At 45.0% G+C, this 135244-nt stretch overlaps 5 protein-coding genes and 1 long non-coding RNA gene across 7 annotated transcripts; 3 read left to right on the top strand and 3 right to left on the bottom strand.

Annotated features, from left to right (window-relative positions):
• The first annotated feature begins 44937 nt into the window (after positions 1-44937).
• On the top strand, positions 44938-46353 carry LOC133957082 (uncharacterized). Its single transcript, XR_009921187.1, has 2 exons — positions 44938-45173; positions 45999-46353. It is a non-coding gene; the product is annotated as an uncharacterized LOC133957082 (long non-coding RNA).
• Positions 46354-47128: 775 nt separating this feature from the next.
• LOC133957183 (transmembrane and death domain protein 1-like) lies at positions 47129-52805 on the top strand. Its single transcript, XM_062392647.1, has 8 exons — positions 47129-47311; positions 49011-49086; positions 49373-49564; positions 49823-49942; positions 50765-50914; positions 51335-51588; positions 52128-52286; positions 52623-52805. The coding sequence occupies exons 1-8, from the start codon at positions 47129-47131 to the stop codon at positions 52803-52805; spliced, it is 1317 nt and encodes a 438-aa protein (XP_062248631.1).
• A 1142-nt stretch (positions 52806-53947) lies between these two features.
• On the bottom strand, positions 53948-66132 carry LOC133957181 (solute carrier family 26 member 9-like). The gene is made up of 19 exons (XM_062392644.1): positions 66008-66132; positions 65037-65176; positions 64790-64900; positions 64488-64663; positions 64243-64407; positions 64011-64163; positions 63482-63564; positions 63248-63395; positions 63056-63169; positions 62497-62574; positions 62311-62406; positions 62109-62215; positions 61933-62002; positions 61740-61832; positions 61479-61637; positions 61130-61390; positions 60520-60574; positions 60236-60372; positions 53948-54274 (listed from the first exon to the last, which is right to left on the bottom strand). The coding sequence occupies exons 1-19, from the start codon at positions 66130-66132 to the stop codon at positions 53948-53950; spliced, it is 2598 nt and encodes an 865-aa protein (XP_062248628.1).
• An 885-nt stretch (positions 66133-67017) lies between these two features.
• On the bottom strand, positions 67018-69999 carry slc48a1a (solute carrier family 48 member 1a). The gene is made up of 3 exons (XM_062392577.1): positions 69562-69999; positions 68518-68685; positions 67018-68428 (listed from the first exon to the last, which is right to left on the bottom strand). Exons 1-3 carry the CDS (start codon positions 69689-69691, stop codon positions 68292-68294), a joined length of 435 nt encoding a protein of 144 aa, XP_062248561.1. The 5' UTR covers positions 69692-69999; the 3' UTR covers positions 67018-68291.
• Positions 70000-73244: 3245 nt separating this feature from the next.
• Positions 73245-93243, top strand: rapgef3 (Rap guanine nucleotide exchange factor (GEF) 3). Of its 2 annotated transcripts, XM_062392710.1 has the most exons (28): positions 73245-73533; positions 74333-74418; positions 79326-79370; positions 83692-83798; positions 83886-84007; positions 85671-85848; positions 85936-86020; positions 86357-86417; positions 86662-86738; positions 86829-86975; positions 87062-87162; positions 88517-88605; positions 88713-88791; positions 89109-89259; positions 89352-89431; positions 89556-89586; positions 89718-89793; positions 89930-90067; positions 90211-90308; positions 90389-90514; positions 90848-91029; positions 91134-91224; positions 91605-91655; positions 91758-91845; positions 91949-92013; positions 92125-92179; positions 92264-92335; positions 92584-93243. In XM_062392710.1, exons 1-28 carry the CDS (start codon positions 73509-73511, stop codon positions 92700-92702), a joined length of 2625 nt encoding a protein of 874 aa, XP_062248694.1. In that variant the 5' UTR covers positions 73245-73508; the 3' UTR covers positions 92703-93243. The 2 variants fall into 2 exon arrangements, with proteins under 2 accessions (XP_062248694.1, XP_062248695.1); XM_062392711.1 differs by lacking the exons at positions 73245-73533; positions 74333-74418 and adding an exon at positions 75135-75516.
• A 65-nt stretch (positions 93244-93308) lies between these two features.
• Positions 93309-126769, bottom strand: itga5 (integrin, alpha 5 (fibronectin receptor, alpha polypeptide)). Its single transcript, XM_062392045.1, has 30 exons — positions 126335-126769; positions 117379-117509; positions 113487-113587; positions 112853-112976; positions 112647-112708; positions 112145-112190; positions 111928-112053; positions 111795-111839; positions 111570-111613; positions 111284-111340; positions 110693-110745; positions 110327-110535; positions 109860-110051; positions 109719-109764; positions 109297-109410; positions 107975-108030; positions 107400-107557; positions 107098-107235; positions 104648-104715; positions 103234-103384; positions 103018-103110; positions 102312-102391; positions 102096-102176; positions 101885-101990; positions 101405-101563; positions 100506-100613; positions 97275-97388; positions 96552-96653; positions 96346-96468; positions 93309-95913 (listed from the first exon to the last, which is right to left on the bottom strand). Exons 1-30 carry the CDS (start codon positions 126535-126537, stop codon positions 95830-95832), a joined length of 3174 nt encoding a protein of 1057 aa, XP_062248029.1. The 5' UTR covers positions 126538-126769; the 3' UTR covers positions 93309-95829.
• Between the last annotated feature and the right edge of the window lie 8475 nt (positions 126770-135244).

Here is a 135244-nt window from a genome sequence, read left to right as displayed (position 1 = left end):
TTTTTTCTTATAGTGAAAAACAAGCGCTAAAGATTTTACATAAACACACACACAAATACACAGACACACACACACACACCTGTCGCTAAAGCATTGTCAACACTGGCCTCCATCCCCGCCCCTCCCCACGATGTGACAAATACACAGGGGGTGTGTTTGAACAGTTCATAAATTAGAGGCTGCACATGTTTGCACAGTTTAACCTTGTGTGGGTGAGGACTGATTGAGGAATACGGTAACACAGGCCGTGTGTGTGTGTCTATGTGTAATTGTGTGTGTGTGTGTGTGTGTGTGTGCACAGTGGAGAAATGGCCACACACGTCACGGACTGTGTCGACGCATCACTTTCCCGTGTTTTACAGCTGTTAGTCGGTGTAACGTGAAAAGTTGATTCAGATTTTAAACCTTCCTTCTGCAGTTTATTTTCTGCAGCGTTGTGTGTGTGGTGCAATGACAGACACCACACAACAAAAAAGGGAAAAAACACACATTGCACCATCTGCTGTTGTGTCAGTTAACACACTTTTCTGGGAAATGTCCATATGTAATACTTTACATCTCATATTCATTGTACAGCTTAAGGCAGCCAGTAAAATGTTTGAATTGCTAAGTTCTGTCTCTAACAGCGACTTGACATTATTTTATATTTCTGCGTTAACGGTTAATCTAAAATCGCCTTTGTCCTGCTCGGGGTTAAAAACAGAAGTTGACGGGGTTTTCAGTTTCAGTCGAGGACGAGGACAAACGGCTTCATGCACCACCTGCCAATAATGTTAACAAGGACCCACAGCCCCACACTGACGCAGCCTGCTCCAGCACCGGGGGGAGCGCTGGCAGTAATGGCCGTATCTTTCCCACATGGTGTCCGGCTCTCAGGAATCCTCCCTGCAGCTCGCGGTGCAGCGCGGCCTCCAAACAGCCGCGGGGGAAACAACACACATGTCGCACACACGACACAGCAACTCTGCAACCAAATTACCCAAAACCCACCTCCGGGCTGGAATCACATCTCGCACCAACTGATGCTGAGTTTCGGCTTTTATATCATATTTATATCACTGACTAACTACGTGGAGTCTCCTTCACTGTACATTCACAGACTAAAACGGAGAAATAGAGTCACAAGAAACTCCCGAGCACTTCATTGTTGTGGCTCCTCCACACTTCTGCCTGATTGTGATTATCCACGCTCGGAGAGAAGGTGCGGGGGGGGAAACAAACCGTGCAACGTGCCTGAACAGAGCATTTCCGAGCCAAAACAACCGGCTTGTTGTGTATTAGTATTATCATTTCACGGTGCTCAGGCAATTTGAACGCAACCACTTTCTCCCCCCCCCACCCCCCCCCCCCCCCCCCCCAACGGTCACGACGTGCATAATAAAGAGGTGTTAGAATCGTTTGTCAGGCTGTGGTGGAAGTTGCCTAATACTTAAAACAAAGTGACTATCAAAGCATTCTGTGGACATGGACTCCCCCCCCCCCCACACACACACACACACACATGAGAGCTAATCAGTTTTAATGGGGATGTGTGGTGTAATCACAGTGCCAACAGAGTCCCGAGGCTCAGGGCCTATTACACCCTGTAAAATATTAATGACTCTCCAATAAAAAACATTTAAAGCTCCTCCCAGAAGACACGGGAGCCCTAACAGTGCCCCCCCCCCGCCCCCCCGCTGAGCAGCACTGAGACAGTTCGACCGTCTCACTGTGCCGCTCCTGCTCTGCACACTGACCTTGATGGAGTGAGTCGTTACTGCTCGGGTGACAGTGAGCAGACTTTAAAGTTTAAAGAAGTTGGGAAATGGTTCGTTATGTGAGGTCTCTCGATGCCAAACTGCTTAAATGTCCTTTCAGAACTTAACCTTTGACTAGAATGTGGAAAATCTACCAGAATGTGCAGGTACATGCAGTGAGAACCCCAAAAAGGTGATTCACTCCTTTTCCTATTACCCTGCTGCTGACCTGCAGGTGGATGCTGATTGAACACATTCCCATTACAGACAAAGGCCTGAAGATGTTAGTAGTTTCATAGACCAGTGGGAAATGGGCTTTATACGTTACTGTGGTGCAGGAGCCAATCATTAGATCTTACACTAGGTTTTGAAATCTTCCATTTGATATAAACAATCAGATAAACAAAGAAACAACTCAAAGGCTGAAGAATAGTCTGAAGCAGATGAGCTGTAGAAAGCTGAGGAAGAACCAGGAAACCTTATAATCCAAAGCACAGATATTCTTTTTATTGGTATAAAAGTAATAGATATTTAAATGATCCTGAATTGGACGAACCAGCAGATGATGAGGAAGCAGGTGGTAAAGTGACGCCTCAGACACCTGAACTCCTCACACCATTAAACAGCTCCGGTCTCCTTTTTATCATTCAGGACACTAACGTGTGGACAGTTATTGTTCAGACAAGTGTATCTCCCCTGTAATGTGCCATAAAGACATCATAGGGGCACAATCTTCAATATGGCCGTGGTAATAGCCCATAAAATAGATGTACAAGTAAAGGAAGACCTGGTTATGAGACTATTGTCTGAGAAACAATGTTCCCTGTGTTGCCCGGTTAGTTTAAGGAACATCTTCACGTCTCGCTTCCATGACTGCAGCAAAGAAATGAGTCAATTCCTTTGATGTGTTGCTCGGGACCTGTGAGGACTGTCCTAATCACATATTATGCTTTCTATTTAATTCTGGACTTCATGTTTCATTAGCTTGTGGTTATGCGGGTTGCAGCTAATTGAAAATGTTATTAAGCTAATAATGTTTACTTTGTCTGGTGCGGTTTGAACCCGGAGCTGCTAAAGTGCATCTGCTGCCTCTCTCCCTCTCTCCCATTCCCAGGAGCTGTTTGCTTATTGTAATTGAAGAGGGGAGGGGGGGGGGGGTGTATTTTTTTCCTTCAGGGCTTCTTCAGTCCCCTAACCCATATTGACACGGTGTCTTCAGGAGATGAGCAGAACGTTAACCTGCAGTGTGGCTGTGGCCCTTGTTACACAGAGGCAGGGGCCACTGGACGCACAGCGGCCAAGTGGCGTCTCTCGTAACCCCCCCAAGACGATCACGTGATTTCCTGTCTTGACGTCACATCACTGTCTGCACACGCCAGAGGAGCCGGGTTATCCATGTGTTAAAAACACAGTGTGTGCATACATGCATGCTTCAAGCAGGGCCTACAGTCACATTGAGACACGTGTGTAGGGAATGAGTTTGCACTGCTTCATTTGCATGGGATCAAATCCTGCTCTGCTTAGGTTGAATGTTATTATAATGTAGTTTTCAGTATAATTCAGTGATCAGAAGATAAAAGGCATGAAGGTTTCTTATGGCTGGACGGACCCTGGTCGACTGCAGCCCCGCGCTACATCCCAGAATATGCAACAAAGAGTTTCCCCATTGGCTGTTGCAACATATACAGACCTTCCAAACTCCTTCTGTATATAAACATAAAACAAGAAATGAATTCCTCAACTTTCTGGACATTAGATGCATCCTCGCGAAACGTTTTGGTTTGAAAACGCATCACTTTTGCCTTCTTTTCGCCTGGTTTCCACACTACTGGAGTTTTTGAGCTTCTAGGATGGAGATGTTTGAGAACAATAATGAAAACAGCTTCACTTCCTGTTTTGGTTTAATCAACCCTGAGGAAAACAAACAGCATCAGCTTTGCCTGCGGTGAATGCAACACGGATAATGATGGTTATAACTGTTGCTAACCTTTGCCTACATGCAAAAGAGCAGAGGTATGTGTGGGTACATGCACGTGCACACCCAGCGAGTGCATGTATATGAGATATGTGATTTCCAGGCCTTTCGGTTAATATGGAGAATATTAAAGATGCTTGTTTTTGTTTTAAATTAATCAATTTCACAGGCTGACGAAACAAATGTAATCAAATGTTTTGTCCAAACCCACCTATTAACACAATCGTAGATTTTAAACTAGATATTCCATCCTGCAGTTTATAATTGTTGATTTGGTTCCACCTGAATGAATGAAAACAAACCAAACACATTATCTATTCAAAAAATGTGTTTAAACATGTTTTACATGATCTTTTCAATGTCTGAATCTTCTTAAAAACAAAGACCTTATTGGTGTTTACTACATGTGCACTGCTGCAAATATGTTACTGTCCTTCGCTTGAGAAAATATGATGTTTTATACATGTCAGGATTCACATAAAAAGGTTATTGCACGAAATATCAGTTTAGCATTTGTCCCAGTGTCCCAAGTTTGTTTGTGCTAAAATCTCCTCATTAAAAAATACTCAACACGATGTGGAAACTTTTGGTCCATGTCAATTTAATTGGAGAGTGTGAGCTTGATCTGCGTGACAGGGCGACATCCCGAGAACCGAGAAGTGACGAGAATAACAACCGCGGTGACTAACATTTGCTAATTTTAGTAACGGAGAAACATCGGATGTCCTCGCCTTTGTTAGAATGATTATTCTCTCCATTCCGCTTCCCGGGGCAGGCATCGCGTGAGCAGTGACACCGTGATGGTATGGTCCTCCGTGTTTCAGATACTGAGATAATGATTTAGTTTCCATTTCTTACCCACAAGTTACTGCCAGAAAAAAACTGACTTTCACCTCATTCTAATTTCAGCGTTTCCCAGGTTTTGGTTTCCAACGTTGGCTTTAAAATCCGCTGCCCAGGCTGCTTAACCTCTCGCTGTTCTCACTTTGTTGCTGCCTCTTCAACAGCCCGGTGCCGGAGAGCAGGGAGCCAGGTTCCCGTCAGTCTGCGGAAGCTAGATTTGCATTAATGAGGCCTGCGGTGTGAAGTCGGAAGGGGGGGGTGACTTCTGCTCCAATCACCAGCTGCTGCAGAGTAAGTCACAAACTTTTACTGACACAAGCGTTTAGCCACTCAGGAGGATGTGAGGAGTGGAGGACGGGTGAAGGAGAGAGCGTCTTAATGACAGACCGGCGTTTTGAAAAGGATTACAATGAGGGGAAAGGCAGAGAGGTGTGAAGAGCACATTAACAAAAGCACTGTGCTCTTCAATAAAGCAAGAATGTTGAAGATAACATTTTATGAATGTTCTGACCTCATTGTTCCATAAATACACATTTAAACACTTCATATTCTTCTATGTTAGATGTGGAAGATACGAGTTAGAGATTTGGGCTTTGTATTTTTAGCTACGCAAGTGATTCATCTCTGTGGACGGCAATGGTCGGATCTGAAACACAACTCTGTCTTCTAAAACTTACACTTTAATACGACTAAACTAAAACAGCCAATCGCTTTTCCTTCCACATGCTACCAGAACAGACTCAGCCATTTGTAACTGCTCAACACCGCACATCAGACTTCCACTCGTCAAGTTGAATTTTGAGACTAGTGGCGGGTGGTGTCTGACGCTCCCCTTCTTCGATTGGTCACTTGGAAAAGAACAGTCTTCACGCTGTCTTTGATCTTCAAAGCCACTTCAGTATGATATTTACCACTGCTGTCCACACAGTAACAAAAAGGAGGCTGTGTAAGAAATGTTCATTCATCCAAACTGTGCGAATAAATTGTCAATGTTATCACACTTGTACAATCTGTCTATCATCAGATTAATAATTGTTTTATGGTCACATGTTATCTAAAACCTAATGTGTTGAACCTCATCGATTCTCTATAGGAAGAAATAAGATGTGATTTACAAATATCTACATTTGGAGGTTTGGTTCAGTCTGTGTTGAGACCAGTTCGGTCCAGACGTCCTGGTGGGACCAGTTCGGTCCAGACATCCTGGTGGGACCAGTTCGGTCCAGACGTCTTGGTGGGACCAGTTCGGTCCAGACGTCCTGGTGGGACCAGGTCGGTCCAGACGTCCTGGAGGGACCAGTTCGGTCCAGACGTCTTGGTGGGACCAGTTCGGTCCAGACGTCCTGGTGGGACCAGTTCGGTCCAGACGTCTTGGTGGGACCAGTTCGGTCCAGACGTCTTGGTGGGACCAGTTCGGTCCAGACGTCCTGGTGGGAGCTCTCTGGGCCGTGGATGTTAACAGACTGTGTGTGTTGCTCGTCTCTAATAAAGCAGACTGCTCCCGTCCCGAGTGTCGGCCACAGGGAGCTCCGACTTAATGCCGAGGGCCCAGATAGCTTCTCAGCAGTGGTTCTCACCTCAAACTATAAAAACGGATGCTCTCCCCGGTGCTTCATCTGCACAGTGTGAATAAGCCTTGTGCAAATGCTTCACGGCTGCTGTCAAGCTGTTCCATGTTGATGGAAAGGAATAATTGATTTGAAACAATTTCGAATTGGTTCTGAATCCCCAGGTTTCTCTTTTTTTATGAAACCCTTTTGTCGAGGGCTATGCACACAAATACATGCAGGATCATTATTCCTCACCACAGGCGTTTCCCTTCAGAGCCGTCCAGTGATCAATCCGCAGCCATTTTTATTATTATGAAGCCATTTCCGACAGTGAGAGTGAGATTGGAGCTGCCGTGACTTGTTGAATGAAACCCTTGATGGATAGCTGTGGGAAACTGCCACGGACGCTGATTAATTAGACGTCCGCCGTGAGCTCTAAAGCTTCACCTTTCCATCTCATTAGAACAAAAGCCCCTACATCGTGGCTACAATACCTATTATCCTCTCCGAGTGGAGAAGCTGACATTCTCTGCATGCACAATTATGCCTCATGATAGGAGTCGGGCGCTCCGCGTGTAGCAGCTCTGGACGGAGATGACGTTTTGTTTTGCCTCAACCTCCGTCACCTCTGATTAGTGCTGATCTGATATTCTACCAGCGAGTGCAGCACTGGAGTGTGAGCACATGTGACAGGCCAGTGGGTCTCACCAGCAGGAGGTGATAATGATGACGGTCACTCCACACAAAGCCTGTCTTCTATGCAATATCTACCATGATGGAAGTCGTGGCCGGGGCCCATTAGTGTTAGCGTGTGACTAATCAGAAGGCTGTTATGGTTGTGCCGTCATGTAAGAGGCTGTCATGTGAAACCAGTGAGCAACACCACACCTGAGTCTGTCTGCAGAACCAATGGGAGCCGTCATTAGAATCAGTGCATCACATACAGAAACTGAATCCACACAGCGCTCAGGGTCCGGGCCTCGTCTCACGTGCTCACAGCAAAAGAGGCAATTTCCGTGAGTGCAAAAGACAAAGTATTGTTTTGCCGGTGGGTCACGCATCTCCAATGACAGGCTCGTACATAAAGTGAGCCATAAATCGAACCCACGCAATCACTTCTCTCCCTCTATTCTCTTAAGGATCAAGAGTAAATCGCCTCCTTCTATTCTGTGTCAATGCACATTTAATGCGATGCAGTCGGGCAGGCTGTGGCAGTAAAACCTAACGCTGGCGAGCTGGCAGGACGCCAGACCAGCCCAGAAACATCTGTTCACATTATTAATGAATCAATTATCTGTCACACATGTGCCAGGCCTGCAGGGGCAGAGGGGAGCTGTGGAGGAAGGGAGGAATCGGCTGAGGGTTCAGGCATCGCCCTCAGCCTCTGCCAGTCTCCCGGGTTTCTCTCTCACACATGAGTCACACCGTGCACAACCTGTCAGAGCTGCATCTCAGACGGTGCATAGACAAAAAGAAAAGAAACCTTGAGAGGAAGTTATGGAAAGCACATGACAGCACGAACAGATTTTAAGATTCACTGAATCTGCTCTGAATTCGGCTTCAGAATTAATGCAAACGATATTTTCTACAGCTGCAGCTTGAAACACACGGGCTGCTGCCACATTGGTGCGTCATGTCCGCAGTTTCCGACATACATGTTATTGTACGTGAACCGTGAGACAGGTAATACTTAGTGATTACCCTGAACCGTGTGATTCATGGTGGAACTCGTGTTTGGGGATGCTGTCAGCGAGCATTTACATCATTAGAGAAGAGGTGAGGCCACATTCACTGTGGTTAACATGGAGGCCATTGAATTTTAATGGACTCCAGCATGTTTCATACCCCCCTGGAGAAAGCTGCTTGCCAGAGCAGACAAACTGTACATCACCGAGCTCTCCAGGGCCCCGGCTGGGGGAGGGCTTCCTTCTTTGAGTCAAACATGATTTTAGTGTAGGAGGTAGGAACATGTGTCCCTGTTTATTACGTGAAAACGGCCTCCTTCTAAAGGGTTGGACCTTTTTCATGTCATTTGACGAGCTGGGAGGAGAATCATTTTGTGTTTCCCGCTGACAGGAGAGTTATTGTCCGCTCGCAGCAGCTGTGGTTCTGGGGCAGCTGTTGAAAAACTGTCAGAAGTGTGAAATAAAATCTGATGGGGATTAAGCTCAGATAAACACAAGCGAGATGTTTGTACCCTTAGATTTACATCAACCCCTGTTAGTATCTCCTCTGGATTCTAAAATAAAAAACACATTACGGTGAAAGGGCTTCAAGATATAGATTCAATAAAACAAAGAGGAGTATTCCATTTATTAGATCAGGTTGGGATTATGATCCATTCCCAAGAGAACCTTGGGAACGACAAACAATCAGCGACACAAAAACAGAAGAATTATACAATAAAAATAAGAAAACCGTTAGAAAACATCAGATATTAAAGCTTAAATCTCAGAGTAAAATGTAAGAATGTACTTCTAGGGCAGTTTGAGGGTCAGACCACTGAAAATACCTGAAATGTTGCCTGCATGAAGGATGTCTGAGGTTCAGCAGCTCGTGTGCTGTAGATGCTTTGACTCCTTTGAGAGACGGGGGCGGGCGGAGGATTGCAATGTCATCAGGACGTTCGGGGACGGAGCAGTTTGCACATCAGTCGTCTCCCTGGATTCAATCTTTATGATTTTTTTGTCCCATTTTCAAACGCTGCTCTTTCACAACTGTCAGAAGCAGTTAACTACAGAGGTGGACGCTCAGGCTGGTTCTATTCTACAGCTTCAAACTTCTCTGCAAAGACAATTATGTGAAGAGTCTTTAATGCCCTAGCTCGGTTTGTTTATTATTATTATGTTTCTTAGCAGCAGTGGTAATAGGAGTCATTATACAAAAAGCTTTCATTTAAATATTCATTTTTATAACATCGAGGAGACGTTAAGCATTTAAATGTGAGACGAGGTTTATTGGAAACCATATTTTTGCTCTACATTAATAATACCCCATTCATTTTAATGAAATCCATAACAGGAAAAAAAAAATGGAAATAAGTAAACATCCTCCAAAGTGTGCTGCCGTGTGATCGTCCGCAGAACTACCTGGTTGGCTAAATCCTCAAATACCTCGGCCGCTGCAGAAAAAGAAATCAAAGTGAATAAGATTCAGGTTTATTCAAAGTGCTTTTAGCTCGCCTGGGTTTTGGATCGCTCAGCGTTCTCTCACAAAAGACCTGTCCTTTTATATTAAAATGAGCTAACCCCCCAGCCTGTCATACAAAGTTCCACACAGACCTATATTTCTTTCTTTCCTGCGGTTAGCTGAGCTTTAGGCAAAATGACAACTTGCTGTTTGACCAGAGCTGATGGCGTTTATTCTCCATTTTTTCTGTCGAGACACAAGGGGAAAAAAATTACTTCCAGCTCGGTGCCCATTTGTTGCCCTTCCAGTGATGTGTGACCCTGTTTTTATTTGATTTCATTTGTTCACTTTCATCACTGTTATCCACTTTGATTCACTGGAATGGCCGCGCAGGAAAAGTCAGACATCTATTCGAAATGGCACCGTCTCTAAAAACAGTGACTTTCCTAAACTCTTGGATATAAGATTGGGAGATTTTAATGGAGCGGAACACATTGGACAGAACTCTGTTGCTAATGTGTCATTAAACTGGGCGTCATCCTGCAAATCCATTTCCCCTTCAAAATAAAAACTGAGCGTAGAGTCCTGCCAAGTAATTGTTGTGTGTGACGCGGTGATTAGCAGCCGAGGTGGCTGTGGGGCAGAGGGCAGGGAGAGCTGGCACGCTCCACTGACCCCCAGCTCATAGCACACAGCACAATTAGCCGTTTGAATCACCTTCCAGGCTCCGTCTGTGCCCTTCACACCGGGATCCGTCTGGAAACAAGGTGGAATGGTGACTCGTCTCCTCTGACATCTCATCAGGCAATTACCGACTGGCTCATCACCAAAGGTAAAGGGATTGGACACGGAGGTAAAGCAAACCAGCAGACAAGGGCAAATAGGAAGCGTCTCGATATATCAGTGGATAAGATTTCTCTTTGCCTTTGAGAAGATGTGTTATTCTCATTGTCGTCTGACTTTTCATCCCCTAAATTAATCCCCAGAGAGCTCTTAATAATTACAAATCCCAGCGATAATTACGATGGCCACACTAATCCAATTAGTTTAGAGATTAGACGACTGCTGGAAGATTTCCAACAATTCTGGATTTGATGTGCGGCTCAGTCGTATTTATTGTGTGTTTCATGTATTTTCCAGCGGGACAATGATCCTAAAAATGCATCACTGGTGACCTACGACTTTTAACCTCCACAGTCATCAGACCTGAAACCCACTGAGTCACTGTGGGACCCCAAGTGATGGAGACTAATCCAGTTTTATCAAAGAGAGAATTGATGTAAATCTATCGACTTTTCACCTAAAAAACGGCAAAACTTAATTTTTTCTGTCATAAAAACATTGGGAAATGTGAAAGTGCCCAGTGGATGATATCAGGGATTCACTGTCCCATCAAACCAGCTCAGAAACTGCTTTATTATTATTATGTTGGAAAAAAATAAGTAAAGGTTCCTCAAAACAAAGTCTTTGTCCCATTTCTGTCCAACGAATGAAACAGTCTATCCCCCAGTGGACGCAGTGTCATCACGGGCAGAGCGGCCTTGTCCCTGATGCAGAGGGACACATGACCCCCCCCCCCACACACACACACACACACCTCAGATCATGCTGATCTGACTGTACCAGATGGGAGTGACTCCCCCCCCCACGCCCCGATCCCTCTCTCCAGGCCCTGTTACCCACAGCTGGAGGGACGGAGCAGCAGGGTGAGACTGTTGGGGGGGGGCAGGCTGCTCAACCCCACAGGGGACACAGACGAGGGGGTGGGGGGGAGATGTGCCACCAGGGAGCAGAGTGAGACTCAAACCCCCGGTGTGTGTCTCTCTAACCCCCTGACTCTTCCCAGTTGCTTACTTCATGCTCTATAAATGATTTGAATGTTCAGGAGCTCCACCGGCCTCCTGCAAGCTGTCTACAGGTCCCCCCCCCCCCCCCCCCCCCCCCCCGCCAAGGTTACTGAAGTCACGCTTACTCCCTCTGAGACATTTGCGTTCTTTTTCACTTCCTCTCTCATTTTCTCTGTCCCCCCCCCCCCCCCCCCCCTGCAGACTCACATGTACAGTGTGAGGCAGTGGATAAGGTCGAACTCCTACAGGCGCTGCAGCAGCAGAGTTCAGACCTGAAAAGGCAGTGGAAGTAATTTCCACTTCAGGCTTAATAACATTTCAGCTCCTCCAAGTCATTTTTCATCTCCCCCTCCCCCCCAAACCCCACTTTGATAAATATTAACAAATGAATCAAGACGTAATGCTTTAAATTAAGTGTCTGTGACCAGTCATTATTAATAAGTTCTAAGGGGTTCCTCTTGTGCAATATCATTAAAGTACTTTTCATAATTTATTACTGTTGACTGCCTAATAGCTTCTTAAAGGACTATTACAGAAAGCCCTCGCTACTTCTTTCTATTATAGCCACAAGTCAAACTAAGAGGCTGAAGTGCTCGGAATAGAAAATATTCTTAGAAGTTCATTCATTCAGCACCGAGATCCTTTAAGGAGGAAGATAAAAAACTGTTATGCTACAGGAGCTGGATGAGATATATTTGCATGTATTCCCGACATAGTCTGTCGGGCCGACACATCTCTTCTTCCTCACGTTTAATACAAATGAAGCTTAAATATCTGCAATTGCTGCCATCTTGGATTTACGATGCAATTTGGCGTCAGCGCAGTCGGGATCGTGAGCCAGCTCGACCAATCGTGGGCCAGCTCGACCACTCGTGAGTTAGCTCGACCAATCGTGAGTCAGTCTCATCCGTCAAACGCGACATCTCACTACATTTTAAACTTATCTCAATGATGAACACTTGAAGATGCATTAATGTGATAAGGACTACGACAAAACCCAGAATCCATCTTTCACAAAAAAATATTATTATTTTACGTGCAATTTGACTTTTTAGCTCAATCCAGGGCTTAATAGGTATAATTAAAGATAAGTATTTTATCACAAACTATAAGAAATAATAAATCTTAACAAAATTGCTTCTCATTGTCTTTTCTTTTATTTGACTGTCGCTTAAAAATGTCTTAAATATTCCTCAACGTTATGCAACACTGTAACAACAGCGCCCTCTGCAGGTCTGCTTTGTGTCGGAGCGATTTTGTCATTTTCATGTAGGGATAAAAACATCTATTAATGTTTTCAGTGTGAGATATACACTCGTTTTTCTAGGAGAACCAGTCTAAAACTGCGATGGCCGCGTGTTCTTCAATGATAGGAAACTTCCCTCTTGAGATTCTGCTCCATGATTTCATTATCCGCTGCAAACAGATGCTACAAATCCATTGGTGTGTTATTTTATTCCTCACTGAAGTCACTGTTGTTTCTGAAAATCTGAGACTTTCAAAACATTTCATGTTATCATGCTGCAAGTCGTCAAACTGGGACCATAAAAGGATTCACATGGTCGGCAACAACACCCAATTAGGCTGCACTAGTCGATGATTTATTGGTATTAAGGGGCCCATGTACCAAACAAACATTCCCCACACCATTAAACCACCACCAGCAGCCTGGACTGTTGACACAAGGCAGACTGGGTCCACGGATTCATGCTCCCGACGCCAAATTCTGACCCCGACCATCTGTGCGCCTCAGCCGAAATCAAGCTTCATCGGACCAGGCCACATTATTCCAGTCTTAAACTCTCCTGCTCTCACCGCAGCTGCCGTTTGTTTCCTCGTGCGTCGGAAGGTTCGACATGATGCTTCACCGCTCACAGCAGTTGTGAAGAGTGGTTATCTTTAGTTACTGGGGCCGTTCTGTCAGCTTTGCACTATTTCGGAGTAAACTCCAGAGACTGTGGCGCATGAAAAAATCCCGGGAGATCAGCAGTTTCAAAAACAGTGAAAGCAGCCCATCTGGCATCGACAGTCACATCACATCTTTCCCCCCCACTCTGGTGTTTGACGTGAAAATCAACTGACACTCTCTCTCTCTGTCTATCTGACTGTCACTCTCTCTTTGATCTAATTTCATGAATTGCACTGCTTGCATGACATTTTCTGGTGTATAGCTGTTCCTAATAATGTGCTCATGCATGCAGATGTATATATACATTCTGTGTATTGTAACAACATTTATCCTAAATTCTCTATTTCTCTAATCCAACATTCAAAAGTTTCAGCTCATGACCAGAAACTAAATTTCTAGATGAATCTTGAGCCGAGAAATTGTTCATATCTGAATCTACATTTTTTGAAATTATATAATACAGCCACAACCTGTGGTCCTCTTTTCACACAGCAGACCATTTCATCATCATCAAGACAAAGTGGTCGGCTGTTACAGAGAAAGGTTGCAGAGAGAATCACGTCTGTCCTCCTGCAGCAATCTCTGTCAACCTCAGAGGAAAAACCAGATCAAGCAGAGAAGGTGAACGTTCGTCCTTGTCTTCTCCCGTCAGCGAGAGAGGATGCCTCAGATAATGAGAAGAGGAGACATGGCTTAGTGGCGCCAGCCCCCAAAACGAACAAATGACTGTTCAGTTTGTTTGTACGGAGCTTTCTACATAATGAAGCACAGAGGGGAAACGTGCGCTCCATTCGGGGATTAGATGGTAATCTGAATTATATTACTCATCCCTGTGATATCTTTATAGAGCAGCACAACCTCGTGTTTATACACATCTCTGCAGTCGACTGGAAACTGTCTTCATGGTTTTCAGATAAATTGGAGGATGTCATGCTTCACTGGCTCTGTGACACGTGCAGTTACAGACAGAGCAGCGTTTTGTGGCTGCGTTCACAAAACGTCAGAGTGCAGACGTGTTAACATGCTGAAGCTCAGCAGGTACGATGTTTATGATGTTCACCATCTTAGTCAACATTAAATACAACTTATAAAAAACCCAACAAGTACCTGAATCATCAAAGTTTGCAACCTGGTTTAAAACTGCCTAAAACTTTAAAGCAACACTATGCAACTATTACCCAGCAACAGCGCCCCCTGCAGCCACAATGGTGTTTGATTCTGTTGGGCTCCGCGTCCAGAAGTTCAAAATAAAATAACAAAAACAAAACAAAGTCTAAGCACTCACAGTCACACTGAATTGAAACAAATTATTGGGGATATTACCCATAATCCCCGGCTTCCTGAACCAAAAGATGAGCTGCTGTAACAAATCTACCAAGCTGTTTAGAATTATTCTGTTATTCAGAGATAAACTCTGTTTTTTTAATTAAATTTCTAATTATTTTTAATTGGTCCAAAGTTCAGCTTCATTCTTCAACTTGCTGGACCTGATTGTGACATTTGAAGCTATGACTCTCAGTCAGTTCTTCTCCCAGGAGATCGAACCCACTCACCAGAGTTACAGACGTTCAGGGTGAAGAGTGGGAGTGAAAGAGGAAACATTCTCCATATTCACAGTAACTGAACCATTCAGCTCATTTTGAAGCTGCTGGTTTGAGGTCAGAAGTTTGCACCTTCAGCCAGTAGGGGTCTCTCAATCAAAACAAAGACAAAGGATCTAGTTTGATGACTTTGTGAAGAAGCGTGGGATCATGGGAGTTGTTGTCTTCACCACCGTTACAGATCAAAATCTCTCTGACGCCACTCGATCTTCTATCTTTAAATGCAACATTTATAAATCTCACAGTAGAGCTCCTCTCCTGTGCAGTAGAAAGATCCAACAACTTCAATGTGTATTTTCACACAACGGTCACATCTGGCTTTAATTGCCTTGTTTTTCCCGTCTATTCAGATTTCAAACCCAGCGATCAATCACTTTCATGGATCTCCAGTGTTTTCATTAAGAGGCGGAAGAAATGTTTACGGCAGAGGAAAAAAAAATTGCTTCACTCAGCAAAACCCATCAGATCCCATAACACATTACATTAAAATACACAATGAAGCGGAAGAAAACTATAGATTAGTTTGCCAACACAATTTTCATTTTTCACAGTGCTCCCACCGTTCACTGTAGTTTGGTTCTCATGCATCAGAACCCTCGGGCGCGTCGATACATTAACTCGTGAAGCCGTGTTATTTAAAATGAACTAATTTTGCCACAACATTTCCACGAGGCAGACGGTGTTACTCCGGGGCGATAGATCTGAAGCTCGGAGTGTGACAACACAAGTGATGAGCGGCGAGCCTGTGCACACAGACGTGTTTGTCATGAGTGACATCTTCATTTTGTCTCCAATTCCTCGAAGAATAACCGCGATGCCCTTAAGTGAGACATTTGAAGCGGCCGGCTCAAAGCCAATTCCGCCGCTCACGCTCTCCTGTGAGCTCCGGGCCTGAATTAGAAGAGGTCTCAGCAGAAGGGTTTTCTCAGGGGAGCGGCAGATACACACCGGCCCCGGCTTTGTTTAGAGACTTCCCATCCGCGTAACGACTGAACATTATTATTTTCATCTCTCTCGTTCACTCGGTGAAGGCGACGCGGTGGAATCCAAATCAATCTGTGGGATGACGCTGCCACACACGTAGGACAGCTGCGGTCCCTCACCGGGCAAATCGGAGCCTGGAGGAGATTACAAATTGGAGAAAGCAATTGAGTCTGAAGCAAGATTTCCCTTCAATTCCAGTTTAATTAGATCTCTAGCCCCTAACTGACTTTCTAATTTTTCAATTAGCAATCAACATTTTTTTTTTTTTCTCCTGTCCTCCTCCTAAGACCACACAGCGTTCCGACTTTCTGAGAGTGAGAGAGCGACTGTGACGAGTGAAAGAGAAGATTTGAGACTCTCTTAAGATCTTTAAGGGTAATTTTCAGTGTCTGTGACAGGACGACATGATTTATTAAGTGTTTGTCGTGGAGCGAGAAGAAACCACGCAGCTCTCGCCGGCTCTATACATCAGTCGCAAACTCGCCTCCGCCGCCTGAATGCACCGCTTATTGTGGTGTAAACACTGGCTCTCAATTAGCATCTCAGAACTCATTAGCACGTTAATTAACCCGTGATTATGGAACAGAAATATTTCAATCAACATCAGCTTTATGGGCACCACTATGAATAAAGCATCTGCTGGAAAACCCATTTAAATTTACAATGCATTGAATTCAGTGGTTCCAACAGGGATGAGTGGAACGGCTGCCGAGCGTCCACCTGGACCTGCCAAGCCTCCTCCAGTTAAAGCCGGGGCAGGGCACCTCCTATGGGACAGGAGGGCCAATTACACCACATAATAATTCATCGCCAGCAGGTAATGAACTCCCCGTCCTCATCAGCTCCAATTAGAACGAATGGATCTCTGGAAGTAAAGGGGGGAAATTACTGGGCAGGGGGGAGAGAAAGAGGAAATGGATGAAGAGCGAAAAGATATTTAGGATGATTGTTGTGAGAATTCCTCCTCCCCTCTCAGGATGCTCACATGTGGGTTATTCTAAGATGATAATTGAAGTTTCATTTTTCTTTATTTTTTTAAATGAAGCTGAAGGTCCTTCTAAGCTGCAGGAAGAACACGTCCCCACCAGCGACTTATTGTTTCTATCCCAGAAAACATTATTTGTGTCAAACCCAAAAAAGTATTTCTCCTTATTAGCTGTGGGAAACGTTTGCTGGTCCAGAGGGTAATGAAGGCACAGTATAATATTTCATCTGACGGGGTCTCGCTGTCTCTTTGTGGCAAACCACCCACAGTGAGTAATACACGCTTAACAGCCTCCCGCGTCGCTGATCTGCTGCTCGTGCTGAGGGAAGGGTCCTCATTTGAATCAGACCGACGGATCATTTTAATTGGATTACTGAACAGTGGGATGATTTCGGGGCGCTAGCTTTAGGTTGGGAGAAAAAAAAAATTACTTTTAAGTTTCCTCGTGCTACATTCAAGGACACACAAATGGATTAAGATCTCGCTGTGCACAAAAACTATGCTAATGCGGGGCCACGAGTGGGGCTGGGATTTACGAGTCAAAAGGAGGGAAGCAGATAAATCCCTCATTTGTGTGTTTGCATTTCACTGGCCCGTGTTTGGAGAAGGCTTCAGCCCGCAGGGGTTTGAGGCGGTGAGGAGCAGTCACAGGTGGCGTGGTTCTCCTTAGGGAGTCCTGAGTTTTAAAATAACACAATTTAAATAGTTTGGCTGGCACAGTAAAGCCAGCAATTATCTCAAAGTCACCATTCGGCCGGGCTGGTGGATCCTCTGGGACAAGGTGCTCACAATAGAAGAAGCCACTCTCTCGTTTTGAAGGAGAATAATATGATGATGAGCTGCCTCCATATAATAAGCTAATAAAAGCAGGAGATGCCGAGCAGGGGGGGGGGGGGGGGGGGGGGGGGGGGGGACCTGTGATGTGGCGATGGTTGGATAAATATTTGCCAACACTTGCCTGGTCTCAGATGAGCTAATCATTCTTTAGCCACACCACTTATCCTCTGAGGGTCATGGAGGCGCTGGAGATAATTGTTGACATTTGACACCGTGAACAGGTCATCAGTCCATCACAGGCGTTGACATATACACAAACAACCCTTCACATGCACATTCACGCTCAATTTGAGACACTAATTTACCGAGCCTGTGTGTGGTTGTAGCGTGGGAGGACTGAAGCACAATTCACGCTTCTGCATGTGTAGGAGCTACACCATATATACGCACAGAGCCTATATACATATAATTACACCACCGGAACACTAGTGGCAGAAGAGTTTCTATCGTCTACAGTGTCTTCTTGTTCTGGTGCGCTTATTTACACATTCTCTGGTGTCTCAGTTTACTTTAGAACGATAGCGAGTGTTACTAAGCGGATAACAGATGCTGAAGAGCAGTCACTATTTAGTAAAGAACTGCAACGAAGAAAATGAGACCTCGTCCGTGTTCGTTCCTTCAACTCAATTAAAAAATGGCGGCGAATCTGCCAGAACTGCGATGCTACCAAACGGACCAATCACAGCTCTTGTGGTCCGCAGCACCTTGATGCGTGGTTCAATGTCAGGGTACGGCGTAGGCTAAATGTCGACAGCGTAGCTTCCACGCAGAAGCATTGATTGGACACATAGCCATCCTGGTGAGTGCTAAGCCACACCTCCTTTCAACCTTAATTACATCACAAAGGGTCTAAGTGTCAAATATACTTTTTATATCACAACGCTTTCATATCTATTCCTGAATGGAATTTAATTAATACAAATGTTAACTGAATGAAATGAAACACAATACATCTGCTATCACCATCAGGTACAAATGACCTGAAATGTAATGTGTGTATGTTGAACCTTGTATTTAAGGTTTTGGAATCCAGGTACTGATGAATGAATGAATTTGAACCTGATTACATTTGCTCACAGTGTTTACAGTCAACAGCATCTACAACAAAAAAAACCTGGACTGAGCTGAATTGGCATCGAGCTGCATATTCACACAGAAACCAGATTTGCAACTAGAAATAATATAAAACTTCGACCAGTTCATGAAACACTTTCTCAATCTGAGCGACTTAGATTTCCTTCCGGGGGCCAATTTATGGCCTCCTTCGTTTAGAGAGAGATATTGCGCCGCATAATTCATGTGCAGTAATTATATTGGAGCACCATAACATGACAGTAATACGGGGAGGAGTGATGGTGATGTGTCCCAGTCATATCATTCTCAACAAACATATTCCCAGTCGGTCTAGTTAGACGCTGGGAAATTGCCTTGAAATTGTTACCTCATTGCAAATAACAGTAATAAGGTGGTGGAGATGAATAACTGCAGTGGCACTAAGGCTTCTAACTGTAAACAAAGCCATATATTACAATAATGTTGCTGGGTGGGATTACCACACAAGCACCAAACTGGGGTTATTACCGGTGAAAGTTGTGTGTCTGTGCCTCTGCAACTTGGTCATTAGTGGGGAAACGATTATTTGTAGCATGTGGTCCCCGTGTTGTGATTCACACGTAGAATGTTTTTTGTCACTGGTGATATTTCCATTTAAATGTATTAATGGGGTTTAACCGTTAGTTGGTTTTAAGATGCTGCGAGGACACGAATGTGAGGATGTTTACATAAATCAAACCGACTTCGTTAACGGCACCAAGGAGGTTATGTTTTCAGCCCCCCCCCCCCTGTTTGTTTGTTTGTTTCTCAACACGATTACGCAAAACTTGATGGAACAATATAAAATGGCCAAGAAAGAACAAATGGATCAAGACAAAAGGCGTCGATCCAAGAGTCTGTCTTTAACATTTTAAGATAAGGAGGTTGTTTGACATTTTCTTTTCGTTTTCGCAGTTTGCTCCCAAGTCACGTCAAATTGATTTTTCATGGACAACAACTCCCATGATCCCTCACTGCTTCACTACTTTGCCAAACCAGGTTTTTAGTTTGATCGAGGAGACTTCTACTGGCCAAAGCTTCATATTGTATGTTGGCTTATGGAGGAATCTGCCTTTTTCTTTGATTCTGAACCTTTGTTTGGACAACGTCCTGCAAAGATGAGAAAGAGACCAAGACCCCATCAGTATAAGAACAGGCAGTGGGCGTCCTTTGTCCTCGTTCACATGAATCTTCATGACAGAGAGTCACTGACTATTACAATGACTTTTACTTCCTCCGACACATTCGTCTCCAGTACCAGTGGGAGGTGCAGGGGAGGCAAATCCTCCACATTACAAGATCCTGCTCCTCCTCTGCAGGAGCTGCTGATGAAGATTTATATCCAGGACCGAAAAAGTCATATATACAGATTAGACATGATGAGATTTGCTATGTAATAATGACATTTACTGGATCAAATTTGGCAGGACTCGAGACTTCACGTCCAATATTCACATGTCTTCTACTCAGAAGACATTTATTTTTATTTTTTTTATCTCTTAAGCTGAACAGAGAACGTCGGGGGTGGAAGGAAGCGCTGCAGAGGATTCTCCAGGAAGCAGCGTTGGTTTAGAAAGTGCATTTCAAAGCTGAGGTCAGGATACAGTGTAATGTGCCTTCAGACAAAATTATGCTGTGTGAGGTTTCAATCAGCTGCAGAAGGAAAACTAACTCCAGTGTCTTCACATAGAAAAATATCATTTTGTTTATTATCAAAATGAAACTTCTCAGCATTTGAATTTGTGAAAGGTATTTTCACGTGTTGCAGGAATACAGATGATCCCTTACACATCCATTAATAACTGAAGGTGGCGTCTGATGAGGGACCAGTTCTTCTATCAGTCGAACTATACACAACATGTTGCCTTCATACAAAATTCACACAAGCCACAATACAACAGCAGGAACTTTCCCCCAGAACTAAAAACCTTCACAAGGACCAGGATGTTAATAAAGTACAGGGGAATATGTTTCACATTCATAAATGTCCCAGGTCTGTGGGTTGCTGAGGTCTCCATCATTTTATTTAAGTAATAATATTGAAACATCTGTACCAGTATATAGATTTTTTTAAAGACTGTTCTCTTGTGTCGACGTTATGGAGTCAGAGAAAGTTGGATTATTCAGGAATAGGAAACAGTTTTATGATAAACTAATGAGGCGACCGACAAGCAATCAAATCATGTAAATTTGAGTTATTATTGTTTCTCAACTGTTTTTAATTTCTAGTTAACATGATTACAATTATAGCCTTGGCATATTTTCCACTTCAACGCTGGTGCTTGAAATTTTCCACCGGTCACGACAAACCCAACCGGCGCCCGAGAAGCAAAAGGTTAGAGGAGGACGCTGCGAGGCTCCTGCCCTCGTCTTTGAATAGATCACACCTCGCTCTCAGCCATCTGACCTTTAGATACTTGGGGAAGTTCCAGACACATGACAGAGATGCTCAAATCCGTGATGATCAGAAATGTTTTCCTCTGTGTGTGTGTGTGTGTGTGTGTGTGTGTGTGTGTGAGTGTGTGTGTATGTTGAGGCTCATGTGAGGGCGTTTCTTCCAATTTGAATGCTGAACAGGAAACATCTGCCTGGAGTCTGGAAGATTCATCTCTCTGTCACTATCTGACCCACACAGCATCCTCCTCACAAAGTGGGAGGGAGGTGGAGTGTGAAAGAAAATTAAAAAAACTAATATTAATGAGGTGTTACACCGAGCAATAACGATCTGTGCGCTCCCTGATAGCATCTGCACTTCCTTAATGGCATGCGCAATTACGTGGGCCTCCATTAATATCAGAGCTACCGACTGTCACCGCTAAGGGCGTCACTTCAATCACTGCTGTGCCTCGACCGTGTGTACAAGTACACAGAGAAGACACACGGCTACAGTCGCTGCCATTAAGCCTCGTAAAGAGCTGCTGCAGGGAACACAGCCCACGGATATCTGGAAAAAATAAAAATGATTTAAAAATACTGCAATGTGCAGGAATATCTTGCGTCGGGCTCGGTAGGGAAGGCAATGCCAAAAACAAGACGTCTATACAATCCGGTAGTAATACAAATCTATTGGGGACAGTGAAGTTTTAGGTTCTAGATATTTTAACTGCATAAGTGTCGTGAATTTTGTGTCACTTCAGTGGCATCAATTTGAAGATGGAAGTTTATAAAAACATTAATACCATGAAGAAAATGCGACTATCTCATATTTCATAGGGTGAGTACATTTGAAATAAATATATACTGTATACATCTTTTAATCAGGCCAAAAATATGTTTCTTACTTTCAGTCCGGGTCATTTTACCCGAAAATGGCATCATACTGGTAATTTAAAGAGCAGATGCTAATACGCTTATCCACAGTGTCCTGATGGTTGCATTGTTGTGTTGATAGCTAATATATTGAAGCTCAGCAACTACAACGATATTTCATGAAGGAACATTTATTATTATCTGTTGACTATTTAGTTTTCCCTTTTCGTTTATAAATTGTCTGATCAGGCAGATAACACATCTCCCTTTGTCTCATTCGTTTGGTCAGTTGTTGGAGTTGACTTCCTGTTTTGTTTAGGTTTATGATTCTGATTGGTTAATTTATTTAAATGATCTACTTAATCTACTCTTTCGTTGGGATAACTTTTTGAGAAAGTGCTTGTTTGTCCTTTGACTGGTTGTCCCTGTAAACCACATGTTAGTAAATTAATAATCTTTATATATTTAGCACTTTACACAGACGAGAATTACACATGAGAACTGGGTCCAGACTTTCTGTGGAGTTTGTCTTTTCAGACGTGGACAACGCGCCGGAACAGGAACCTGGGAGCGTTCAGGTGAGGGGGGGCACTTTACAAAAGTAGTGCAGGCAAATGTTGAACAGGAAGAACTGTGAACCTCTAATTAGTGACTGAAGCAGAGAATAGAGTATTTGCTGATGGGATTGGGATCAGCTGAGTGAATGTGCTGCAGGGGCTGATAAGGCTGCTGATATATTCAGGAGTCAGCTCCCTGGAGTTCAGTGGAGTTACTCTGGGGCAGATGTGAGTCTGTTACCTTCACTCAGACTGAAAGGCAGCGATGAGGGGGAAAAAGATATTTCAGATAAATCACACTGATGGCTTTACATGTTCTGTCCATTTAATTATTCATAACTTACTGCTAATCTGTTTCTAAGGAGCTCCAGTTTTTTAAATAGCCAAAGAAGTTGTTTTCTTCTCTTCATGCATCAATTAATTCACGTCAGTATATTAAACCTGCCTCAGAGGCAGTGTGTCATGTTCTCTTTTACGTGTTGTCATATTTACTGTAGATATCTTTGTGTTGATAAGAATTGGCAGCAGGGCGGAGATGGAAGATTCATTAAGTTGCTGTGTGAAAAAAATCATTTTAAAGAAAAGCATCCAGAGCTTGTCATCCCAAAAAATTAAAAATGAAACATGCACATTTATTTTAAGGATAAAATAAATCCCTGCTGGACCAGTGAGTGTGTGAAGGTAGACGCACATGAATTCCTTGAGTGTTGTTTTGAGGAAGCTGTCAGCAGCCATGTGATGTGTGTTGACTGTGTAGTCAATGTTGTGGTAAATCAGTGGATTTTCATGTTTACAGTTTCGACACAGACGCTCAATACAATAACAATAAAAAAAATGATGGCAGTCAGTAAAGAGCATATTGGCTCAACAGTCGCCTCGTGGAACCACCTTTAAAGTCACTTTACTTGGGTCTGCGTCCAATTTCACACACTCGTAAATATCTGTCCCCTAAACATTGATTTGTATCGTTAAGATTCATGAACTGTTCTCTTCCCCTCATCGCACAATATTAGAGACACATTTAATGGAAATCCTGCTCACAAACCAACAAACAGACACAGATAATAACACAACAATGAAATCCCAGGAGGTATTTTTCCTGAGGTAAGAGTTTGGATCTTATCCTTTTATCAGATCCTGTTCACTTGCACATATCCAATAATTAACTTTTTAATAAAAAACTAATTTCAGGTGATAAATTATAAGTGAATGTTTGTCCACCAACACGTCAGATAAATTTTGTGATAGATATGAAACCAGTAAATTAACTCTGATTGGAAGCTTTAATAACAGCGGCGCTGCTGTTGAGTCAAGCTCAGACTATTTTGCTCCATTTTCCATTTGGAGACGCTGAATTCAATAATTTCAATCAGGTTACAATTATCCTGCAAAATAAAGGAGAGAACCTGATAGTGAGGAAAGTGTGTGTGTTGTGTGTTTGCTGTGTGTGTGTGTGTGTGTCGCAGACAGTCCAAGGACTGCTCCTGCGCTCGAGCACAATATCTTTATGAGTCGACAGAACCATGATCTTAATTAACTTCTACTCTCCTGTGAGGACACAGCTGAATAAATCTCAAGGACAATAGACGGGATTAATTCATTTATTTACCGAGCGAGTGCAGCTCATCAAATTATGATACAGGCACATCTCCTTCATGCAAATGGCTCGTTGCTGGAGCACATTCCCCCCCCCTCGATACCAGGACCCCTCTTTGGCCCCGTGTTTATTTAAAGGCACTAATCAGGCTGGATGAGCATGGAGGGGATTTAACATTGTTTTAAGACTCGTGTCCTGAAACTACCTGGTGAGAAGTCGGTGGAGTAAACAGGTCTCGTTGAGTTCTTCATTGAAGTGGACGCTCGTGCTGTAAATCTGTAAAACGACACAAATCTTAATCTATAAACATTCTCTCAACTGTGAGGTTTGAAAAAAGGGAAACACAATGTCTGGACTCCTTCTGTGGCCTGCACAGTGTTGTATCTCAATCCTCTGCGTACAGTACAAACCACTGTGTTGTCATCAAACAACCAGTTAAAAAATGCTTATCAAGGACAGCCACAAAGTTTCACGAACAAATAACTCAGGATATATAAATGAATATGCTAATAAGCCAATCCAAGGATTCGCAGTGGCTATGATTACATACCCCAGGGGTGTAAACCAAATAGAGAGTTTAAAATAAATGTCAGCCTCCTAATTTAATACTCCCCCCGATCTGTTCTATCCCCTCTGTTAGCTCCAGCAGAAGTAGAGTCGCTGCTGCTCTGTGTGCAGCAACATCACAGAAACGTGTTATTTTCCTCTACATAGGAAATAGACATGGCCATGATGGAAATTGCCTCCTTCACAGACCCCTGTGAAGAGCATTTTCATATTTTCACGCCTTCATCATTTCCTTTGAACGCTGCAGAGGGAGGGGGGTGGGGCGGGGGATGGGGGGGGGGGGGCGTATGGATCCATGGCACACAGTGTTTGATGCGCTCACCGCCGCGTGTTAGAATGGATCACTGGAACACGACAAGAAAGCGCCCGGCAGAGCTGCGCTGTGCCCCAGAGTGAGATGACAGCTGGGTCGACCAATGGACGGGAGGTAGGTGTGTGTGTGTGTGTGTGTGTGTGTGTGTGTGGGGGGGGGGGGGGTGTTAACATCGAGAGAGAGAGAGTCTGGGGTGGTCCCCTTTATCTCGTCACTCTCTTCTTCTTCTTCCTCTTCCTCGTTCTCTTTGATCCGTGTTGACCCAAAATCAACTTGGGGACATTCTGAGCGTCGATGGATCTTTTTGTTTACACTTTGCTCTAAAGTGAGAAACAGGACGTGGAGCTGCTGTGATCAGGAGCCGACCTACAGGGTCCAGACTGCAAGTGGGGGGTGGAGGCACGGTGCACGGAATCCTAATGTCGGTAAAAGTCACTGATTGTTCAACGGAATACAAATCATGCTGGACAGATGGAGTGATATGTGAGAACTTGTCGAGGTTGTGAAGTTGTTTTCAAAATATTAAACATAAAAAATAAGTAGCATCACAAATACTGAGGAACATCTCTGACTCCTGAAGAACCATCGACTATCTGGATATCGTCTGATGATGAATTTGTCTTTGAGGCAACGGACATTATTTTGGGGCTTCTGGTGCAAAGACTCCATCTTCCATTTCCATATTTGCAGTCTGACTATTTTCTTCATCACACAAGTTAAATGTTTCTCTACTCAAAACACAAACAGTGATACTTTTTGCATTGTTAACAGCAATCTGCATCCAGGAGTTTACCTGCGTACAAACCCCAGCCTCCTCAAATGTGATTTGGCAGAGCTATAGGAACGTCAACCAGAAGGCCTCCAGCCCCAAAACCAAATCAGACTCTGCAGATTGAAATGCTCCATCTGTTTACAGAGATTACATGAAGATGGACCACAGGTCTCAACTTTCTCCCACTATCCAGAAACGAAGCTAAAATACCCCGAACACGAACATTGACATCTTGTGCCATAGAAATCAGAAGCTATGGAGCTGCAGTGTTGAGGTCTTAAGATGTATTTTTGACCAATTGTGAGTCAGTCTCAGCTGTCAATCATGATGTTTGACCTTATCAGACTTATCAGTGTGATAACAACTACTTAAAATGACACAGAACCCCACAAAAGACAAAAAGAAAGATGTAAGTATCAGTTGTCTGGCTCTTGGTGAACCTCAGGGTTAATCTAAGACACTGTTTATAATATTTAAGGTCGCAACCTGAAGTTCTGCAAGAATTTGGCCTTTTTCTGTTCGGGTGACAACAAACTCCAAGAGGAGATCAGACTGACTGATTCCTTAACCTCCTGTAAATCTCTCTTAAAAACTTAAAATGTGCTTTTACTGGGCTGAATTTATTTTGATCCTTTTTTTATATATATATGATGGCTTTCATATAACCCCTATTATCTTATTCATCTACAATAAGTTTCCTTTAATTTGCTTCTGATGATTAATAAGCCCCACTCTGGTTTTTAATTGCTTTTATAATTTCATCATGTAAAGCATTTGAAATATATTTTTAGTTTGGTCCATGTCTCATCCACTAACATGGAGGAGGCGGGGTAAATTACCTATACTGCCAACCACTAGGGGGCCAATCAAGATGCTTTGGTGTCACTTTGACACTTTACTTTTCGGTGTTTAAACACCGGGACAAACAGAAAGCAGAGTTGTTACAGGACTGAGCCGAAGGAGCTGATTGGCCGAGCTGCCTCAGACGAAGAGGGACACTGAGCCCAGGACGTCTCTGAGGGTGTGAGTGTGATTTAGAGATGGCGTGTGCTGTTTACACAGGCTGCCTGGAGGGATGCTCCTCCGCTGGCAGGAGGACATCGTTAGCATGGCAGTCACGTCGCTGCGACCCCACCTCGCTCTCTGTCTCTCACTCTCCCTCTTCCTCCGGCTGCTCGGGGGCATGCGGTGGTCTGGGAAAGATTAATGCATCTTCAGCGGCGTGTCGTGAAATCAAATTAGTGTACTCTGATCCAGAGACGTACACGGGGGGGGGGCTTAGGCCGGAGCCTCGGCAGGGACGACCCCCCCCCCCCCACCACCACCACCACCACCACCACCACCCCGCCCCCCCCCCCCCCCCCCCATGAACGCTACAGTCTGCTGATTACTCAAACAGCCGCGTTTGTTTTGACTTTGCGTTTTTCATTCTTTACGCCGGACAAACACATCGATTTATGGACGTATCCGCATAATTATCCCAACCCGTGATATGGAAGACGTGTTTTGATTTTAATCAAATTGATTTCCAGCTCCACGATGTGTCACGTCATGTATCACATCGTGGAGAGAAATGTGCAAAACAATGCAGTGTCACTTTGCATCATCTCAGGCACGGCCCCACATTACTACAGGTTCCCATCAAACTCAGTCAGGGATGAACATCCAGGCACGATATGCAGTCGGAATTGGATTTGCAAGGGGGGGGGGGGTATTTCTATTCCAGTGCCCTGCTACTGTACACTGTTTTTTTTGTCAGTTTGGTATTTAATCATGTAATCAGGCGCAGGGAGGACGGAGTCATTCACGGAGCTCACGGAGTAATAACCTGAAGATGTTTCTGGACGTGAAGTGTGTGAATCTGTCCTTGAATATGGAAATTCACAATTATCCCGTGTGAGGCGCGGAACAACGCGAGGTCACGTCGTCCACCTTTCACCCAGAACGCCCCGCGCTGAATACTTTGTGTTGCTCCGCTCACACTGGCTCATCTGTATTGATCATGGCCGTTCTGTATCAAACATTATTAGCCTTGTGATTAGCATCGCGTGACCTGTTCTCTCCCGCTGAGGAGCAGGTAAAACGGAGCCATTATTTAGCCGATTAGATTTATCCTCGCAAACAGGAACACGAGCAGCTCCTGAGCAGGGAGGACGTGTTCCCTGTGAGAGCTGCAGATACACAGGAAGGTCGAGGCTGTACAGTGAATCAGACGGTATGAACCTCTGACCTGCAAGACTCAGATCGGATCGGAATTGGATTACGCCTAATTGATTCTATAGCACCAGAGGATAATCAAGACGGGATAAACAATAATGACTATTGACATTCTGATCAAGTTAACAACTGGTCAATGCAGAGGAGCTTCATGTTCAAACAATGAGCGACGGCTGGCAAAGGATTCATCCAGACGTAATTATTACTTTCAACATGCAGCCTCTCACTCAGAACTGAAGGTTTAGATGTGTTGCTGTGGAAAAACTTTGTAATCTACCTTTTGGTGAGTTTTCATATGAAATGACCAAAAGTGAATAGTAAAAAAAATATGTCTTTAAAGTCAGGTGACAAAACAGAGAGATATTGCAAAGATTGAGATTTTATTATGTCTCCGTGATTGATAAGAGGAAAAAATGACTCAGAAAATACTTCAAAAGGTCAACACAAACCTGCAATGATACTTTTCTGACCATGTGGGGGCAGTAGAGGCAGTTGTCTCTTAACAGCATGAGCGTACTTTTATATGTTTTTACCTTCCTCTTTGGTCTCCACCAACGTCTGGGAAGGATCTGTGTCTTTAGCTACTAGATGCTCATGAACTTTGCCCCTCTGCTATTTGGTGCTGGTCACGACAAAGAGACTCGTAAACAAAACCAACGATCCTAAAGATTGAGTATTATACTTCTATAACTGTGGCAAGGAAAAGTATGTATCACCAGTGCAGCTCTGGAGTACATCGACTTTGTTGGTTATTCACCTATTTAACTTTAATTATCCAAGAACATCTCAAACCTGCTTGGTATTTTGTGAAGTTGTGTCTTGTCGCCGCAAAACATGGGACAGAACCAAGCTGCCACTTGTGACAATTACAAAGTGCATGAGAATTGTGTATATTAGCTGCTCCGGCACATGGCTGGTGCAGAGGGCGGTGATCCGTCTTCGGCACGGCAGGCGTGATGGGAGCCTAACAAAGACAGAGTGGGACCTGCAGGGCAGATCCTCTCAAACACTCCAGCTTAACGCTCTGAAATGTGACTGTGCATGGATCAGTGCCGACAGGACGGAGGTACCACACACAGGGAACACGGTGGAACTCATGCACAGGGCCGTATGTAATTTCTTAAACTTCTGATGGACCACTAGGAGGTACAAGGTGGAAGTGGACAGGAAGTAACTTTAAAGTGTCATTTACAGGTTCATATTTTTTTATATTGAGCTCTATCAGAACTAGCTTTCATGCTCTTCAGTCTTGCTGTTCGTTAAATATTGTAAACAAGGACGTTTATTTATTGATGCTCCTCATGGAGGTTGTTTTGATATTGTTTGTATGTTGGTGAACAGGATAATACAAAACCTGCAGGACGGATTTCCACAAAGTCTCATGATGAGTCAGGAAAGAACCTCTTACCTTTTTGTGTTGATCTGAATAAATGGAAAAATCTAGTATTTTTGTTTATCATAGCAAAAGAGGACATAGGTGAAGGTTTGGGCCTAGCTCACTGATTTTATTGAATCTGTACATTTTATTCTAACTGTTTGTTAATTGTTTTTTGTCCCATTTCTTTGACTTTTCTTTTATTTGTGTGATATTGTTTCTCTTCTTGTTATTACTGTTTTTAAGATGTATGTTTACGGTGTCTCTTTGCCAAACAGTTTTATTAGTTTCATCTTATTTTCAGTTTATCAGTCAAATGGAAAGCACAATGAACTGTTTCATTGCTGCAGCGTTTCCCTAAAAAAGCCCAGTCTCTTTGTCTCTTCAGTTGTGTGTGGGAGCATCTTTATAACGTAATAACTTTTTTGTATTTACATTTCTATAAAAACTATATGGATTCAGGTAATTGTGCAGTTTCAAGTTCTTCAGAGGTTTTTTTTGTGGGACTTTGTACCTTAACAGAATTTTAAGATGTACGCTGTACGACACACTGAAGTAAAGGGAATAATCCAAAAACCATATGACTAATTCTACCTGCAGCTGACACAGATCCTCAAGTCCTCTATGTTGTCATATGCTTTAACAGATTAGTAAATAAAAACACATTTAGTAAGGGTTCTGGTACTGGTCACTTTCAAAGTCTGACATTCAAGAAGATGAAATTCTACAGAATTGAGAAAAATCAATCAGGAACCAAATGTCAATTCCTCCTTCAATACCCTTCGTTTGAGGTGAGCTCCGGTTTAAGATTCGGAGCATGTGCACTGGAACCGGCCTCTGGACAAGTGCACACATCCCTCGCATGAGCTTCTCTTTACCCTATTGACTGGGGATGAGTCTGTCACTGGATCCGGATTAAAGTCTTAAGACTATCTATAGAAGGGGGACGGGCGATGAGGGGGACTTTTCAAAGATTTGTTTGCTGTCAGGGGCTTGTTAGTGCCAGGAGAAGGTATATGACTGCAGCTAAAGCCTCCATTTCTCTCCCTCTCCCAAAGTCACTTCAAGATCAAACCTCTCTCTTGCCACAGTTAAAAAATGAAAATCAGGTTCTTAATTTATCATTAGCATCCTGTCGTTATATTAACAAGCAGGAACCTGGTGCCACCAGAGGCTCTGCAGCAAATCCATAAAACCCATGAGTCCTAATTCAGCTGTCCCCCAGATGCCTGCCAGCCGGCTCTTATGCAATCCTGAACTTTCCAACACAGAATCCTGACGACATCTGAATATCAGGACTAAATGGGACAGATATGCTGCTGCACAAACTGTGATACACAAACCTGCAGTGCACATGAATCATGATGGTACCACAGGCCCAGTTTGTCTCCTGCCTGTGTGGTAACACAAACTCAGTCTGGTGAAAAGTTAGAAAACCCAACTCGCCAGTCATTCACTTCTTCCCACAAGGTCTAACTCCCTTTAAAAGCAATTAGAAATGACATCTCTCCTGTTTGCCTTGATCACAGATCAAACGTTATCGGCCTCTGTGCAAACTAAATGCTAATGGAGGCCACACAGCCGGCCGCACACTGGGCGAGCACATCTCTGGGACCCACATGCAGATTACCTGCCCGCCGACCTGCTGCTAATTATTATTCATGTTTACAAACTTTCATCTCCTGGGACGGGCCGCCGAAGCAGCTGCATACGAGATGAGCAAACAGAGGCTGCAGCGGCACGCCGGACTGGACATGAATTTATTCATGGTGGAAAGGGGGCCGTCTGCACGAGGGCCCCGCGCCCCCCCCCCCCCCCCCCCCCCCTCGGCCTCCCCAGAGACCAGGCATTTATGAAGACATTCCTAAAATCATTATAATAGCATTGCTATTCCAAGCAGCCGCTACCTGTGTCATGATTGCATTTGTTGATCTTCAAACCCCTCGGCCCCCCCACTCACGCACCCGGCACGCGCCCACCGTACCTCACCACTTCCCCCCATTCCCCCCATGTCCCACGAATGGAGGCGAGGAAGGTGAGGGACAGTGCAGTGCCTGCGTCTCCCCGGGGACGTGTGGAGAGGCGGTTAGCGGCCACACGTTTTACACACGTTCTTCACAGTCACAGTTCCTCCATCACCACCTGTGATGGGGGGGGGGGGCTTGCAGCTACGGCTCAGGGAAAGGATGAATTGTTTAAAAGAAAGAAAAACACATTTCTCTCTCTCTCTCTAGCTAACTGACACACACAAACACACACAGTCTGAGACAATGTGCAATTATTTTTTATCTAGATAGATAGATAGATAGATAGATAGATAGAAGGAGAGAGACAGGGGGGCATGATAGATTGATTGATGGATTGATAGATTGATAGATGTTTTCTTGGAGCGTCCATGTCCACAGACGTCTATTTTTTCGGTGCTTTTGTGTGAAACTTGTGTCTCGTGAAATCAGCTCAACCTGATGAACACGGAGACAAAGCCGGTGGCTTGATAACTGACGGCAGTAGCGCGTGCAGCCGGCTTCCTGTCAGTCAGCTCCATCAAAACCAGCGGCTCGGCCCACAATTACAGCGAGCTGTCACTTCCTGATGAGGCATGAAGACGAGGGAACACGTTGTCAGATTGAAGCTCACGCTGCTCAGATATTGTAAACATGACATGAAATAAACGAGGCCTGCCTTTGTCTCCCTCCGCACGGACCACACGTCTTCATATGCAAACATAATAAAACAGAGTGACAAATTATAAATGGCTTCTTGATCAAGAGAAGCTGCAGCTGCACGAGAGTCGTGAGATGCTCTTATCACACAGGAAGAGCCCCGCACGCTGAGGGCAAAGGCTTTTTGTTTGTAGCAGCTATTAAAATCCAGAGAGTTATTCCCATTAGTGAAATGAGTGATTAATGCACTAATGAATCATTAGAGGAGATCACTCCGGGTTGGAGTTTGCCATCTCATGGAGTAATCGAGCGCAATTAAGCCAATCTCTGAAGGGCTCGCCTTGTTCTCCCAGAGTCCGACCACCATCCGTCTGACCTCCAGCGAGCAGCCGAGTCGTCCAGTGAGGGCGGCCGCCAGAGGGTCCGCTAGAGCCGATGGAAACCCCAAGAGAGAGAGAGAGGGAGAGAACGAGGAAGAGGAAGAGGAGGGAGAGCATCTCCACGCTGATCCTTTGCTCCCAAAACAAATTGGCACTCGGTTCTAGTTCAAGTGCTGCAAGGATGTACCATCGGGAAAAAAATCAATTCCACCTGACCTTCCAACTTAATCACCACTCGCTCCACTGCCGCTGTGTTGAGACCTCCAGCGCTGAGATGATGCCGAGGCCTTCGCTGGGCCATGTAGGAGCCAAGCTAACAAGTCCCTCGGACACATTCCTACTTATTCTGTGCATTGTTTAAAACACTGTTGTTAGTTTGTAAAAATAAGTTTTTAGTAGCTTAAAGGCTCAGTGTGTAAGATTTAGTGACATCTAGTGGTGAAGTTGCACGACAATTTCGATGAAGCACACCTGTGAAAACATAAAGGATTACTTTATTTCCAATATCTGCCAATAGATCCTTTTCACCTAAATCTAACACACTGGAGCTTTAACTAAATGTTTTGATATTGAATTGTTAGTATATATTGTTTGCAAAAGGTTTACAATTATTGATAAAATTAAAATAAAACGTCATCATAAAGCACAGTCATAGAACAATATGCATCAATGATATAATGTAAATAACACATCTTCTGTACTGACTCCAGTAAATGTAAATTACTTAGAGAACAGTCTATAAAGCTATTTATAGTTCAAACATTTCCTATGTCCCCTGGTGGCCTCCGTAGATTCTCCCCATCTTAGGTTCCGGTAATAAATCAGTGACAAACCTACAGACTAAACTGATTAGCTAGGACAGAGACAGGCTAATATAGTATAAATTGAATTTGGGTGCATAGAGATGTGTGATGGATGTACTTAACTTTTCATTCAAGCAGATTATCGACAGCCTCGACCTGCAGCCTCCAGTTCACGAGAAGAGAAAGATGGAGAGTAGATAATTCAGCTGCTTGCAACCCACAGGTTTTATTAAAACGCTGGGCTATGGACGGACCCGTGCATCAGTAATCGACTGGTCTGACATTTCAACTGTAACAAACAGCTCTCAGTCGACTGTTGACAACAAGACGCCCGTTTGAACCTGAGCACAGGGACGTTCTCCAGCTGATAATTAGAGAATTAATACCTTGAATATGTTCCACGGTTGAATCTGCTCATTACAGAACATTATGTTTCCTTATTTTGCAAACACAAGATTAACGATCATGTCTTGTTTCTTATTATTCATCTGGTTTAATGTATTCTCAGTGTCTCTGTGTCTGGCAGCCTGGTGCAGTTAGCTCTACCTGTGCAGAAGCTTCTTCAGGTGCCCTTCATTGAAGGATAGAGGAGGAAATAGCTTCTTTCTTCAGCTCGCTGATAAGCACACAGACACGGGCAGGCCTCCTGAGACCGGGCTGCTTCCCTCCACAACACATGAGCCGCTCTCCGCCCTGCAGAAGGTCAACGAGAGAGAACTCTGCCTTGGGAGCGGGATGTGGAGGAGACTCGATGGCCTGGCACTGCAGACCACCGGGGGTGCAGCGCTCTGACAACTTAAAGGAGTAAATTATGTATGATCTAGTTTGCAGACGGCAGATTCATCCTTGTTTGTCTCCGTGCACTTGAGAACACGAGGTGTGTAATGAAAGGACAGTGGACTTGTTAAGTCAAACATATGGCAAAAGAAATTGAAGTAATGCTGTGGATTGCCTCGGGAGTCCGACCGGCACCGCGGCTCCTCACCACATTTCACAGGTCAATATTTGCTGGATGTATTGGCTTCAGTAAATACTGCAGTCCTCACACAGAGCGCATTCCAGCTGAGTCTGGAAATAGGCTTTCTCAAGCAGATGTACAGTATGAAATGTGTTGTGTCGCAGTAATGACACAACACAAAGCCAAGCAGGTGGTAATAAAGATTCTCCTTCTGCACAAAGTGCCTCACGCCCTCACTCTTCCTCACCCTTAATTTATTCCCTGAGGTGCTATGAGCGATTTTGTCTGTTTTCTCCCTTATATTAAACATCGCACACTATTAGCTCTCAATAATCATTTGCTGCAGCCCAGGACACAATGATTTCCCATGACACATTAAACTGCAATAACGTCAACCCGGTTTCAGAAATAATATTGCCGCCGCTCTTTTTTTATGTGTCTCCCCCAGCCGGAGAAAAATAGCTCGCCCACTCTCATATGGAGAAAAGAGATTGCACAAACCATTTGTAACTTTCGAAAGTTAACGAAAATCTAGTTTCTGCACGTGTCTCCAGAAAATCCATATCTGAGTCACAGAAGCAAAAGGAAATATCAGGAGTGGAAATAGGCTACACACTGAGAGCGACAGATAGTAAGATATTCTGAGGCACGGCTTAAACATTGTATTCAACAGCTCCCTGACCCTAATAATTACCACACACATCCATAAATCATCTGGTTTGTGTACTGTGCTGCGTGTGAATGAGAGTTTACAATAAGAATACAGCTGACAAACTGTCAAACTGTCACGTCCTCTGTGTGTGGACTGAGACGTTATCGTGTTTTCAAGTCTCTGAATGGAGAAAAACCACAGGCTGCCATCTGTATTAATAATAAGGAAACTGTGTTCACAGTCTGGGTCAAGTACAGGGTGAGTTAAAGAGCAAATAAATGAGATGTCAAAAAATAAAAAAGGAGGAAGGAGTCGAAAGCGTTTTAACCAGGAATCATTTCACATTTCTGCAGCGCGGACGGACACTCTGGGAATTTCTGTGATTATCAAATACAAAATTTAAGTGAGGCCCCTTGGCAGCGTGGGTAAGAAGAGACCAGGAGAGTTTCTCATATTAACTCAGAAAGGTTATAAAAGTCAAATTCCACAGGATGTCAGGTTTCAAATAAACTCAAAGATTTGTATCAGCCGACAGTCGAGTCTGATGAAGAGAGAGGAAAGATCAGGGTTTAACTCAACTTGATTTCCCACGGGATTAATAAAGTATCTATCCATCTATCCATCTATCCATCTATCCATCTATCCATCTATCCATCTATCCATCTATCCATCTATCCATCTATCCATCCCTCTATCTATCTATCTATCTATTTCATGTGGTCAGTTTATCCAGTTTATCCATTTGTAAATCTAGTTTTATAAAGAGAAGGGATCTATTTTGCTGAAGAGCACATTACTTTTTCCCACCTACACAGTAGACTATTGATTTTGGGTGATAGATAGATTTTTTCTCCTTTCTAGATTTACTTATTCTAATTCTAATTCTATTCAATCTATCTGTTAGTCGACAAACTTTTTAGCAAAAATTATTTAGCAAAACACTTTTGTTGTGGCTTCAGTCCCAAAGTTCTTCAGTCAGGAACATGAAACGTGCATTTTCCAAATATTCCAAATATTTGTTAATATAGATTAATTTTCATATATTTCCACTCCTACATTCTCAGGGTATCTTTTATTGTCTAATTCAGATTGTATTGTCAAAAGTTTACTTTGTTCTTGTCTATTGCCTGAAAACCCAGTTATGGATTGTTGTGAATTGACGCTCCTGCCCACGCACGCTTCCTTCTCTGCCTCAGTAGATGGCGCACAAGTGTGTCTCCAGTGTCTCCAGTGTCTCCAGTGTCTCCAGTGTCTCCAGTCACCTCGGCCAATCAAACACGTGATGATCCTCCTGTTTGTTATTGTTATTGCCCTTTTTGCAAATCACTAAGTTTCATTTTCCTGAGGAATAGATTGGGTAACTCCGGGGAGGAATCTCCGCTGAGTGTTTTTCTTATTGAAGGACATTTCCAACTTGATTCCCTAACTCATTGCTCTGTCTCCAGATCTCCATCCGAATCAAGGCAGAAAACGGTCAAGCATAGCTGCTGTTAAAGCTTAACTCAATGAGCTTTCAAATTGTACATCATTACCGGGGACTCGGATCCCATTACGTGCATGGAGATGTGTTGCACTGGTGCATTTTGATGGTACTCCCGCGTAATAGAGGCACCAAACTGTTATCTTCGCTCGAGGCAGGCAAACTGTATTACTTTTCCATTTCAAAGAAAATCTCACGACTGGATCGGGTTTCATAGGCGGCCAGGTCCAGTGACTTAACCAGAGCTGATCACAGAGGGCTGCGGCTCATGTTGCCCCGTGTCAGCAGCGCTCTGGAGGAAAATAAAGGCATCCTACCCTCTGTCAAATTCCTGGCGTAACCTCAGTAGGATGCTTCAGTGTGTGAGGAATGAAGGTGGAGGAGGAGGTGGAGGAGGATGATGTGAAGGCAACACACTCGTTTGTGAGTCAGCCTAAAGCACACAGGGAGCTGTGTCTGGGTTCTGAGGTGAATCCTCAGTATGCTACTTGGTTTCTTCCCTCTTCTCACAGCGCCGTGGCATCAATCACGAGTCAGGGATCAATGACGGTGGATTACGATTCACGTTTGTCCTCACACATCGGACACAAGGACTTGAGGAGACCAATCAGTCCATCAACAGATACTGATGTGGACGTTGAACAACTAGAAAAGGTTCCTACACGTCTTCCCCTTCTCTGGATTCATTCACAACTGACTCACCTAAATTCTTATTACATTAAATATCACATATCTAATATCTACATCTAAATATCGACATCCGTTGTCATTTTCTATGAATTTCAATAACAAGGGCCTGTATTCAAATTATAAAGTTTAGGAGAAAACATTTTGTTAACTTTCTGCTGTCACTCTGTGGAACTTTTTCTCCGGTTTTCTTTTCTTATGTCTGAGCTCGTTCGCACACACACTCCAGGACATATTCTGCAGACAATGCGAGAACCAGACATGCTCCATCCTGTCAGCATTCCACCGTTCTGCAGAAACACTTCTGGAAAATTCCTTTCTGAAGGATGGCAGAGTAAAAGAGGGGGTGGCGCATTTGAAAGGACGGGAAAAAAGAAAAGACAAAACGCATCCCTCAAAAGGTAAATCTCTCCTCCTTGGATGATTTCACAAAGCAGATATGAGCTTTTAATCTGCACAGTGGTGACTCGCTGCAGGTCACAATGTGAAACCCGCCCCCTGACTGCAAAGCATCTGCACACAGGAGATGTCCAAATGTCAGGAAGCTGCCCCACGTCTCCGAGCTGACCGAACACACTGCCATTAATTCTGGGCTGCACAACACTTGAATAAAAAAGGCCATGGGATGAATATTTATCACTGATTAGATAGCAGAGCTTTCAATCAGAACCCAAACCCACAGCGCTGCTCTCATCCACATATGAAGCAGAGCCGTGTTTATTCTGCTAATAAATAGACACTTGCAGAGCTATAGGTCCGTGCTCCTGCTCCTCGTAGAGCGCTTGGCCTGTGGAGAGAAATCACCATTAGATGTTGATACATAATTTAGTTTCCCACCTGTGAAATCCAACCTTTGCCGCGGAATGAATATGTAAAGCCGGCGGCTGTGGCTCTTATTTTCAAATGAGAAAACTCATTCTGCTCCTCGTGTTCTATTCAGATAAGCAGTGGATAGAAAAACGTCTCAATTTAGAGCCAATGGCTTCTAGAAATAAGGTGATGTAGCTAAATCATCTCTGGGTTTGAAATCAACCAGTCAGGGCACTGGGGTTTATTTTTGGGTTGATTCAGTATTCAGTGGTAAAAGCAGTGTTGACTCACAACAGGTTCTTGGTTTGAATCCCAGGGGAATCTCTGTGTGGGGTCTGCATGTTGTCTCCGTGTCACTGTGGGTTTTCTCTGAGTTTTTTCAAGAAAAAATTGTTTGTGTAAGAAAACTCTGGGTTAGCATTTTAGTAGAGATGGTCAAAACGGAGATGTTTGGAAACGATGATGTAAACACTCACGACTCATTCTAGTTGGGTCTTTTGGTCACGACGTAGCCTTCAGTGATTCGTCAGCCTCCTGTCACATGATCCACCTACAAAATAAAAACAACTGGCATCAAGTACAAGCGTTGATGAACCTCATGCCCTCCATTTGACAGACATACAGTTTTCAGGGACGAGCTTGTCTTGCTGTGAACACCTGCAACCACACGCCCGAGGTTTACGTGAGTGATCATGAAATATGGGTTTCCAGGCGTTTTCGTTTGGACGGGGATTAAATCTGATACTGAGCCAAAATCCTTGTGTCAACCGAGATTGTCTTAGATTGAAAAAAACGCCCTTTTTCCTCTCACCCAGTGTCGACTGGGATTGGCTCAACCTCCCCAATGACCCTTAAGGGATAGACAGTAGATAATGGACGGATGGCCTGAACAATTCTCGTCTCATTCCACAGGGAGCCGCACATCTCACCTGTTTATCATGGGAGCAAACGTGTTATTATCTCATGATCACTTCTCGTGGTGTTGATCTATAAATACAGCTCTTCTGACCCTAATGTTGCTCGGTGGCTGCTCAAATTTGAATATTAAGAACATACAGACACTGGTTGTTGGTCAGGATCCACAGGAGTTGTTGTTATGTTTGTGTTTTTGTGCCTATATCCGTCCATAACAACACTTGTGTGGTATTTTTATGAAAGAGCTTTAAATACCTGCAGGTGAGACTGTGCTGTTTGTGCCTGAGAACATTCTGCCACTAAATTGTTGTTTCACAATCTCACCTCCTACACATTTCACAGAAACAGTGCGTGTTGATTCAATTAAGAAATGTAGAGCGACCACTGTAAGGGTCACAATAACAATAGATTCCTTCAACACGAACAAGTGGTGACGTCTGTGTCACTATAGAGTTGTTCATATAAAGATCTGGCAACATTGTTGAAGAAGTTAGGATTTCACAAGCATTGTATAAATAGTGGTTGTCTTCTAGTGTTACATGGAGTCGAGCTTCCCATCTGGCTGATCATCAAAACCATTCTCATATGTTGGATAAATATAAAGCAGAAACCAGTAGCTATAAACTAAGCTTAGCATAAAGGCAGGAAACAGCCTTGGTCCAGCAAAATGGTTGTTTAATAGTTAGCGAGATAATCCAGAAGCTAACGTACAAACAAGGATTCCGGACCAGCAGGTGGCGATAAAGTCTACAACAGTGATCCATCAAATACTCAGTGAGTTTATTCACATTTTGTGATAGAAACTTAATAACAAAATAATAGTACCTCATAGTTTTCACTTATTTGCTTATAGTTATTCTACATCCTTATTCCGAGAGACCTTTATGAATAGCAACAGTGGGCTGAGAAACAACAAAGAGACAAACCCTTGCAGCCTGTCACACCTCGCACAGTTTTCCTGCAGCTTGTTGTGTCTGGGGATTGACTTTCGACTGTGGAGGCTGAAGAATCTAAATTGGTTGCCAGTGACCCCCCCCCAGTCCCCTCGGACAACGTATTGACTTCCTGCGTCCAGGTACCTAAACCCTGTGCTCTGAGGTTAGCGGGGAAAAGGAAGAAGAAGAAGAAGAAGAAGAAGAAGAAGAAGAAGAAGAAGAAAAAAATCAATCCCTCAGTGAATCTGTGAATTTGAAAAACAAGGGATGCAGAAAATATACCTTGAACAACCTGGACTTTAATGTACGAGATAGGGATTCAGGTCTCGACGAGTTTACATGTGAAACAGACACAGCTCACTTCTTTGCATAGAACACAATCATATACACAACACACACACACACACTCATATGAGCCTGAGTCCTCACACTAATTATCATTCAGACCTTTTGGACGACAAAATTGCGGCGGGGGTGATATTTGACCCCGGTGGTCCGTGTGCTGTTGTGTGACCCGGTTAACTAATGGACTAGCTAATCAAAGGTTGTAGGCCGCGTCTGTCTCACCTTTGTCAATAGTCGAGTGTTGACCTCTCAATTACGCCGCCCCCGGCCCCCCCTCCCACAACAGAGACACGATGCCCCCGCACACAGAGCAGACCAGCACTAATCAGCACCTCCGGCCACCTGGAATGTTCCCAGTTTGTAAAGAAGAGGAACCAGACAGGTATTACTGAGACAACAAGCCCAGACTCATTCAGCAGTCAGGGCTGCAGAGCGCCATTAGGAAAAGAAAAGAAAAAAGAAATGGGAGTGTTGTGGCAGCTTTTGTGTTTGTGTTCTCACAGGAAAGAAAATACACACTTGGCAGTGAAAATGTTGTCGATTCTGCAAAAGTGTAACTATTAACGCAGCCAAACGTAATGAAACAAAAGCCTCTTATTGCATCTTGGTGTGTTGAAGGGTTATTTATTTTCTTATTGGATGTTCCAGACACGTTAGCCATGCCGGCGGCGTTCTGCACCGCGGTGATGACGATGACGAGCCGCTCACGCTCCAGTGATATTCCGATGAGGCCCAATGTTGCAGTGGAATGGAGCTTTTCAGTGATTCACGCTGCGATGCCATTCCTCCTCTGTTATTACCGCATGTTCCATTACAGCGCGTCAGTGAGAGAAGTGCATAAACACAGGGTTCTGACAGACCCCCTGTCTCACACGTGAATGGGAGAATTACCCAGCTCCCTCCTGCCCTGACACATTCACCCTGCAAGGCAACTTTTTTTCTTGTTTTATTAACGCTTCTGCAATTCAACTATTCTTAAAGGTCCAGTGTGTGAGATTTAGGTAAAACAATGTATTGGCAGAAATTGAATATGAAATAATGCTGCTGATGTTTTCACTAGTGTTTAATCACGTTAGAATGGTTCCTTTATATTTAAATACTCTATATTTACATCAGGACCGGGGTTTTCTCCACGTATGCCGCCATGTTTTTTACAGTAGCCCATACTGGACAAACTAAACCTTTTGAGTTTGTATGACAACTGAAGTCACCACAGGGTCTCTTTAATGTTTGGAACCGGAGGGTGAGGTGAGAGATTTGCAGTGGGCAGTCACTCACAAGTGACCAGTAGGTGGCAGTAGCAATGACGAATCAACATGATACAAGCTAACAAATAAGGAACAGATACGACCAAATCAAGAAGCAAACACGGGTGTCTGCTTCATTATCTCTTAACATCTCTGTCTGTCCACACTAAAATGGAATCCTGCAGTTTTCAAACTTAGATTCTCCATTTTCTGGCATAAAACGTAACGCTTATAAAGAACAAATAACAAATAAAACTAAGGTTCTCCAGTAAAGTACAAATACAAGGTTGGCACATGAGCGATTAAACTGAATTCAAATCGAAACACAGATAATAACGTGTATTTATTTGACACATTAAAATAACCCATTCGCTCACGATGAGAAACACAATGACCCAGGATCAGTCAGCACCAAACGCTTCAATCCAGTTATGAACAAAAGAGTCACTGAGGAATCTTTCTGTGAAGCTCTTGTCATTGTTGTTTTATCAATGTCATTTCAGACAGAAGCGACAGGACCAGCTTTAAAAAGACCATTTTGAAAAGCTGTAGAAACGTGTGACATTCGGTTAATTGCATCACCCGGCTCCTGCCAATATCTCAGAAACTGGAATTTGATTAGTATTCAGACTTTATTATTATTTATTGTTTTGTTTTTGCAGAGTCTCCATAAGACCTTATCACATTGCACCATATTTTAACAGAGTTCCCACAAATCAAATTCACACAGGGTCCTACTTGGAGAGAAATCCCATTTGTATTCTGGGTGTGACGCCTCAAATCTGCATCCAAATGGGGGGAGAAATATTTATGCCGCGAAATGATGGCGCTCTTCATTGTCAATTTGCTTGAACATAAAAGTGCATTAGAGGGTAGGTGCATTCCTGCCCAGGCAAGTCAGGACAGCATCGGCCAATGAGGCGTCAGATAGACAGAGAAAAGAGAGCGAGGGGAGAATCAGGGTGGAGAGAAAAGCTCGGGCGGCCTCGGGCTGCGGAGCCGGCAGACACGGCCGACACCCAGGAATCTCTCAGAAAAACATCCAAACTGCAATAAATGTCCAAAGGCCCTGAATCAACCATCATCAATTAGACATGAGAAGAGCTTGGGTGGGATTATTAATAGGTAAGATAACTATGTGCATGTTTACAGACGTGCATATGAGAGAAGGTGCAGAGCATGAATATGAAATGATGATGGCAGACAAAGACTCTTAATGCTGCATGTTCTACAGATATGAATAAACAATAAGCATCTGTGATATGATCGTGCAACATTCACGTTTGTTATTAGTGAAGTCATTTCTGAATTACAAGAAGATACTGCAGCTTGGATGTTAATCTTTGAGATTAGATTTGGATTAAAATCCTCTGTTTCCTGAGGATTCAAGTCAAAGTCAATGCTCACTGAGATGTATTGTGGCTCCTGCAGATGGACTCACAACACATCAGGTACATGAAATGCAAAAACGAGCAAAGTTATTGTTAACACTTTTATGGTGGTGGAAAGCACTTCAGGTCATTCAGCGAAGGTTTGGCAAAGATTTGAGGGAATACTGTGTCGAATGAAAAGAGCATTTACTATTTAAGATAAAAAATTAAGCTAATAAACTTGAATTTCTAATTAATTCCAACTTTTTTCATTCAAATTGGCAAACTCGCCCATATGCTTATAGTGATGTATTCAATTAAATCATAAGAAACATTATCTCAAGGCACCAAATAAGGTCGAAGCCTCACAATATTCTAGAGAAACCCAACTGTTCCATCATCGACTGGGGAGAGAGAAAAAAACTCCCTCGTTAACTGGAAGAAACCTTCAACAGAACCAGACTGGAACCAGACTGGAACCAGACTGGAACCAGTTGGAACCAGTTGGCTTCCCGTTGTGGGTGAAGAGGCAACTTGTGTCAAATGTCAAATAGTGAATTGTGTTGTTCCCTTGATGATGCCACAGTTGTCTCCTGATCACAGTGAACATTTTCAATCTAATCTTAAACCAACACAGGGATTCAGCCAGGGGAGGAGGATCCCAGTAACACACACACACACACAAACTCACACACACACACACGCACACACACACACAGGTGTCATCACCGAGGCTAATCTGACCGTTGAATCTGAACGTGTTGGAGCTCACATTCCTCACAGTGACGTGTTCCAACGGAGCCTTCACTCCGGTGAGCCGCTGCCTTCAGGGAGCGTGCAGCTGGAAACACCTCCTCCTACTCAGCTCAGCCTCTCCGTCTGAGGGTCAGCGCTCATCTCCACAAAGCGCTCTGCCCGGCCGTGTGTCCACCGGCAGCCTCGCTTGTTCACTGCAGCAAAAAACATGGAGGTGCAACTTTTGTCCCTGAACCTGAGGCCCAGGCTGTCAGGGGCTGAAGACAACAACACGTTCGACTCACAACACGATGAAACATTCAGCAAACACAAAGACGGTGATGAGATTGTTTTGCAGACAAAACACCTGCAGGATATTAAGTGTAGAAAAAAAGTGTAAAAGTGAAATGATGTCAGACGGAGCTGCTCTGAATCAGATCTGCTCAGTGGAGCTTGTTTAACAGGAGCTTTGTAGCCTGTTTGTTTACACTCAGCGCTTCATGTTTACGTTTCTGCAGATTATTTTATGCGTCAATAAAGAAATGCAGCAGTGTTGATGTCGTTTGTGGAGACTTCCCGTTTAACACCGAGCGTTTTGATCACACCCCCCCCGACACAACAGCATGCACACACCTTTTGTCAGAGACTTCAAGGGGACCTCAGTTCATGCAGTTGATGCACAGTGATACAGGCTGTCGGTGCCGTAGAGTCATATAGGTTGTGTACTACGTGTGTGTGTGTGTTTGCGTGGAGACGTTTTCAACACAAAGCGACGCCGGGAGTTCAGACGGTTCAGGCTGCAGCCGGAGGAGCCGAAAAGGAAAAACTCTCCTGCAGAGTCTCTCTCAGTGTGGTTAGGAAGCCCGAGTGCAGAGTGTTCAGAGGCTCGTTTTTCAGCTGTCACCTTCCAAGGGTCCAAAAGATTACCCCCCCACCCCCCCCCACACCTCCACCCCTCCCCACCGAACCAGCCACCCTGACCCCGGCTATCGGGCCCACACAGATCACAGAGGTAAGAGCACAGTCTGTCTCCGGAGAGCCACAGCTCATAACTCAGAGATATCAGTGTCCTTGTCAATAAAATCACATATAAAGAAGATTGGCCTCAAATGAATGTGCTCTCCAGAGAAACATCTTGTCAGCTGAGGTGAGGCGCTGCACCTCAGGAATGTGCCGGCGCTGTTCCCTCCTGCAGCCACCCACCCACCCACTCATCCCCATCACCGCCCCCCCCCCTTCAAAACACCCTGCCATTGTGATGGGGAAGGAATGCTTTTCAAAAAAGTTAGTCCTTTCACACTGAGGGATGTCGGGTGTCGCCTTGTTTTTCATTCAAGGGGGGGGGGGGGCACGGCTAGAGACCTCTCTTCATGCTTAATGCACACATGTAAATACTATGTTCACAGACTTTAGGGCTGGATCATGTTCAGGAGGTGACATGTTGAGCTACGTCTTTAACTGACTACAATGGAGATTCTTCTCTCGCCTCAGTTGTGATTTATCCCTGAACCATCTTTCTGAAAATGGGTTGGGGGGGATGGTGAAGCACTTCAGATACGCTCAGGCCTAATGAAGAATGTAAAGTTTACTCTGGAGATCAGAACCAAAATGAGCAGCAGTGAACGGGAGGCCCTGATTTGATGGATATTACATGAAACTCCTTTATTCCATTTGTAAGTTCAAGAGTCTTCTTTCAAAGCCTTTGACGTGGATGATGTGTTGTGTTATTAGGATGATTTTGTGTCACCGTGTTTATCGGCCCCTTTCTTGATTCCTGGGAGTAGAACCACGCCACATATCAGGGTGTGGCGGCTTTCTATGACCGGGAAGAAAATGGGCGGTCCCTCTCAGGTGAGAGCGTCTTATTGGTCGGCGCAGTCCTCTAAAACCCTGATACCTGAATCAGGTAGAGAAAAAAGCCAGAGAGGACAAAGATAGCTCCCAGTCAGTCGCACCCTCAGTCGCTCCTGCAGACGGCCTTCAACGTTTTCCATCCACTGTTTGATTTGCGCCGAGAAAACCAAAAGGAATCACCGGGGAACTAAAGGAGCAAATCAGGTGAGTGGTGCTTTTCAAACAAGGTAAGGAGAAAAGAAACAAGTCTCATCCAGAGAGCAGAGTTGTCAGGAGCTACAGCTTTATCACAACCAAACGGCAGAAGTAGTTGTAGTCAATGTGTTGAAATGATAAGATCTCCTGGAGGAATCAGGAGCTTTTGATTTTAAGATTCTGCAGAAACCACCGAGATTTTCCTAAGTACAGGAGAAGCACAGAGGGGAAAAAGTCTGAATGGGTCTAAATGCATAAAAGAGGGGAAAGTGTGACTATCACAAGTGTTCAGGTGCTTCAGGGGGTCGAGCAAAGTGTTCAGGTGGTGTTGTGTTTCCTCAGGAGTGGGTCTGGAGGCTCGGGGGTGGAGGGGCGGGGGGGCTGTGGGGGGGTTGCATCACTCACCAGTAGACAGTCACTCAGCTCAGGCCTGTGATAACGTGCCAGAGCCCAGGATTCCAGCAGCCGCCTGAAACCCTGGAGCCACGAGCGGAGCTGGGCAGGCCTGGTCTCGCTCAGACTCGGGCTCCGACTCCAGGAAAAGGGAGAGGCCGGCATCCAACTCATCTGCAACCCCCCCCCCCCCCCCCCCCCCAACCTCCAAGGCGTCCTCATAAATCATAGAGTCCCAATCGCCTCGCTCGGCGCCAGGTGCCACGGTGCCTCCATCCTGCAGATTCACACTGAAAGTGAAAGCTTAGGGCTTTTTTCCTCCATGTTACTTTCACACTCCCAGGAAAAACTCATCGTAGGGTATCAGAGGACTTAGGGTTGTGTTTTAATTGTTGTTATTTGTCATGTAAAAATGTTGTGTCTTCTTTTTCCCCCCGCCAGACGCCATCGGCAGGAATATCCCATGTGTTCTATCCTTCATTCCACCGGAGTCTGTATCTGCAGTTAACCAGATTTCAGTGGTGTGAAGTGTAAGAGACATGGGGATATGACTTCACCAGCAAGTAGTCACAACAGCAGACGGCAGCCGAGTCACAAGTCGAGGAAATAGCTCAGTTTGCTGTTTTTCCTTTGGTTGTATTTTCAAAGACAGAAACTATATTTTCTCTTATGAAATCCTGCTCTTCACGGTGTTCTGTACCTTTGCTGTGATACATGGAATAAAATATGCCATGTGTGTATTCTCATCAATAAGATAATGTACTGAGCAGTAATGTGAATAAATTCCCTGACCTCCCGCTCGTGTTTTTATTTTCTGCAAGTGCAACATTTCAAATCATTACTGAGCCATTATACCACCCACTCCAACATTCCGTGGTTCTCAGCCCCAGAGCATGATTCAGTTCGTTTTTTTCCAGTACAGCCAACGAGGAGAGACGGAGACTCAGCCCACACAAACAACCTTCACTGTTGAGCAAATGAAGCTTATTAAGAATTTAAAACATGCCCCCACTGTAGCACACACAATGATATCATTAAACAGGTTCCTCAGCGGCTGGAGAGATGCACCTCGACTCCTCCCAGCTCTTCTTCTCTCTGCAGTCGTGCACGTCCATGTGAAGGACTCACATAATAGTCTTCTTCAGTTTCACTTTGTAAATGCATCACACTCTTTACAAATACAAGCGATGGAGATTCCATACGAGGGATATTGGTTTTGTGTTTTTTTGTGTAGCTCAGCGTCTCCAAGTGCAGGTTGTTTCATCCCCGACCGTGTGTGTAAAGCTTTCAGCTCCGTGGAATTACAAATAAACAGAGCATATTGCATTCAGGCGTGTGTGAGCCCTTCACCGGCCGAGGTCTGGGTTGTTACTGACAACCAATTCCCTCTGGAGGCCTTTTAGAAACATGAAATAATAACAGCGCTAAAGAGCAAAGGAACATGCAGTTGGCCCTTGGTTATGGTTATGTGAGCACGGATAAATATAAAAACACACCCCCTCCTTTGTCTCAATGGCACGGAATGGATTTTTCCCCCCAATGGCGTCTAGATGTATTTTAGTAGCTGAGCGATGTCGGGCTTTGAAGTGCACGGCTACGAGCAGCGAGAGTCTCTGAGACAACAGGAAAACAGGCGGAGGAACAATGTGCTGGGATCCGAGGAACATGCCCCTGATGCTCTGTGTGGTCGTGTTAACAACCTGCGGGGGATCTGCAACCACAAGGTCATAGCTCCGCCCCTCATCAGACCACATGTAAATCAGATCCAGATTGTTATTTGGATCTGCACCAACATTCATAAATATCAGTCGTCTAAACATGTCAGATATCTTTAGATTCACGATTGTGAAATCAAAGAATAAACCGTGAGTTCCTAATCTCGCCCACATCACATCCTTCCACCAACTTTCATGGAAATCAGGGAAATGTTCACTTCCTGAAGTTAAATAAAAATAAACTAGCGTATGTAGCATGTGATCTGGAGTTGTCCAACAGAGTTAATGGTAAATACAGTCTGTCCCTGTTTAAACTGATTGTCTGGTTCACTAACAAGCACATTATCAATTAGCTCTCAACGACAGATGATCCAAAAAGCAATGAAGACGATGAGGTGATGGATGATGAAGATGATGATGATGATGATGATGATGTCACCTGTTGGTTCCCTGAGTCAAATGTTATCCACCTTTAATAGCTCAATATCACACATTTATATGGATAAGGAAAAAAGGACAGAAAGCTGAATAAGAACCAGTTTATTATTCATAGAAATGTAATTAATTAATATTTACATGTAAAGGTCAAATTGTTTTCACAAAGAAGCCTATCATACTTTGAGTGAATACAAAATAAATTTTAAACAAACACAGATAACAACATAACAGTTTGAAACATTGACCTTTTGATTTGATTTGAACATTTCGTTGACATTTATGTTGATTTTAATTAAGCTGTTTATGGTGAAAACTAGAATATTAAGGCTCTCCAGTTCTCTCTCTGATTCTTTCTCTCTCTCTCTGTCAACTCACTTAACTTGACATAATGGAATCTCTCCCTGCTGTTTATTTCTCTCGTAGCTGAAAAAGATATTTAATGTCATGCCATGAATCAATAAGTTATTTTGGATTAATGATAGATAAACATTTTAATGCAAAAATGTATATCGTCCACTAATGAAAAACACAAAAGAGCAATATGTACTTCATGTTGCTTTATTTGTAGTTTTTATTTTAAATATGTTTTAATAAACCTTTCTCTTCTCCGAGCAAGGTTCTCCGCTTTTGCTGCAGGGTCAGAATGAACACGCTGCATATGGTAAGCGTTTTTTTTTTTTCCTTGGAAGTGGCATCTGGTCAAATTAATGTTAACAGTATACAGTATAAATAAATAAACACATGATTAAATAATAAATGACTAATAATGTATATAAATCATTAACTGAATATAAAAATCATAAAAACTCTCAATCTAGGACATAATTCTATCATGTAAAACACTCTGCAATGGTCGCACCACATGATATTTTCAAGTTCAGTCAAAATCTACAGACACAGAATTGGCCACCTAAAGAACACACAAAAGGTCACTAGGAAATTTATAATCGAAATTGTATTTGTTTTCGGTGATACCACATGATGTCCAAATCTGGCAACTACATACCAGCTGTTGAAAAAGGTTATTTTTTTCCAAATTTGGGAGAGAGTTACAAACCTGTTGCCGCTTCCATGGGTCGATGGTAAAATGGTTTATGATGCAACTTCCTGTCTTTGATGGATTTCAACATTAAAGTCCCAAATTGCTCCTTTGTTGATGGCGCATTGCGTTAATTCATAAAGTGGACATCATCGGACAAAGTTGTTTTGTCTACTATGATGGACATATAGATGCAAATGGCAGAAAATACATTTGAATAGATTTTGAGTTTTCACGTCAAGGACCCTTACACAACTTCAGCTGAAATCGAAAATGTGGACATTGTGTCTCCTCCTCATCTGTCCCCTTGTGAGTGTGACGCTGGGAGAGGACACAGGTGAGAGCAGATGTTCCCACAGCGTGGTGGAGAGACTCAACTGAAGTGGGAATGTGCTGGTTTGCTCTGTTCTCTGTGGTGAGATGTTGTTTGATCGGGTCTCTTCTCACCATGACAGTTTGACTGGAGCAGCCGCTGCTAATTGAAAGTGCAACCACGCTGCAGAATGTTGTGTACGGAGTCGGCCGGATGCTTCGTTACATCAGATTTACTCTGTTGTTAATGTGGCCGGTGAAAACAGACTCAGGCCCGACTGCATCTTCTTCCTGTTTGTCTCTGTGTTCAGTGGCAGAAGATGTCGGTTCCCATCAACTGCAGCGTCTGGTGGAGCTGCTGACGCACACAGAGTGCGAGGACCTGCTGCTCGCCCTCTCTCACCCGGAGGAGAACATCTTCCAGCATCTGGAGCGCCTCTCACCGGAGAACAACCAGCTGGATATCAAACCGCGAGCCAAGAGAGACACGTCTTCCTCCGAGGGTCGGTACTGAAACATGTCTCACCTGGACCTTCTGGCACATTAGTCCACAGGGTTCTTAGATAGTCGTTGAAAGTTAGAGGGCAGAAGGTGGAAGAAGAGACAGATAACAGAGAGGAGATGCTCACTTGGAGCTGTAATGAGTCAGACGTGAGGAGATGTCCTCCCTGGGAACTGTCTGTGTCTCCGCCTGCTGGTGGTTGTCTGTCTGACTGTCAGAGGCCTGTGTGTGTCAGATCCATATGTTGTGTGTTTACCAGATAGCGAGGCTGAGTGCCGGACGGCCCTGACAGACTGGCTGCTGAGATACGGTGAGCGGATCTACTACGACAAGCTCTCCCGCTCCTTGATGCACATCGGCAGAACCGACATCGCCATTGGTGAGGAACAGGTGGGGGGGGGGGGGGGGGCGGGGGACACGTGGTTCCTGCAGATCCCAGTTTTGGGGGGGGCCACAACAGGGTGAAATGTTGTTGGAGGAAACATCTCAGCATGTCCCTCCTCCAAATGCACATTGGAACAAAGCCAGATTCAGGTTCACGTGGACGTGTTTCTCGGAATCGGTTTCTTTCGGTCAAGAAGGCCTCAGCACGACTAACCACAGTGTGTAATCGCCTCATTACTTTGAGATGTGTTTTAATTGGAACTTCAGAAAGTGGCATGTTTTGCACACTGCCAGTCGTTGGCATGTGTTTGCCGTCCGGTGTGTGTGTGCGTGTGCAGCTCGGCAGCCGCGCGGTGTCAGATCGAGGGAGGTGTAAACGATCTGACAGAGGACTCGGTGGAGCCGACACCAGCCACAGAACAAACCATCTGCTCCTCTCATCAGCAGCTTCCGAGGGAAGAGAGGGGACAAGGAGAGGATGGGAAGAGATGAGTTATAAGACGTGGGGAGGGGGAGCGCATGGAAACTAAAAGCTGTTTGGATGCAGAATGCAGCAATTAGCCTGCACTTGATTGCAGTTCTGAAGAGATCCACTCACACGTCGCAGCTCGAGTGGCTGGTTTTGTTTTATTTCCGAACTCAAGGACGACAGTTGCTCTCCTGCCAGAACTAATTATGTTCATGGCAAGAAAACAACAATTAAATTCAAATTCACAACCTTTTTTCATGGGGATGGAACACAAGCGCTCCGAGCCCTTGAAGTGACAGAGAAAAACTCTTTTTACTTTTGGCCCTGCTTGTGTTTGTGCTCTCACAGAAGTGGGGACGAACGTCAACGAGGACAAAACCTGGAACCTGAAGCGCTTCGTCGACGGGTACCACGAGTACGTGAGCTCGTTGGACGTCCCGTCGGTCCGGCCTGGTGGAAAACGCCCCCGGGCTGCAGGTCGCAAGAGAAAGAGGAAAGGTAAAGAACAAGTCTCACGCAGGAAACAGGAAATAGAGTGAATCTTTATCTTGGTCTTTTGAAGTGGAGAGGAGATTTGTCGGGGGTTACCCCTCTGGAGGCCGCCTGAATGACAAATTATGAAATGTTTCACTGAACCATGAATCTATTAAGTGTTTAGATGAGATGCTGGATTAGATTTGGTGGCCGTGGGCAAGCTTCCAACTCATTACTCCTCCACATCAACACTCTCACTGTCTGAGGACTATTTCCCAGGACACCTTGAAATTCAAAAATGTAATTATCACCTGTCCATTTTTTATTTTTTTTAATCCTCCCGGGCGTTTAAGTCAAGTTAAGACTTGACAAAGAAAACGCTCCCACGGCCCTTGTGTGATTGTAAGTGTGTCTGTCGTCTTTGTGTGTGTGTGTGTCTCCTAGTGAAGGAGCTGTCATGGCGTGACCTGGACCTGGTTGTGGAGGTGGCTCCTGTCCTTCCGTACCTGAAGGGCCCGTTGGACGTGGCTCTGCCCGTCCTGTACGGCGTCCTGCTGGGCTTCGGAGGCAGCCTGCTCGCCGGGGTCTCCATCATCCTCATCGGCCTCCACGTCTCCCGCAGAGCCGCCACCACCCCCACCCCCCGGGTCACCTCCATCACCCCCCGGGTCACTGCCAGCTCTCGCTCCAAGCTCAAGGTCTGATGCTAAGATGCTAAGATACAGGATGCAGCTCCTGGAGATCAGACAAGCAGTTCAGGGCTTTAAAATAACATTTAAATAAAGTTAACATTTACTAAACATGCATTCTCTTTTATTTATTAAAGTTTGAATTGCCTAAACTCCCCTCGTCCACAGTGATCAGCAGAGGAAACAACATAGGAACTCAATAATGACAAATCTGAGCAGGTTCCTGTCCCTCAGCACCTGAAGGGACCTCTGCCTGTCGACCAACACCAAACAGATGTTCTATCAGGGCTCCTGTACATTTGCTTTTTTAATAGGACGTTTCTTAATGATCTAGGGCATCAACCAATGAGCTCGCGTTTCATTTTCAGAAGGAAGATCTGATATTTAACATAAAACCAGTAACACACACGGTTAAAAAATGTATAGAATTATTTATTTGTTGATTTCTAAATTAAGTGTAAATGAAATAATAAAACAGTAAATTACTTTTATCAAGGCATTAACCATTTAGTTATAGTTGTAATATGTAAATTAATAAAACGCCAAAGCACCTGAAGTTGGACGTGGCTCTGCCCGTCTTGTATGACGTCCTGCTGGGCCTCAGTGGCACCTTGCTCTCCAGCCTCTTCATCCTCATCCTCATCCTCCTCATCTCCCACAGAACCAGGGTCACTGGGATCTTTCGCTCCAAACCCAGACTGGAGATGGTAACTTGCAGGATGCAGCTCCCCGGAGGTCAGACTCTCTGTTTAGGGCTTTAAATCAATGTAAAGTAACACATGCATTACTTTTTAATTGCCTAAACTTCCGATGTCCACAGTGAGCCGCAGAAGAACCAATATAGAAACTCAATCATATTGATTCCACCACAGCAGGACAAATAGGACAGTGATAATGCTGTTTCAGATAAAGTCATTATCCATGCTGTGTGGAGCTGGACCGGTGAGCGTTCCAGTCCTGCCAGTGGGTAGACGACTACTGGTGTGACAGATGCGCTGGAACCCAGCCCTCACCAAAGGTTGTTTCCGGTGTTACTGTGATAGCGATGCCACTTTCCATTTCCCCCTCCAAGTGACGGCAACGTGCCCGTCTGGCATCGGAGAACAACTAATTATCCAGCCTGGCGCCTGCTTCCCGGGGGCCGGGCCGGAGCCTCCGCAGGCGGCTCGAAAAAGAATAATAACAATGACGACGCCGGCAGACAATGGAAGAGCTGCCGGTTGTGATGGAAGCTTCTGGCGGCTCACGGAAGCCAAACAGACGACACGCAGCTGTGTGTCAGTTTTTAAAGGTGTGAGGGAGAAGCCAGGATTGTTAGCGACTCGATGTAGGTTCAGAAAAAGTCAGTGGAAACCAAACAGAATCAAAATGTCTGTTCCACATGATCCAGATTAACTCTGGTGACGTCCACAGGCTTTGATCAGGAGACACGTTTCCTTACATGAGGGTGTTTTTCACGTTGACTCGGCTGAGACACAGTTTAATAAGAACAATAGCGAGACACTCTGAGTATTTTCAAGCTTCCTGTTCCCAGTTTCTTACACTATCCCCACTTTCTTCTTCATAATTGAAGTAATTACTTCATTATACGAATGTGGCCTCATGTGCTCCAGGAGGCAGACAGCCTGGATTAACTGTGGCACTAAGCAGCAATTACACAAAATTAGTTCATAAATCAACATTTAAACACATTATAATGCAAAGCAAAGCCGCGTGAGCAACGATCTGAGGACAAAAGGCCGTGGATTGGATTTTTCACTTATTAAGTTATGATGACTTTAATAATCTGACACCAGACGACGTTCTGGAAGGCTGCGATATTTCTTCTTTTTGATTTGGACTTTTATTAATACTCTAGTGCATCAACCAATTTTATCGCGTTTCATTTTCAAAAGGAAAATATATATTTTTGACTCATTTAACATAAAAAACAGAAACTTACACTATAAAATATTTTTGGTTAATATTATTTTTTTCTAAATTAAATGTGAATACCATTTAACTACAGTAAATAACTTATATTGACATCATTACAATTTAAATATAAGCTTTAATTTTTAAATAGATTTAATGGGAAATAATAGATTTCTCTACGGTCATCCAATCGCTGAATGGTCTTGAATATTCATTTTATATAATTAAATGTAAAAATACAAAAAATGAGCATAATTTTGCTAAACATATGTGTTTGTATTTTATTTTTAAATCTAAGGTTTTGTTTGTTTCACTGTAATTTGATGGGATTCAACTTTTCCTACCAGTCTTTTGTTTTTTTCTAGAGCATCATTTCTATTTATAGCAGCGTCGCGTTGTAACAGTTAGTCTTTTCGCTCCGTGTGTCTTCAGACAACACTGAGTTTCACCTTCATCAGCGAACGTCCCGGGCGGCAGAACTCTTCACGACAAAACTTCCCGCGTCCTCTCGGTTTCCCTGCTCCTCTGTGAGGATCCTGCAGGTGCCGACTGTGACAGGCTCACCTGCTGCGGGCTCACCTGTGTTCCTGGAACCAGTGGAGAGGAAAGCCAGCGTACTGTTTACATGAATAACGCAGAGGAACAACGCGCCACATGGGACCTGCATCATGGTGGTGACACTCCTCAGCATCGCCCAGGTCCCCACCAGGAAGCTTCTCTGGTAGCGGATGAGGGAAGCTGCAGAAAGCACCTCCGGCCTGTTCACCGTGTAACTTCCGGACTGCACGGCACAGTGAACAATCTCATCTCACATGATCGTCTGCAACCTGGTCCTTTACGATGCTTTTCATTCACTGAGCGCCAGAATAGGCAAATGTTCATTTCGGGCCATTCTCATGCAAAAGGCCGAGGCAATCACAGACGTCATGGATGAATAGAGAAAGACATGAAATTGACATTTACAGCCAGACGTGTGAGGATATGGTTTCCAGGCATTTCCATTCTCATGTAAAATAGGCCTTTTTTCCTTCCCTTCTTTTTACCGGGTGGTTTCTTTGGTTATTTAACCGTTTGCAGAGCAGCAGCTCATCAAACCCAACTCTCCGAGGAGGGCACATCTGGCTGTTGTGATTGGCCGCGCTCGGGATGAGGAGTCAAGTGTTCGTCTGGATGAGGACGTAGATGGACGGGATGTGATGCGTGCCAAGGGGACACTCAGACGGGGGGGGGGGGGGGGGGGGCGTCCTCCGTGTGCTGAGGCTGAGCGTTCTGCACCGCGGCCTCTCGGGGGTGCTTAGTGCCACTGAAGGCTTTAACTTCCCCCTCCCTCTATTTGCATCTTCATTCATCTGCAGGGCCACTGAGGCGCCGCGGTCCCCGCTCAGCCATCACTCTCCGTTTGCTCAATATATATGGATCACAGGAAACAAGATCACAACACCAGCTCTTTTTAAGTCAGGCTTCTTTTTTTTTCTCCTTTTATTTTAATCGCCTCAGCTCCAGCTTTCACAACTTTGTCTTTCATGGTATCCTTCGGGGGAATCTGAGACTTCTTCAAAGTTCTCGTTGCTTGATCAGACAAGAGCGGTTCTGGGGGGTGGGGGGGGGGGTTCAAGGACAAAGCCACAGTGCCCTCCTCTGTTCGGCTCAGGTCGTTACAGCAGACATTCAACAACAGTGGAATGACACTTTTGCTTTAATGGTTCTATTAAAGAGCGAGTTTAAATGGCTATGATGAACCTGTGAGCTGTAATAACAGAGGATTATGTGAGGGATTCATAGTGTGGGTGATATATTGTAAAAAGCTGAAAGAGAGAGAGAGAGCAATAAAATGTATTATTCAAAAAGAGAAAGGAGACGTGAGTATTTCTGCTGCAGTTTCCTCCTGAAGGAAACTCAGCAGGTACTATTGTTATTAGATATTATGAGGTTATGTGTTTAAGCAATATTACACAACAAAATCCAGGCAAGATTAGCATGAAACCTGGATGGGAGGATGGGACGTGGGTCAGAGCTACAACGTTTGTCAACATTTTCATCATTTTTCAGGAAATAATTCATGGAATTCATTAAAAGATCAATCCAAAGGAACTGATGTCGATGAATGTGGGAAATTTGGTGCATGACTCTTCTATGAAAAGTAAAAATTCAGATAAGGATGCAGGGAACTACTGCAACATACCTGCAGATGGACCTGAAGACCAGAAGGAGAGAGAGGACTCATCCTGTTTTATCATCTTGTTTCACGATCTTCAAGCATCCAATGACTCTGAGCTCTTAATTAAAAGATATTAATAAACCAGACACGCAACCACACTTAAATTCCTCTGGTGACGGTGAGAGTTAAAGAAAAATCAGCTAAATAAGACCTGTCTGTTTGATTTCCTGTCTGTGGAGATAAAAGCCTGCAGATTTCTCCTGTGAGCTTCAAACAGGTGAGTTTCCTCTGCACCAGAGACCAGCAGCGATCCTCAGGGGGCGTCACACAACAACAGAGCAAACAAACATGTCTGAAGAACGTTTTCACGGAAAATCAAGCCCAGGAGTTTTGTCTTTTCTCCATCTCTCCCTTATTCTCTCTCTCTCTCTCTCTTAGCCTCGTGTGTTCGGAGGTTAATGAGTTGAAACCTCTGCGGGCCTCTCTCATGTAGAGCTCTCAGAAAAGTTAGTTTGCTAATGTTTGTGCTAATGACTCTGAAGCAGAGGTTAATTTAACTAATGGTCTCTGCCGGCGCAATCTTAAAGACATCTGAAGACAGTCACACTCAGCGGGTCTCTGTTCCCAAAGTCTCTCTTCTTCAAGTGGGACTTTAATGGCGTCTGTCAGTGTGTGAACACGAAGCTGCACGGACATTTTGAGGAGCTCCACAGTCTGCATGTCTCTGGACTGAGAGGAAGCTGGAGAAAACCCACAGAGACACATGGAGATTCAAACCAGCAACCTGTGAGGCCACAACACTAACAAAGCTTTTCCTCGTTTACGTCCTCATCCTGTGAGTTCATCTCTCAAAATTAATAAAGCAATTGCGCACGAGCTATCAAATTGTGATTGTGTAATAACACTCACAACACCCCCGATGACACGTTGCAGAGCATCCTGTGGTTTCCTCCCTCGCTGCACTCCTCTAATGAGTTCCCTCAGTGTTGCACCACACTGCGCTGTTTTGCATTGTCTTGTCTAATTTCCCCCGCTGATATGGAATGGCTCAGTGAGGAGCCGCTATCTGTAGCTTCCATCTAATAAGAAGACAGGAGAGCAAACAGTACCTGCCGCTCTGTTTAATGAGATGATGGGAAGATAAGACGCTCTACTGATGACGGGCGGATCTGTCCGACACCAGAGATGCAGATCCACCTTTGTCTTGACGCCATGTTCAGAGGGAAAGTGGAAGTTGTTTATCTTTCCACTGCTTTATCTTCGTCTTCTTCCAGCTCTGGATTGTGATACTGTTTATGAAGTTTAAATTAACTCCCTCCTCCCTGACATTAAGAAAACACCAACCTCGTTCTCGTGTTTCTCAGTTTCTGCCTCTGGCTGTTTGTACTTCACATCATCCCTTAAATATAGAAAAGTTTATAATAGTGATGGAATTTTAATGGTTGCGTGAAAGGAAAAGAGCTGAAGAGAAAAACAGAAATGGCAGCAGGTTGAGCTGTGGCTTAATTCAACCGTTAATAATTTACCATCGTCTAGTCAGAGATGCAGACTCAATAATTTCAAACCTTAATTAATCACCAGAGAACGCTCCATTGTTGGTGCCTTTAATTGCTGTTGACCTGCTGGAATGAGACAATACACAACCTGAATTAATATCAGGTATCAGTGGTCAGACTTGTCCCTCGTGGACTCGGTGAACAAACCCTGTCCGGAGACAATTTGCTGACATCGAACGATCAAGATTTATGATTCTCCGGCTGCAGAGCGGTGCGTTAATGAAGCAGAGTAGAGCCCCAAACATGGGTCTATAAAATGCATATGCAAGGCACTAACTGCCGTCACTTGATCAATGTCAAACAGCCATTATTTAAATTTCCAGGAGTGGTTTCGGTCGCTCTATATCCTCCTCGCTTCCTCGGCTGACACTTACAACCCCTCTGCATATTTGAGGAAGAGTCTTTGGCTTCCTGGCTCTTTATTAAGGCGTTCACAATTGAAATCTTTATTCTGAAAGGTCAGAGCTGAATATTGTCTCCAGGGCGGCGCTTCATAAAATCGGGCGAGCACTAAATGACAGGGCATCGTGACTCAATGGGGGGGGGGGGGGGGGAGGGGGGGTTCCCTCCGACACCATGCAATTAGTCTCAATAGTAAGAAACCACTGGGCGTGTAAACAAATTTAATACATAAATCTCTCCGTCTAAAATTTCTAAAAGGGACCTTGTTAATTAAACCATCATGGTCAATGAATGTGCAAGGGGTGTAAAATTAATTTTTATGTGAACTTGCAATTACGGGGATTGAGAAGCTTTGGTCCAGTGTTACTGTGTCTCAGTTGGAAAAAGGGGATTTAGCTCGAAGCGTTTCATAATTCAATGTAATCACCGGCCGACCTCCACAAAGGTTCGGCTGGTTCTCGACCTACAGCTCTGCTGATAAGGGATTAATAACACAACACAATATCCAGAGAGTCAAATGAAAAAATAAAAAGCTTAATAGGCAAAAGCTGAAAGTGAATTTAGATAAATGAGAATAATAAAAAAGCAGCGCACCATGTAATGAGAGGCAGGGACGTAACGGGGGGGGGGGGGGTTCTGACAGTGGAGGGGGGGTTCCAGATGTGAGCAGACGAGTGTTATTGAATAATTTTCAGTATTTTCATTGTTATCCATGGAAATAGGTTATGGATCTTGTTTAGGGAAGTGATATCTATGAGTGTGTGAATTGTTTCTTTAATATGAAAACTTGATGTACTTGATTTTGTCACATTTCATATTCAAAAACTACTTAAAGGTCGTTTTCAGGATGTAGATACTTGTGTGTAGCTTACTAGAAAGTAAAGCTCTTCTTTGTACTTTTAAACATTTAAAGAAAAGAAGAGCAAACTGCCAAAAGAGCTGAAGTGATATAAAAAGAAGATGATGAAACAAGTTATTCCAAATTTCAATTTCCCAGATTCATATTAATTAAATCAGACTCAAGTAAAAGCTGTTTACTGACGCTTTGACAAACAAAGAGGTAGAAAAGAAAGAGAGGGATGAGCTGCAGGTATGGAATTAAACACAAACATACTCCCTCCTTCTTTCTCTCTCTCTCTCTCTCTCACACACACTCACACGTACAGACACACAAACGCGATTAGAGACTTTCCCAGAGCTCCAAATTAAAGCTGATGGCCACAGAAACCTTGTAATCACTGGTGGAGCCAAATGGCTGCAGAGACGAAGGGGAGCCGAGGAGCAGATGTGTGCCAGGATACCTTAGGATGATTTCTTAATAGCTTCATAAATCCATTCATGCATCACACACACACCAACGCCACCGTCGGCAGGCGGCTCCACACCACAGGCCCTGACGCACACCTGCTACACAAACACAACTTTGTAAGGCCCACAGTATTTTCTCTTTCTCACTGCATCGTGACAACCGGTGACGACTACAGGTGTGACTGTTGTGTTATGGTGACTTCACTCCGCCGTGTGGACACTGATGCACACTGTTGTTGGTTTAATCGAGTTTGTGAACACAACAAAGCCACGAAACTGCTGACGCCCGTGAAATTCCTCCTTTTCATTTGTGTTTAGTCTTTTTCTCGACACCTTCTCCTCCACGGGGATCCGACCAAACTGCTCAGCTGAGGCCAGGCGCGCTCTCAGTTAATTACAGGCCTGCTCCTGTGTGACTGCCCAGTCAGCAGGTCCCCCCCCCCCCCCAGTAGTTGTGAGGGGGTGGCTGAGCTGGGATTCAGAGCTACCCCCTCATTATCTGCTCAGCACTTACTGGCCGTGTCTGTTGTGCTGGTGTGTACCACCCCCTGTCAGCCGAGTCAAGTACTGATTACTCTGCACAACCACAATGTAAATTAAAAAAAATTGTATTTTGTCGGCAAAAGAAAAAAAGATCCATATTTTGGGGCGACAATACATTTGCATGAATTACACCGACACAGACGATTATTGTTGGTATTTGTGTCGTATTTCTTCTGCTCATCTCCAGCGGAGCTCAAAACATTTCCTAAAAGAAGTGAAGGTACCGTTAGTTACAGAGTGATGGCTTCATGATGAATATAAAGGAAGTAACTGTCATTTTACAAGTACTAGTAAACAAGTAAATACCTGTTCCAAATCCAGCTCCCCATAAATACCATTTGGGATTTCCTCTCCTTCTCCCTGTGCCTGCAGCCAACAACAGACATATTTAGAATAAAGACGGCACATACACAGTGTTACATTTAATAGAATATTCGTATTTTTAAACTTTGCCACTAAAGCTGCTTTATTTTCCAGTTCAAAGCTGTGACACGTGTTTGTAACCTGTTTGTCAGCTGCACTCGGCAGCCCTCGATATGTGGCCTGACCTTGATGTAACTTTCAGCTCGTGATATTCTGTTGACCCTCGTCGAAGCAGATAAGGCGGCCGAGGCTGCGCTAAATAGAGGAGTTTCGCTCTCAGAGAATAAATCAGGGTATTCCAGTCGTCTTAATCTCTCCCCGTGGCCCTGAGCTGAAACCTCTGAGCAGCGGGTGTTTGTTTGTGATGTCGTGGAAAAAGGATTCGTGAGATAAAGTTACATTTGGGGCCGACCTTTAGGGAGACGTGCCTCTCTCCGGAGCTGTGTTGAGCAAACAGGACGGCGTCGTGCACGGAGAGGAAGAGATTTCCACGGGCGATGTTTCCGTCCTCAAACGCCCCCCCGGCCTCCAGCTCCTCGTGAACCTGAGCTGCAGGGGGACAGACGGCAGGGATCAAACAAGGAGCTGCACACGACCAAACTAACCCTGACTTATGTGCATTTGGTATAAAGATCAACACAAGGATAGTTCGGTTTCCACGTTTGTAAAGAGAAATACTCTGAGTTGAGATTTTACCTTGAACATTAGCCAGATACAGTTTGATCCCCAGCGTTGAGTAGCTTGAGTTCATCTGAGAGGGAAATAAAAAGACAGAAAGTTGTTCATCCACAAGAGAAACTACAACTGTATCCACAGAATTATAAAAAGTCAAATCAGGAAACTTAGTCTCCAAAATCAAAGAATCTTTTGCCTCCACAAAGTTTTATAATATTCAAACTTTTTACAACCTTCTACGATCAAGGGAAAATACATGATTATATTTTTTCTATGTATTGTAGATGTTTCTCTTCTCTTCCTGTGTTCTCTTGTCTCTTTAACATGAATATTTTAATGTCAGAAATGAGAAATTATGAACTGTAAAGTTATTTCATGTTAATTCAATATAAACAGTTGCTACACTAATAAAGAAAATAATTTTAAAAAAGCCAATTTCAAGCTCTCATCTGCCTAAAACTTGTAAAATGACATTTACCAATGCAATAATGCTCGTGTAAGTCTGTGTTATCGTGCTGTGAAAATATATATTAATAATTATTTTATCTCTGTCCCAAAATACAGAGCCTAAAAATGTATAATATCAAACGTCTTATTCTCAGAGTGAATGTGTCAAAAACTAGATTATGACCTTTATCAGGACTTTGATGCCCATGAGATCAATGAAGCAGACGCCGGCCAGGTCCAGGACCAGGGTGTGGAAGGGCATGGGCTGGGACTCCAGGGTGACGGCACTGGGACTGGGCGGCTCCTGGTCGGACGTCTGCTCTCCCAGTTCAATGTCACTGCACTGGAAGTTGACGAAGCTGGTGGGAGTTGTGGGAGTTGTGGGTGAGCTGACGCTGCCGTCGCTCATGTCAAAGTCGTTCTGCAGCTCGAGCTGAGATATGGTCTGTGAAGGAAACACAAAGAGGAAGGTCACAGGTGGGAGGTTCCACAGTTTGAATATGAAAAGGTGTCGTTTCTGCTCCTGGTCCCACCTGAACCTTCATGGTCACCAGCGAGCTGGGCTTCCTCCTCCTCGTCTCCTCGTCCTTCTTGTCCTTCTTGTCCTTCTTCTCTGTTTTGACTTTTTCCTTCATCTCCTTCTCCAAGAACTTCCGCTTGGCCAGAATCAGTTTGCCAGGGTCCAGTCCGGTCTGGACACAAACATGCCTGTGTAAACACTCCTGCTCAACACATTCAATTCAAACCTGCTGATCCGTGACCAGCAGCAGAAGAAGGTCTTTAACTCACTGCACCTTTTTGACGACTCTCTGTCGAAACATCTCAGCATTTGCAAAATAGAGCGGTGAACAGTAGTTGACTATTTTCACCCCCGTTATTGGCCTGACCTGTGGATTTATCACAAAACCATTAAATGCAGATCACCTACATTATATATATATATATATATATATATTGAGTAAAATATCTAAAGAATAGTTTTAATACCTTCGTGTACACCTTTGGATTTATGTAGATATCTGTATCCACAATCTGGACCATTGCCGAACCGTTACGACTACAAGGAACAAAGTTATAAAATTAATCTTACCTTATTTACTCTGCTTCATTGTTTTATTAATTGTTGTTTCAATTGCAGATCTTATTTGATGGAGTTTCCTTACAACTGAGTCTTGAATATCACGACCAGGATGGAGAACCCGACCCCGATGGCGACTCCATACGGCAAGCTGAGAAAGAAGGTGGCCAAGAACGACACAACCCACACGCACTGGGAGAGAGAGAGAGAGAGAGAACAATCGAGTGAGGATAGAAACATATTATTTTGTGTTGCAACAATGCAAACAACCCACATGTGTAACTCACACAGTCCAACTTGCTCTTCTTCCACAGGTGATAGGGATCGGAGAGCTGCAGCAGCGTGTTCTTCAGGTTGACGGCGATCAGGGCTCCGAGCACCGACTGAGAAATCAAACACAAATAATAACCACAACGACATTTTGCGAAACTGTTTTGTGTATAATGTTTCAAGGGTGATGATGTCACACCTACTTTGGGAAGTGGTTTCAGGAAGGCTCCCAATGCAAGCATGGTAATCATGACAACCAGCATCACACACAGACTCGCAAACTACGGGAGGACACGTGTGAGCGGTAGTTAGTAATTTGACATATTTTACATGATACCCATCTTCAATGAATTACTGTTACATGTTAGTTTAATGATGACATTTATATAGTGTCTTTAAAGACCAGAGTTAGGGTGCAAAGTTAGAAAATCATAGAAGTCAGGTAAAACTCAGCAAATGCAAAAAACAATACAGATAAAAGAACAAGAATAAAACACCAATCTGGTAAAAAACAAATACAAATGTCTTCCTATGCAGGTGAGTTCATAACTGCTTTTTAAAATGAGGAGCTGATTCTGCAGATTTGATATTGAGGTGAAGTTTGTCGAAGCTACGACCTTAAGAACCACGAGGCCACTTTCTTTTAAAACCTGGATCGACTTGTGGTTCATTTTCCGATCCTGTGGTAAAGTTCTGAAGTACAAGGCGGATCCAGAACATGTGGTGATTTCCAAGTGACCAGTAGAATCTGCCGGCACTCACCTGTGAAGTTCCCCCGGCGTTGTCCACAGCCAGGGTCACAGACAGGGCGCAGCAGATCACGTGGATCTTGAAGAAGGACCCGAGGAAGTTGCTGCAGCCGAGCGCCAACATTTCCTGTAGAGCAACGTGCAACCTGTCAATCATTTTGTTTTTAACGAGCTACCAAAAGAGATGCAGGGTTTCTTTTTCTACCTGGTTGGGATCCACATCATAGCCGTGCTTGGCGGCCAGAGTCCTGCCCATCGCCAGGTTGATGACATACCCAACTATCGCCAGGGAGAAGGCCGTGCTCAGCATGTCTGGCCACTGACTCACTGTCGGCAGGATCGGAACCGGGAACCTGGAAAATAAAGAGGAACCAAAAAACACTGGTGGATTGTCGTGGAAGCAGCCGTAGATCAGGAGCTTTGCTGACGAGTGCTTTACCCCAAAGGGATTTCCCCCACGATGTCCATGTGGTAGAGCTCAGGCAGGTGCAGAGGGCCGGAGATGGCCGTGGCCACCACCACCTGAACAGGAGGAGGGAGAAATAACCATAGATATATATATAAAGGCTAGATGTCTCGGCCAACGGAGTCGAACGTCCGCACATGGCGGCCATCTTGCCACAGTCAGCTCGCTCACCCATAACATTGTGTTGTAGTGGTATGTACTTTTTAAATAACCATAACTTGCTAAATCTTCAACTGATTTTTAAACGGTTTGGTTTGTTATAAACATCAGAGATGTAGTTATGACACGAATCACATGAATAATTATGTTATTTTCTAAAAAATAGAATAATAGAATAGTAATTTTCTAAAATAGGTACATGTGTGTGACATCTAGCCTTTATATATCTATGGAAATAACCGTCACCTTCATATTGATGGACCCGGATGATGAAACTCAACACAAACTGAAGAGAAGCACTTTTTGTGTCCTTGGAGAAATGAACACACTTTATATTACTTACAATAACGATCTCCATGGGGACGGGGAAGGGCAGTTTGTGGCGGTAACGCACGCTCAGCTCCTTCACGACAATCAGAACCACGCTGCTGACCAGAGCAAACACCAATGATGCTATGTTGGTATCAGCAAGGCCGGCTGCGATATCTTTGAGAGTCTGTGGCAAACAATAAATATTACATATTACCGAGAAGCCATTTTGATTGTCTTTCATTCGGTGTATTACACATACTCACGTAGACCACAGCCAGGGGGCCACTGTACGGCGGCACTTTGATGCCAAAGATGTACTTGAGCACGGAGATGAGGATCTGCAACCCTGCAGCCGTCATGAAGCCTCGGACGAAGGACTCGGACAGATAGATGGCCACGAACCCAAACTGCATGAAGCCAAACCCGATCTGTGTGGACACGAGTGGATTTCAGATGGAGCTGATTCCTCTTTGGTTTCAGTTTGAAGGACTCTGAGGGGAGCACGTACCTGTATGATCGCAGTGAGGCAGGCCAGAGTTCCAGATATCCCCAATCGAACCTCATTCATCCTCTCCGTGTCCACCACTGTGGCGTTAAGAGTGGCGTTGAAGTGACTGAAGTCCGATTCCGGGGCCAGCTGAAGACACACCATTCCCACCATGATGCTGAGGACGGCGAAAGTACCTGAACACAGAGAGCAGGGATGTCACATGCAAACAGGGCCGAGTGCAGCTGATCTGCATTGTGCAGCTCCGGCAACTTATCACTGTCATCCCACCAAATCGCAGCAGATAAATCACTCTGATTTACCCGGGACCATCTGGTGAGCGGTGCCCATGAAGACATACGGGATGAGGGGGAAGAAGGAAGAATAGAGGCCGTTGACGGGGGGGAGATTTGCCAGGAGGGCGAACGCCATTCCTGCAGAGAACAGAAACCTTTTTATCACTGTCGAATAAATCACAAGGAGGTAGAAGAGACTGCGTTATGTACTGGACGGTAACGCTGATGCAGGTATTACTCAGACCCATCAGCAGGAACAAGAGGATTGACCGACCTTGGGGAACCTGGATGGTGCCGGCGCTGACCCCGCTGATGACATCACACAGCAGGTTGTCTTTTGCTTTGTACTTGGGCAGCCAGCTCAGGACGGGCAGGTGTCGGAACAGCAGGCCCCTCAGTCTCGACCCGGAGCATCTGAGAGACACAAACCGGAGACACGCTTTGAAAAGCTCTGGTTTTTTTCTCGTTGCTGCTGTGAAACTCTTGTATACAAGTTGTGTGGAGTCACAGCTGCAGGGCGCTTCACTGCTTGATCACAACTATCTTGTCAGACGTTGCGTCAAATCCCTCACCGGGTGTAAAGCTTGACTCAAATCGTTACTTTCAGAACAACACATTTAAGATTTTCCTGTTGCTTGAGTGACAAATGCACTTTGTCTGTCTTTAAATGAGTCGTCAGGTGCATTGTTGGTACATCACTAAAACCTGTGGACGCAGTGTTTTAATGTTATTTTAAGCATGCAGTGTAAAGATAGTAATATTGTCGAAACAGTAATATGAACACACTAGCGCACGCACACAGATTATCTGATTGGACATTTTCATTTTTTAAGAATGAGCAGATTCTTTCTCAAAATAGCAATTCACCGAGGTGCAAGCGTACCTGGCTTTTAAAGGAAATGGGAGATGACAATGATTGCTTTATTGAATGTTTAACCCAAAACTATAAAAATATGCAACCTGCAGCCTTCTCTTCAGCATTAGTCTTGCAGGTGCATGGTTGAAAAGCGCTGAATGATATCTCTTCATTAATAATTGGTGGGTTTTAGGTGAAACTGGCAATAAACCAATCAGAGGGCCATTTGCCAGGCCAGATTATCTGGATATACTGCATCACCAACTTCTCACAAGGTTTTTGTTTTGTGCTAAAAATGGCACCAGGTCTAAAACCTGTAAAGATACGTGGTCACACCGGGTGTATGTCAGGGCTCGAGTGGGTCACATGACTGTGTTGTAATTCCGTACCTGAAGAGTTTCTTTACTTTCTCCCCAACAGGAAACTGTCGACTCTTCTTATCAAACTCTTTGTCGAACTCTGGGAGGTTATACGCCGGCCTGTCAATCACATAACGTGGGCGGCCGATGTGCATGGCTGAAGAATATGGAGGCATATTAAAGCTATTATGAAAATTTTAAGAATTACCATAAATAAAATGTAATGAAACAGTGATAATAAAATATATTCATCAAAAACCACCTAAACAAAGTCAAGGCAGTATCGTCATAACATTTCTTCAACAACATAAAAAATATGTAAGGTACAATTTATCCCTGACTCTCATTTTTAAAAATTACATTTTTAAATCCTCGTCTGAGTGACCTCAGAAAACCTTTTTCTTTCATATAAGATCCTAATCTGACCTTGACGGATGAAGCACAAGGCAACAGGTCGGATCGCTGATAAATATTTGATCAACAGCAGGTAAATAAAAGCACACACATGAGTTCACTTTGTCTCCATTAACACTGCACATGGATAAAGCATTTTTATTTATTAAATCAAGTCTACCTCATTTTATATTTCAGAACAAAATGTATTATTAAATAATAAGAAATGAGGAAAATCTACACTTGAAAACATTCTTTCATCAACACTGTTAGAAGTGGTTAATTCTCAGGGTACAGGGATCATAGGATCTAAAACACAATGGACAATAGGTTATAGATTAATTCCCACAAACCAGCCTTCATCTGGATTTATCAATAAACAATTAAAGTCAAGTTCCTACACATCCGTCTCAACAGTTTAACAACAATATCAGTTTGAAGACACTGGTTAATGTCAAATTAAAAACAGAAAGTGTTAAAAACTGCACCGCACCTTATGTTGAAGCAGGAGGTCTGATGGCATTTGGCTCAGATGTGTGTATCAACACAACTTGGTTTGATTTCTTATCACCTTGCGCTAAAGACCTTATTCACCTTGTAGGTGGAGCGTATGAAAAGCTTGAAAAAAAACTCAGCAGACTACGTGATTTATTTAACAATAAATGCATCTTTAATGAGTTTGGTTTCTATACACGTGGATTTCTCACATTCAATCTCCCATCGACAAAAATACAAATGTACATGTTTTTTGGTAGAGGGCAAACAAACGTTACAGCCGGAAGCAAACTACTCACAAAGCCTAGTATAACTAACACAAATCATAGCAGATGGAACATTAATGATACATAGTGTATAAATAGTGTATTTCATCATTAAAAAGGGTGAGACATGAATGATAGCATGTAAAACATTTTTATTTTTTTTGCCCATTGTAACAGGATTTGTGTGCAAAACAATGGGGTCAAAGACTAAAGTGCATTTATTTATCAAATCAATTTTATCTCTCTAGACTGGAGGAATGTCTCAGGAGTGCAGACAGGAAGAAGCAGGGCTCCCCCTGGTGGAACAAGAGGTGAACAAGCAGAATATTCCACAGGAATGCCTTTTCTCCACCGTTTCAAATCTAATGAAAGAAAAGGCTGAGGATGAAGTAAGGACATGTAGAGTCTCTTCCTCCTTAGGGTTGTCACAGGGTTAGTATCTTTAAAAAGCTACGAATGAGAGAGAAAACTTTTCAATCAGTGGTTGAATTAAAAAAATATATCAACTCTTCATCTGCTTCATTGATGATGAATATAAGACAGACAGTGAAAGACAGTGACAGTCTGGAGACATGAATATTCTGTGGTTCAGGGCCGGAGCTATGAAAACGCCTGTACGGGTTAAAATAAACAAGCATGCAAAACACACACTGTCAACTTAGCTTCATCCACGTGGCTTCAGGTAAGTGGTTTTAGTTTTGGATCTGAGAGAACTTTCATTTTAACGACTGCCCATTGAAATAAAAACCTGTTGTGTAAGGGGGTTTCCTGTTACATATTATTTTTGTTTTTACATGTCTTCATTATGTTCTAAGACTGAAACATCCAAAGATAAAATCTGTCTGAACATATCTTCATAAATAGCCTTCAGCAAGTTACGCAAAAAATGTCCATTCTTCGGAGGTTCTGACTTATGACGACGACAGGGATATAACATGTAGGTCATTAAAAGTAGGAGAACGGGTTACAATGCAAATACAGAACTTGTTAAGCAAGAGCAACAGGTGAAACTCCATGTGGAGAAAAAGGTCAGATGACTTCTTTAATCTAGCCACGTCTGGGTATTTCCTCCTCTTTATTACAAAAAGCTCTTTGACCAGCTCCTGCCGGAAAATCTAAAACCCCTCGAGGTCCGTCGGAGTCTATAAAATCCATCCCGACTAGAAGTCGCTGAGGATGCTGATATCTGCAAACTCCTGGCGGTACCGGTACGAGTACAAGGCCAAGAGGAAGGACCACTTGAGAGTCAGGAAGCTCCACACGGAGGAGAGGTAGAGGCTCCTCGGGTCAGTGGGAGCTGTGGGAACGGAAAAAAGACAAGTGATGAATACTTTCCTGTGTTCTTACGCACATTATGAACGAGGAAGAACGGAAGGGGGTGCTTACATTGCTTCTGTGTGATGGCGACGGTGAGGAAGGTGATGAGGGCGGTCAGCGCCAGGATGGAGAAGAACACGCCGACTGCGATAAAGAACTTGAGCCCCTTGAGCCAGGTGCGCCAGTAGTCCTGCAGGTACATGATGTGTGTGACGAGAGCCCAGACGGCTAGAACTCCTGTCAGGATACAAACACACACAGCAATGAGCTCCTGTTCTACTCTAGAGCCAATTATAGATCCATCACTGTGGGAACTGTTTGGGTTTCACCATAAATGTAAGGTCTTGACCTCATTAAGTTATGATCTTTAATTGCACTGAAGAGGTTATCTTCTATTTACAATCAAATCTGAATTTTTCCACGGATCTTTGTTTGAAGCTCTTTGAAACCTCGTTAAGATAAGTGCTATATGAATAAAGTTATTATTATTATTATTATATACTGGACCTGAAACTAAATCACATAACAATAAATCCATTTCCTTGATTGATTTGTTTATGAAAATGCCAGAAAACCTCCAGAAAAGCCAAAGAAAACAGCTCAATGTGCTCAGATGACAGGTTTTGAGTAGAACAAGTTTCTGGAACAATAACTTAAAATAATGTTCCATGAATAAAACACATAGTGGCAGTTTTATGGCGACACGTCAACTAATACTGTGCCAATAACTAACTGGACAGAAATATTAGACTTTATATAAGTTTAGTCATTTCTAAACAGCAGAGACTTTGTTTACATGGTGAGTGAGTCCGTTTCTCAAGAGTTTAGACCAGATAATCTTCCTCGCGCCCCACATCAGCTGTATCAGTATGAAACACATTATTATGACCTCTAATAATCATAACAGAGTTAGACCCATTCTCTGTCACTGACTGACAGATGCTATATGAATAAAGTGACCTTGCAGCAGATATTTAAGCTGCTGACACTGACACTAATAAAGATCTGACACTAAACCATGAGTTATACAGATTCTCGTGACAGGATGGACATTAAACAAAGAATAAACACACACATGAGACACTTTCCTCCGTGTTATTGTGTGTACGGTACCTGACAGGCCTCCCATGGCCGCCGTCCACGGCTGCTTGTAGGCGATGTTCCACACCAGGAAAGCCGAGAGACCCATCAGGGCCCCGAAGGTCGCATACCCGATGCTGATGTAGATCCTGTTGATTCCCATTGTCACATGCAACTTCGCTCCGGGTTCCAAAAAGACGAGTTTTTAAAAAACAGACGAGGTTCTAAGCTAATTCTTCGGTTTAGCTCCACATTGTTATGTAATTTCCTGGCAGGAAAACAACCGGATGAAAGTCCTGGATCACCTGGAGTCAGAAACGGGCTTTTTAAATATCTAACTGATTGTAGTTCGTGTAATTTTAACAGGAATATAACGAAAGAGGAACCATTCGAGTTTCCGGCTTACGAGGAGGCTACAAAACATCAAGCTAGCTGTTTATCTCACAGGCCTCGAAGATGACGGAGAACACAAGAGGAGTCACCGCCAACTCGGGCTGCTTCCGGTCCGCATCCCGACGACCAGATACATCGCAACAATCACGTTTCCTTGCGGTTATATGTAATTAACTCTGCTTGGTTCTTATTAAACACACGGAATAAAACATGTAATTAATGTTTTTAATGAAATTAATTAGCCTGACGTGGTGTTTTAAAGTTGTTTTTCTCAAACGCATCGAATCTTTTTAATCTTTGATATCTTTGCTCAGAGGAAACCCGCTTCTAAATGTAATGTCGCCCCTAGTGGAGGAAAGAGGGACATGTGATGTCATCGCTCCATTCTGAGCATGTGCCTGGGTTGATTGAGTTCAGGTTCGTTTTTATTATTCAACACTTAACTTCATACAAAGTGCAGTATTGTTATATAGTATTGAACTTCATGCGAATTGAATTCAACAGAACAAAAAAAAGTTTCATAAACTTTATTATCCAACATTAGGAGCAAAGAGACAGCAATGAACTAAATTTATTCCACAATGGTAGAGATAAAAATATGGTAGAATAGAATAAAATATATCAATGAGCTGGAACATTAAATTAAAAAAAACTGCAGAGCAAAGGGATTGAAACAAAAACAAAAAAAACAAAGACAACAAAAAGGAGGCAATATACTAAACAGTTAAAATGCTTTGACATGGATGAGTACATCTTTTTAAACCTTTTTCCCTTTTACTTTTCAGTGACATAAAGAAGTTGACAAAGATATGGTGAAAACATACTGGGGTGCGACAGGTTTAATGCCATAAACTTATGGACATGATCTTTTCCCCTAATAATTTGGTCATGGGATTTATTATTATCTGCCTTCTAAACGGAACTAGTTCTCCTCGGTGCATTTGTTCATTTTCCACAGCCCTTTGCAGGCGTGTTGATCGTAGCATGTTGGAGAACAGCTCCTCTGTGCTCAGGATGTCACGGTGGCTCCTGTCTCTTCATCAGGCCTCTGTGGGTCAGACCCTTTGCTGCAGGAGGTCACTTTTGATGACCGACTGTATGTTCGGGGTCAGTGCAGGAGTTAACTTAGCACCATGAAGTTATAAAGTGGACGTAAATCTATCACTCGTGAGGTCATTAATAGCCATCAAAGCATTTTCCTCGAACACAAGACTCAGTCAGGAAGAAAGAAAACAAAAGACAGACAAATCGCTCCAAATAATATATCACATCTAAATAAGACCCTGGGTAGATGAAATCAGGCAAGAATGTAGTTTTCACCAGCAGGAAAATATTAAAGAAAAATGCTATTATTAACTGGAGGCAATGTTTTACAGATTCATTATGAAACGACAATGACACACATAATGCAGAGCGTGGAAAACTCTGGTTCCAGGCAGCGCTTCAGACTGTGTCAGTGGTCAGTCACGGCTCTGCTGCAGTCACCGAGGTCACTGATGAAAACCACACTACTTATTTACTGCTGTGAAGTCAAAGCAAATCTCAGAGCACTAAATTCTGTGCTGTTGTCTCTGCACACACACACACACACACACACACACACACAGACTGTGTCTCACCGCTGTGCTCAGCCCGGGCCCTGGAGCGCTCTCCTTGTGACCAATGGGAAAGATACAGGAAGCTCTGACCACCCCCCATTGTTCACAGAATCTGACAGAGAAATCATCCTCACACGTATGAAGGGAGCAAAGACTGGAAAATACAAACAGTGTGGACGCCGTCGGACTGAAGAGGTGAGTTCCTCTCAAACTAATGCAACAGGCTGGTTTGTTATGATGCTTTGCACATTTTGTACATCTTCATGTGTATTGTTATATGGCATGCCGTGCAGTTGTTGTCTTGTATGACCAATTACACTTATATGTTTTATGAGAGGGTTTATTAGCAGTTTATTTTCATTCGATTTTAGTCCAAGTTGTTTTGTTGTTGTGTTAATATTTATAACGAGGTTGCAGGATGGGTGAGGGGGGCTGCTTCACTTTCTGCTCGAGTCCTCATTTGACCAGGGGGGTCAAACAGATAAAACACGTCTCTCCACTCCATGTCACTGCTAACAGGCCACAAGAGAGGAAGGAAAAGGTGTGTGTGCCTGTCAGTGTGTGTGCGTGTGTGTGTGTGTGTGTGTGTGTGTGTGTGTGTGTGTGTGTGTGTGTGTGTGTGTGTGTGCCCAGCAGGCAGGCACAACAAAAGCAGTTGGCAAAGTACCCGTTCCATGGGCGTAGATGTGTCGCAGGAAATCCCACTCCCATTCCCCAAGGATCTTAAAAGAAGCAAGCACATAAATAAACAGAAAGACAGAGGGAGGGAGCGAGACAGGGACACAAGCGAGACGGGGACACACATTGAGACACAACAACATTATTATTTCACTCACATAAAAGAACAAATCTTCGTTGTTTAAAGACCTCTATACAAATAGTGGACCAGTTAATATGATAAGTTTTGGTCTTGTAACATTATCAGGATTTATGAGAAAATGTGAATGAGGCTCACATGAATATCCTCTTCCCTGGATGAGGGGTGCAGTGCATCGGAGTTCTCAGTAGAGGGCAGCATATATTCTCAGAATAGCAGACAAGCATGATGGGAAGTGAGGACCTCACATCCAGAGCAAAGTGACCTGGAGTAGGATAAAAGTAACTTCCCCTGTGTGATGGAGCTTAGTGGTGACTTTACAGCCATAGTGCTCGTTCCCAGGTGGATGTTCTGACCTGTTCAAGCTCAGACGTCATTGATATGTGACTGATATTATCACTGAGACTAAGATACAATGATGCTCGACTTCAATGAGTGTGGACCGGAGACATAAAGAGACCGTCCAGCCCGAGACATGAGTGATTTAACACAGGTTGCACATTTCCTTAAGGTCTATGCCCTGATGTTAACACTGACCTCAAAATCTGGGGGACATAGCTTTTGTCCCCAGTTGAATGAGCAAACCCCAATTAACTGGTATTAAAGACTGAATATTGTCCCTAAAGGTGGCTTATGACACACACACACACACACACACACACAGACACACACACACACGGCTGGTAACAAGGTCATCCAACAACCTATAGCATTAATAAGCTTTGATTTAAATCCCAGGGCCACAGAGCAATTACCACCCAGTGTAGATTCATCTGTTACTTTTGTGGGGCTAAAGACTTTTACATATGAAACCACGACTTCCTTAAACACCTTGAAACAAGCCCCCTTCTCATGCACTGAATGTGCTCGCTGTGTCAGACACTATCAAAGGACTGTGCTATTTCTTATCAGCAAAACCATCGTCTTCACTTCCCCCCCGAGGAGGTTTCGAGAAGCAAAACTGGATTCTTCCATCGTGCACATTCTTAATTTGAAATCGCACAGTTCCTGTGAGGCATTTGGAGGAAACAGAGAGTCACACAACTCGAGTCAGAGTGCAGGAAACTAATCGGCAGCACTTAAAATAGAGATTTTTGTTTTCCCCTGTTTGCTTTGATTGCTTGCTTACTTTTGACTTTGGCTTTTGGGACAGCTGGGACTGGAACGTCCTCATGACTCCACGCAGGAACAAACTGGGTAAGAAGTCACTGTTTTGTTTTTTTATCCTTCTTCTGCTTCACAGTAGCTTCAGAGTACAACGAGGGCCATGTACTCTCGGTTGTGTTATGCACTTGAGATTAATGAGACTTGTGATTCAAAGTGAAATTGAACTTGAGTTTCCTCCACATACTGAGAACTCACCAAGATAGAATCAATCATGTCTGTAACAGCAGGAACGTAGAGGAGCTCCAGGCAGTTCTATCGTTCCATCGCCCTCCTGCATTGTTTCAGCTGGAGGAAGAACCCAACCAGAGCTCGGAAAGCAAGATACATGTCTTGTGTAAGGCTGAAAGCAAACTGACTCCGGCACTGAAGTCGGCACAGGAAGGGCAGAGCTGCACAGGAACAATAGCTGCTATTTAAACAAGTCTTCCATAACACGTCCAGCCTGCGAGACACAGTTGTGCACGATCCAGTTTTAAAGGGGACATATTATGCCCATTTTACCACAGTAAATATGGCTCATTGGGGTCTTCATGAAATGTCTGTAATATATATTGGTCAAAATATCACAAGGATCATTTAAAACAGCAACGTTTTACCCTGTCTAAAACAACCCTCCTCAGATTGACCTGTTTTGAGTGCCCCGCCGTGTAGAGGCACTACAAAAGGGAAAATTTCATAATATGTCTCCTTTAATGTTTTGGGAAATCTATTTAAATTCAGGCGTTTTCCCAATCTCCATCTATTAGCTTTGCTTTGACTCATTAGTGACAAACTGGTGCTTCCTTGAACTTAGAGAAACTAACTGTCCCCCGCTTTGTTTGCCACACAGATGCAGTTCAAGCCATGTTCTCAATGGAGAAACTGGTCAAATCCATCTGTTCCTCACCGAGAAACTCTACATCCAAGAAGGGGGGAGTAAGTCACCACTCTGTTCCTTTCCTACTAAAAGAAATCAAGTTAGTGAATAACATTAAAGATGATGCAACAGCAGTGACAGACCTACTACCAACAAAATACACCATCAGGTTTTGAGCTCTTATGGATCCATAATGCATCTCATTGGTATATGTCACAGTTTCACACGAGGTGTGTGTTCAAACTGAAAGTGGAGAAAAACAACTGATGATCAGACGCTGTTCTCTGACCTCCAGCACCTCGTGCCCTTGAAGCAGTTTATCTCCACCTCTACAGACCCGGTTGAGCCAGACAGCTGGACGACCTGATAAGTGTGTGTTTGTGCAGTGTTCTGCCACTCGTGTGTTGTGACCACACTGTACCTGCATGTAACATTTTGCCGCCTTAAATACCCTTCACACATGCACACGTGAGACGGTTTAGTGTGAGGTTTAATAGAAAACAGGTAGTTTAATATCATGCCAGCCTCCTGTATTAAGTTTGCCATATTAAACCACGCTATGGAGACTCGGTATAATATCAACAGTTAATACATTACACGCTGTACAAAGTAAAAACTGCACCTGCCCTAATACACACAAAGTGCATCGGTGTCAGGCTTCATTAAAGGCCCGTTGATTACACGGTGGTGAATGCCAGAGGGGGGCGTCGGTCAGTGTGGAGCCAAGGAGCGCATCTAGAGCGCACCCAGAGCGCACCCAGAGCGCACCCAGAGCGCACAGCCGAACACTTACCAGCCCTGTGCGCCTGTGCTGCGAGGGGGTGGGGGGGCGGTGGTGGCTGCACACTGTCACACAACCCGTCCGCACTGAGCAACAACACTTCAGTAACTACACGGAGCACTGTTTGGGTCCGGTGGACAGCATGCGGAGCGCTGAGCTGAGGCAGTTGCGGTGCAGCCTCGTCGTCTGACTTTAAGGAGCCGGTGGCGGTGGTGGCTGCGGGGGTGTGAATTATGTCCGGAGGCGCCGGGTCTTCTGACCGGGGAAGTTGTTTGTTGTGATCCGAGACAAGATGCATCTCTTTCGGAGCCACAACTACCAAGTGTTCCCGGACCGCTCCTCCGGGGAGACGGCGACCATACGAGGCATCAGCTGGGTAAACGCTGCTTCTGTTTTTTGGTTTTAATACCTGATGCATTTAACACACAGAGAGAGAGAGTTGGTGAGGACGAGAAGGAGGAGGAGAGATGAGAGTAGTGATGAAGACCATTATTGATTGTATCATCCTCATAGAGAGTAAAGTGTTCATCTAATGACTTTAACACAAAAATAATGACAGTTAAAGTGTAATTACTTGATGTGTTATGTGTGTGTTATCCTTACTGCACTGAAGACAAAAATAATACAAAACTTTAGCTTTAGTAGTAGTCACGTGGTTTTACTGTTTTCTTTTGTTGTTATTGATTAGTGTCTATGAGTTTGTGTCTCTTAATCTGATTTTAGAGCTCAGTATTAGTGTGTAGACAGCTGCAGTGACATACAATGTAATATTACCAGCCTTTTATTATTTAAAGTTTTGTGCAAATCTCTATTTGTCAATATGTCTAGGGAGTGTTTGAATAAGAATACAAATAATAACTTTATTTGTATAGGATTATCTAAACAGGTGTTTTACAAAAAAAAAAAATCCATGGCAAAAAGTAGAATGATCTAAAATAAAGGGTAAAATAGAAAAGTGACAACCCCCTTCCAACATGAGGACATTTCATCACCAGGTGATAAACTGACAGAACGGCTGTGTATCTGCTCAAAGACTGTGTCATTGTGTGATTCAGGCTTTAAAGACGAACACACTATGAGCATGTTGACGGTAATATTACATCTGACCCCTCTCGTGTTGTATTGGAGGAAAATCAGCTCCTGGGAATCGAACAGAAGATCCTCAGTCCCACGAGCTGAACGGACTGAAGAACTCGTTTGTTCCTCTGTCAAATAGTTTGAGCTCTAATCAGGCTCCAGTGTGGTCCTGACTGTTAAAGGAATTTAACTGAAGCCACTTGTTTGTGTTCAATGTTTGTAGAAATCTTTTTTTATCCGATTTGTGTAATTGTATATTTGTCTTCATGTGGACGTCTGAGGATGCAAGACACATTTCAGAAGAGATTCTGACACTAAAGTCTGATCTAATGGAATCTAATGTAAACTTTAAATCCGTCTGAGTGGCAGATGAGGAGGAGAAAGTGATGCTGACACAGAGGAGGTGCAGTGTGTTTAAAGGAGGGTTTTGGTTGACCTCACCTCCTCTCACCTCCGCTGTGTGTGGCACACTTCAGAAGTCTGCAGATATTTAAGGAGCAAAGTTTATTTCTCTATTGTCTCAGCCACTCGGGTGTGGGGGACGCAGGAAGGTAACGAGGACACAAAGGTTTTTATTAAAGTCCAGTTATTAATAGTGTATTGTTTATTGTTCACCTCCAGCAGCAGTTTTCAGAGGAATGCTCAGAGGGGAGCTTGTGAGCGCAGGTCACAGGAAGACCGAGCAGCTCTAAGTTTACTTGACTTCTCAGCATCAGTGGGTCACAACATGACTGTAAATCTCCTCTGACTGTTTCCTGAACTTCAACCTGTTACATACACAACACAATACAGATACTGATGTGGTTTATACTAAATACTCACAATGACTGAGATCCAAGTTTCACTTTATCCTCAGTCATAACTTACACAAGACAAGTGCACAATAGAACCAAACGAGTGCTATGGTTTCCTAAGTGGATATAAAAATCTTGGATATAAATATCTAAAATAAGACAATTATTATAATAATTAATAAAAGTATAAATAGATAAATAGGGGACCGACAAACAATAGAATTACATAAACCTGAATATGAAAAATAGACATTGAATCAATATATACATATAAGATCTAAGCAGACATGAGAATTATTGCACATAATGGATAAATTGCATGTACTAATAGATAGATAAATATAACAGAAACAGGAAGTATATTGCACAAATTCTTCTTGATAAAGAGAAGCAGTATTTATATAAAATAATATTTATCTAAACACTGATCCACAGTAAAAGACTTATTGTGGACTTATATGGATCTGACGTTTCAGTTTGACACCCGGAGTTTAATGATCAATTTAATATAACAAGCTGTTTATTCGTAAATGTCACAGGAGCGGCTTTAACTGAGAGTTGCTGAGTTTGTGTTTATTCAGGATATCTTACGTGTCATAAATTACACAAGAGCACTTCCACCGTGACGTCCTCTCTAGTTTAACAAGGTTTTTTACAAAAGTGTAAAGTTCGTGTTGACAACACAATAAAATGAATAAATGCACCGACTTGACATTATACAAACACGTGATTGTTGTGCACTGACACAAACAGCAGTGAGATCTGCCTCATGAACGAGATTCATTTAATAACTTTAATTAAAAAGTAGTATCCAGTCTCTCTGCTCATTGTTGTGTGAGATCAATGATGAGCCCAATTAAACAGGCTCTGAGGCATCAGCTAATTCCTTTTCTGGCCTGGTGCAGTTGGATACTTCTAACTGGGACGGAGCTGAGCTCATCATTAGTAGATGCCCGGGCATCGTGCTCCCTGTCCTTCGTGCTTTTGCAAACCAGCGATGAGACGAGGACACGAAGCGGGAGCTCGCATGCACAGAGGTTCCTAATTGTGTATCTGTAAGACACCGGTCTTTCCACATTCTTTGTCTTGCTCAGGGGCCGCGGACGCCATTTGTGGTTTGATCGAAACTGATAAATCTCTGCGATGCATCATAACGAGGCTTGAAAAGTGGAAAGTCCTTCAAAATAATCAGTGAAAAGCTTTAGTTTGTTGTGTCTTCCGGCTGCTCGCCCACTGTAACAGACGAACAGTGGGAGTTAATGAGTTTTCTTATGAGAAACTTCAAAGTGTTGGCGATGTTCCATTCATTCCAGGCATTGATCATGTGATGCACACGCTTCAAACGCACACGCTTTCTGCAGAGGGGCCGCACTCACAGAAGTGTGTCAGTGATATGAAGAATTGATCACAGACTCCTGCTCAACACAGTCAGCTACTGTATCTGCTGTTGTGAGGCAGAGATTCACAATTACTTTGTGTATGTGAATGTTTCCTGTGTAAGCTGTTGATGCAGCATGAAGGAAGAAACACATTTCTCCTGCTCCTGCAATGTAAGCTACCAGATCAGGAGAGAGATGTTTCATACAGATAATAAATTGCATTGAAAAAGGTCTGCATACATCTGTGCATTATATTCACTCCTAGTTATTGACTTGGGAGTAAAAGTACACAGTGGGGATCATAAAAACATAAAAAACAGGCAACAAAAGAGGAAGTACGACTTGGGCCGAAGTGCAGACATGGGAATGTTGAATATTTGTACTTGCCAGCCGGTTTTTAAGTTCGTGCTGGTCTCACGCAAGGGAGTCTCCAGAAAATAACATGTGATTAAAGTGATGTATCCGTGGCAGTGCATTGAGTCGAGGATTTTCAAAAGGCTTCTTCATAATAAAAGCACAGTCTGTGGTTAATAGCAACCTTTTCACTTAATGGAACGTGTGTTAACAGGCTCAGTGTGTGTTCCTGTGCTGATGTCTATGTGCTCTGTCCTCCCCCTTCTTTACACACACTCTCAACACCCGCCCACACTCCATCGGACACAATGGTAACACAGCACAGGGTCTAGATAATGTATTTGTGTTGACCCTCATCCCAGTGAAAAGAAAATGGTTATTCTTCGTATCTGCACAGTCCAGCTTGTGTTATGTGTGTTTTTATTTGGTGCAAACTGCAGTGAGATTATCATCAGGGACCAGTCCGGCTGGTTCCTGTGGAATGTCGTAGCGGAGCAAGTTATCTGCTTTATTTCAGAGCGTTTTAGATATGAAGAAACGGCTCCGCTGTGATAACGTCTCTCTCTCTCTGTTTCTCCCAGACTCCACTGCCAGAGGCCCTGGACTCCAAGGACTCGATGAAACAGGTGTGTATGTGTGTGTGTGTGTGTGTGTGTGTGTGTGTGTGTGTGTGTGTCTGTGTGAGTTGGTGCATCACCTCCCGACAGTGAACTGTAATCAAATGTTCTCACTGGTGTTTTTAGACTCCTGCTGGACAGAGGAAACACAGTGTCAGAGAACGAACAGTGTTTCATTAAGTCTCAAAACAAAACATCATCTCCTGCCACATTAATGAAAATATGAGTTTTGATCATCAGAATTAAAGATTCAATTTTTTGTTTCAACTGGCACGTTAAGTAGATTAATATTGTTCATGTGCAATTTGGTGAAGATCCAAATAGAAATTCAGATCTAGTGAACTCATAAGGGGACTGTTCTTGTCCTGCCTCTTTATCACTGGTCCAAACATCTGCTAACATCTGGCTTTTTCCTGCAATAGCAATACAAGCTATCGAGATCTTCTCCCAGGTCAAACCACTCAGCAGTAGACGTGGGTTCGTCTCTGATCAGCAGTGACAGAAACGTATCACCCTGGTTGAAAGTGTTAATTTGGTCTAATTAAGCTGCTCTGGTAATACCTTCTAATTATTAAGTAAAATAGGTTCCAGTGTGTTACTATTAGTGATCATATAATAATCAGGTTTATAAGAAGGCTCCTCAACTTCTCTATCCGCCCCTTTAGTAACATTGGTTGGCTTTGTCCTTGATTAACCTTTGTTTTTCCTCTGGTGCCTCAGGGCTGCACTGACCTTTGCTATCATTTATGGTTGCAGCGCTTGCATCCTCTCAAACTGCTGAACTTGTTCTTTTGTTGCTATAATATCCTGCATTGCTACTCAAGCGAGTCTTAAAAAACACATTCCTCCCGGGACACGCAGTCACAAGGAGTCTAAAGGGCTCTTAGGCGTTCACTGTCAGTTGACCATCTCCTGCCCTCCTGATTCCTACCTCCACTGGCCCTGATCCCTGGCCCGGGCCCTGGTCCTGGCTCGGCCCCGGCCCTGGCCCCGGCCCCGGCCCTGGCCCCGGCCCCGGCCCCGGTAACCTCACCACACAAAGGAGAGAACCTTAAAGCCCCTATAATAGGGTTTGACATGGAAAGTAAATCCTGGATTTGGTGCCCTCCCCCTCAGAAAGAGGAATTAGAGAGAACATCTTTCAGCCGCCACAGAATCAATGCCTGAGATTTTTTTCGTTTTGTGCCGGAGGGAGGAAATAGATTGGATTGAGTACTAGAGTCTGCAGGAGGCAGGTGTTGCTTTGTTTGGTTGCTCAGCACAAGTCGGCTCCAGATCTTTGAAGTCCATATAATGAGCATCGCACGTGATCATAGCACTGGGCAGGACTGATTGTTTTTAATAAGCTACTTTATTTGTATAGTGACAAATCACAACATACTTCTCAAGGCACTTTAAAGGGAGATGGAGGAATCAGACAGTTCCCACAGTCAGCAGGCACTCATGGTGACAGTGTGCAAAATAAATCTCTAGACTGAGGAGGATGGATGTCTGCCTCAGCCGGTCGGATTGAGAGGAGGAAAAGGAGAAAGGGAGACAGCTGAAGCAAAATATATATTTTTCTTCTTTAGACCTGGACACAATGAAGCACTCGTCTAATAGCCAGAAGGTTCTTGGTTCGAACCCCTGCTTGGTCTTTCTGTGTGGATTCTGTATGTTCTCCTCATGTCAGCCTGGGTTACATGCAGGTTAGACAAGCATGGTTGAGTTACTGTAACTGTAAATTCTCAAATATCCATAAGCGTGATTGGTTGTTTGTCTCTGGTATCTGCCGGTCACAGAGCTGCATTAAGGTTCTTGTCACCTCACACTGTTTTCTTCTGCAGCTGCATGCTCGTGTAGATGAACCTACAGGGTCACCACAGAGAAACCGTGTCGCCCACACATGCTGGTTAATGCTCATCATCTTTCCACTGAACAAGACAAACACATGAAACTGAACCTGTCACTTCAGGGGGGTTATCAGCGAGGGACCTCAGTTAAGTTATAGAAAAGTCTGCACATTAAAATGGAGAATTATTGTCAAACAGAAGGATTATGTCACAGCTGTGTGACTTCCAGCATCTGCTGAGCTCACACGTGTTTGAACAAACTGTACAGGCTGTGTAAAGAGAATATAAACGGGACCATGTACGAACGTCTAAACCAATATCCAGTTGATGATAAACTTTGAAACCGTAGTCTTAAGACAGTTTATATAATATAGACACTTCACTGTAAAGTTACATCAACAGTAAAACATTACACACGTCGCTCCACACCTGGACGCTGAGGGTTTAATGTCATTGACTGTTTGAGCTGTAATTTGACTCAAAGGGAACAATCACCAGTGGGTTATAGTCCCTGTACATGATTAGCTAACCTACATGCAGATGATAAACTACAGGTTTCACCATCGTTAGCTCTGAACTCCATCTGTTATCTATATCGGTTACTCCTTTAGAGTCTGACCCCCTCTACCATGCAGCGTTCTGCCTTTAGCTCTGTAAAAACGTCTTTATTTTAAATGAATATCCATCCATCCATCATCTGTACAGGTAAATGCTTTTGAGGGTCCAGGGGGGAGCTTGAGCCAATCCCAGCTGAGATAGGGCGAGGGGCGGCCACACCCATATTGACACCGACCATCAATTTAGAGTTTACGATTAGGCTAATCTGCATGATTTTAAAGGGCCGGAGTACCTGGATTAAACCTACACAGACATGGAGAACATGCAAGAAAGGTTAACAGGGATTCAAACCTTGCTGTAAACTGATTCTCCTCTATGGCACTAAAAGCTCTGTAGAAATTTTTTTGGTTTACATCGTTGTCAGGTTTCCCTGTGAAAGCCAAGCCCTTCAGTGAAATATGGCTTTTGATATTGCTTTCCTAAGAACCGGGTTAGGTCATGGAAAATTGCCTCATCAAGAAAAACAAGTTTTGAAAGTTGACATGCCTGAGAATGGGGCTATGGGAGTCTCGGGGGGGGGGGGGGGGGGGCAGGCCCCTGGGAATACTAGTGACCCCTAGACAACATAACTCCAGCTGGGCACAGCAGGCACTGAGGGGCACATTTACTTTGTGGATGTCAGGTCTGGGAACGGGCTGATAGGTTGGAGTGTGTGGCGCACAGTGCTATACCCACAGTCATCTGTCACAGTTGTACAGTGTAATTAGCAGACCTGCGTGAACTTGGAGCTAACGAGCGTGTGTCAGGGCCTCCAGGGCTGTGGTGTTATGAAGGTGTGGGGTCCCTGCGTCAGTCAAAGGTCAGTCAAGGGGGTTTTATAACCTGATTGAGCTGCAGGAGACCAGAGGAGGCCGGCGGCGCAGGTTTACTTTCTGAGTCCGGCTCCATCACGTTGTCCCAACTTCCGCTCATCAAGACAGAACGGAGGAATAAAACGGTGTGCGTTGGGTTCTGTGTGAACTTCAAGACCACCACCCTGGACAAACAGCAGTGCCCTGGAGGGAAGTCCCAAGAACAAACAGGCAACAGTCTGAGTCACTCGTGGAATCATAAGACCGGGTGCAAGAGAAGGACCGAAGAGGGGGGGGGGGGGCGGGGGTTAACAGGGAGGAGGGAAATATTAATGTTACATTTTTTTGTGAATCATTAAGAAGCTAAACGTTGTCGGACGGTACTTTGGGGCTGATTTCGTTTTTTGAAACCGTAGCAGAAAGCCCGAAAGCATGAAATGGGCCCGAAATAGGAACAAAGCAAATTCTTGTTACGTAAGCCCGGCTTCTGCATCGCTGGCTGACAGGTTTTTGCACCCCTTGCTGCACTCTTTTGTTTTTACACCTTACCTGAGCAGACCTGACTGTGTGGGTGTGTGTGTGTGTGTGAGAGAGAGAGAGAGAGAGAGAGAGTGTGTGAATGTGAGTGGGTGTGTGAGCAGGGAAACCAACCGAGGGGGCGTTCAAAGAGAATCCGTTGAGGGTGGTCACAAAGTGAAAGTTTGTGGCAGAGAGGGAGTTTGCAGAGGCTGGGAACTTCCACGAGGCGTGGGAGAGTTTAGCGTAGACATTTTTACACCTCCCTGCAACACCCCCCCCCCCCCCCCCCCCCACACACACACACAAACACACACATACCACGTTACACTCTGACACCCACATAAATCTCCACTCACGCTGTTGACGTCCATGATTTCCATGCGCTGGCTCTCTCAGTAAATAGGACAGTGTGTGTTTCTTATCCATCTGTATGTCAACATGGCTCTCGCACTTCTCTCATAATCACTTCAGAGGGAACTCAACCTGAAACGTTCATAACTAAAACAGGAAAGTGATAAACAATAGACGATTGTTGAACTGCTCAGTAACACTTGTTTCATGTTCATCCAGTTTCTTTCAGATCGCGTCGTGAAAGCAGCCAGGTCTCTGTTCAGCGTCATGATGGAGAGGAACGCTGGTCTGATCCGAGATAGAAAGTATCACCTCAAAACCTACAGGTACCTGAGCTCCGATTTCTGTCGTATTAAAACACGAGTCTGTAAATAACAAGCAAATTGATTCAAACTGATAAATTTCTCTCCCAGACAATGTTGCTCCGGTAAAGAACTCGTCGATTGGCTGATGAAACAAAATGAGTGCCTCCAGTGGAGAAGTCAGGCCGTTGGGATGTGGCAGGTCCTGGTGGAGGAAGGAATTCTCGTTCATGGTAAGAACTGATGCTTGGCCGAGTCGTCTCTTGATTGAAGGTGCAACAGTCCACTTGGTTGAGCCGGTGCCTCGAGTACGGAGGTTTGATTCCCCCCTGCAGCGGCCATTCGTACAATTCTGACTCTGTGGCCCTTAACTGCATATCTCCACATTCTCACCATTAAGCTTAATCTCAGACTTTATCTGTAGAAAACCTCTTCACGTCCCAATGGCATCAATATATTAAGTTGTCTGGAGAAAAGAAATGCTGCATCCCACATCCCTGGTCCACTTCTGTTTGATAGATGGGTTTCAAGTCAGCAATAGCAATAGGGCCTAGCGTCAATCAAAGGTGACCCAAATTTGTTCTGTGCTATTTGTGCCATGTTCATCATTTCACTTTTATCCAGATTACACCTTAACAAGAGTCCCTGGCATGTTTACCAAGAGTTACCCATTTGGGCCACATTTGCTATTTTACAAGTGGGCAGCTTATGGCTCGAAACCGTTTTGTGCGGGCCACAAGAAGACCAGAAGTTCCTGATCGCTGCCTGAAGTGGCCCACATCCATTTGCTATCTGAGGGACATACCTGTCTGTCACTAACCGACCTGCATGTCTGACGCACCCTGCCCGTCCTCTCACTGCAAATGATCTTCAGTCGGGGAGACGTACAAAGCAGAGATGATAGATGGAAATGAGTGAGTGAGTTATGAAAAGGTTGACTGCTAGCAGTTGTCAGAGTGTGTGTTCATGAGTTCTGGGTGACGAGGGCTGGTGTGAGGGGTCGGATGTATCGGTTTCTTTTCTTTAATCTTCTCCAGGATTACCAACACTCGCTTTAAGGCCCAAAAATAATAAAAAGAAAGAGCACAAATCATTTTCTCACCAGACAGTTGCTGTCATTTAGCTGAATTAAAGAATACATCAACATAATATTTGTCAGGTGTTAGTTAAGTTCATGCCTTGGAATGAACTGCAATGGAAACAATTCCACAATTATAATCAATATATTCTGATTATAGTGTCTGTTCCGTCTCAGTCGAGTGTTCACTCAACAGTTTGTCTCTGAGGAGGAGTCGGTGTCTTCCTGGAGGAGACGACTTCAATCAGGACGGACATGTCTCATCATTAAGTGAAGAGCGTCACTCAGAATAGATTTGCAACTTATTTCCATTTATCTTGTCATTCTGAAGTTTTGTGAAGTTGATGTTAAGGTCAATGTTTGTCAGCTGATGTTAGTATTAGGGAGTAAAACATTTCCGATACTGATGTTTTGGTTGACATACATATTCAAATTAATTTTACAATGATTTCTAAGATGTCGTTATTAAACCCTTTTGAAAAATGTATGTATTTGAGTCTTGATATCTACAATTTTAACCATAAATTTTACTTTAAATTATTATAAATAAAAAGACAATACAAATGTATATTGAACTAGCATTTAGAAATAAACATATTTAAGGTCAAATGTAACCCTCTTTTCTGTTTCGTAAACATGTATTTTAAATAACAAGATTGATAACTAACCACAATCTGCTTTGGAAAACCCACAATGACACCATTTCCAACAACCAAAGGAAAATAATGAAATCGATTTTTGATGGCCAACCGATAACTAGGTCAGGTTCTACATTTAACTCAGTGGTTTTTCCTCTTGTGTGTTTTGCCTCAATCCAGTGAAGCACGAGTTGAACTTCCACGACAAGGACACTCAGTTCTACCGGTTCCAAGACTCTGAGTTCGGCCTGAGCCCCACAACAGACGAGAGGGAGTCGGAGGACGAGCTGCAGGAAGGGCTGTCGCTGCTGTCTCAGCTCGGCCCGGACGCCCTGCTCACCATGATTCTACGCAAATGGTCAGTGCGCTGAACATCTACATAAGATAATGAAAACCTATCATAAACATTATGTCAGATTGACCCCCCCACCCCCTGTTGGTTTAGCCCCAGTCACCGGAGTGCTGAGGACCTGGAGGTGATCTACGAGGAGCTGCTCCACGTCAAGGCTGCCGCTCACCTCTCTGCCTCAGTGAGTCGCTCTCACTGCTGGACAATCTGTCACCTCATGCATTATCAGTCAAACATTACTTTGTTCTATTATAAAACTTTGATCAGAAGAAGTTTTTAAGTTTGTTCCTTTCTCCAAATACAGATTCAACCTTTGACATTCAAAGCTAAACGAAGAAACACGCTCTAAAGCAGAATAGCTGCCCCATGATGTTTCTCACGTTTTCTTTCATTAGCAGCAGATTTATATCAGAGAATCAGACAAACAACTATACTAAGAACAACCGGAGTGTAATCCAATGGAATCCAGAGTAATGAATTCAGCTGAGTCTCATTTCTTGCTGTGTTGTGCCTGTAGGTGCGTAAGGAGCTGGCAGCGGTGCTGGTTTTTGAATCACATGCGAAGGCCGGAACAGTCTGTGAGTGAGACATCTTCTTCACAACACAACACAACACACCTCTCAGAGTTACATCCACCCAGGAATTAAACTAATTTCTTAATCCACATATCAATCTTTGGAGTCTTCTCAGATTCCCAGAGTTGTAGCAACAGTTATTCAAAATATGAAATTATAGAAACATAATAAATTTAAATTGTAAACGTGATCTCCATGACCTTATTATTACCACTGTTGCCCGCTGACTGTGTTTTTGGTGATGCAGTGTTCAGTCAGGGGGACAAAGGCACGTCCTGGTACATCATCTGGAAAGGCTCGGTGAACGTGATCACACACGGGAAGGTAACAACCCAATCAAATCCACACAACGAGGCTGAGAATCGTCCCTCGTGAGCTGCTTAATGTGATGCTGACAGAACCGTGTGTTCACAGGGACTGGTGACTACACTTCATGAGGGGGAGGACTTTGGGCAGCTGGCGCTTCTGAACGACGCCCCTCGTGCTGCCACCATCATCCTGAGAGAAAACAACTGCCATTTCCTCCGCGTGGATAAACAGGACTTCATACGCATCCTCAAGGTGAGCCTGGTCTTATCCCTCCTGGAGATTGGCAAATTGATTCTGTATTTGAAGGGTGTCGTAATCTGTGTTTGTTGCCCTTTCAGGATGTGGAGGCCAACACAGTGCGACTTGAGGAGCATGGGAAATCCGTGCTGGTGCTGGAGAAGAGCTCCGCCTCCGCTGAGCAGGGAGCAACTGGAAACAAGTGAGAAACTGTGACACACACACACACAAACACACACACACACACAAACCTCTGATGGATAATTACCACTTCACAAGCAGGTTTACAATCATTAAGATACTTCACATGGGTGTGAGCAGATTCTGTGTCACACCAACAACACAAGCACTGCCTATGGGTTTTGAGGGATTTCTCTTTTTGTGCGTTGTGGTTAAATCATTTTTAATGGACTGTTATCTGACAACCAGAAAAGAAATGGACTTCAACCCTGCCTGGCTGAATGACTCGTTATCACTCCTGAAGTGTTTTAGCAAACACAGAAGTGAATTAACTTGATGCCGACCTCTCCCTCAGGTCACGCCTACCCTGCCCTCCCTTGTTTCTCTCTCCACGTTTCTCTCCCCTCCATCAAACAACCGGAAGATTTACTATCCGAGCCAATGTCACATTTTGGTCTGAGGCAATTACACAGGGAGGCCTCACGTGTAGTTCTGAGGGAAGTGATGACAAACACAAAGACAAGGTGTGACGAGCACGAACAGAAATGGCACAGTGTGTGTGTGACGGGGCAGAACTCCTCAGTCCACTCAGCTGCCCACACTCAGACTGCAGTAACAACAACATGTCTGCTGGACGAACTCTGCAGCCGTGACGTCAGAGGCCGTGTTATGCTTTTTAAATCATTCAGCGTCTAGACACAGAGCCTATAATACAGGATAAGTGATATTTGGAAAGCCCTCAGTTATTAACTCATATATAATGTGAACATATTAAAGAAGTTTGTGTGAACGTTTAGTCCAAATCATCCGTTTCTCTAGGTACATGCAATCTCACAAGGTCCATTACACAGCAATATGTGATTTAAAGGTTTGAATGGAAATCAATATATTGGATGTTCAGGAAAAATGAATGGACGTTGATGGAAGGTGTTGAGGTGAAGATGTGTCTAATAGGCTGGTCTGGGAGGATGTATTAGTGAAGGAAGGAGGCGAATGGATGTGGGTAGGATTAAGAAAAGAGGGATGAAGGGATACAGTAGGGTTGAGGGAAAGAGGATGGTGGGATGGGGTCGGGAAGGAGAATGAAGGAGGATGAAGGGATGAGAGTTTGAGGGAAGGAGGATGCAGAGATGAGGGTAGGGATGAGCAGAGGGAGGGATGGTAGGAGTGAAAGGATGAAGGGAAAGGCTTGGTGAAGAAATCCGAGATAAACTGGAAATATCTTACTGCAGGTGATGAGAAGTGGTTGAGCTGCGGCCCTCTGTAAATAGTTAGCTTCATTATTTATCATTAACAAATCATTATCAGAACCTATCAGTAATATTATGAAAGAAAATCAGTTCTTCTTCTTCTTCTCTCTATATTGCTCTGTGCAGATACACAGTCATGTCAGGGACACCTGAGAAGATCCTGGAACATCTACTGGAAACAGTCAAGTTGGATTCTAATGGGAATGACGCCATAGGTGGGAGCCTGCGAGCATCTTTCTCTATAATGACATGTGTAAATCAGTGATTCAGGATAACCAGACTCAAAGTTAAACTCTGTTGTTGTTGTTGTTGTCGTTTGCAGATCCCTGCGTGAGTGACTTCCTGCTCACCCACAAAGTTTTCATGCCCTCCAGCCAACTGTGTCCTTCGCTGCAGCACCAATATCCTGCCATGGTCTAGATAACAGTAATGATGTTATGCTGTGAACTGACTCAGCTGCTGGTGATTCTGATGATAACATCCACAGCACAAACAAATCATCCAATAGCCAGTAAACTATTTATTTTTGCTAAACATTGTTATATCTCTGTGTTATATAAGTGTTTTTAACCTCTGGGAAGGTTTCTGGAGTTTCTCCTCACGTTGAAGCCCTGGGAGGCAAATTGAGATTTGTGGAGTAGATTTCTTCTCATTGATTGATAAACTGAGGTCATCTCTCAGACTCGTTGTGACGTTGCGCTCCTTGACTTCACTGCACCTACCGGGCCGAGCTCTCTGAGGGTTCAGACCAGGAGAAAAGTGCGTATGTCCTCCACACCAAGCAGAAGGTAGTGAAGCTGGTCGGCCAGTGGGTGGTGCTGTATGGCCTTCTCCTCAAAGAAGACCCATTCGCTCTGGACTTTCTGGAGGTGAATTTGTGGATATTGGAATATTAATACATCGATTTAATTTATCCATAATCATGCTTTTTTTTTTTATTTACATGTTTGTGCTAATACAGAAGTTGAAGAAGGAGGTGGCCAGTGATTACCGTCTGTCCAGCCTGCTGAAAGAATTTAGGGAAAGGAGGAGAACAAAAGGGTAAATTCTAACATTATATAGTTATTATTAATTATAAATGTGTTTCTATTTCTCAAGAATCCTCCAGTTATCAATTCATGAATACTGCAGCGTATGATATACCAGTGTTGTGTATCCTCTGCAGGTTGGAGAATGGATATCAGTCGCTGAGCAGGGTGAGCACCTTCACAGAGTGTTTGCATGAAAACTAACATTATTAATATCCGATAATAGGTTTTAGTGATAAAATGAAGTTGCTTCAGTTCCATGTGTCTCACTCACTGACTCACTGTGATGCTGTCGACAGAACCAGCCCTTTGATTGGTTTTCAAACTGTGAGGATCCCGTGGGGAGGTTACAGCCAATCAGAGCACAGGATAAAGGTGAGCACGGCCACACAGAAACAAATCAAGTCAGTCACAGCACTTTGATCGATATCACATGCTCAGTATCTGCGGGCGTCGTTCCTGAGTGACTCATCAGGCATCACATCAGAATACCCTGTACCTGTCTGTGCAGTGTTATATGAGATCTGCAGCCCCGACAAGAAAGCTCTGACTCTGATGCTCCCGGTGAACGCGTCAGTGCAGGATGTGATGTCAGCAGTTGTCAAACCAGGCGGAGATCACGTCCTGGTCAAGATGAACTCCTCAGGAGGTGGGACTCACTTATTCATGACACTTAATATAAAATTGCATTTCAGCATAAAGGATAAATAAAGTTTCTAGCCTGCAATATGCTCCTGTACTTTGTTGGTTCTGATGCTGAATATTATTTTGGGATATAATCAATGCACACAGAAAGAGCTCAGTTGAAGCTGGAGGCCACTGCAGTCTATACCGCCCTGGGACTCAATGAGAAACTGTTCATCTGTACAAGCAGCCAAGTGGAACAACTGGTGAGGAGTCGCTGCCTCCAGTTCAAAGCAGAACCACAGCAGCACCTTGTCTCTGCTCATTGTCCCTCTCTGTCTCTCAGACGCCCCTGAGGGAGCAGCAGGGTCCAGAGCGAGGGACGGCCGACGTCCTGGAACAGATGGGCTCCAAAGACATCGCCAATGAGCTCACAAATTACGACTGGGAGCTGTTCACTGCCATGCATGAGGTAACTCCGCAAATATGACCACACACTTTGCTGACCACAGCATAAAAAGTAATCACTGCAGAACAAAGTGGAAATTATCTACAGATTAAACTGCCTCAGCAGGGTTCTTCTCTTTGATGAAAACTTACCTGAGTCACACCACTTTTAATCTGACGTCAGATCATCTGGAACTTTGATGCAACCCTTCCTGAATGTTAAACGTGTTTTCTGAGTTCAGTCACGTTCGTTAAGTAAAGACCGGCCTTGCTTTGATCCAACATGTCTCCTCCTTCCTCCTCCTATTCTGCGTTTTTATTTCAGTGGATTGTGAGTCGTTGTTTTCTTTCCCTCCAGGTGGAGCTTGTTAACTACATATTCGGGCGCCATAAGTTCCCCCATGCCACCACAGCGAACCTGGAGAGGTTTGTGCGGCGCTTCAACGAGGTGCAGTACTGGGTGGTGACGGAGCTCTGCCTCTGTGAGGAGCTGGTGAAACGAGCCGTTCTGCTGAAGAAGTTCATCAAGATCGCTGCAGTGTAAGAAAAACCCTCCGCCATTGTTCTGAGGAGAACTCAGGTCCACGACTTTAGACTGAACTGAAATATCTCAACTTCTTTTTGGTGTCGTCTTTCTCTCGCAGCTTGAAGGAGCAGAAGAATCTCAATTCATTCTTTGCTGTGATGTTTGGTTTGAGCAACAGTGCCGTGCAGAGGCTCTACAAGACCTGGGAGGTGAGAGGCCCCCGAAAGCTGCAGGCATGAAGATGAAGTAGATTCTAAATAAAAATGGACGACGCGTCTCCCCACTTTAAAAACGTGAAGCTAAAACATTCAGGCGAAAACACGGAGGATGCCATCTTATGCTTGTAATAAAATTTGACTTTAGTTTGATCCTTGTCCCATCCACTACCATGGAGGAAGCTGGGTTCATTACCTATATTGCAGCCAACCACCAGGGGGAGGGGGATCCAGATGGTTGGCTTCACTTTCAGTTGAGCCATCGTGTCGTCCATCTTTATATAAAGTCCATCGAGGATGGGGAAAGTTGTGCCAATAATATCAATCAGTCTTTGGATCTTTTACTCATTTATCCTTTTTCTTGTCTGACACAGAGAATATCCAGTAAAATGAAAAGAATTTACTGTGCCTACGAGAGGTTGATGGTAAGTTTCATCATCTTCTATCAGCTTCAGTTTCCTGCCTCTTAACATCCACAGTTTTGTGATATCTCCAGTTAATCTTATATTCTAACGTGTGTTGATTAGGATCCTTCACGTAACCACAGGGCCTACAGACTGACTGTGGCCAAACTCGGGCCTCCGTACATCCCCTTCATGCCTCTGCTGCTCAAAGGTAACGGGAAACCGTACCTGCTACAGCTGCTACATGTGGATATCATGTCAAATAAGTTTTCTTTTAGATAACTGTGTCGTTTTCTGCTTCTGTCTTTGTGCAGACATGACTTTCATCCACGAGGGAAACTCCAACTATGTAGACAAACTGGTCAATTTTGAGAAGATGGTAAGACAGAGGAATGTTTGTGGAGAGTTTTCTCAGCTCGATGATTCTCACTCGTCTCCTCCTCACTATGAGATTAATGTGACATGGTTCCTTTTCCTCCCGCCGCCACAGCGAATGATCGCCAAGACGGTGAAAATAGTACGCGGATGCAGAAGCCAGCCGTATGGTGAGAGCTTGTCGTACAACTAGAACCAAAGTCCAAAGTGAAGCATGTGTAGATATCAGGTTAATGTCAGTCTCTCGTCCTCAGTGCCTTCGTCTCCACAGAGGGGCCTCGCAGATCGGATGTTTCTGGAAGGACCGGCTACTCGCATATCCACGTGTAAGCTGCCACTACCACAACTGATACTGTGTTCACCAAATTTACTGGCAAAAGCAATTGAGCATACATCAGTGTGATAAGAACAACCTAAAATGATTTTAAAAAATCTGTATTCATGGAGGAGGCATGGTTTATGCCTTTTAAAGCAGTTGGCCACCAGGGGGCGATTTTAGATGATTTGGCTTCTCTTGTTGGAGCTTTAATATCGTCCATCTTTATACAACGTGTATTTATCTCCTCTGATCCAGACTCGGACCACGCCCTCCCTCTACGGAGTCCCAGCAACATCCGACACCACATCCAGAACCTGAGGGTGATCGACAACCAGCGCACGCTAACACAACTATCGAGAATGCTAGAATGCTAGGCCACGAGCCTGAAGACACTGTAGCCCTCATCTGAACCCGGAGAAGATTCTAACTACGAACAAATGTTTTTCCACGCTTCCCTTTTTATGAGACGGACCTCTGGAGGGGGGGGGGGGGGGGTTCACGGAGCAGCTTAGTGCACAGAGAGCGAACATGTGCAGACGGCACAGTGATGACCTCTAATCCTGAACCACCCACTGGACTTTAAGGACACTTACAATAAGTCCCACTGTCTGTAAATATGTCTAGTGTATGTGCCACTGTGGATATCACCCCCCCCCACACACACACACACACACACAATGTTACAATTACAGTTTGGACAAATATGTTGGTCTTGGTGTCAAAATTCATTTATGTGAAATTTGGATCTCGCCGAACACAACCACACCGGTGGCTCCACAACAGACATCTGTTGCACATCTTCTTCACCACTAATCACTTCAGGTCAGCTCTTGTATTTTCACATTAAAGTGTTGTATCAGGATTTTTGCACATAATTTCATACAATGTTGTTTTCTAAATAAATTATTTTCTCAGCCACGTGTGTATTCAATGAAAGGACAAGAGTTTCTTAAAAAGAGAAATGTTTTTTTTATTTAAAGTACAAACTGTAACAGGTAAAAATTGATCTTCAAATACCCCCCCGTCCCCGTCCTCCCCACCCGACAGAAATGTTCCCCCCAATATGGGGTGAGAAAAATTCACAACAAATCAGTTATCAATTGAATTCATTACTCTCCTCATCTTAAATATGTACAGCTTCTTTTTTTGAAAGTCCCGGAGAGAGAAAATTGAAAAACAGAAAGTAAAATAAAAATAAAAAAACACACACAGTGCCTTCTCCTGATGTCACCGTGGAGGACGTGGGGAAATGATCCCATGTCATTATAAATAATGAGTCGACCTGTTCAGAAAAGAAAATCTCACGTAGACGGTGTTAAAGGATTTAAATCAATTATCAAATGGGGATTTCATGGCCCAGTTGATAAAAGTGTAATGAGGCAAACAAAATGTAAAACACATGGTTGTAATAATGGGGGGTGTTTGGACAGGTGCAACAGCAGAGCACATAAATTACCAAAGTGTGTCACACATGTCCAAGTTCAACTCAGATATGTCCTGGAGGTGGTTCTCAAAAAAAGAAAATCTGGAAAGTGGTCCAACAAGTGGTGAATACATCTCAAGTCCAAAAAAATAAAATTGTAGTGAGAAAAGCAAGTGAAAGTGAAAAGCCAGAACACTCGATGTGCCTATCACATGTTTGAACACACAACGTTCTGGTTTTGCACAAGTCAGTTCACAACAAGAACATACAACAAAAGATAGCACTGTAATATTAAAAATAAAAAAAACAGAGTGAATATAAATATTGCACTTCCAGACAACAGAGAGTTCCCAGTGCCGAGCTGTTATCCCTTTGTGAGAGGAGCAACACATCCAGAAGAGGATGCTAACATCTGGACGGCAGCCTTATTGTGATTTATATATTTACTGTGAGGTTATAAATGATTAAAATTCAAAAGGTTTGACTTTCATTTATTTGATCAAAAGTCATTCTCCTGGATGTTGGTGTAATTATCACTGTTCAATATGATTAACCTGAATAAACTCAAGCTGAAATGGCGGCAGGGATAAACAGGCCCAGGCAGTGGGAAAGGTTTAACCGACTCACACAGGAAACAAACATTCATAAATACACCATTCACACAAATGCAACGCAAATGCTAACTCTCACCCACAGACACTTAGTATTTACATTTAAGGCACGTAACATCTATGTACAGGACAAATACAAGACACCGATACGAAGCATTGAAATGTTCAGTCCCTGTAATCGGTTGGTTTGTGGGGAGACTCGAGCCGCTTCTCTTCCTAACCACCAGGGGGCAGCTGTTACTCAAAGAGACAAATCACAAATACAGTAACTCACAGTCGCACACACACAAACACACACGCACAGAGCGACGATCCTGCTGTGATCTGTCGAGGCTACAACGCTGCTGATTGTCACGTCTTTGGACCAAGTCATCGTTTACGACTCCCCCCCACACACACACACGCTGTATGAGCTTAACCCAAACCGAGCAGGAGTGAAGGCAGCAAAGAAAAATGTATTCTTTGGCAAATAGTTTTTGCCAGAAGCACCGAACTGCTTCAAGCCTAACGCGAGGTGCCACAGGTCCGGGGGGGTTCCAGTCCCATCCCAGTGGACTACACGACAACGAGGACCAGCACTGGAAACTCTGAGCGACGACAAACAGGCTTCATACAAAGTGATCAGTAGGAGTCAGAACTCAAAGGAAGGTCAATCAGTGAGTCTCTGGTGTGTTTTTCTGGAAATATATCAGTAGATTTCCTTTGAGTGCAAATAAAAAACAACTCAACCCAGCGCTGTCCACCATCCTGAGGCAGAGAGAGATCATTTCATCCATTTTCAATACCTGCTTTCCCAGTTCCGGGCTGCGAGCTGCTGGAGCATACCCGGCCATGGAACCAGCGGAACATCTCAGACAGATCAGGATTTATATTATCTAAAAAAGAATCTTTCAACAAAGCTATCGGACAGATTAGCTCTTTCGACATTTGGGTTTGAAGTATTGCATTTGCCTGAATCCTATTTTCGTGATCATCTGCCAATAAAGAAGAATGTGTTTATGTTCTGGACGAATCAGAAGAATCCTGTCAGGCCTCAGCAGGCGGAGTCATTCACAGCTCCTGGCTGCCACAAGCTACACAAGGACATTTCCTTTCAGAGGCAGTGAACACATCACATCCTTAGCACCAAAATAAAGCAGTTTAACAGGAATCACTGAACTCTCTGTCACAAGAGTCCACAAAAGGAAACTATCTCATTGCATCTGCAGGCTGACGTTCTCATGTTCGCCTCGAGGAACTGAGGACAAGTCCTATTTGGTAACAATCCCAACCTGCCATCGAACATAAATTAAAAAAAACATTCATTTGGTTTGAAGATCTTTGGATTTCGTTTTTTGTCTTTTTTTCTAGCGCAGCACAGTGGAGCTCCAGTGGTCTGCTTCCTGATCCACTCTACACGTTCCATTGTGTCTGTCTGTTGCAATCACACGGCCAGGTTCTGTGGTTCTGCTGAGTCTGGGGAGTCTTCTAGGCCTCGGAGGCGGCCTGCGGTTTCAGCTGTGCTTTCTCCATGGCGGTTCCGTAAGGAAGAGATCGCTTAAAGAAGCCAAACTGCAAAACAAAAGAGACAATGATTTCAGAAAGGCAGAATATTTAAACATTCATAGACCCTCTCAGGTTGATACAATTACTCTACATTCATCTCTAATTATACAGGATGACAATATCTAGAATTATGCATAGTATGTTTATATACAGGTTCATAATTTTAATCTGCAGAAACACATAATTCTCCTCAGCCTATCCATTGCTGCAGCTCCTCTTTTCAGCCTCTGTCTGAAACACTTAGTTTTAGCTCCTGTTTCTTTAAGCCCCTCCTTCCTCCCAATTAAGCCCAGTCTTCTCTGATTGATCAACCAATCCCAGTGTCAATAGGAAACTTGGGCTTGTTAAACTTTCTAGACCTTTCACAAAACACTCTACAAAATGCTCTAGAGGAAATAAAAACTGAAAGAGCATCGTGTGTTTCTCGGCAGCACCGACCTTGTAAAGAACATAGATGAGTAACGCCAGAAGCAGCAAACCAGCCAGAATGGCCAAGATGATGATCCACAGAGGAACTGAGTTCTCGATGTCTGGCTTGTTCCACACGATGGGGGTCACCACCTGAGGAGGAGGGCGCAGGTTGTCAATAACTCACTTTAAAATAGTAATAACACCTCAATAGAATGAATCAACATGTTTCGTACCTTCTTGTGTCCGCTGGGTGCATGTTTGGGGAGGATGGCGTAGGGCATCTTCTCCACACTGTACCTGGCCAGGCACTCCAGCACATACTGCTTATAAGGCCTCTGAAAGGTAGAAATGTCAAGTGTTACTCCATCATGTGCACTAGATGGCGCCAGAGACCGGCAGCATCCAACAGAGACAAAAATCCACTCAGCATTCCGATCCCATGAGCAGCCGCTACGACCAGATAATGAATTTTCAATACTTTCACACATATGCCTTGTGTTAGCGGATGCATGGTGGTAAATAATGTGTGTGTAGCTGAGACATGGCAGGAAGGCGGTGATGTCAACTGATAGAAACTACAGTCTGCACCGCCGGTCTGGAGCGATCATCACGCTCAGTTAGCAACTGTCATCCCATGTGTTAAGGCAAACATGGGAGAGCAGGCGAACTGGCAGCGTCTGCAAACTGATTCAGGCGCGATGCAGATGCCCCGTCAACACAACCCAGTGTGTGAGACAGACTGATGCAGCCATTTGTCTCCTCCAGCAGCACATCAGAGGTTTTAACTCTCAATGTTTTTGATGCTCTAATGAAAAATGGGTTTTCACTTCCAACTGAACCACAACATCAAATATACACTGATCTACAGTCTGCGGTGGTTCCCTCTGCCGTGACTGTGTGTTAATGAACAGAACATGTCTCGTGAGTGTGTAACAAAAGAGTCGTCTCCCACAAACCTCCATGAAGGTCTCGGCCCAGACGCGGGATCGCACTTTGACGATGGCAGTGGTCCCTTTCTCCAGAAGTCCAACTTTGCACTGGAGCGACCAGCACTCCACATTAGAGCACGACTATGGAAACAAAGACATTAGGACAGTGTTAACAAAATAATAAATGTGTTTTAAGGAATTCTTCTGCAAAGATAATGTCCAAAAAAGGAATTAAACGTGGGTGAAACACAAGAGAAAACTGTCTGAGCGCAGACTTGAGGGACAAATAACAGCCCTGTTAATGCTGCAGGTCGAATAAATATAACAAAGAGTCCAATGTTATGATCCCTTTTCCACGCCTGCTTCGAATTAGATTGAAGGAATGTCATGAGACTGTAAAAATGCAACATGCACCACTCTCCACATTATTGTCCAACCACTAAAACCAGCCCGTTTTTTCTCAAGACTGCAGAATACACAATCTTAATTAGGTGCTCGTAATGCAGCTTGGTTGGGTTTAAAAGGTTTTTAAAACGTGCACACACATTGTGCTGCAGAGCCGGGGCTGTAGCCAGACCACCCCCACACACTGAGAGGTTTCAGCGGGTTTCCTGCGGGAGTGCATTAGTTTACTTATTACACTGATTTGGGTAAACACAGGAGGAGAGGAGAGGAGAGGAGAGGAGAGTGGAGGAGAGGAGAGGAGAGGAGAGGAGAGGAGAGGGGAGGAGAGGGGAGGACAAGGGAGGAGAAGGGAGAGTGCCCTCCCAGCTCCTCCAGGCGGAGTCTTAGACGGACTTAATGAGGGTATTCAGACAGTCAGGGAGCATATCAGTCCACTTCTTCTTGTTCGACCTCCTCCATGCCCCAGGGCCTGGGGGCCACGGAGGTTTCTGTGGAAATGACATGAACATGGTCCAGTGCCAAAGATGCTTCAGACCAAAGACCCACATATCCTCCCTGGTGGAATAACTTGAGATCTATAGCTGGGGGGTGTGGGGGGGGGGGATGGTGGAAGCTGTTCCCACAATTACATAAAATCCCAGTCCGGCCTGACGACACAGCTGCTGCATGCACACAGTCTGTGTAGGTTCACATGTGAAGAAGCTGATTGACTGATAGAAAATCATGTAAATCTGTAAAACAAGCCACAAAGTTATAACTTTGTATATTTACTTCATTTTAGAATTTGGACCCCAAATTAACAGGAAATATATTTACTATCTAATATATATATGGTACCAGTGTCTGATAGGACATCTTTTATTTACAGGTTATAGTTGCAGCGAATGGAATTATAAAGGATTAATACTCATTAACTAATGCATTATAAATCTTCATAAGCAGTTAACAAGCATCTCATCTCTGACAGCTTGTGTAAAAATATGTTTGACTGCTGTTAATCCTTTGCATCTTGTAATAATGAAGTCATACATGTTGGATAATCCCTTCATAAATACTTGAGGGTTTCACACTTTCTAATAAATTGTCATGGCTTCGGTTACATGTGTTAATCATTTGCTAATGAACAGACCTTGGTGCAGATTCTCTGCAGGTTTTACTGCAGGTGGTCGATCACATGGTCCGGATGAATGAACCAGATAAAATGTGTCGCGCTGCAGGACAAACACCTGCGAGACGATACTTTTCACAGCCTAGAAACTCTGCAGTACTTACAGTTCACAAAACTTTAATCACGTAGCTCTAAAAAATACATCACTTGCTCTAAAACAGCAATGGCCAGAAGTATTTCAATAGAACAGCAATTGAAAAGTTGTGATCACTTTGTCCATGTTAGTGACCATCATAGTCACTTCTTTGTTCTCCCTGCTCGGCTAAGCTCTTCAAAGCCTGAGCAGGTCATTTGAGTTCTCATACTATGACCTATGGGCCGACCGCGTCACCCAAGCATTGCAAAACACTAACACACTTTAATCAGGAGACACTCAGACCGGGGGGGGATGTCTTGTCCCGCTGAGCGTAGAAAACAAAAAGTGCAGACACAGGGGACGCAGGAGAAAGAGCTCCTTCATGCTAACGTGCCACTGGACATGCTTGACAAACGAGCGCGGTTAGGAGCGACAGGCACGCGGACAAAGACTCCATTGGCGGAGGCAGGTATCCACAGGCGGAGGCGGAGGCAGCAGAGACGTGCAGGTGGGTGGATCAATGGCCCCAGTGTGCGAGGGCTCCGGGGGCCCCCACAACACCCAGGGCCAAAAAATTAAGAGAGCAGTCTGTGAAGCTAGCAGAGCGTCACGGACAAAAAAAGCCCTTGCATGTCCGACGTGTCCTTAAGCCTGAAACATGCGTCTGCGTCTTTTCACGCCGCTGTGGCGCAAGACTCGTTTTCATTCATGCTTCCCCAACCGTTGCGCGTCTTACAAAGCAATTCCGCGCCAGAACACTAGGCGGAGTAATGCTTTTTGTCGAAGACGACCTTAGAGACGCCTTCTTTCTTCTTCGTCGATTGTTTATTTACATAGCCACTGCGGCTCCTCATAGCCTTTTTCTGGCGGACAAATCCGCCAGTCAGTGACAGGTTATACAAGTGATCATACTATCGGATATCTTCTGCCAAGTGCTCTTCTATTTGGTCCATATTCGTTCTTCTAAATCTTCCGTGATTTCTGCCGGTATTATGGGGCATGAAACCGGAAATGTAGCTCCAGAAGGGATGTAGAGCAGACCAATCAAGGCCTTGTGGGCTGAGTGAGCTTGCGGAGCTTTGCCGTAAATTTTAGAAAAGGGGGTCGACACCCGTCAGCACGTAAGGAGGGATACAGAAGCACGTAAGGGACCCGGAAGGGCTCTTGCGCTTACGGGCCCGTGAAAACGCAGAAGCATGTTTCAGGCTTCAGCCTCTCCTCCCCTCCACCACTACTAAAGGCTCTTTAATGTTAATCACCAAAAAGGGCCAAGGCCTGTGTGCCCTTTGACCCCTCCCTTTTAATGACATCATAACCTAATTAGCCAATCCCAGGGGCCTCATGTAAGTGCAGGGTTAATGTCAGGTCCAGATTTACAGATTTAAGGAACTGCATTAAAATCGATTAACTCCTGAGTCTCCATCTGCTGTGTAAGTGGTTTTAACAGCATAACAACATTCACCCTAACCTGTAAACTCAAGCTCCTTATTCTCTCACTTTCAACTCACCAATCAGACACCTATTGCATTAGCCTTCACCTTTTGGCCCGACACCACTTATTCACGCTTTATTCATAGACTGGGACCATTCTTTTTTGTAAGCATCTCACCAGGTTGGTCAGATGAGCGAGCTGGTTCCTGTGGACGTCCCTCCTCTCCACGCGGTGCTCCGGGGCCTTTAGAGCCAGGATCGGAGTTTCTGTGGATGTGCGCTGGAGCTAAAAGGAGGAGAGAGTGCAAAAAAACACGTTAGCCATTAGGACGCAGACACCAGGCAGAAGAGCACACCACCCTTTCTGTCAATATAAGACCTAACGCTAGCATGACCCTGAGGCTTTTTGTCATTAATCAGAAGCATGTGAGCCCGGCCACGCATGGATTCCCGTGGAAATAAAAACATTAGCTAAGAAGGATTGACCCCTCATGGCCCTGCTCAACATCTGTCAAGCTTCAGAAGTAAACACAAACAACTGGATGCTCTGCCCACAGAATCCTAAAGATACCCCTTGGTCTAAAGAGGGGAGGGGGGGGGGGGGGGGCGCATCACGGGTTGTCAAACATCAGTAAGTGTGTTCATCAAGCTGTGCAGAGCAAAAGGGAAGATCTGTAGCTTCAAAGTGTTGGTAGTGTAAGTGTCCTGGGTGGGGCTGTGGAGCTGGGTGGAGGAGGTGGAGGAGGTGGGAGGTCGCTGTGGACCCAGCAGCGAGCGAACCATTAATCATAAGTCTTACTGGGAATCAGTGGGAGGTCTTCGCTGTCAGATTTTTTCCTCATTTCGACCCTGAGAGGTGAGCGTCTGTGCACATCTGCATATTAAGCTGCTTTTTAGAAATGTACTAAACTCCAGAGAGCAACCGGGCTTTCTACAGAACTTCCTCAAGAGCTTCTCCAGAGTTTCCAGACAAACGTCAAGAGAGCTTTTGAAGAGAATCTACCTCTGGAGAAAGTCCAGACCCCGGTCGTGCGACACATCCTGCGCCGTTCAACGTCTGAAAACTGCTCCACTCACTTTGAGGTGTAGGTGGTTCATGTTCTTGTCGGCGGTGCAGTTGATGTTTCCTTCTGTGGAGAACTCCAGAGGGTAGAGGAGGTTGTGGCCCTGGACACTGAGGGGGCAGCGCAGCTCCAGAAGGGTGTGGCTGATCCGACTGGGCCCGTTGTTCACCAGCTGGAAAATTGGAAACAGGTCAAATAAAGTTAGACAAGTGAGCTGCAGTTTCCACACATCACCCCCCCCCTTCCCCCCCATTCTGAAACTTTAAAATCTGACATATCCCTTTACTCTACCAACAGGCTGTTCAAAAGCCGAGCACTGCTTATCGTCACCGGGGTGAAAGTGGATTTGACACAGCCTGACAATTAATCATACTGGACTAGTTTTCCTTCGCCGCTGTCTCGGGGAATTGCGTCACTTTACGAACAGTACATATGATCTGCTTCCCAACACAATGCTCCGACCCAATGACTCAGCACAGTTTTGGCTGATTACCTCATAGATATGTTCCATCGCGGGCCCCACGTCCTGCTCCGCCCCGTAGTTTTTGGTCACCTTCCAGTTGGCCGGCGGGAAGAAGACCTTATCTGGTCGAGACACCCTGAAAGAAAGAGAAGCGGAGGTGTGACAACATGTATCGAGTGGCCCGGGAGACTCGATAAAGTTCCCCTCGGTTCAAATGAGGAAATCCGAAACCTCCGCTCACCCCTGCAGGAGGACCTCAGCTTGGACGACCACCTCCAGCTTGTAGGGTACAACCTCACTGTGGGAATTATTCTCATTTTTACTGTGAAAACAAAGAGAAAGAGATTCTGATTAGCTCACAACCTTCGAGAGCCATGAGAGGTCACGACAGCTGGATGGGAATCCACGAGTTTTCCCATTAACTCCCAGTGTCTCTGTGGTTCACATGAAGCTGTACCTGCGGATCTGCAGCTCAAACTGAACGTTCTTGTGCGTGTCCTTCAGCCGCGGCACCGTGAAGCGCAGACCCGCCCACAGCTGCAAAGACAAAGACCAGACATTCATTATTAATAATCCTTCATTATTAGTCCTGGTCTTAGCAGTATTTTCCACGAGTACTTTTCCTTTTTTTCACTTTCCTCGAGTGAGTTGTGTAGGTTGTAAAATATTTTTTAGACATAGATGGAACACTCTATAGGCATGCACCAAAATTCTGCATTATTATTTTAGTTGTCTGCATTTAATTAATTAATTAAATCTCTTCAAGTCAATTAAGATGAATAATGCTAAATTCTGAGCAGACTATGTGACAACAACCAGTTTCTTTTTAATGGGATAAATCTGTCTGTCTCTCCCAGTTAACACGTCTTTGACAGTCTCCCTTTACAGACCTATTAAACACATGCCAGCTCGTGACTCCGTCATTAAAAAGGGAAACGCTGCGGGGAGCCGAGGGCACAGATGGCGTCTGTGGTTCGTGTCACAACACTTCCTGACACACACAGACTTTTCCTGTGTTGTTCCCTCCCAGCGAGAGGATGACACACGACTTGTTCCAACACGGCAGGAAACCACGATGGGGCGTCGAACCACAAATCAATTCAAAATACACTCGAAATTCAGCGTCACATGCGACAGTACCAATGAGGAAGTGGTGTTCTTACGCTGGTAGCAGACTTCATCGGGTTTCCCAAATCGCAGCTGAGGTATCGAGTCTGGTTCTCGGTCAGGTAGCTGCAGGTGAGCTGCGTCAGGCTCTGGGGACCAAGAGAACACGTGGGTCAAACTACAGCAGTGGAAAACACATCAGGGAAACATAAAGTCCCGAGATAGGACCTGGCAGTTGTAGCTTTTCGCTCTGTGTGCAGTTTGCTGCTCACCTCATTATTGCGAGCGATTCCGCTGTAGTCAGCTTCAGGAGGCAGCACCACGTACAGCTCGGCTTCGTACGCGCCTCCCTCGCCCTCGTTCCGGGCGTTAAAGGTCAAGGTCAGCGAGTTGTCGTCACCCAGGTAGACTTCCTTCCTGTCCCTGAGGAGCCAGACAGAGAGAGAGAGACCTGATCACTAATGTGGCCATTATCAGGTTAAACAGTGTCAGGACCAACAAGGGATCTGCTGTACGATGAGGAAACAATGACATTCTGTGTTTGTGTTTGCTGGCAGTCGCAGTCGGCCATAAACTGTTAATGAAACTCATAATGTTCAGGCTTTTTTTAACTATTATGTTTAGAGCCGTGCTAATTATCTAATGGATCCATTTCACAAAGCTCCCCCCAATTAAATTCTAACTTTTTCCAATGTGGGAATGAAGTCATACAGGACTGTACAACACCTCCCTTTTCTCTCCTGCTCTCGCTGCCTGCACCTCTCTCTGCTCGGAACAATGGGAAATGCCATGTGCAGCAACCACACACACGCTTTTAATTACAGCTCATGAGGCAAAGCAGGAGACTGGAGAGAGGGAGGATTTCTGAGGCTGATCCTCCGCCGGCCTGACAGTCAACCTTCGTCTGATTCTCTCACTGGCAGTGCACTCTTGAAACCAAACAGAGGCCGAAAACTAGAAAACACCACAAAACCTTAAAGGTTCCCACAGGGACGCTCGGTCTGCAAGGTTATGTGCTTTGGCAGCGGAATAGAAGAATCAACAGTGCAGGAATGATGGATACGTTTTTTACTGAAATTCCATTAACCCGTGCCCATCCCATCAGCTCCCCTAAAAACTATTAGGCTCTAATAATTTGCTGCAGAGCAGACGGAAAAATCCAGTTTTTATTTTACCTGCACTGATCCCAGTCTCTGGGACGCCGCAGCGCTCGCAGCAGGTTATTCTACGAGTGATGGATCAGACATGCATCGAGAGAAATGGGGGCAGATGGCAGATAAATATAGGAATTTTGAGATGGAAATGACAGAGCAGAGAAGGGAGTATCAGGGAGGCTGTTATTTTTGAGGAAAATGCTAACAGATTGCTCGAATCAAAGTGTGGTGGGCAGAGCGCGAGGCTGGGACTCCACCTCAACCCATCCCTTCTCATCTCATACTGTGTTTCCCTCTCTAGCTGTTTGTCGCAGCACCTGTGGAGCAGAGCTGCGTCCTGTTTTCAGAGAGACGCTGCTGCAGCACTGTGGCTATTAATAGCCCCCCCCTGCATCGCTAAACTTAACAAAGCAGCAGAGCAACAAAAACAGATGTATTTATGCTTTTGCAATTTCCACGGTCCCATCTGTGTAGAAAGAGGTGAAAAGGTCACTGATTTTTAGGGAGCACATAAGGAAGTGAACACACTCACCCTTGAACTGACAGCTTCAAGTCAGGAACACAGATATTGTCCTCTCCGCAGTCCAACAGAATCTGAGCCTAGGAGAAGGAATCGGGGGATAGGACAGTTAAGAGGGGCCTCCATTCACAAGATTACGCACACAAGATAAATCAGATGTGTGTTTAATGGTGACAACAGGATGTGTGTAGCAAGATGCGACATGTGGTTCTATGACTAATGCATTCCAACCCCCCGGCCTCCTGATAACCACCCACAACACACACCTGCACCGCACTCCCTCTTATTTACAACACATCATCACCTGCACGTCAAACAAAACAATGTGATGGCTCAGGGGGACATGATGACAGCATCGGTGAGGTCATCATGTCCGACGCAGACACGCTGAACCAGCTGAACACACTCCCTCGCACTCGAGACGTGAGAGCAGGAGATGATGAACGGAGTCAGACCCGGACTCCTCGCTGGAGGACGCACCGAGTTGAGCCTGAAGCTGCCAGCTCTTGCCAGCGCCCCACATCACAGTGACATGTGGCAGACCACGCTTCCACCACACGCTACGCCCCCCAGTGAAACCACAGCGGCGTGTGATCATATGGAAAAGGGGAAGCCTGCTGCATCCCAGAGGAACCTTCTGAGACAGAGGATATCTCTGTTGACCTGGAAATCAGATGTGGAGGCTCAGAGATTACAGTGCAGGGAAAGACGAGAAAGAAAAAGAAACACTGGCGGATAAGTGGAGCGACCGCTGAACGTGTGGCAGAGCGGGCGGCGGCGGGGGGGGGCTGCCTGCGGATCACTAAACTGCATCCCGCTGCGACTGTCACTGTGTGACGATGAGGATAATAAATAGAAATGGAGGAGGAGATTAAAGAGAGCCGAACGCCCCCCTTGTCATTACACCATCCAGGGGCTGTAATTATGGACACCATTGAAACCACCACGTGAACATGGCCACATGTGCACCCGGGTCCATGCGCCTGCACAGGCCACGAAAACAACAAGTAGGCCCATCGCAGCTGATCAACAACATCACCACTGATATCGACATGTGACAAAGTGAGGGCAAGCATCCGGCAGTGGAATCAACATGTTCACTTGCCAATAAGCGTGTGCCCATTAATCAAAGTCACACTTATTTGGTCGGATGTTGTTATTTGAAGAACAACGGGGGCTTTGAGGCAGTTTCAGCCATTTCAAATTTCCCAAAAGATGTGACAAGGACTGAAAACAGTTCTGCTTATTGCAACAAACGCATCTCCTCGTTCAGGATCTGAGAATCGAGGTAATTAATGGGCCGTCGTGATGCCATAACTCTCCATAGGAACATGTGGAATGCATCAAGAGAGAAGGAGGCCGTGTCGAGCACATAAACCATATCTCATTCTCACTGCAGCTCGGAGAGAGGGAGACCTTGGCAGAGTCACTGAGATGTTACATGGCCGGCCACAGATTTTCACACAGCATATGTGGAAATCAATAGGACATCATGCGTCTGATCAAGGCCAGTGGTATAATGGTCTGTTTATGCTCTGATACATTCACACACTCTACAGGAAGATTAATGAGATGTGTTGGCAGCCGGGCATTTCTCCCTCTCCTGCTTTACACACACATACCAGATCCTGCTCGCTCTCTTTTAGGGCAATTTAAAGTTGATGTTTTAGCTCAGGCTCATTTCAAGGTCTTGGACAAGCCACATCTGTTTGAGGCCGACAGCTGTAAATATCTATGAAGGGCATCAATGGCCGGGTTCAGTTCTGATCCAGCAGGAGCGAGAGAGGAAGAGGATTGAGAGAAGTTTTGAGATGGAGAGAACGGGCGGGGGGGGGGGAATTTAGCTGATAGCCATTTCCCAAATGCTCTGAGCCGGTGGCTGAGGCTGAGCTCACATATGGTGCACGCTGTGCCACAGCTGAAAGGATGCCCACATGTTGAGCCAGCTCCACTCGCTGCCTGAGGAGCCCTGGAGGACTGCCAAAAAATCTCAACCAGATGGGCAAAGAGCCCGGCTGTGCCCCACCCGGAAATACCCCCCCCCCCCCAGCTCTGGTAGGACTCACCTACGTACCGTTACACAGCCAGGCAGAAAGAGGGCTGGTACAGGGAAACACTCCACTCTACATATGCCTCACATTTTCATTTTGGAAACCGATTTCCAGACAGTCTGGACCTGGTCCCAGTGGAGTGGTTCAGAATGCAGATTAGAAAGAACAGACTGAGTCTTTCATCAGTGACAGGGGGGAGCTGGTGAGTCGCTGGCAGGTGATGTGAGAAGCCATTACTCAACGTGGCGGATATTCTTATCATTGGCTCAGAGAGCGTGAGCCTGAGCAATCAAAGAACCACATGTTCATTATCAGAGGAACACTGCTCCACTATCTATATGCTGATCCAAGTTCTGTGCATCACTCCTGGGTTCAGTTAAACGTGCTGGGTGGAAGATGGAGGGAATGTACCTTCTGCTCGATGACGTGTGTGGTCTGATAGTTGAGGATGGGACGCAGGCCCCGGGAGTCGGCTGCAGCGCTGGGATCCAAGCTGAAGTTCAAGGCCACATAGATGGAGGAGAGCTTATCCCTGAAGTCCTTCTCTTCCTGCAGCCAAAGAAACACAAATCAGGGTTTGAAGAAAAACAAAACTACCAGGAAAACAACCCCAGCCATGGATCTATACTCTATTATGACTGTAATCAAGTCTCCGTCACAGAATGTACCATCACATTCATTGGGGTTTTTTATTAGGTAGAGAGGGGGCATACCATTAGGTAGATCTTTGTGTGGTTGCAGACACGCTCTCCGTGGCGAACCCTCACACTTCTCTGGAGCACGGGCAGCTGGGAGTCCAAGAACAGAGCCCTCTTCACGCCACCTTTCTGCTTGTGCTTGTGACTGTCGAGCTGCACCTCCACCTGGAAATCTGGAACGCATAACACACACAAATGAGCATTCATGGCCTGATGAATGTACTGGAGTACCCTAATGACAGCTTGAAAAAAAAGGGAAAGAAAAGACCCCCATAAATACTCTGACCTCCATAAATACCCCAAAGCACTCGCAGTGTAACTTTAACATAAGCACACAGGGAACAGTTTGTTACAGAGGAAGGAGTCAGAGATGATAACGGGGGATTGTTGATAGAGAAAGAAACCGAGAGGCTGGATCGTTTAAGTTGGATCACAGTAGATATTCAGTCTCACATCAGCTGCCAAAGCACTTTAACCTACAGATCGTTGTGGATTTAAAAACATCACCAGTGTTTTCACCGGTGTTGCTATTATTTGACAGGTTTCTTCACTTGTAATAAAGAGCAAATGCAGGAAACTTCTTGGCTCACCTAAAACGTCTGGTAGGTGCTTCCCATCAGCAGATATGCAGAAACTCAGGTTGACGCTGTTTTGGACGGAGGGGACAAGGACATGATGAGGGAAGCATATTAGTCGATGGCAGAGATTCAGTTTAAACAAAGCGCACACAGAAGACACCTCACTTGCCCTCGCCTGTTCCCCTCCACTTTCTCTCCTGCTCTACTTCTCTAGTGTCAGCTCCTTACACGGCTCATGTTACAAGACACAGGGCGTAATGGGAATACAATGATTAATATGAAGAAAAAAAAAAGCCAAATGCTCGGAGACACGCTGGCAGATAAACCGTTGCGTCTCCGTTTTCCAGCCGGCGACCACGCCGCACACAAAGGAATAGCCGAGTTAAGAAAGGGTGAAATTGGGCAACGACTCGGGTTACAGTGCTGACCAGTCAATGGCTGTCTATATAAGCCTTTAGCTCGCTCCCATGACATCAGCCTGCACAACACTGTCCAAAATCCTGCAACCCCCCCAATACCCATAGTCCCTTTTACTAGTAAAGTAGCAGAAACTGGGAGAGTTGGGAAAACAAAAGCAAGAGTGTGTCGGGGAAAAGAACCCAGGAAATGGAAGAGAAGTGGAAAAACGAGACAGAAAGACACAAAGAATACAAGGACTCCATTTGAGTAGTTGTACAAACGTTGTGTACTCCTGTGTCGGTCTGTCTCCGCACAGCTGTGTGCGCACGCTCACACAGTCTACGTGTCCTGATGTTTCCCAGCTGTGTTCCACCACCAAACAATATCTCATTCAAAGCAACTCCGAAAAAACCTTACCGCCCCTCCCCACCCACACTCCCTCCCATTATCCCCAGTGCTCTCCTGGCACCCCCCACACCAAAAAACTCCTCATCACCAGGCAACGTAGCATAATCAAGACAAATGTGTATACAAGAGTTTCCTTTATGGATCAGGATCTGGAGAAGGGGAGGGGGGGGGGGCGGACACATGAGCACAGTGTCAACCATGTTGAGCAGCGAGCAACAGTCATCTGTTTCCTCTCCCCTCTTCTGGAATCACACACTGTGCCCATTTGGGGGAAGCCAAAAGACACGGGGCCGACAATGCTGCCATTCAGCAGGTTACGTCTCTGCGCCTCAACAGAAACATTGTGATATGAGGACATTTTGGAATATAGGTCAGATAAGAGCAAATGAATAACGTGACTGCGGATGGAAAGGAAATTCCTTATCGGAGCTTCCTGCCAGGATAGCAGTGTTTGTGTATTTGGGGGGGGGCTGATCTTTTTGCAGTTGGATAAAACAAATACAGAGTGGTGGGTAGCGACCACTCACCAGGAAACAGGGACGCTGGTGTTTCCGCTGGTGACAATGCAGTTCTTCTCCTCTGGGTTGATCATGGTGGGGTAGATGGTCAGAGAGGCACTGGTGTTCACTATGGGCCGAGATCTGTGGGTAACGGAGAGGTCAAAGAGTTCATTTCCATATTTCCTGCATGTCAATTCCCTTCCTGAAGGTGAGATGAGCAGATAGATGCCACTCTCTCATCCTGAACCCCATCACATCTGTTTTTAAACAGATTAATAATAATAATAATAGATACCACATATTAATAAGAATGAACTTTAGAGGTGCTGCTAAAACCAGGTTAGCTGTTTTCCCGTTTCAAGTCTAACTAAGCTTAGTTAAGATCCTAGTTTGGAAGCACAGTTTAAACTATATATATAAACATACAGTATATAGTTCAATCAACATACCTATAGAGAACTGCTTTATCGACACCAAAAGCTCCAACGATGAGATCTGAGGAGACAAAAGAAAAGAATTAGAAAATGTAGAAACAAAAAAAGGTTAAAAAAGGTCTTTTATCGTCATAAAAAACTTCTGGAGTCCCTCACCAGGGTATCCATTCATGTCCAGGTCCTTAGCGCCTCTGAGAGCGAACCCAAAGCTGGCGGGAATCATTCCAGCAGCCCACTGGCCGACGATCACCTGAGATGGCTTATCCCTGAGTCCTTCTGAGTATCCGTTAAAGATGTAGACCAGTCCCCGCCGGTCGTCCCCTCCAAACGGACAGCTAATGGCCACGTCTGCAAAAGCACAAAGGTTCAGGAAACGCATTCGATTTTTAAATTTAGATTTCATGGATCTACCACATGTCTAAGATGTAAAGATCTTTGTTGAGATCTTTCTCCTGTGGAAAAATACTAATGGCAAAATCAGGTTGATCAAAAAAAAAAATATCCTGACCTTTTCCTTTCAGTAAAAATGAATTCACATGCAAGAAGTTATATAAAAGAGCAAATTGGTCATGATTCTAATTTGATTTGTTTCATAAATTCAATCAGTCCCTCGTTGTCCTCACCATTGAAACCATCCTGGTTCAGGTCTCCTAGTGGTGCAATGGTGCTGCCGAATCTCCCAAACGCCTCTGTGCCGGTGATGTGCGGCAGCTGCAGCTCCAGGCTCAGGGGCCCACGCTGCAGGTAGACATAGACCCGGCCCATCTCCTCCAGGCGGCCGTCAGAGCCCCGCACCATGAACATGGGAGCTCCCACCAGTAGGTCAGTCATCCTGGAAACCACAGAGGAAGATCCCACAAACTCATTAAGGATCGGACACATGGTTCCGGCTGTAATGAGTTGTTGGTGGTATCCAATCTGGATTCAATCGACTCGTTATTTTTAGAAAGACACAGAGGGTGAGAAAAACCGGCCCAGGGGCGACTCACCCGTCGCTGTTGATGTCAGTCGTTGCCACTGCGTAGCCGAAATATGACCCCATCTGAAAATAAAGGTATTTCCTTGACTTTAGCAAATGAAAAGGTATTAACATCATAAAGTATAGTCACGTTGGTGTGATCTTCAGACGTGCTTTCTGCATTACTAGAATACAGAAAAGCTGGAAGGAAACATAAAGGCCTGATGGGTTTTACAGGTTGGCCCCAGCTTGGTTCTGTGTCTGTTCCAGCTCTGTCATGAACGCTGTAAAGAACGCTGTAGAAGCAGCGTGCTCTGCAACAGATTCACTCCTGATCTTTATTTATCCAGCTGGGTAAATCATGATTGTTCAAACAAGCTCAGTGCTTCTCTATCCCCAGACTCATTTGTACAAAATTACCATCTGCATGTTCGCCCCCAAAAAACCCGAGGTTCACTGCAAACCACGAAAGAGACCAAAGTCGAGTTCAGAGAGCGAGGCAAAGGAAATTCATTTCGCTTAAACCGACTCAACAAATTAAGAGCTCTCAGGAGGAGTCGAGCAAAGAAAACACAAAGGGACTGAAGCATGAAGGAGAAGATGGAGGAGTTCTCAGACTCACCTGCTCGCCAGTGTAGTTAATCATGGCCTTCAGATCTGTACCATTCAGAATACACACCTGCAAGACAGCAGCCACATGTGGTGAACATCTTTTTTATTGGTTCTAATATAAGCACAGTCTCTGGTATGGAATTCGCTGCACTAATAATTCCCACTGTGATCACACCAGTAAGGCTGCTTTCAAACTTTTTATTTTCCTGCATCGGTCCCAAGTCTAAAGCCCAGGTCTCCCATTCTAAAAGGACCCAAACGAAAGCCAAAAAACTGTGATGATGGAGCTTTCTTACCGAACCATAAAGCATGAGTCCTTTTGGAACACCGGCCACAAAATCTGAAAGGTGCACAGAGAGATGAAGCAAAGATTTAGGAGGGAAAACACACGGCACAGAATTCCTGTAGTGATGACATTTCCAGCTCAATAATCATGTAAAATACTGCAAATGACTTCGGTTTGTGTTTACTCCAACTGTAATATTTGCATTGCTGTGTAACTCCATAATTTATGGACTTACCTTCCACTTGATCACCACTGAATTCCCCAACAGCAACAGAGTAGCCTGTAAAAAGCAGAAGGAGCACAGAGGTCATCTTCAGCTTGCAAGGCAAACACGTCGAGGAGAATGTGAATGTGGATTTATCTCTTACCCTGGTAGCTGTCGTCATGTTCGGAGTGGACCTGTTTGGTCTGGATCTGACCCTCCACAGACTGCATGAAGTAACCTGGGTAGTAAGCTTTGATAATGTCCTCCTTGGCTGCAGAAATCACCTGACCTAGAGTACAGAAAACAGAAAGTATGAATGTGTAAATAGACTTGGAAATAGACATACATTTTCAAAACGCTGGTTAGCGTGTCTGACTTACCTTGCCAGAAGTAGCTGCCCGGCCCCCCCAACACCACTTTGCCATCCTGAAAGATTAGAGAAAGAAATCCAGCAAATTACTAAAATGACAAGAAAAGACGATATTGTCCTGGGTTTCTGTGATTATCTCTAGAGACAGATTCTACATGTAAATATGAATAATCTGTGGGTGAGGGACCAGTTTTTTGGGGTTGAAAGCCTTCTGGTTTTTGTTTTTAGCTTGGTTGCCTTCAGGTAAAAACCCTGTGTGAGCAAAAGAGCTGTTAATGGAGATTAGCCTTAATGTCATTTGGAGCTAGAACACCTACGAAAAGTATCACTGTGTGTGTTTTGTGAGGAGAAACATTCAACTCATGAGATTAAAGAATCTAGTCGGACTGTAAAAAGTGATGGAGTCTGTTTCAAGATATCTGCTGTCAGCACCAGAAGCCACAAGATATTCTCCGTTGCCCGCAGAGGCTAATTTGTTGCCAGACGTTTGCAAACAGTAAGAATGTTCTTACCTTTGTGAAGTCGGCACTGAATCCTCCCTGGCAGTACCCTTGTCCCCCAGCTTCACTGATCTCTGAAAGAAGAAAAAAGATGCCTCATGAATTATTAAAAATGTTCCCTCATCGATCTCCCATGTAGAGGAAGGACAGCTGTCGACACTTCCAAGAGGAATCCCTGATCAATGTTTAAGCTCCGATTGGAGGAGGTGAGGCGTTACCTGTGCGACACGGAGCATACTCCACGAATTTGGTGAAATTGTGGACGGAGAGGTAGCAGGTTCCTGTAGCGTCAGATTGGGGGGTGTCTTTTTCAGTCCGCCAAGAATAGAGAGGGGCACAGGCCTGGGGTACACAGAGAGGGGAGGAAAGGGGGGGGGGGGAAGTCATGATAAATAGGGTGAGCTTTTAGGAGGGTGATGTTATTCCACTTGCAACAATACCCTGCTGAACTCAGGAGGACACCCGGGCTGGGGTCAGTGGTACATCTGGAGCAAGGTAACTGATAACTCAACCCAGGTCACTACCAGGGCCATCGGGCTAAACAACCGGCGGCTCTACTTTCATGTAATGGTGAGGGGGGCGCAGGGGGGGGGAACCAAACATTTCTTAATGATGAAAACTGTACAGTAGGAAGACAGTAACGTGAGACACAACTTTCTACAGAGGAGCGTCCACAGAGTTCCTCTTGAGACGTCTGTTCAGGTGGGAGGTTTCTCACAGCCGAGCGTCAGAGAGCAGACTTCAATGAGAGTCCTTATCATAACAAGTGGAGAGCAGCAGTGGAACCGAAACCCTAGTCCCTTCCCTTCCCTTCCCCATCCCCCAGAATCCTCCCTGCCAGGGTCCCCTTACCAGGATTGTGTCACCGTGGGAGCGCACGGTGGCGCCGAACCATTGGTGGGACTTGAAATCAACCTGTTGCTCTGAGTCCTGGATTGAAATAGTGCGATCCCCTGCAGGAGAAAAAAAAGACACAAGGAAAAATGACAATGAGTGATTTATAGCAGCTATGATAGAACATGCATTCCTTCAGCTGGACGTTCAGAATCCTAACACTGCCTTCCCCCCCGCCCCCTGCCTCCCCAAGTCCTTGGAAACATCTGGACAGTTGGAAGAGAGCAGGCTGTAAAAATGAAGTTTGACGATTTTCCATGCAAAGATCAGAGTGAGAATTTGAACAGATCGGTATTTGCTACACCGCCACGGCGAGGCAGATAGGGAGTTTGGACTGGCCGAGCTTAACCTCGGTGACCTTTCACTCTGTTTGACCACCTGGCCGCTCACGCTGATCTCCCTCCTCAACCGTATGACAGCAGCAGGTGACGGGACAGATGGTCGGAGGAGTCGGGTTTAAACGCAACTTTTTTGGAAGACAGATGTTACAACGGAGAACGAAATCCAAACAAATTGATTTGGCAGGGATGTTACGTCCCACGCCGCACCGAGGGCTGACATTTCAGTTGGCATTTGTGAGGGAAGTGCAAATGTGAGGGCTGAGGAACCACTCCTCCCTGACCTCTGTGCAGTCCTCACACACATTTCCCTTGCTAGACCTCCTGCAAACCACGGGTTGTGTTGCAAAAGAGCAGCGCAGCATCTCTCAGGGCCTGATACAAGAGATCGTGACCCGCGTGGATGTGAAGAAAGCAGGCCTCCTCTCTCCATGACCGCCCGCCCCTGGGTCTCTATTCCCAGCCAACTAGGCAGCCTGGAGCTGGGGGTGAAGGGGCTGCTCCTTGTCTTTATGGAAACAGCGGCGAGGCTGGGCTCCAAGGAAAACATACACACTCTGGCCTCAGCTTCCTCGTAGAGCAACCTCCCAGTAATCTCTGTTTAGACACACACTTCTCTCTCTCATTCCCTTTTTTCACTTTCGACATTATCTCCGTCGCTCTACTCATTTTTCTTACGCTATCTCGCCCCAAGTCTCCATGTCCAAACAACGCTTTCCCTCCTTTTTGCTTTCAGGGAGCTCGGCCTCCCCTCGCCCCAAGACGGTAAGCAGAGAGATTATAGGTTTTTAATAACCCGCCTGTATTTCTGCTTAATCTCCATGTCTGGGCTTTCCTGCTGAAGTTATTCATCGTGGTCCAACCAGAAGCCGGCCCTGCCCCCAACGCGGTGAGTCCATGTGTGAAAACAAGTGCTTTAGCCATACAGGCAATAACATGAGCAGTGCTTCAAACGGCTCCTTATAATCATGTTACCTTAACTTATCTACCTTAGCAGCGAGCTACACTTTCTCTTAAAGCATACACCTTTTTAATATTTTCCTAACTCAGGGGTCTTTGTTTGGACAAGGCTGATGTAAAGCTGCCGGTGAAAAGTAGAAGTTGAACAATGACGGTGCCGATATTCGGTCTTTGCAGCGATGCAACCAGGACTGGCAGCAGAAACGTCATCTTGTGATTCATACTGAGTTATTTGATATGTCACTATATAAAATCATGGGAGGGCAGTGATGTAATCGCCCAGAGTTGCTGAGCGTAGTTCTCACATGGCAGCATTCGTTCTAGCGTTGGATCTGTGTCACTCTAATGCAGCTGAAAAGCTCGGATTGTTGTCTGAAGGAGTCACGTGAAAACGCTCTGGGATGAAAACCCAGAGAAGAGAGGAAGCCAGAGACAACATGTCTTCTGACGGACGTTCCGTTGGGAGGCCGCTCAGCGCTGCGTGCCGATGGGACTCGGTGCCAGGGCCCCGTGGGACACAGCAGAGGAGCGTGGGGGTCTGGACTGCATCCATACACTCCCCCCCGCCTTTGAACTGTGTGTGAGAGGACAGCCATTAGCAGGGTTAGAGCCTCTCACATTGAGTGTGTGTGTGTGTCTGTGTATTTGTGTGTGTGTCAGTGGGGAAAGAGACAAATGGCCAAATTCACTCATCACATCAGCCGCCCCTGTGGGAGTACTGACAGCAGGAGACCAGAGTGGGACAGAGCGGAGGAACAGGGCTATGGTCCCCCCCCCCCTCCCCGCCCTTCCCTCTGGCCTTCTCACCCTCCCTCCCTTCCTCCCATCCTGTATGTGCCCCTCTCACACCCTCCCTACCGCCCTCGATACCCTCTCCTCCTCCTCCTCCCAGATCCATAGACAGCCTCTTATCTCAATGGAGGAGGAAGTGGATGGGAGGGGGCCTCTGGCCACTTTGACCCAATTAGGCCGGCTAATTAAGAGGGTCTGTGGCCCGCGGGTTCAGAGCTCAAACACACCGACAGATACTGAGGCCGACGACACCACTTTGTTTTAGCCATATATCAGATACCGATACTCCGGTGGAGGATAAAAGTAATGTGGCAGTACTCGTTTCTTCGAGCATCCGTAGTGGAAAAAGTTTTAAAAAATATGTAACCGCCAGCATCATCATTTAATGTTATTTTTTTATTGCTCTTGCTTTTACTATCCGGACTGGCAAAGAGAAGCGTCACAGCTACAGTAAATGAATTGCAGCAGTAAATATCATCCATTTAACAGCTGTTTGGCACCGGGCACATTTGCATGCAGATGTCTGTGTATTGAGTGTTCCTCCGCTGGGCCACGATCCAGATGTCGAACCAGCTCTGGCACTCTAATCAGCTGCTTCAAAGCTCTGTGTGAAAAAAAATAATATTTGAAGGACGCTGTCAGACAACCCGGGGGACTAACCTCCTCCATGACATCACTCCCTGTAGCCTCCAGCCAGCGCAGAGGGATGCGCAGCACATTTGTAATGTTGCAAGGAAAACAGTGTAAAAAAAAAGAAGGTATCAGGCCGCGGCGTCCAATGAAGGAACGCTGTTAAACCAGGCTTGTGAAACACTCAGTGGAATATTTCTCCCCACTGTACATCACGGATTGTAAATTTAAGTTGGCTCCTCACAACGCTAGCTTGTGATTTCTCACAGGAAAGACGCCAAAAAGTTGTGCGTTAAACGTCCCCGTACGTGCAAGAGTGTGCAAGTGTGTGTTTTCAGGGCATGTTCGATCTAAAAGACAAGTTACTACACAGTCTTTGTGTTTCCAAATTGCCCCTTTCCTCACTTCACCATTGTTCGGACCCGGCTGACAGACGCCCTGTCAACACCCTGAAATAAGAATCCACTCATTAGACCCTCGCGCACTTCCTCATGTTCCCCAAAGCTACTTTACCTACATCCGACCCAACTGGATCCTTTTTGTCAGCTGCTTCTCTTTGTCTGACATATTTGTTTATTGCTTGCTTATCTCACTAAAGTTCCTGGGCAGAGGCAAGACAAACACGACCTGGAGGAAGGAAGGAGTACCCATCAAAAAAAAAATACTCTTCAACAGCCCATTATCCTTTTCATCCCCAAAAAGCAGACACAAACAGGAAGGCAGGATCATCCCGAGTCCGGGAGCCATGTAGCCAACAACAGATCAGTGGAGTGGAACACTGACGCCCGATCCAGGTCTGCTGCTGACACAAGGAGCAGAAGGGAAATGCTCCGATGGCTTCACAAGTGAACAGAGCAGTGGAAAACAAAGCTCGGCCTTTTCAAGAGGGTTCAAACGGCATCTTCAGTTTCTCAACCTCTCAAACGACCATGTAATGAGACTGTATCCGGGTCTGATCGGTTGGATCAGAAGTCACAAAGAAAGTATTTGTGTGTTCATTGTCCTGAAGCACAATAAGAGTTAAATATAAAGCTTCTATTTCCAAGTGGCATTTAAAAACCCTGAAAGGTCAAACCCCCTCAACACCACATGAATCCACTGTTTGCCTGCGTGTCAAACTAGAGGCTTACCTTTCGTGTCGAAGTCGATGGTGTGACAATCCGTTTGGTTGTGGTTCCACGGACAGTAGAACACAGATCCTCCTTCTGTCACATTGACCTGCCTCGTGCTGGCCTTGGGAGCTCCTATCACCACGCTTGCACTGTGAGGGAAGAGACACAAAGAGAACACGTGCTGTGAATCAAACATTACAACACAAAGCCGGTTGCTTATAAAATCTGAACCTCTTCAAGAAACCATTGCTCAGCTTCGTTAGGTTGTTTGCCTAGCCTCAATTAAAACCTGCTTTCCACTCAACAGCTTCAAACATGATGCAGTTTGCACATTTTCCTGCTCAGCGAGCTTCAGTGGGACTCAGAAGCAGAACATTAAAACCGGCTGCAGCAGATATATTTTTTGCATAATCTCAAACAATGAACTGCTCCTCTGACATGTTGTGCACGGTTTATTCACAGACACACTCAGTGCAGTGCAGTCGGACACACATGGAGGCCCTGTGGGGCAGATTCAATAGGAAAACAAGAAAGCAGTCGGGCTAAGTGGAGTCACACTCTTGTTTCTACAGCTGTCACACTCAACATCCACGTCCTTGGAGCTGCTCTGTTACAGCTACAGGAAGGGCGACCAACCACTTCAACAGACACGTGAACCAGTGAGGTTACAGGTGCGTTTCAAGACTAAAAAACAAAGATGTACTTCCCAGATGAAGGAGAGGAAGGCAGACAGCGATTATACATTGATGCTGGGTATGGTTAAAAATCCCCCAGTGGATAATTTGACCGGAGCGGATTTTTTTGCCATTACTTCATTCTGGAACCACTTGACCAGACAAGCATCGCAGATACAGTCGCTGGCACTGATGTGGGTAAAGGAGGCATGGAACCACTGGGACCAGACATCGTCTAGGGGCCTCCAGGACAGGAAGAGCACACCCTTTCCTGTCCCAGATCTTCCAATGGGGCATGAAAGTTTACATTTCGGCTAGTTAGCATCCCGCCCCCGAGGGTGGTGACTCAGCGGTGTCCAGAGGAAGATGAACGAGCCACCATGAGTCCAACAGCTAAACCGTGTGATATTCCAAGACCCCGTAATCCACAACAGTTAATCCCACTGAACCAATCTATTACCTCGTATGACAAGACATCATGAGATGGCTTGTGGAAATAAAATGTTACAACAATGGCCCAGGGTTTGCTGGTGGTCAGGAGAAAGTTCTCACATCATCACATGATCCACGGTTTGTAAACCACACATCTGTGGGAGGACAAGGGCCCCAGAGAAGAAGGTATTACTTTAATATTACCCCGTCACCGTGGCCTCAATACCTCAGGAGAGATACAGTCTGAGGCCAATTCCAAATGTGGAACAGAAACTCCTGGTTTTTGTTGGAAGGGAGGAAGAGAAACAAACCGGTCTCACTTGGAAAGCAAGAGACAGTGTCCCCCCTTTTATTCCTGACCACATGTTCAGACGCATGCAGGAACATCCCAGCGGAGCAGCGGAGCTCCACCTGTACGATAATCTAAATCGCAGAGCGGCTTCCTTCAGCTCCGGGTCTTCTTCTTCTTTCTATCCCTGAACGTTGAAGCACAAACATCCAAGCAAACGAGAACTACTCAACAAATCAACAGACCACACTCTTAAAACGCTCATCACCTAAAAGCCCACGATATAATACATTCGAAGATGAATTTGCGAAGTCTTATTCAGCTGACGCTTCCATTTGTGAAATTCAAACGCTCATTTACGCAATAAACAGCTTGTTCACAATAACAAGGCCGAGGAAACTGGAGGCCGCAGCATCTTTTGTTTAATCTGATCTGAACCGAGGCCAGACAGAGTCGGCCATGGCGGCTTTTCAAAAAAGAAGAAACACAGGATATAACCAAACGAGCAGATCGTGCTTTAATCAGCGGCTCCGCGGTCGAGACAGATTTTCACTACCTTGCACAGACACATGCAGATGTGGGGAGACACGGTCACACACAAACGTGCGTTGATAGCGATCTGAAAGTGCTGTGAATGTGGAGGAATTAGCATTTAATGGGTCTCTATCTGGTGAGGATCAGTCGAGTTCTAGCTGGCATCCCCCCCCCACCACCACCCTTTCTCCTTATCTGCTGGCCAAGCACTGGAAAGGTAGAAGCTTTGGTATCATTAGCATTTAATGAAGCTCTAACCGCAGTCGACTGACTGCTGCATAACAAATTCCTTTGTAAAAGTAAGGCCTCCGGGGCTGGGTATGCAAATATATGCAATTAGAAGGGGGTGAGAAATACTCAGCTGTTCAGCTGAAGGACAGACGTGCTGGTCGGGTCGAGAACCAAGTGGGTCTCCAGACAAAAGGCTGTTGATGGTGGGAGTGAAATCAGCACCATGGCAGGTTTGATAGGGATCATGGCGGGGACAAGGAAAGCCTTACTGACAGATGTAGCTCAGTGTGTAAATGGAAAGGAATGGAGAGCACTTCTGATTCTCTCAGACGCACCAATACTCCAGCGCTGCTCGTGGGAATGTTTTGGCTACGAGAGAATCATACAAATCTCTTCTACATCTGAACGACTGCATACATCTGAAAACGCATCGATACTGTGGAAACGCTGCCTCGTCCCATTTCAGATTGAAATCTCCGGGACATAACGGGACGAAAACTGATATTGTTGACAACGATTTCATATCTTTGGTCACGACATAACCTTCTCTGATTTGTCAGGCTCCTATCACATGACCCCACGACCCACAACTGGCATTAGCCCCGGCCACCAGTGTGGAACATAGTGTGGACACCCAATTACAAGCATCGCTGAGCCTGTTGTCTTTGCTTAACAGCTGTTGTACTGTTAACATTCTGCATTTTAACAATGTGATTCCAGTGCACACCCCCGCATGTCCAGTGTACGTGAGGGGTCACATGATGTGTGTTTTTCAGGCGTGTCTGAGAATTGTTTTAGTTTGAAAACACCGGTTTCCATGAAACACATAGCGGCTGTGTCCTGACACTTTCCTAAATAGTTCACAGCCAAAAACACTGAAATGTTTTTGGCTGCTTGGGCTTGGTTGTCATGTTGCAACGGAAAAATAGCAAATGCATTACCCAAGACACTTGAGCAATATCCTCACAGGGGGGGGGGGAGTTGTGGCTCGAGAAGCATTAGTGGCTTCACCATGTCTCGCACGGTCGACCCCACCAGCTGCCGTTCTGCAGCCACTAATGACCTCCACCACCCGGCTCACAATTAAACATTAATTAAGCTACAGTAAGTGACTGGGGCTGCGAGTGAGGAATGTGTACACAACTGAGGAGGACTGCTTTTTTTTTCTACTTCTTATTTGAAGCTCAAGCAATCAAGAGGAGGAAATCCCTCAGCGCACCATAATTGCCAGACTCTAACCATATTTTATGTGGACTTGAGAAATTAGGGCCGATGCAGAGCCCTGGAACTTGCTGATGGGACGCTATGTTGAGTGGCCGAGGCTAATACGGTTTATGATGAGGTTACAGGAGGGGGCAAATTCTTCTGTTGCCCCCTCCTGTTCATACCCACACACACACACAGAAACACACATACACACACACACACACACACACACACACAAGTACACACACACCACTCCCTCGACGCCCCCATTCCACATTTAATAGTCTTCCACCCAGCTGCAAATGCTGATGTCACTTGAACACTATTATAAATGTTTCACGCTAGAAAGAGAGAGGGGGGGGGGGGGGAAGAAAAATCACATGCACATTTGTTCAGGCTGCCAGTGCCGGCTACAGTCACCATCTGCAGTCGTAAACACGGCTCAGGGAACGATACGGCACAGGCGCACAGGGAAAACGGCTGGTGGGGGGGGGTTAGGGTTCCGCAGCACCTGAGTACAACATGCACGCTGACCCATGGAGTTCACACGGAGCTATCAACACATGCTCAAACGCTGAAGTGGTTCCATATCAGTGAAAGGAACTCGGATGCAGGGACTTGATAGGAGCCACAGGCGGCTCTTGACCTTCACCGCTCTCCTTCCTGCAGAGGAGAGAGAGGACGCCGGAATAAAGTGAAATACACCCCCCCCCCCCCCCCCCCCCCCGGTTTGACTCTGAGGAATCACTTAAGCAGCAAAATTATATGACACCTGGATCGCTGAGAGTGGAAATGTGGAGCTGAACTGGTGATTTGACGTGTTCAGCAAATTAATGGACGGCTTGCGATGCAGGATGACATCATCCAACAGCGGCAATATTGACTTTTCAAAGCCTGCGTGGGCACTTAGAGTGAGATCAGCTGAAAGGCCGACATGAGAAGTGCAAGTGGTATGTGATGACTTATTCTAGACCACATGGAGCCACACCGACAGTCGCATGTCCTCCCTGAGCCAAGGCCAGACAGGAGCTGTTTGATTCCGTACGGCTGCCATATGGACACCCGTCTGCTCAAACACACAGACACACACACACACACACACACACACTGGGGTTCTCTGTGCTGCTGTCCAGGACACTGAAGATGATGAGAGTAGCAGTGCCTGCTGGGATGGCGTGTGCTGACTACAGACGGTCTACTGTGCTGAGCTGAAGCCACATTTTCAGATGGTACTGTATGATCTGTGTATCTTGCTGCTCGGGCCTGGAGCAAGTCACATATCTTAGAACAATTTATAGATTTGAATTCCCACAGGCCACGGTCGGTTTTAAAAGCAGATCTGAATCAGCATAAATAAAGCGTAGAATCTAATATAAATCTACATTCCCTTAGTGTCTAGTGTTAGAGCAACAGGTGGCTTTCAAAATAAAAGTGCTGCTAGCCTGGTTCGCCAAATACTGTTGTTTATCGTCACACAGTTTGGAGGTGAAGATTTTACATGACTCTGCAGCGGGGGTTCTGAGTTTGGTAAATGAATTAGAAAGTCGAGACCCCTGTGGATTCTGCACTCCTTGTTTTTCCAGCCTTTCAGCAAGTAGCCGTCCTTTTATAACTGTATTATATCATCGTATGTTTTACAGCTAATGTGTGAAAACCAGCAGCGGCTTTGTCAAAACCAACCAACCGTGTCGTGTCACTAAGAAAATAGAGTAAGCATCCTCCTGCTGCTGCTGTAGAATGACTTGTTTCCATGTGTTTTCTCATACAGAGCTTCTCCCCACCCCCCCCACCCCACCCCCCCCAGCCTCCCTAAAGTCCTCCTGCAGGGAGTTTAACGGCCGCTGGTTCACACCTCGCTCCACAATGCCCACGTCAGGGGGTCCGTACCTCTCACCTCCGTATAGAGAGGCTGTTGTATTAAATGCGCCGGTGGGGGGTTGACGCAGCTGTTCAGACACTTTGTCTGTGCACCCACAATCCCCAGCCGCACCCACACATGCATGCATACATACAAACACACATTCATGGAGGTCACATCTTATTTCCATCTCACATATGAGAAGTGATGCAAATTTGAATCTGAGCCAGTAGTGCGCCACTGGACCATGGCGTCATACGCTTACTGGTGTATAAAGAAAAGCCTTTATCAAGTTACCGTGGATGTGAGTCACTTTCTGACCCGGGGTTAAAACAAACCAGGCCTTCTGGCAGTCATAGATTAAATCTAGCAGAGTCTGAGTCAGGACGACCCTGACCGATGGGCCATTCCATTCCAAAGTAGACATGACGTCCTGCGGGCATTCCCAAACCAGTACTGCACTGGTGTGACAGCAGGGTTCACAGGCCCTTTAAAACTCACTGTCACCATCCACACTGACGTCTTCTTCAGGCAAAACCCACACAGGCTCTTTATTTAAAACCAGTGACAGTTAGACAGGCACTCCATGTTCGAGACAGACGCAGTGAAGCCATTCTAAGTTTATCCTTACTGACCTTTACAGCAACAGACACTTATGTTCCCAACCTACTGGCTCCTCTGAGCCTTCAGGGCGGCATACAAAATATGACAACAGATAATTGAAGCAGTCAATTAAAAAAGAAACAAATCTTAGTTGAAGTTCCTCAGATTAAAAACAGTCAACAATCGCTGCCATCAGAAAAAGATCCCTGTTGTCTGCAGGCAAATACAAGAACCTGGATGAAGCAACGCTCGTCCAAATATACAAGCTGCACTTTACAGCTCGAACACTTCAGGGGTCTGATCTCAGTAAAAGGACACCAATGAAAACAATAAGAGAAATGAGACTGATCATATATGGAGAGGGACCTCGCTGTTGACACAGAGTGAACACGGCTGGTTTAGTGGCCAGAGGAGACCCCGGGTCCAATGTCAATATTAGTTCAACCCTAACCCTGTTTGAGAGGGTAAACTTCAGGAGAGTGACCCACATGGACCGGCTGACCCCAGCATGTGCTCGTCATGGCCCAACCATCCGTACCAGGAACATACGACTCTCTCCATCAGACCATCCTCCATTGTTTCACATTGATGTAGATAGAAAAGTCTACGGGTGATTACATGTAAGTTTAACAAAATGCTGGGGGAGCTTTGAATCATATTTCATAACAACATAACCACCCTTCACTTTTCAGAGGCTGCCTCATCTTCTCATACTCACCAGGCGAGGTCTGTTATTATTTACAGCCCCCGACCTTTGACCCTTTCTATCTCGCTGTGATCCACTCCCTCATCCCTGCCTGGCACCGGAGGAAAGTCAGAGCAGAGTCAGTCAGTGTTTGATTATGAAGCGTTTGAAGGGAGACGGGGCTCTGCCCTGAATGCTGGGGAGGGTGTGAGTGACTGTTGACTTTACGCAGCTCATCATCTCTCAATGTGGAATAACACACACACACACACCAGAGGGGACCATATATCCTCTTGCCCTTCCTGTGAGCTTCTGACAGGGGCCGTCACGCGGTTCACAGACACTATCCTGGGGCGTTCTTCCACGGTGGGCCGTCTGCCAGTGTCCAAACTTAATTTCATTACGCCGGGCCGAAGGGCACGACAGACCCACACATACAAACTCAGTTGTCAAAGAGATGAATGTCGAAGCGGGAGAGAGGGGGCCTTTGTGTTTGCAGGCAGAGCCATCTATGGATGAGGGGAAATATTCTCCTCCCTTGTCTCTACATCTATATCTACCATCAGTCTCATTTCTGTCAAACAACACTGCGGTCTAACCTGTGATCCAGACAACAGTGTTTTAACTCATGGGGTCGGAGCCGAGCTCACAGCAGCTTCTCCCCCACCTCCCCGTGCATGTCTCCAAAGCGTGGGTCGAGATGATGTGGCAGCAAAACCCGCAGATAACAGAAACTCACCTCAGGACTCCCCTGATAGGTTTTCTAAGAAGCTGTGGATGAAACGTGTCACGTACATGCAGTGGGCAAGATAAAGCCACGATTCACCTTCTCGAAGCTGCTCTCTCGTACTTTGTTTTGTTTAACACATGACTTCTGAACACATATCATCCACGGGGGAAATTACAGGGCGGGAAGCTACATTTAGACGCTGTTCCTACTCTGCACATTCAAACCATTGTCTCATCTCCTCCTGTGTAAGTGTAGAAAAGTTCCCATTATGTCATTAGCAAGATGAGGTCCACTCCGCCTCATGCTTAATGGGACAAAGAGAGATGATGGGGGTGGTCGGAGGGAACGATGAATTAAAAAGCTCTGCAGAATGACATCAGCACGGGAGGAAGTGAGGAGGGGGATGCTGGAGAGAAAAGTGGGGTCCACGCACACGAGCCTCACATACTAAATCATACCGCTCTCTCCTGAAAGGCCCAGCTTCTCAGGCAAGAGACATGAAGAGCAATGGCTGCAGGCTTTTAAAGAGACAGTGGGGGCCAGGGGGAAGAGAGGGGGGGAAATCTCCCCATGTCTGAGAGGCTGTCGTCCAGGGAAGCAGGGAGGAGAAGCAGGGGGAAACCAGAGCTGCTGCTGGCGGCCCACTCGGCACAAAGCCCTTTCTCAGAGCCCAGCATGCCGGCTGGTTAAACGGTGGGCCCAGACACCGTTAGAGCAGACGGGGTCTCAGCCAGGAAGTCTGATCGTGTCTGAGAGGAACCTTGACTGCGGCCACAGAACCTTTTCTTAATGATTATTACGATTACAGGGTTGGGTCCACAACCCACCAGTCTACACAAATGCAAATCTGTCAGGGACTGGGTTAACCCATGCCTGGCTTTTCTTTCCCACTGTATCCCAGCTCCTACAAAGACAAACATGCTCCCAGGACAGTCAACATGTCTCACACTATTATATTCTCCTCAGACGGCCGGGGTATTAGACCTGACCACAGGCATGTCACGCATGATGTAAAGTCCAAAAACTGACTGGTGCCAAAATCTCTTGAGGAAGAATGCTTGGGCTTGTAGCAGCACACTGAGTGTTACAGGGATCCCAGCTCCACTGGGCCAGAAACCATCACAATCAGCAGCGACTTCTCATTCCAGTAAGATGTGACTGCTGTGGGTTCCAGTCAAGGGGCGAGCGAGGGGAAGATTAAGAGGTCAGAATTATGTCGTTTTCGAAAATTGGATTAGGATTTGAGGGTCTGTTCCTAAAGTGTCTCTAAGTTCCTCCTTTACCCTGATGAAACAGACACTCTTGTCTATTGGCATTACCCCGGCTTTCATGTAGGAGTCATCCAGAACATAAATGCAATTTCCTCTATATATCCAATTACAGTGGGTTACACTCCCTGTGCGTAAAGAATGCTTCCAAAAGGCAGAGTAAACACTCAAAACCCTGATTTACTGTCCGAGTGAAAAGACCATCTCGTCCTTTTCCTATTGGAAAGTTGCTCTGTAACTTTAACAGGGGGGATTTGTGGATGTTCTGATATAAACCAATGGAAAGTTTCACACTCATGTACAACCGGGTACGAGGAGCCCAGATGGATTCATAAACATCTGGGCTTTATGAATCCCATAAAGCCCAGATGTCATCATAAACAAATCTCTTCTGTTGGAGCTCGATGCCGAGACACTCTTCTTACAAGCAACCTTTATATTAGCCGTGCGTAAAAGAAACTCACCTGGAGGAATTGGCCAAATAAAAGTCCACGGCGTATCCGAAGTAGCTCCCCGGAGCTCCGCTGTAAACAGCTGGATTCTCCACGTCCAAGTTAAACGCGTCGCAGGCGGAGAGGGTGAGCGAGAGCCCGACGATACACAGCAGCGAGCGGGAGAGACGCGCCGCCATCCTCGGCGTCTTTGCGCAAAACCGTTCCAATCCCATTTCTGCGAATAAATTAATCCACTAAAAGTTTGCTTTGTAAAACAAACAAAATTAGAGGGAGGGGGAACGGTCCCAGTGTCCACGCTCTGGAGTTCCACAGATCAGACCTGAGAACAGTGGTGGAGTGTGACTACAAACTGCATCCCTGTGAGTCTGGCCCAGTGTCTCATTAACGCTCCGTCAGCTCCTCTGTGCGTCCTCACTGTGCCTCTGGCTCCGTGCGTCTCTCAGGGCGCACGCCTCCTCCGCTCCCCTAAACGGCATACACGGAGCAGGGAGTTCCCACAGCCGTGACAGAGTTTGGGGAGAGGAGGAGCCTGTGATTCCCTGAAAGGAAGAAAAAAACTTTGCAGAGGGGCTCTTCTCATGCATTATCTCAGACTGTGTGTTTAGAAACGAGGGTAAAACACATTTGCAGTTTTAATTTCCAAGGCTTTCTTATCTGCACCACTGAGATGATTAACCAAAGGAAAACATTGGAATCCATAACCCTTCTTTTGGTTTTATCTCCCAGTTATCTTGACCCTCCCACTGAGAATGAGTGGTGTTAGGAGATGATGGAAAGTTCAATGAACCTCCACATGTCCAACCAATAGCTGTTTAAAGGCCTCTGCTGTCCATGGTTTGATAATCGTGTGGATCTCTCTCCCTTGAGGTTCCATTCACTGATAAGTCAGGAATTCAAACTGTGGTGAAGCGCTGTCTGTCCTTTGTATCCACTGATAGCACCAACCCCAACTTTGTGTTTATTAACTAGAAAGGCAGCAGAGCACATTCCCTACGAAGTTAAATTCGAAACAGGCTGCACCAAATTTCACACACTCATCAGTTTCCCTAAATGTGCCAGATTCTTCTCATCAAGATTCCACCAACGATTCCCTCGGGAAATGTTGAAAAACGCCCTTTCTCACAAGGTTGAAGACATTTCAGAAAAACATTTTGGGTCCATAACGAATTTTCCTGGGTTCTTCCCTGACATCCCCTTCCACCCAAGAGTCAAGAAAATCTGTGAAGTGTAATCTTAGAAGCAAACAAACCCACCAACGCACAAATGGACACTTCATGGCGTAGGTAATAATAACACAAACAATAATGATAATAACAGAGTTCGGTGTTTATATTTTGATATTCACCGGGAATATCATCCGCCTCAAATACACGACCCCGAATGTGGAACAACAAAGCCGCAACTTATCTGCTCCACTCTAATTATACCTTCATCACGCTCCCTTGGGACTAAATGTGTGATCCACATGTATTTCTATCTAATTACAGCGTCGCATCTGATTCGGGCACACACTATGTGTTCCCGCGGCGGTGATGCTGTGGGAGGATTTGGTGCTCCTGCCTCTGGGTCACACCAGAGCAGGGAAAGTGGTTGAGGGCCGTGAAAAGCAACTGCTCGACTAGAAACCGAGACCTTTAATAAACCCGTCCAGACCCGGCTGGAATTAGTGACTGTTGGTTTAGCTGATTCACTCGAGGCCTCTGGGATTGAACACGGGGGCCAAATTTGGCTCGGTCGCAGCAGCAACGTGAACTCTCTCTGTCGAGTGCTGCTCGTATTTATATCCGACAAAGGGGAGCAAGGTTTCACCAGACTGATGGGAGGGATCCAGGGGGGGGGGGGGGGGGGGGGGGGGGGTTCACAGCTGTTGGGGGCACTTGATGGTTCAGAGCCCTAATCCTGGACGGGCCTCATGCTGTTTTTAGGCCGCGTCGGGATGAGACTGTAGATGAATGACACCCAGAGTCGGTGGTTTGCATGGAGCCATCAAAAGGACTCGGACGCCAAACTTTCCCACTGAAGTTATGAATTTTAGTCTTTCAGTCCTTTGCAAACTCTGAAAGTCGTAAAAATAGAGATAAGTTGAAATGATTTCCCGGGACACTTTTTGTTTCTGTATCTTCTGGATCACCCTGAGCTTATCTACACACACACCAGTGATCTCATGCATGAAGTCATCGGGGGGGGGGGGGCGTGTGAGGTGAGGTATCAGCTCTTCGTCACTGTCTTCCTCGGCGTCTGTCTAACAGTACAGCACAGCTCTTGTGTTATCTGCCCGACCTCTCACAGGATCAGACCAGGAGACAGGAGAAATATTTTACTCTCAACTCTCTATCTCTCTCTCTCTCTCTCTCTCTCTCTCTCTCTCTCTCTCTCTCTATCTCACTCTCTCTCTCTCTCTCTCTCTCTCTCTCTCTCTCTCTATCTCACTCTCTCTCTCTCTCTCTCTCAATCTCTATCTCTCTCCTGGTGTGTGTGTGTCGTCCAGTAGGAAGTGAAACTACGAGCCGGTGTGTCCGCCCTAGTGAACGTGTCGCGTTAGGCATATCTGGAGTGTGTGAGGCCAGAGCTCGTTCTGCTGGCGAATGGAATAGTATTTTCCATCTCGCTGCTCCAACCGTAATTTCCGCTGAAAACAGGGTGGTGGTGGGGGGGGGGGGGGGATCTCTTGCAATGCCTCTGCTTTGACATCATCATTCAGCCGCTATGGCAACAGATCTGAGGTGCAGCAAAACACGATGGGAGCATTTCACTGGACTCCGTCTCTTTTAAATATAGACCTGACACATTGGCACCTCTGCAAGACCGGTCATATATGTGGTTCATGCAAACACACAAAGACACACACACACACACGGACACGGACATGGCCTGCTCTTTGGTTACCGAGCATGTTTTCTGCTGCAGTTGGAGCAAATTATTAATAGCACTTGCTGAGGGCCACATTATCTTCACACAGTAATGTTACGATACCAAGGTGTGAAGGACTCACACAGCTTCCTCCATTTCTTCATGTCAGTCAAACAGAAGTCGGCCAACTGCAAATGTGTTAAATAGAATTATCTAGACATTTTTTGGGGGGGGGAAATGCTGATTAATTTCCCGTTCCTGTGTAGATTATCTCCGTTTGTGATCTCACATGAACTTCTGTAAACTTTCTGCTGTCTTTCTACTTAAGAACTCCAGAAGCTCTCACTGGGACATGTGCGTTCACACTCCTCTGGAGAAACTGAGGAGGATCTTCTGAGTTCAGAGCTCGTCTGGAAGCATCTTAAAGAGCTCCTTAATCCCAGAGGCACCGGCCTCCTCCCCGCCCGTCTCTTTTCTCTTTGTAGCACAAACAGTGGGCCTACACTGGTGGGCTCCCGGGGGGGGCTGCCATTAGGCAACTGTTGGCCTTTTAAGTAGCAGGATAAACACAACTTTACCACTCGGGAACAGACAGCAAATAAAGGACACAACAGGCAACTGGATTGTTTGTACACACACGAGTCACCAGTCACACCAATCGGGCGAATTCAGCTGCTGTTTGTTCCTTGAGGGCAGTTTGCCAGCTCCTCTCGGGTTTTGTGTTCAATTTAGCTGTTGATAAGAAGTCTGGTAGAACAAAGCAACTGGGGTTAATGAAGGGAAATGTGGTATCTGAAAAACCAAGGGTCAGCTCATAACTGAGAGAAGAATGGCTTCTCTTGATCTTCCACTCACGTCTGAAACCTGCCCTTTCTTTTTGCCCATAGCAGAACAAACTCTCCTTCCTGCCTCCTTCTTCCCCTCTCCGTCTTTGCCCGACTGTACAAACGGAGCGATACACATCTTACCGGGGCAGGAAATTCCTCTGCGATGTAAAAAGCCAGCCTGTGCTTCCTGTTTCGCCGGGTCTACTCTTTGTGTCGGCACTCAAACACAAACTACATACGTGCACACACTTTGTTATCCCTGCTGTTTTCTGCAACATTCCCCACATTCAAGGAGGAAGGGGCGAGGGGTGAGGAGCTGTTGATGGCTCCAGCCGCTCCGCGACGTTCCCCACTGGATGACAGATTTGTCAGGAGTGGAAGTCGTGAGCTGGCCCGTGCTGCTGCTGAGTGGACCGGCCCATTGTTTCCAACACAAGCTCCTAGCAACCGAGAGCCGGAGTGAATCATGTGATAGTTTGAGACTGTTTAGAAAGTTCTCCCTGAGGGTTCTTCTACCAGGAGATCACCCGCCCCGCTGCAGCAGCATCGTGTGTGGGGAGCAGGATGATCCAGTGTCCGTTGTTTAGTTGCCTCATTAAAAACAACCACAAAACGCCTGAAAATGAGCAGTTGTGTGTTTTTATGTACATCTGCTAATCGGGGCTGAAGGAGCAGAACAGTAAAGCAGCAGCATGTGCGAGCTGCCGAATCCAAACGACCCCACCACCACCACCAGCACCAGCACCACCGGCTCCTTCACCATCGTTCCACAGTTCACAACACTCACAAGTGTCCCTGCACGGGGACTCCGACCTGCCTGCGTGTGCAGCTGGCTGCTCAGACCTGCCTCAATGAACTTGTTTTCTTAGAAACACATCGTTTTACGAGTAGGGATAAAATGCTTGACATCACTTAACGGCAGGTCAGTGTGACCCGGCTGACGAGGCAAGACAAGAAGTGAGCACTGAAGGTACAAGGAGCAAGAGAATCCTTTAAATAAACACTGGAGCTGGATCATAGAAGGGAATAGCTGCAGGTTATCATGATGGGAGGGTAATGAATAAACTGCACGGGGGTCTGATTCCATTACGAGATCTCGTGAACAGGGACGTTCAAGCTGAAAGATGAAGTTGAATCAGACGTGTGTTCACGGCCAGTCGTCCCGTTTTGCATTCAGGTCCCGTGTTCGGGGTCTCATGTTTTATCTGGATGGCCTATTTGTCTCTTGGAGTAATGGCGTGCCCCCCTGACCCCCGCCTGTGTTGTGCTATTGGGGCGGGCGTGCTGCGGGGCCTCTGCCCGGGCCTCGGATGGAAGGAATGTGGCTGTAAAACGTGTGGATCTGGGGGTACAGCAGGAGCGGGCCAGTGAATCAGTGGGATCACTGGAGAGCCTCGGGTTATTGTTTCACACACACACACACACACACGTATAACCGTTCACACATTCCCTCCAATTTGTCTCCGCTGGGTTCCCACACCCACTCCCCCTCGGTCGGAGATGTTTGACACAAAGCTAAACACAACAGACACACCCGGCTCCCCGTGGCAAAAGCAAACTGAGCTTCAAGTGAGAATAGACACGTAAACAACACAGTGTCTTCTTTTATTCACAGACGTAAATATAAACCCTTGTCTTTATTTAATCTAACTCCCTGATATTAATGTCGCAAAGACAGTCTGGCTGTGATTCAACCAGCGCTGTTTTAAACACACACACACACACACACACATATAAGATGTATGAGAAGGAGGAAACGATGATGACTGATGATACAAAGGCTTCACATGATGTCTAATCAGTGTTTTTGCAGTGTGGTTGATACTTATTGTGGATTTCTCGTTATCTCTTCCTTCCCCGTGGTCCAACTTGACATTTATCTCACATCACGCTACCGGCTTGTGATGAATCTTTTTTAGCTTTTTATTCAGGGTAAAGCTGCTGCAGCCACTTGCACTCCTTCATTGGCTTTGAGCAAAATACTCACATCAGTATAATAACATGCTCACGATCACACCACTACCATTTAGCTGTGTCCCAATTTAGGGACTGTATTTGAAGACCTGTTGCGTAGCAGTGGCACAACTATACTGTCCTATTTCGAAGGATCCATCAAACGAGCACTGATACATAATTCCTTTCCTCCCCGAGCAGTGAACGCTCTAATGGATGGATCCCTATTCGGTAAACCCTATCCCAGGATTCATTGCGTTTGGTTTGAAACTGTTTTTCAATGAGATGATGGTGGTGGCAAGCTAAACAACCAACCTTTCTAATGTATCAGGCTTCAACTTCAACAGCTAACGATACACATGTTAAAAACCAAGGGGCGTTAAATATTAATTGTGTTCAACTGTTGTCAACGTCCTCTGAACACGGCTGCAATGTTAATCTTGTTCGTTCGCCTGTTCACATGCTAGCATCTACTCGTAATCAATCACCTCTGCTCAGGCTGGTTTTAGTATTTGCTCATTAATCAATTGTTGGGTCCAACGATGGCTCCGTTTGAAAAGTGAAAGGGTTGTCTACCCAGAGTAGTTATGTTTCATCATGAGGTGACAAGAATTCAACCATCCAACTATTATTTATACCTCTATATCCTCTATACTTAACCCAAATTTCAGGGCTATCCATCCAAAAGCTGTTGTTGTTGATCTGAGTTACTGTCATTTTTTTATTCATTATCTGGGAACCATGAACACCTATTCAACTATTCATCATTCAGGTTATTTTAGTCTGGACTGGACTACATAACCTAAAACTATTAACATGTATTTATGACTCAGTTTAAAATGCGATTAGTCCCACTATCTGTCATCTGACAACTTCCTGGTCCATTGTGTGTTACTTCCTGTCCAGACACTGCTCAGCCGAGGCAGATGAACAACATCGTGGGTCCTTAACGATGTGGCGGCCCCAAAAGAATGTACCATACCTCGGCTGTGTCACTTTCTGTAAACAGCAAGAAACAATGTTTGGGATGGTGACTCACAATGCCCATTAAAGAGTTACACCTACCCCCCCGACTCCCTGTAATCTGTCCTGCTCCTCCTCCTTATAAGTCAATGTTGATATTAATGCTGTCCAGACCACCGAGGTGTCGCACTCAGTTGCGCGGCCTTATATAGAAGCCATCGGCGGTTTATGATCGGTGGTATCAGCTGGTGTGAACCAACATGCAGAGGGTGCGCTGTCATCTCGCTAATGTACCAGTCAGAGCCAGGTCACATGCAGAGGTGCTGGTGCTGGTGAAGCTCACTCCACTCCCTTATATGAGTAAGGGTCCCAGTCCACGCTGACGCAGGGTGAGGGGGTCCTGGGAAAATTATTGGCATTGGTATTAGCCTGTTTTTTTGGTGAAGGTAGAGATTGATGAAGGCCGTTAAAGCAGCACTGGGCTCGTAGCTTGTCCTCTGCGTGGATAAGGTTACATCCCAAACAAACCAGAGACACACAAGCAAACAGGGCAGAGGGGAAGTGAAGTGTCTCCTCTAATGAAGGGCTGCGAGGTCAGTAGCGTTATTATGGTTCAACTGCGGGTTTTCTTCTCCTCCTCTTGAAATCTGACTCATCCCTTAAAGGTTCATGACTTAAATAACCAAAAAGGATCTTCAACAAATCTCCACCTGTTCTCTGAGTTTATTTATTTGCTGACATGATTCAACCCTACGAGGCAGTACATGTTGTTCTCTGCAGATACTCGAACATATAACACGAACAAAACACTCATGAAACACAAGCCATAGCCGGTAGGAAAGAAACTATCAAGCAGGTATTTTTTTTATTGCTGTTGACTCCAGCTCTGGGACATCTCCATGGAAAATCTTTTATAGGCCTTTTATTTTTGCTTTGCGACAGTCGATAGAACTGAATCAGCAGCAGCTCGTGTGAGTCTGCTCTCTTTGCTGAGAGGAATCCACGACTCAATCAGCCTCTGGACTAAAAATAGATCCTGCATCTTTTCTTTTGGTCTGTTGAGGTAGATTTATCCAAATCCTCATTTAAAACTCAGAACTGGGTCGTATAGCTCTTATAACCCTTATGTGTGGATGATAACTGAATAGTTCTAGAAGTTATGAGACAGTTTAAAGCAGGAAAACTTCTCATAGTGAAAATTTGTTTATGTTAGTAAACAATTTGCTCCTATAGGTAACACACAAATTAATTGCAATGTTTTTTTAAATGATTCAATGTTACTTGTTAAGTTAAATCATCTTTAATAATTTGTGTGTTACCAATTTGAACACATTTTTTGTTTCTCCATCAATTTGATATTTACAGTGCAGATAAAAGTGTCTTTAGAAATTAATGATTCAGCCGACATCATCATTCCAGAGCGTCAGGGCTCCCGACTGCCGACCCTCTGGCCTCTTGAGTTTTCAGCCTGGTCTTAATGATGATAAACAGAAGAAGATCACAGACCTCTGCCTGAGGATCTAAAGGTAAACTAGCCAGTGACAGAATCTTGAAATCTATCCTAAAACATACTGGGAGTCAGTGGAACGGTAAGATTCTAAAACAAGAGCGATGTGATCCCGTCTGTTGGTTCTTGTTAAGCCCTGGCAGCTGAGCACTGGTTTGCAGTCGCTCAGTAAAAATCACATTAATCGAGTTACATCTCAACATGTTATACGGAACACATGCTGCATCATTAGCCATGTGCCATTTTCCCACAGTCAAACATTACAGCTAACAATCCCATTACCAGAATCCCAGTCTCCTTGCGTGTATGTGTGGACTAATTACACCGAATGTGCCGATGTCTCCATTTTGTGTATCTGCTCTTTCTGCGACCATGAAAAAAACAATGCAGAATTATTTCTGTTATTAGTACAAATTTACTTTAACGTGCTATTTGTGTTAAATGCATTATGTATTTTGTGGACCACTCTTAAAAGGTTGTGTAACACAGCTCGGGGCTTTGTGAAGGACCACCTATACCACAGCAGCAGTTTGCATCCTCCCTGTGGAGTGAATGTTAAAATACACATTTTGAACAACAGAGCTCCGATTTCACTGAAAACACATATAAACAGTGAGAAACAACCGGAAAACATCAACTGACCACAGACGTGTATCAGAGGTAGTTGTTTAATTATGGCCAATATTTCTGTAATGAGTGCAGTTTGAAAACATTTTCCTTTTTCTAACACGAACAGTGATCTCTCCTGGCTTGAGATGGTGTTTTCAAATAAGTTTCTTCCTTTCACTTTCTTTATTTGCTTTGTTTGACACCAGCACC

Source organism: Platichthys flesus, chromosome 7 (genome assembly GCF_949316205.1).
Source record: "Platichthys flesus chromosome 7, fPlaFle2.1, whole genome shotgun sequence".
Lineage (NCBI taxonomy): Eukaryota > Metazoa > Chordata > Actinopteri > Pleuronectiformes > Pleuronectidae > Platichthys > Platichthys flesus.
Note: the sequence above shows the minus strand (reverse complement) of the source record. Positions and strands in the feature narration are given on the sequence as shown.

Excerpts from the sequence above, each read along its gene's own strand:
- LOC133957181 (XM_062392644.1), bottom strand. The coding sequence starts at position 66,132 with ATGCACATCGGCCGCCCACGTTATGTGATTGACAGGCCGGCGTATAAC. Across the intron at positions 61,833-61,932 it reads ATCCAAAGGTGTACACGAAG|GTCAGGCCAATAACGGGGGT; the intron begins GTATTAAAACTA and ends ATAAATCCACAG. Across the intron at positions 61,391-61,478 it reads TGGTGACCATGAAGGTTCAG|ACCATATCTCAGCTCGAGCT; the intron begins GTGGGACCAGGA and ends TTTCCTTCACAG.
- rapgef3 (XM_062392710.1), top strand. The coding sequence starts at position 73,509 with ATGACTCCACGCAGGAACAAACTGG. Across the intron at positions 86,418-86,661 it reads TGCGAAGGCCGGAACAGTCT|TGTTCAGTCAGGGGGACAAA; the intron begins GTGAGTGAGACA and ends TTGGTGATGCAG. Across the intron at positions 91,656-91,757 it reads GTGCCTACGAGAGGTTGATG|GATCCTTCACGTAACCACAG; the intron begins GTAAGTTTCATC and ends TGTGTTGATTAG.
- LOC133957183 (XM_062392647.1), top strand. The coding sequence starts at position 47,129 with ATGTCGGGCTTTGAAGTGCACGGCTACGAGCAGCGAGAGTCTCTGAGA. Across the intron at positions 49,087-49,372 it reads GACGCTGGGAGAGGACACAG|TGGCAGAAGATGTCGGTTCC; the intron begins GTGAGAGCAGAT and ends CTCTGTGTTCAG. Across the intron at positions 50,915-51,334 it reads TCGCAAGAGAAAGAGGAAAG|TGAAGGAGCTGTCATGGCGT; the intron begins GTAAAGAACAAG and ends TGTGTCTCCTAG.
- itga5 (XM_062392045.1), bottom strand. The coding sequence starts at position 126,537 with ATGGGATTGGAACGGTTTTGCGCAAAGACGCCGAGGATGGCGGCGCGT. Across the intron at positions 113,588-117,378 it reads CATCGACTTCGACACGAAAG|GGGATCGCACTATTTCAATC; the intron begins GTAAGCCTCTAG and ends TTTCTCCTGCAG. Across the intron at positions 107,558-107,974 it reads GCACCTACCAGACGTTTTAG|ATTTCCAGGTGGAGGTGCAG; the intron begins GTGAGCCAAGAA and ends TATGCGTTCCAG.
- slc48a1a (XM_062392577.1), bottom strand. The coding sequence starts at position 69,691 with ATGGGAATCAACAGGATCTACATCAGCATCGGGTATGCGACCTTCGGG. Across the intron at positions 68,686-69,561 it reads GGCCATGGGAGGCCTGTCAG|GAGTTCTAGCCGTCTGGGCT; the intron begins GTACCGTACACA and ends GTATCCTGACAG. Across the intron at positions 68,429-68,517 it reads CGCCATCACACAGAAGCAAT|CTCCCACTGACCCGAGGAGC; the intron begins GTAAGCACCCCC and ends CCGTTCCCACAG.